A 142,352-nucleotide genomic window follows, 5' to 3' on the forward strand; every position below is an offset into this window, starting at 1 on the left:
TCCGGCCGGGACCGAGAGCGGCAGGCGGTGGCTGTGAAATGGCAGCGTCCTGCTCCGACTCCTGCGGCCCTCGTTGCGCTCTTCCTTCCGCCCCCGGCCGGGCAGACCGCGCCCATGGCTAAGCTCTGGCCACGGGAGCTACGCAATGGACACACTTAGTTCGACTTGCGCCCTGCTGCGCTGACGCGCCCGGGGCGATTAAGCAGGCGGCTGAAGCGTTCCGGTACCGTCATCCCGGGGAGGGGGTCACGACACCCCCAGACCCGATTTCCCTTGGGTAAGGGCACCGGCCCCTTCGACAGTGGGCCAGTCTCCCCCCATGACATCCAGCCACCCCCCGTCCGTGACAGCCCTGTGGACACGGGATCCCAGTGGCACGAATCGGCCAGTAACGAGCTTACGCTGGGAAAGGAGCGAACGACAGGCTGGAGTCAGGCTCAGCCCCCGATCGATACGCTGCACACGGCGAGGCGCCGGGCCGCGGCACCCCACGGCGAGCCAGCACCACAGGACAAAGGGGTGGGCGGTTAACACCACGGCCTCCCGATCAGCCGCATTGATCAGCTCCGTCACCTCTGACCTCGCAGGGCGCCCTGATGCCATAATCAGCTGGCACAGAGCCCAGGGACAAAGGCTCCCCGTCCAAATCCCTTCTCCGAGCCCCTGCCCTGCGTGCTCAGCCTGGTACTGCTGCTTGGTTCAGAGCGAGGTAGGTTGCTCTTGTGGTTAAGCCCCAATTCCCAGCTCTGACACAGACTCACCGCGTGACCTCGGGTAAGTCTCTTCATCTCTGCCCCCTGCAAAATGGGAAGAACAAGCCTTCCGTGATCTCAAGTCTCTGTGGGGCAGGGCCAATGTTCCCTCTAATATTTTTCCTTCCGTGCACAGAATAAATTTTGTCACGTGCACCGAGGCATGTGCAGATGTGCACCACCAATAGACACACACGCTGCCAGCTGTGGGCACTCTGCTAATCCACTGGGCAGTATTTGAATCGCTCTTGGGCAGCCGCCCAAGTGCCCAGCTTACAGGGAGCCCCAGGCAGGGCCCAGCTCTCCTCGGCATCGGTAAAGCACCTTTCGAAGAGGCTGCCCTCTGGGCTGCGGCCACATGCGATCAGTTATTATGCAGGTGACTTGAAAAAGGGGAGTAAAGAACCACCGGGCCTAGGACTTTATTCTTCAGAAGGCACCACCCACCGACCCCTGAGGATTTCTGCTGCTGCTTGTTGAACTCCAGAACAGCAGGGACGGCAGGTCTGACCTCCCTGGCTCTGCGGAAGGGCTCACTGAAGGCCCCAGAAATATGCAGCGGGGGAGCTTTCTCAGATCCTCACTGAAGCGAGGGGGGGGCTGGCTGTTTAACAGGGACCGCTGCTCCCAACAGCTGCACAGGCAGCCAGCGAAGGGCTGACAGCAGTGAGAGAAATCCCTCCCTCTCTTCCCCACCCCCCTCAATTGGGTTTTGCTTTAACAACCCAGCTGCAGCTGATCCAATGCACAGGGCAGACCAGCCTTGTGACCTGGAGGTTTTTCTAAGGGCTCTGTTCTAGGCGTTATTGAGAGGCCCAGGCTGTGCAGATCATCAAACTAAGTGACTCCACGGGGTCCCTTCTGGGCTGAGCATCTTGGGATGGATCATCCTAGCCGCAAACGGAGCCATTCCTGGAACTCCCGAGGCCTGGACGGAAGGTCCTGATCCCCGCAGGTGACAAGACAGGGAGCTGCAGCATGGAAAGCCCCAGCCTCTGTCTTTGAGCTAACAGCAGTAGAAGGCTGTTTTCTCTCTACCACAAGAGGGTGACCCCTTCCCCGTAGGCCCAATGTCTCATATAAAGCAGCAAAAAAGGGCAGAGACGGGTTTTGTGGGTCCCCTGTCACCCTGACCGACCCGCTGTCACCCCAGGGACACCACTTTAGTTTCACACCTCGGTGGGCAAGCCCCCTTCCATAGGGGCAGCAGCAAACCACTGGGCTTCTGCTGAGGAGAGCCGGAGAGGTCCGTGCCAGCCCTCACATCTCCGGCAGCCCACCCAGGCTGCCGTGAAGAGGCACAGGGGAGGGCTGGGTCTGACGGTGACCTGTGCCTTTTACATCTCCCTAAGTAACCGGTGATATTCCCAGAGCCATACCAAGCAGTTAAATCAAACCCATTGCCGGTGAGGTCATCTAATGGCGGATTATTTTTAATTTGAACTTTTTGCCTGAACCTTTTTCCTGTGCTGACTCAGCCTCCCCCCTCGTGTTCCTCCCCCACTTGGGAAATTGATGGGGCAGGGGTAAGGGAGCATGAGCAAGCGTCTAGAACAGCACAGGGGGCTCAAGGCACCGAGGGGCAGGGCTGCGGTCTAGGGGTTAAGCGTGGACGGCCGGACGCCTGGGTTCTGGCCCCTGTATTGCCCATGGCTTAAAGAGGCAGAATTCCTGGCTGTCTGGGGGGAGACACGGGGCTGTGGGACCCTGCATACGGACGCTTAAATCCCTTTGGCTTTGACACTGCAGGGCCTGGTGACGGACGGAGCATCCGAGGTGATGCAGGAGTCCGATGTGAGGGCAGCACTGAGCTCCCGCCTGCCCGTAGCCACGGAGCAGGACAGCAGCAGGGGCCCGTGAGCTGAGCGCTTGTGCGGCCGCCCAGCTGACGAGCAGTGCCCACGGCGAGGCTGGCTGTTTCTATGGGTGGTGCACATTGGCACACGCCTTGGTGCACATAAGTTATTCCCCAGATGGATGGAAGTCGTCAGAGGGAACAGCGGACACAGCAACACTCCCATTAATACAGGACCCCAGCCCTGCACCCCAGGGTGAAGCTCATACAAGGGGGGAGTCTGATGGGGAGGGCAGTGGCACCCCACTTCCCAACAAGCTCCTCTGCTGAGCTGCACTGGGCCCATCACACCCACAGATCTCAGAGCACTGGGCCCTCAGGCCACGCCCCTTAACCAGTGAAACCGCCGACCCTGCCTCCCACCACTGAGCCAGGGCCCTTCCCAAACATCCCTCAGGCCTAGGACTGCAAGGGACCGCGGGGCGCCAGCCAGCCCATCCCCGACAGGCAATTGTCAAACCGGCTCTTCACGATCTCCCAGTGCGGGAGAATCCACAGCAGCCCTAGGCCAGGAGGGTAAGTTTTCTCCCTCCTCCTCCTCACACCCTTTTAGGTCCTTGAACACGGTGTATCAGGCCCCCCTTGGGCTCCTCTTTCCAGTCTAAACAAACCCGTTGTTTTCAATCTCCCCTCCCTGGCCACGTTCTCTAGACCTTCCCGCACAGTGGTTGCTCCTTTCTGGCTTGTCCTCCAATGTGACCACGTCTTGCCCGAAACCACCCCCTCCCTCATGCACATGGAGCCAGGCTAGGACAGGACCGGGCGTGGAAGGAACCCAGGATGGGGGGGGGGGGGGGGGGGGAAGAGGAGATCAAAAAGCCCAGCTTCCCTGCACGTGTAAAAGCCACGGCTCGTTGTAGGACAGTGGCAGGGCAGCAGCCAAACGACATTCCTGCTGAAACAGGCGCCAGTCACCGGCGCCCTGGCCCATCTCTGTAGTTTGCCTAATGCTTTGGGGTGGTCAGTCAACACTAACTTCACTTTCTCCCTTCAGCAAGAATGTAATCCAAGTCCCAGCAGTGTGCGGGGCGAGGGCCTCTCTGCTCAGTACATTTAGCCAATGGCCTGGGTGAGACTTTACCCCCGTGTCGCTCTTAGGCAGAGCAATACCTGCTGGGGTCCTACCCGCCCGGGGCTGGAAGGGCATCACCTGCCATGACAGAAGCTATCCAAATACCGCAGTGCCACCCACGTGACCCCGAGCAACCCGGGAATTCGCCAGAGGAAAAGTTCAACAAGTGGGGGCGTGGGAGGGGGCGCTGTTGGGCACCTCCCACCCAGGGCCCCGCGGTGCCAGGGGGAGCAGAGCAGCAGGCGACTGGCAGAGCAAGAGTTGAGTCTTGGCAGCCCGCCAGCCCGGCGCAGAGCCAGGAGCCCGTCTCTTCAACACCTTTTTATTACAAACGTTACAAAAGTAGCAGGTGACAGTGCTGAGACAGTCCCCAAATCCAGGCGCTTGCTGCCGGGGCCGGTAGTGTCCAGCACGCGTCAGAGCCCGTGCTGCTGATGGGGCGCGGCTCCGGGCCAGCTGGTTCACCTGCAGCGGCAGCTACTCCCCGCTTCCCACACTGGCGGCGCGCGGCCATGGGATTAGTAACAAGACAGTGCAGAGGCCTGATTTTAATCAGCACAATGACAACTGGCGCCCCACGGCTGCTACCTGAACGGGACTGAGGGGGGAGGAAGGAAAGAGCCTGCAAAATATATAAAGCAACATGGAATATTGCAACCCCCTTGCAGGCACGGGGGTAAGACCGTGGGCTGCTCCCACCACTGAGCTCCAGCGTGGGGGGTTGAAAGCCGAAGGGAGAATGGAAGATCCATTGTTTCCACGGTTGGAAACCTCTTGCCTCTGGCGCGGAGAATCCATCTCTAGCCCAGCCGCAGAGGCCCTGCCCGCCCCAGGGTTACATAGGGCCCTATGGACGCTGCGCTGTAGGCCCAGCTGGAGATAGCTGGGGAGTCCCCCTTGTGCCACTCACCCCACAGGGGGTGGGGAGAGCTACGGCCAAGGCCACTTCTGGTCTGGAACAAGGCCCCTTTGGCCTTTGCGAGGGCAGCCGGGCCAGGTCCCCGCTCAGGCGAGAACAAAACACGGCGGTTTCCAGCCTGAAGGAGAAGCTGCCTGGAAAGACGTGCTGAAGGCAAGACCCTGCCTCGAACCCGCGCTGCTCGGGGTGCTACCGCTGAACAATGCATTGCCCGGCCGTAACGGGGGCTGCGATGCTCGCCCCTTCTTCCTATGGCGCTGGGGCAGCAGACGGCTTCTCATAGCGGCTCGGAGCAGTGAAGAGGGAGTAACTGCTAAGCTTTCACTGCTAAGGCTGCTTTGGGGGAGGGGGGGCCGAGAAATCCAGCCCTGCCCTTGAACTTCCTACACGTCCCCACCCGCGAGCCAGGCAGCACAGCGCCAGAGACGTGCCTCGGGCATCGGTAACAGCAAGAGGCCGGGAGGGGGCCAAGGGCAGAGCTGTGAACCCACCACCGTGTCTGCCTCACAAAACACAGCAGGAGCTCTGCGCTGGGGGAGCTAGGACGCAGCCACTGGGGAGATGGGCAGAGCCAGCTGAGGCCAGAGCTCCAAAGTGACTCCAGCCCTGTTAACACACTTCCGCCCACACGTGGGAAGTGACGGAGCCTTCGCACCCCTCTGGCTGAGGGTGTAGGTCGTTGCTACAGGTTTCTCAGGGCACTGCTGCAAAGGAACCATCGTCCCCACAAGCAGCCCCCAAAGCCCAGCGAGCACGTGGGAAGAGCTGGTAAATCAGCAGCGCTGCTGGGAGCCAGGGAAGTAGCAGGGTTGTACAGGCTGTAGGGAGGTTAAGACCCAGCACTGTTAACTGAAGGTAAAATAGAGAGAGCGAGACAGACTTTTCCAGGGCACACGTGGGGGGTGAGGGGAGAACCCCTCTCACCCAGGAACACAACGTACTGGTGGCAAATTACTCATTCCTACCAAGTCCATCCCCCAGCTGTTTCAGACAGGGAACAATGCAGCCGGCCCTCGGGTGGTGCACAGTCCCTCATGGCAGCCTGGGCTCCCGTCCCTGCCCCCACGGTGCCGTGGGAGCGGCGGTAGCAGGCACGTCCTGCCCCTCTAAACGCCAATCATACCTGGGCTCAGCTCGAGTGAGTCTCTCCACTGCGTGAGCTTTGAAAGCAAAGGGACGAGAAAGGGGGACCCTGAGCACGCTGCGTGTAAAGTGAAGCCGGCAAAGCCCTTGCTATTCCTGTACGCTCCTGGCTTAGTTACTGGTCATAAATAAATATTTATATTCTAGGGGGAGACTTTCGAAAGATGGGGCGGGGCTCTGTAAAAGAGGAGAGAGGAAGAGCATGAAATTGAGGGATTTTGTTTTTTTTAAAAAACACCCAATTTCTATGAAAGCCAGTTTAAAAAGTACTATTTTCGGCAGGAGCGAAGCAATAGGTAAGTCAGCCCCCCCACGAGAGGAATCAGTCTGCAGGGACCCTGAGCACATCCTGGGCTAGCCCCACCCTGCCCCACTGGCGATCCTGAGCTTTGCTTCTGATGAGCATGAGGGAGGTGACTCGAGGGAGCCGGCCCCCGGAGGATGCAACGAGGGGCCAGCCAGCAGAACTCAGCCCCCCCAGCGAGTGAACAAGTCGATGTTCTGCCCGTGCTAGACAATGGTAAGTTGCTCTTTGGCTTCAGAGCCTTCCTTACTGTCCTGGCCACCCTCCTGCCCCTGACATGGCAACAGCAGGCCGGGTGGCTTCCCTGCCGACCACGGAGCACAAGACACTTCTGGCTTCACCTGTCCTCAGCCAGGATCTACACGGAGCCCTGCACATGCTCCGTAAGATCGGGGCCAGCAACTGAGAGAATCCGCTGACGGGCATCACCACGGCTTCTCTTCCCCTCCCGCCCACAGCAGCTGTGTCTATTTCAAGGGCAGCGTCCCCTCCGACGCGCCAGACTCCCCTGCAGTGGGCTCTTGCTACCCTCCGTGCCTGGAGGCCCAGGTCTTTACCCCCCGGCCTTTCTGCAAGTCACATGCCAGCTAGTGCACGTTTCCTGCCCTCCCTCCCCAACATTTCCATCTGGTTCCTGCTCCCCGGCCCCCGGGGCAGCTGTGTGCTTCGGAAGCCAGGGCGGATGCTGTGCAACCCTCCGACTAACCAGGAACGAAGAGTTCTCTACCTTTCGCTTGGGAGAAAAGATCATTGCAGATGTAGCCGCTGCGCCTCCGGAGGCTTCTCCTACACGCTAAAGAGCCTCTCTCTGGCTGTAGTATTCAAAGCAGCCCTGGTCAGGCCTACAAGGCACCTACTGGCGAGGATCTCGACACGTGCCCCTGGCCAGCTGAGAGCCAGTGCCTCAAGCTGTGCCTACGAGCGCCCAGGGGTCTGGGCTGGGCACGCTGCTGGGTGCAGGAGGAGTGTGACGCTGAGTGTTTATTGCGCGGCAGAGGCGAGAGAGTGCAAGTCATCGCTTCACTTTCGCGTCTTCTTTGATCTTCCAGATCATCAGCTCCATGCAGGCGCTGGCGTCCTCGCTGGAGTCGTGACCTTCCACTGGGAACGAGAGACGGGACACTGAGCCACAGCCTGAGCCACGGCCTCGGCCCTGCTTTGGAGCAGAGCCTAGAGCACAGGGGAGGCCCCATTGCTATTGGAAGGTTGGGGGGGACTGACCCAGACACTTAATATGGAGCCAGCGGCCTCGAGCCAACTCCCCAGGTTAAACCGGAATACCCTTGTCAAGCGACAGCTGCTCCTCGGAGCAGAGGGGATCCATGCGGCTCACTCTGCCGGCACCTAACTGCAGACGGAGGCTGGGGAGTCCAGGGCAAAACACAGCAGAGGCAGCTGCACTCGGGAAACTCCGACCTGACCGGTGCCAGTGGCAGCTCAGGAGACATGGGATCAAGTCCCACCCCGCTACAGGCTGCAGCCGGCCAAGGGCAGGTCGCTTGCTCTCTCTGGGCCTCCTTCCCCACCCCCCATAAGATGGGGACAAAACGCTTCCTTTCTCCCACCCTTGGTATTGTCTGGCAGGAGCGAGAGCGGTTTGGGGCAAGGCCTGTCTGACCCGCGCCCAGCACAGCGAAGCCCCGATCCCAGCGTGGCAGGGCAGAAAGGCAGGCCGGAGCGGAGCCCCTCGCACTGCGGCGTCCCCGTTCCCCCCGATCCGACCTCTCACCGTTGTCCTGGATGATGCGCTTGAGGTAGTCTGCCATCAGCGTCCGGAGTGCGCGTTTGTAAGGCAAACCCAGCCGGTGGGGAAAGACGACGGCTGTATCCACCACGGTGCAGTGGATGAGCTGGGGGGAAAAGCACAGCTGGCTGTTTTCTCTCCGAGCTGTCACTGGGCTTCATCCTGCACCCCCGGGAAGCCTTTCGTCACCCTGCGGTATCGCCCCCACCACCAGCCACTGTGCTAAGTCCTCGCCGCAGCCAGAGCTGCTGAAATCCAGTCTGGACTCAGCCCCTCAACTCCCAGCAACCGGCAGCGAGTGCCAAACACCCCCCATGCTTCTGCAGGACTCCCCCCCGACACCGGCAGAGCAGCTGCTTGAGCCAGGAGGGCACTTCCCAGCACATGTGGATTTAACCCATTACCCGCCACACCTCTGCACCAGCAGAGACTTGCCGCTCTCAGAGACAGGGCCGGGGCTGGGACTCACTTGAGGGAGTTTCCAACGGGCTTGAATGGCCCTGTTCCTGCTCTAGCTGCAGATGGATTTTAAGAGGCTGGATCATTTGATCGCATGTGTGGTTTGTGGTTAATATCGGGAGAAACAGGGCGACATGCTGAGGCCAGGAAGGGATCTTCTGCCAGAGTCCACTTTCTCTAGCGTCCAGGGCTGAAGCCAGGCTCACGCTTAGAGCGCGAGGGAGGGGTTCGACCCAGCATGGCAGGGCCCACGTGCTTTGAAACAGTCCGTGCTCAGGTTTGCTACACCCTGGAGAGCGCTCACGTTAACTCTCTGCTGGCCAGAGGGATGCTCAGGAAGAAGCCAGGGTGAGAGGCAGGTTAAGCATCCTAAGGACTGGAGTCGAGAAGGGGGTGCTTACAGACCGATCGGCACGCCCCGCCGGAGCACGCAATTCCTGGAGGGCTCCATTCTTTAGGTTTGTGATTCATGACACAGGATGACGAACAGGACTTGACGCTTCAGCCTCCCATCTGCCCCTGACTTTGCCTCGGCACTTGCTAATGCTGCGTGACAACTTGCAACTAACTCCTTAATAGTTTCATAGCGGAGCTGGGGAAATGCTTCAGAACAGCTGCAGTTTAATGGAAACAACCTGCTGCGCTCTTTGAAGTGTAAAACTGCCAAACATTACGGATAATCTCCCCTCTCCCGCAGCCAAGGCTGGCAGCAGCCCAAGCAGAATAATTACTTATGTAGATCAGGGAGGCTGAGGACGGGATAATACAGCTTTAAATAGGGAACTGAAATGCTCTTGCTATTTGAAGCTTGCTGCGGCCATTACTGGGATGTCTTCTTTACTGCCGTAGCCGTTCGAGATTACGACCTGGCCCTGCAGCGCTTTGCTATATTGCTGGGGGGTCCTTCGCTGGTGGTTTCTGTGAGGCTAAGAGAAAACGAAGCCCATAAGGGCAGGTCTACACGCGGGAATTATTTTGAAATAACAAAATCAACTTGCGTGTCCACGCTGCGGGTGAGCCTCGAAATGAGTCCGAGGCAGGCTCTGTTATTGGGGACGTGCTCCCTCGACTTACAGCCCCAGGAAGCAGGGGGAGCAATTACTTCGAATGACTCTGGGGAGCAGTGATTTCGAAATAGCAGCAGGAGGACAGATTTCTAAATAAGCAGCCTGTTATTTCAAAATGAAGAGCTTAGCAGTGCGGATGCTCCGCTGCTTATTTCGAAAGAAAGGGGGTTATTTCAAAATAACTCCCTAGTGTAGACCAGGGCTAGGTATCTCGTGCTGAGGAAACGGTAAACGTGATTCTTTTCATTGTGATCCTCTGAGATCCAGGGGGTGCATCTACCAGGAACCCAGCTGTGCCATTGGGGATGGTGTTTCTTCTAACGACTCCTGTCAGCTTAGAGCTCATTCGGGGTCCTAATGGAACACAGGCCCTGCGAAGGTCCTGTCTCCTCCAGCCTTCAACCAACCACTCAACGAGCTGCCTCAGGCCAGGTCTCTCACACTCGGCCAAACCCAGCTAGGAGAGAACTCTTGGTAAGATCACTAGTGACCTGAAATGCTCCTTGCTCAATAGGCCGAGCAGGGGCACAATCTGGCAGCCTCCAACGGCTCAACAAGGATCTACTGCAGGGGTGAGGAATCACAGGCCTGGGGCCCGGATGTGGCCCCCCAGCTTGCCTGGATCCAGCGTCCAAGGCTCAGGGATCCCCCCCGTATTGGGGAGCCCGTGCTGGCGCTCCAGCCCCCCAACTACCCATCCGCAGGGCTGGAGCACACAATCTACTAGACTGGGCCCTCCTAGGCTCAGTGTGGGAGGGGAACGTGGGGAGTCTCTCTCCTTCTCAGTCGGGGGCTTCTCACTTGTGTGTGGCCCCTGATGGATGTTTCTGTGGGTCAGTGGCTCCCGACCCCAGAAAGGTTCCCCACTTCTGTCCTACTGGGATCTTTCTGCTCTTGAAGGCAGACTCTGCATTCCAAAAGAAACAGAGCAGGCACGGAAGGACGAGGCGGGTGAAAGGAAAGTAAGGGAGGGGACAGGGTTTGTTACCTTTAGTGCAAATAAATCGCTTTCCAAGCTGTGTCCTATCAAAATGGTGTCTGCACTGAACATGTTTAACAGAACAGCTTGGACGTCCCGCAGGGTGATGCTTGCGTTCTCCAAGTCCTCCTCCGTCACACCTGAGAACCTGCAGTACGACAGCAAGAGGGGCCTTCGCCTTAGTGGGGCTGAGCCTGCCATGGTCTAGCAACACCCACACAGCTGAGGCAATGAACACTTCCAATTCCTCAAGAATAAGCTTCCAGCCAAGTGATCCAAACCAGTGACCCTTGGAGCACGACGTGGTGAGAGATGCCCGGTAGCACCCACACCCATTACTGAAACAGCTCGTTTTGGGTAGGGTGGCAAACATGTAACCGTCTAAACGGTTACCCGATAAGCGTCCACTGATTGGTTTCTACTGCGGTCGCATGCCACTTGTATACTGCGGGCTCTGCGGTACAAAGTTCCATTCCAGAGCCCGCCGTGCGTGCCACCGCGTCCCCACTAGGACGACCCGGTTACCTTTTCAAATGATTCTTAGCATCCCTACTTCCAGGCCGCAGTTTTGATGCGGAGGTCCTGGGCTACATGGTCACTGTGAATAAAGCCCATCACAGCTCCTTTGCCCCGGGGGCACTGCGACCCGGCCCACTGCTCACCGGGTCAGCCAGGCATGGTGCACCCGCCCCCCACAGCAGAAGATGAGCAGACAGATGCACCGACCCGGGGTGGTGATGTGGCCCCATGGGCCCAGTGCAGTCCCGCAGGGCGAGCGCCTGCCCCTGCCCCTCCTGCTTTCCATACCTCTGCCATGAAACGCAGGAAAACCTTTTGTGGAAAAAAGCGTAGCCTGGCTCCCGTTTTCTGGGCCGTTTCAGCACAGCGGCTCGTCTGTTACGTGAGCTGCTGAAATCGGCCCTTCACCTGAGCGCAGCCACACGGCTTGGCCCTGCGTGAGTGGCTGGGCTTGAGGGGAAGTCCTCCTACCCGCCACGTGAGAGGAAAAGCAGCCACCAATGAGCTTGGCCATTTCGAATGCTAATCAAAGCCGCAGGCAGCTGCTGGGTAGGAACGGCTGGAGAGGACTTGAGAAATGCCCTGTCATCGCTTCTCGAGCCAGCTGAAGGGTGGTGCTGACAGGCTCCGGGCGGGAAGCCATGCTGAGATTTCTGTGTTAGCCTGATGAAGCCATTGGTTATTAAACTCTCTCCTCAGAAAGCAGAGTCAAAAGGCTTTTTCATGGCCCTGGCCATACTCCAGCCAGCGGAGGGGCTGCTCTTACCTGGTATTGTAGTCCACCACTTTGTTGTCAGGTTTGACAAAGGTGTCATAGACCACTTTCAGGTCAGAATTGATCACGGTTACTCTGGTCAGCTCCAGGCCTTGCTTGGTGTAACACTGTCGAGCCCGAAGGAGGAAAGAGCTGATCTTAGCATGATGGTTTCAACCCACATCTTGCTATTTATGTAGACTCCTACCACGGCCCCATTCACCTTAGCGCTAGCATCTCCTGAATGACAAGTTAGGCTGCTGCATAGCCAACTAATATGCATTGGCTAACACCCGCCACTTGCCTACTAGTTTTCAAAAGAAATGTATCATCTTAAGTATTAACAGCAACTGATCAATTAAACATACATCTCCCACTATCCCCCCCCCCCCCGTGTGCTGTGACATCACACAGCCAGACGATCACCTGGGCTGCCAAAAGAAAAAAAGAAGAGTCTTCTTTGATGCTAACTATGGCAGGTGCAGATGTATCACACCATACCTAGCAGTCCTACATGACCGCTCCCCTCCCCTGCACGGCCTATAGATAGGCAACTCTACAGAGTACAGCAGTGGAGAGAGTTAGTTATTCAGACAGCAAGGCCACCTTCTGGTATCAACATTAACAACAGTTCCACAAAGAGGATCTCGACAAATGTGTAATCCACTTTGTACAACCCCTGGATACACAGCAATCCTGAACAGGCTTGTTTGTCACCAGCAGTACCAGAAGGATGCTCACACACCCAGGGTTAGAGCGTCCCGAGCCCAGGCTCCTCATGCAAGCAGATTAGAAGGCGCTGTTCCCATTGTGGACGGGTCAGACTCCCACTCAGAGAACTGCGGGACACCAGACAGCAGCCCAAGAGCGGCTTTTCTTCCGAACAGGCTTCCCGAGGGAGACAGAGCTCGCTGCAGACAGCTTCCTGCTTCCACCCCAAGCTTTACCGCTGCCCTGTTGCACATGCACGTTCCCCTTTTACATAGGGTTGCCGTTCCCAGGTACCCACCATTTCACAGTCCAAAGCGTAGATCCCTGGATAGCCGTCCGTGGTAGGCAGCTTCTCAAAAGTTTTCACAAAGCCCTCCAGGTTCTCCTTCCGGCCGTCTTGGACGTGTTGCTTGAAAAAGAAAAGCCACACGTGAAATCCCATCACCACCAGAGACCAGAGGCTGCCACTCATCTTCCAAAAGATCAAATCTCAGATTCCAGACAGACAATTCGTTTACATTACCAACACGACAAATGAAGGAGAGGACTGGCCGGCCAAAGGGTCCAATGGGAGCTGCGAACTCCAATTAGTGCAGTTACACTACAATACACTGGTACACGACAATAGGCAGAATCTCCATCCATAGAGGTGTTTAAGTCCCAGCTTGACAAAGCCATGGCTGGGTTGATTTAGTTGGGGAAGGTCCTGCTTTGGGCAGGGGGCTGGACTCGATCTCCTGAGGTCTCTTCCAGCCCTGGGATTCTATTATTCTAATAGATACCCCCCCCCCCCCCATGCCTTCAGCCTTGTGCACGAACAGACTGGAAAAATACCGATATTCTGCAGCACCACATGGTGATCCACTGCTTCCAATAACTTTAACATGGACAGCAAACCTGGCCACGCACAACCAGACTCTTACATCCACGTGAATCCAGGGGATCTGGCATCACATCTACAGCTCATCTTTGAGCGACCAGTTAAATAGTCTCGAACAGGGATACACAAGGAGGAATCACTAACAAACAACATTCACTCTTTCTAAGTCAAGAAAAGTTAGGCAGAAATTTGCTCAAATTATTGTTCCGTTACGAAGCAATGACCTTATCCCGAACTAAAGCTCTGAGGTCAAGGGGTTGTAACCCAGAACACAGTTAGCAGGAAACACCTTCCAATTACAGAATCATAGATTATATTAACAATGCTCTCCCTATTCTCCTCTATCTTAGGCAATTCATTAGGCTCTGCCTGGACTACCACCCTCAACTCTCCAGCTACATACCCCTAACCAACATGGCTACTTTACATAGCTCCATCATCTCCCCCATAGACCAACACACCTCACTGGTCTGCTGCTCCTCTTTGTCCCAGAATTCAATTACATCTGGTGCTAGGTTTAGCGACAGGGTGCAAAGAGATCAGACGTCAAGGTGGCTGCAGAGATGAAGAGGTTCGAAGGAGGTAGGCTAAGCAAAGCAGATGCTTACAAGGTCTCCAATACAAGCAGAGAGAGCTGCATGTTTGCACAAGTGAGTCCTGCAAATCCGAGGGCAGGAAGCTGAACAAATGGGAATGAGCTAAGCAGCTGTGTCTCAGGGACGTACAGCAGCCCTTCATTGCAACTGGCAGAGAAAATCTCCAAGCCAGCCCTATTTCTGCGCACAATAGCTCAACCATTTCCATGCAGTCACTGGCCAGACCTGCCAGCGCTGCAGCCGTGCACGCACAGCAGGTTCATTTTGCTAAGAAATGGGAGGATGCAGATAATTAAAAGACTGGACACTCGGTCTCAAGTGGAGTTTTTCTCCCCCTTTTAAGGCTGCAATATAGCTGGGGTCAGTAAAGCCACCTACCAGGCTGGCCGGGAGCAATGAGAGCCAATGGCTGTCTGGCTGTGTCTTGCTTCACACCCTTGAGAGTTTACTTTCCCCGGCTCTATTACCGCCAGCTTTTAGAGGAGCAGAACCAGCCCTCAACCATGACTGTGGAAGCACAGCAGTTTCAGATGCTCGTCTGCAGGAAAGCCAGCCATCTGGGCAGCCACAGTCTGCCATCTGCTGTTGAATTTGCTAGTTGCAATGCAGCTTTAAGTACATTGGCAGGAGAAGACGTAAACATTTCGTCAAGGAGGAGAACAGCCAAACATCCCATTCACTTAAATAGTGCCGCGGCCACAGCTACTTGTTGCTTACAATGCCCAACGTGAGAGCAGATGAGCAGAGCTCTCGTCCCTTTCCTCCCAAACACATCCGTTCGACTCTCCCTCCCAGCGCACAGGCTGGGGGTTACTGACACTGGTTCTGCCGTCAAGGAATGCTGTGAAAACTCCCCCACTTTGATTAGAAGACAGAAAAAAGGATGAAGGCTGCGCAGCAACAGTACAATAGCAACCAGGAGACAGCATATGCAAGAGGATCCCTCAACCCTAGAGAACCCTGCAGCAGGCTCCACTGAGTAAGAGACTAGTACGGTGACTGATTATTTCTTGAAAGACTCAAGTTTTATGGCTAAAGATGGCCTCAAACAACAATACAGAGGCCTTCAGAGAAGTCACGTTTCTATAATTTCTTGTCAGTTTCTTCTGCCTCCCCCCCTTTGTATTTTTCCATAGAACTCTGCCAGATAGAGCTGTTGATTTAAAAACATTGTCTCTGGTCTACTATTCGAGTAATAAAAAATGAGAACGTCAAAAGCCTAGGAAATCTCATCTCTGTGCTGAGGGCCAGGGCAGGATAATTCCACACCCCCTAGGGCCACTTGGGCTTTGCAAACCCTGGGGGTTTAGAGCTGCCCTTGAACTTCACAGCATCAAACATGGCTGCCTTTTGTTTGTTTCTCCATTGCAAGCACTGGAACCAGGTTAAGAGGATGTACAGACCTCTCCAGCCATGCTGCAGGACCAGTCAAGGGCCTCAAAAACAGGGAGGGAATGAGCTCTGGTGCTACAGATTTTAAGAAACGTGGGGCACATTGGACATTTTGAAGTTCATTAAATTTGGGGGCCAATACAACTCGATAAGCCCCTTCTGTGTTCCCTCGCGCTCTGTCCTATGCCATGTTCCTTTGCCCAGAAAGAAAATGTCTGGCAAGGACAGAGAAGCCAGTGAAACGGGAGAAGGGAGGAGCTGATGGGGCGGGTGCTGGCTGTAGCCAGTGGCCGTATGTCAGGGCTAGGCTTCTAGTTAGACCTTGCACTTGGCAAGAGAAGCACCTTTTACAAAACAAGCATTTGGGGGCAACACTGTGCTCCCTGGAGCCGGAGACCTGAGCTCAGTTCCTGTTCCGGTTGCTCACTCACTTGGATCTCAGGAGTCACTCCCAGGTGCTGGGCCCCAAGACTTGAAGCAGCACTTGTGGGGTCTGGACTCCCCCCTTATCCAGGAAGGGGAGGAGCACTTAACCCTGGGGTGGAGGAGGACAGAACAAACCAGGGCAACGAGCAGGGTTCCCTCTCCCTGAGATTTTCCATCTGTGTGCGAGTGAGTTGTGTCTTGTGCGCCAATACTGAGGTCTTGGGTGCTTGTTCGGATGGGTGCCACTGACACCCACCATTGGCGCTGCTCCTCAGAGACTCCCCCAGCACCCCGCGTTTGCTGGGAGTGGGGGGCTTGGGCAGCAATGTAGGAAGCCGGGGGGGGGGGGCTGAAGGGGGAACTGAGAGCCAGAGGGGAGCAATGAGCGGGGGAAAGAGCAGTGGGGAGGGCAGGGATGCAGGGGACCCCAACCCCAGGAGCAGCCACACTGCACCCCTGGCTTCAGCTCTGCCACAGTAGCCCCGGCTCCTGCTCCAGCCTAGGGGGAACTTAGTACGTAACCAAGTCAGGGAGAGAAAACATCTGCAAGGATTAGTTCCTGATAATGAGCTATTGGTGGTGGGGGGCGGAGGCCCTTAAGTAAACACAAAGAATATCTGCCCTACAGCCACAGGCATCCCCTTCTTGTGGGCCAGTCTAGTTTTGCGGGGAGCGTGGGACCCCAAACGGACGCTCGCTCTCCTGCCGGGGCCCAGCTGAGCGGCGCTCACGCTGTGCTGCTCAGCTGGGCCCTGGCGGGAAGAGAAGGGGGGCAGGGCGCTGACGCAGACGGCCAAGGGCGTGGCTGTGAACGTCAGGGCCTCCCTTCCCTTCCTGCCGTGGTGCTGAGCGCTCTGCCCGTCAGCTGGGCCCTGGCAGGGGAGGGAAAGGGAGGGCGGTGACATACACAGCCCCGCCCCCTGTCCATGTACATCACCGCCCCGCCCCCTTCCCCTCCCTCCATAGCAGCTGGACTGAGTGTTGCGCGCTCAGCCGGGCCGCCGCGGGGGAGGAGGGGCGGGATGGTGACGCACACGGCCAGGGGGCAGGGCTGTGTATGCCACCATTGGCACTGCACTCAGCCCAGCTGCCACGGCGGGAGAAGGGGGCGGGGTGGTGACGTACACTGCCGGGGGCGGGGCCGTGTACGTAACCACCACCCCTCCCCCTCCCGCTGTGGCGCTCAGCTGAGTGCTGCGCCCCTCAGCTGGGCCAGCGGGGGAGCCGGCAGCGCAAGGGGCCGTTTGGGCTCCCCCACGGCGGGAGGGGAAGGGGTGTGGGGCACTGACATACACGGCTCTGCCCCCGGCCATGTACATCACCGCCCCACCCCTCCTCCCTCGCGGCAGCCCGGCTGAGCAGGCAGCACTCAGCCGAGCGCCACGGCGGGAGGGAAGGGGAAGGGAGGCAGGGAGAGACAGAGGGGAGAGAGAGAGGCAGGAGGTGGAGGAGAGCTGGGGGGGGGGGCAGTAGGAGGAGAGAGAAAGAGAAAGAGAGACAGAGCGAGAGCGCTCAGGAGGGAAGACCTGAAAATCCCGTCTTATGACGGGCTAATTGGCTAGTTTGCTAAGAGATGGTTTCCTGCTTCCCCCTCCTCCAGCACTTTTAATCTCCCGCTGAACTCAGTATATTCATAGAACACACTCACCGATAAGAGGCCTACCTACACTATTACAGAGCGGCTCATTTTGTTACTCCTTCTTTGGATACATCACGGGCATAGTGCTAGATTTCTGCTCCCCTATGTAGCAATTTCCTCGAAATATGCTAGAGATCAGATAGATCCGTACAATAAAAAGCACATGCCATTACAGACAACTTGCCCAGGGTGCACTGCTGGCGAGAGTGCCAGCCAAGGGGCCGGCCAAGGGCCCAGCAGGGAAGGGGACACAGGAGGCTGCAGCTCCTTGGGGGTGCTCAGGCTGAGGGATGCGGCAGCGGGGGCGGCATGAGGTAGCCGTCAGGCAGTGCAAGCAGAACGAGTGCTGGACATGCTGCTTTCACATGCAGCAGGTGACCAAGAAGCTGAGCTGGGCTGCCTCCCTGCCGTGCTCCACAGGGTCCTGCCGGCTCTCGGCCCCACTCAGCACCACAGCCCCTGCCCAATCTGCTGGCCAGCCCCCTGCCACCACTAATGCCTCGATTGGCCTTGCACTGCCAGCGTCTCCATCGCCAGCTCCACACCCAACACCCCCAGCAGCACAGCCCCGACCCCGGGGCAGCGCCCTGGGCCGCAGCTCCAGTTCTGACAGCCACCACGTGGCCTGCCCCGGGAGCAGCCGGGCAGACACCACATGGCCCTGGTCCCAGCTTCAGCCGGCTGCCCCAGGGTAGGATGCATGCGGGTGGCTGCCGGGGCTGCAGTGCGGTTCTTCCTGGCCCTGGCCCCAGGAGCAGTCTCAGCCCCCCCCCCCCCCCCTCACGTGGCTCCAGCTGGCCCCAAGCATGCCCTGGGGAGGGGCTGAAGCTAGGTCCAGGCTGCATGGCGGCTGCCCTGCTGCTCCTGGGGCGGGCCTCAAATTCTTGGTGTGCACACGCGCAGCCGCGCACCTGTGAGGGAACCCTGTAACGAGGGAGGCACCCCCCCCGCCGCCCCCCCAAACAAGAGTGGCTTTTGTGGACATGTGAGGAAAGGCGCGCCGGGGAAAAGCCCGTGCATGTGACAAACCAGCTCCATGTAGCTCGCTCCAAGCATCATTAACAGCAGAGATTGTACTTGTGGGTGGAGCACACCAACCTACTGAAGCTCTAAACACAGAGCAGATGTGAACGCACTGAGGGCACCGCGCAGGAATCAGTCAAAGTCCAGGTAGAAACCCCTCTCATGCCACGTGGCTTTTTTAAAGAACATTTCCAGCCTTTTGATAACCGAGTACCTTGAATATTCAAACCCATTTCCCAAAGAAACAAGCGAGTGTCTCTTGAAAGCGCCCATAAGTCAGTAAGCGACAGACCATCAGGGTCATGGATGGGGGAAAAAGCATAACTTACTCTGGCCACCTGGCATCCTGGTGAACCCACTGCTCCAGAACAGCAGCTGTAGTGAGTTTCCCATCCCCCTGGCACTGAAATGGCAAGAGACAAGAGTTAGACAAGACCCTTGTCAGCGAAAGGGTAAGTGTACACTGCTGCTGAGAGGTGCAACTCCCACCTTGTGTAGAACCATACTAGATCTGCTCGAGGTAGCACCTAAAAAGAAAGGAGTGGCCACACTGGCACGGGCGGCAGCTCGCGGGACCACTGGAGTGCAATCCCGACCAAGCCACTGGGCACATGACCTGCCACCCGAGTCATCATGGCCACGCTGCTATTTTTAGACACTAGCTGAACAGAACTGGAGTAGTGTCCACCTGAGCTGGCCACTAGACCTCCCAGCGGCTGTGCAGACAGAACGCAACACGCTCAGAGTCCCTGGCTAACACTTCTAGAGCAGTGAAATGAAAAGACTGAGGGGCAAAGTCCAAAAGCCTGGAGGGTTCAAGTCTTCCCCTCCCAGCCAAGGAGCCAGTGCCAGAGAGCCAGATACGGATCTGGTGAGCCACTGGCTTGAGACACAGAGGCATGAATGATGGGGGCTCTGTGTGCACAGGGGTATCTTCAAAGCTATCGCAAAGACTCAAATTTAGAATCAAATTTTCTTGCTGGGAAAAAATTCAACTGAAAATGCTCTGATCTTTGGGGCAGCAGCCACTGCTTTGTATTGTTCACACAGCCATACAAACAAGCTAATGACTGATTCAGTGGATGCACTTAATCCACCAGGGACCAGCATTATTTGTTAATAGATCGCATTTTCACCCAGCAGTTCTCCTTTCAGCAGTTCCTCACACCGCTGGGCCTGCTAGCTAGTGAGTGCAGCCTTCTGCTCCCCACCCGCCTTCTAGAACGGAAACTAGCTTGAAGGCAGAACACCACGCATAATAATTATCCGCCTGGCGACAGAGCAAGTCAGCTCTGCCCCTACCAGTACTGTACGTGCTTTTGCACCGACTCCAAATAGCTTACAATTATTTTTAGAGGTGGCCGGACCCTTTTTCAAAGCCCAAAAGCCATTATCCTAAAAGGACAATGGGTTTAATAGAGGAAGACAGAAGGGCTGGGGGAGGGGGAAGAATTGCCATAGGGTAGTGTAAAATCATAGAAATGTAGGACTGGAGAGACCTCAGTAGGTCATCGAGTCCAGTCTCCAGCCCTGAGGCAGGACTAAGTATTACCTACAGCTGTCTGACTGGTTCTTAAAACCCTCCAATGATACCAGGGAGTGTGTAGAAACCTGTTCCAATGTTTAATTATCCTGACAGGAAGTTTTCCCTGACCGTCTAACCTAAATCTCCCTTGCCCCAATTTAACCCCACTGATGGTCGTGGTGAAGAAAAACAATACATCCCCCTCCTCTTTGTAACGACCTTTTTAACACTTGCAGACTTATCAGGTTCCCCCTTAGTTTTCTCTTCTCCAGATTAAACAAACCCAGGGTTTTTGGGCTTTTCTGTAGATCCAGACTCTCCTCTAGACTTTCTCCAATTTATCCATACCTTTCCCAAAGTGTGGTGCCCAGAACTGGGCCCAGTATTCCAGCTGAGGCCCTATCAGTGCCTAGGACTAGGGATATATGCAAGTAGTCGACTACCCGATAAGCCTTGGCTTATTGGGCTGTTGAGTCGACTACTCGCATTTCCCCTTCCCCCCACTACCTTTATCGCAGGCGGGCGGGCGGGGGGGGGGGGGCAGGAGCCGACGCTAGGAGGAGCCAGCTTAAAAGCTGGTTCCCCACCAGCACTATCTCCATGGTGCCGCTTGCCCCACCATCACTGCTGCCTCCGGTTACTGGCTTCTGAACACCCCTCCCTAGGACAGTGGAAACAGTATTTCTTTAATTAAAATCTTTGCTCCAGCTACAGCGTTACATTTCAAGGATCACACCATCACCTACCAAGTCCATTCTGACTCCTGGTTTGTAATGTGTTGGGCCACCAAGTGGCAAATCACAAACTGCCCGTTCACGGCTACACTGCACAATCATGGTGAAAACAAAAAAGCAACAAAGCACAAAACAATTGGCATCTGGAGTGATTCAAGTTTAGTAACAGATCAGGTGTTCAAGAGCAAGGCACAGCTACTGTTCTGCTGACACCTTCCCTAAAGAGACCCACCTCTCTGCTTGCGTAGTCTTCCCCAGTGATGGAGACATTCCTCTTTGCGAATGCAGTTGCCAGATGCCGAGACCATGTATTCAGTACCACAGCGGCAGCAAACCCTGCACGAAGCTTTACAACAAGGGGAGTTAGTTGACTTCTGACAGTTTAAACAGGGCAATCAGTATGTTAAACTACTTATCTCCACTGTCAGGAAGGAACAGGAGACAGCTTTGCCTAGTGTTCAGAGCAGGGAAGACTGGGAATGAGGAGGCCAGGATTCCTAAGCCCCCCCAAAGACTAAGGAGGTGACCCTGGGAAATTCAGCATCTAGAGCTCAGTTTGCCCACTGGGTACAGTGCCGCTTACATGCCAACTAAGAGGTGTTAATGAAGCTTAATATTTGTTAATTGCTTTGCACTCGGTTTTGGCCTCGTACATATCCTGCGTATTTTAAGTGATTATATGGCCACAATAACTTAGGATATAGCCAGGAAACACGGGATTAGAAAACACAATGTGCACGCACACACACCATGGCTCAGCCAACTTTGCAGCTGAAACGTTAACTGATTCCCCTGAATCTTCCATGCTGGAATTCTCAACCTTAATGCTGTCTTAATGTTTAGATTTTGCATTTCATTTCCCTGATTTCACAAGAAATAAAGACTTAAACACAGAAAACGAGGTCACTTTTACCATGGCTTGTGCTCAGATGGAAATAAGCAGTTAGACACCTCAAAACAAAAGGATGTGCCAAATAAGTCTTTTTAGAAACTGTGTAGCACAAGATGGAAAAAGGTATTAACAGCACATGTGAACATGACACTCGGGCCCAAAACCGTATAAATATTGAACCAATTTTTGTCAAACTTAGCTTGTATGCTTCCATTATTGCAAACTGTAAACCAAGCTTGGTTTAAATCTTCTAAATTATAAAGGATTTGAAAGCACGAAGTCTCCAATTAGACTAGACGGAGAAAAAGGTGTATTTCTCCCACTCTGGTCTCATTTTTAAATGGGCTCCCACTGCGGACTGGCACCCGCTGCCACCCCGCACTGCTGCCTCTGTACCAGCGTGGGGTGGCTAGGGGCTCCCCAGGAGTGGGGCTGGGAGCACACAGGCTGCCGTCCCCATCCCTGGGGACTATCGAATAGTTGTGTAACTGCTAACATTTGATGCGGTTACACGATTATTCAATTATGCAGGATCTAACATCCCTAGCCATAAGACTGCATCTTACTAAAAATGCTGTAATGCTTTAGCTGGTATAGGGAAATGCAGCTCCTGGTGAAACATGACACTAACAGCGCACCACAAACCAACACCAAAATAGAACTTCACAAGGTATTTAAGCAAAGCACAACACAGACTCATAGAATCCCAGAGCTGGCAGAGACTTCAGGAGGTCATCGAGTCCAGCCCCCTGCCCAAGGCAGCTCAACCATCCCAGCCAGGGCTTTGTCAAGCTGGGACTTCAAAACCTCTAGGGAAGGAGATTCAACCCCCACCCTAGGGAGCCCACCCCAGTGCTTCACCAATATGAACTTCATTAGGAACGTGGCCCAGATCGCTGGAATATTACCCCTGCTCTTTCCAAAACGTACCATAGGATTGTTAATGACCACAAGTGATTAAAAACTCGGTTTGTGCATCACCTGAAAGGAAACAGGCACAAAACAGAGTGCTAGGTGATTTCCTGTTGTGTTTTCTGCTTTGTTCACTATTAAAAGGGAGATTCCAAAGGCAGAAAGCTAACAGCAGTACCTGCAACCCGAGTACAATAATTCCTTGCATTCTAGTAGAGCATCCTTTTAGCTAACAAGCGTTCATGAAGACTGTATAGGGTTATCTACTTTATATTTCCACTCAAGATATTGTGATGACATAATAATGTATGCTTCCAATGGCTGAAGTCACTGATAGCACCAAAACCAAAGCTCCCAATCCACCCACAGAAAGCTTTAAATACTATGAACTCAGAACTGCATGAAGGTAAGAGATTGGTCAGCTCAGAAAATAAAGCATTTAATACCGCACGTGATAACATGAAAGCCAGTCAACCTCAATGCGGGATGCATCAGTAAACAGTACAAACGTGGACACAAAGTGTTAAATGGACGAGCACTTAACATGCCTCAGCCAGCGAACTCTCCATAACCAAATGGCCAACTCCGCTGAACAAGGTACCTCAACTCCCTTATTTGCGCATATAAATTCTGATGATAAATTTGTATCTTTCAATTTGGCCAGACATTTTATTCAGTCTATAGGACTCTGGTCTCCTCTAAGCTTAAAAAGAAGTTTAACTTCTCCTACCAGATATTTTTCAGAAAATCAGATTCACTGCTTATTAAAAGGGCCTTTAAAATTACATGTAGTAGCACCCCCACGTGGCAGAATTGAAAATGACACTAATCTAAATCCTGCTGCAGCATTAATGGGGACCCAGTCAGCCAAGGCCTGCTGTTTCTTAAACCATCACAGCACTTCATGGGAGCGACAGCTATTTGCGCCCTAGAATAAGTATCCCTCAATTCCTGCATGGAAACCCCTTAAACAGCTCCCCGAGAGGCGCTCTGTGAAACAATTTGCCATGTGCCCTCCCCAGACACTGGATGGCCTACAAGCCCTGGGATGTTCTGAATTCCAACCAGAGACACTCACTATGCCTAGAGAGAGAGAAGTCCATGGGATCTGCTGGATGGGAGGAAGGCGAGTAGGAACTCAATTAAAAAGTGCTCCACTCCAATACTGAAGTCTAGACACTTGTTCCCAAAAGCACAGAACCTTCGCTGCCCTCAGGACCGACCCAACACCAGCCAAAGTTGGACATCAACAATACGTCTACACACACTAACTTCTGAGGAGCTAATAAACTTTTACCTCCGTTGAGGTCTATAGTCAGTCGTGCTCCATGGCAGGGTGGAGGACAAGTGACTGCAATCCAAGCCATTTCCTCTGAGGATATGCTAGTCAGTGGCCGAGGAAGTAATACCAAGAAATTCTTGCTGCTGACAGCTGCTAGAACCAACACCCATGACCTATGGCGCTGTGCTGAGGCTTATACTGAAAATAGTGTTCCAGGACACAAATTCTTACGAACCTCCAGTTCATCTGAAAGATGAGGAGTTGTTTGCAGCCACCCTCATCTTCAGTATGAAAGGGCAGCCTGCAGAAACACAAGGTCCTGCCATATGAAGTTCTACCTTCAGGCTGGGATCTATAGTGTCCTCAGCCTGCACCTTCAATTCGAGGGACATGGGTGGCTACAGGAAGCATGGGGAACACAGGCTGTACTTTGGCTAACAAACCTTACTGGCCACAACAGCCAGCAGAGCTTACAGTCTGTCGTTTTCTTCTCTTCCACAGTGAAAACTACAGCACGGCCAGGTTTTTCTGGATGCGGCATTGGATAGCCATTTTCCTTCAACTGCTCCTCCGTCAGGAGATACTCCTTCAGTCTTCTGTACAAAGCAGCCCCTAGGGATCAAAGGAAAGGCTGATGTTGCACTACTGAAGCAGCAAGAATAGCAACCATTTCCTAAGTGGCAGCTGCACCACTCATTGCGTCTCTCACTGAGCCCCATTGTCTCAAGCTTGCTCCTACATCTTCTGCTCAGTGTTTAAAGAAGGGTGTTGGATTCCAAGGCCAACATTTTTCAAACGTGGGGGCGGACATGTGTGACCTGAGTATAGAGTTGTTCAGACCAGCACCTAGGTCTGACTTTTGGCCTTGGACTGGAAAAGCAGCCCAAAGCGGAATTCCTCTGAAGGGTCAGACTTTAGAACATTTCACTAGTGAGAGTGCACACTTGGGAGCTTGATACATTATTTCAATCTTTAAAATGTTTTAACCGATATATGGTTAATTGTGCCTGCCTTCCACCAGACCCCAGCCATTTGTCTCACGGTCAGGGGTTTTTTCCCTATTTTCTGCTTGGGCTTTCCTTTTTGTTAATTTCATTCCATTGTGCCTCGTACCACTCTCAGTAACTCTCTTCCATGCTTGGCTTTTATACCCTTCAAATACTCGAAGACTGGTGTGTTTCCTTCCAATATTGCTTAGCTGAGCTAGGGATCCATTCAAACGTTCCTCGTATGTCAGTCCCTCCAGCCGCTTAGTAACGTGTGTGGCTTTTCACTGATCTCCCCAACAGCCTATCTATGTTGTTTGGCAACTGATTTGGTCCAACAGCGATAATGCCATGACAGGAGCTCTTTGCCTACAATGGGGCCTTTTAGTACACTGTTGCTAAACCATTAGGAAGTGAATCCTACAGAATATATGGAAATACATTAACGATGAATACAGACACTCTCGCCTTACGCAGAGGAACTCAGAAGAACCACACCCTTCTGGGGCAGGCAGGTAAAAGCAACCCCCAGTCCAGACAAGGCAAGTGAGTGAGATGGAGCATCCAAAAGGCATCTGCAAATCCGAGCTCATCAAAAACGTTTTCTGACCACCTGTTACTTCGAAGCCATGTGAGCAGGATCACTGAATTCACCTCAAAGGGATGGCCCGGAAGAGGGAGGGCAGCTACAGTGCACAGCAGCAAGAGGTGGACTCAGTTTTCCCCAAGGGCAGGGGACAAAAGCCAAACATGCCACTGCAGTGAAGGAGCCTGCAGCTCTTAAACAGACTTAGGCACCCAGTATAGGCGGTGCACTGTTTGATAAGTGATCACGTGCAAAGCTGGGACCTGACGACAAAGCCCCATTGTCTCATGGAGCAGCGCTGTGCCGCCTTTCCCTACTCCCGCTCTGTTATACTTGCACCTCTGACCTGCAAGCTAGGGAGCTAGAGCAAAAGGGACTTACCTGTCAGGTCCTCTGCCCGCAAGCTCCCCGACTGGTTTAGTGTAAAGCTCGTCTTAGCAGCAAGTTTCCCGCCTAGCACAGCTTCGTGGGACACCACCTTCCTGTTACTGGTCTCTGTAGCGAGGGGGGAGAAGGGAAACAGGAATAATAAAGGGTCAAATACTCAGTGGCCACCCATCCCAAGTAGAGTCTTTACTGCTGCGGCTTGGGGCATGACACACAGCGGGAAGCTCGGGTACAGACAGGCTGGGTAGCTGGAAAAAGGATGGCTCCATTTACTCCCTTGGAATGTGTGTCTACTTCAGGAACTGGAATTTGTTTGGTGCTCTGAGACTGGCCTGGCACAGGCTCACTGCTCCTGTCAGCCTACTGTGGTTTTCCCAGGGGCAGCCAGAAAGTCTGTACAGTTCTACAGTGAACACCCATCAGCCGCACGCTCACTGCTCTGGACCACACAAGCCTGTGGGCTAGGATAGCACAATCTGGCTTGTTGACGAACAGTGAACAATGCAGCCACACCGCCAGCCTGATTTCAGCCATGGGGACCGTTACCTCTTCTGCTGCACAGCATCCCTACTTGGCAGAAACGTGTCCTGAGAGCAAGCAGGCAATGCACCCACTGTCCCAGCTCTGTAGCTAGGAAAGCGAGGCTGTTTCCTCCCTGCTTGAGAGCTTTCAAGGGGAGGCAGAATTCAGCTCTGCAGCATTTCTGCCAAAGACATCACCCACCGCTTTTTCTATCCAACAGTCTCACCAAGGCCTACAAGAGGGCCAGGGCCCTGCTAACTAGACTTCTACCCTGAATCTTTCACCCTGCTTCAGAAAAGAACCTCAGCACTTGGGAAGACATTCGATAATGGTTCACAGGTGCTTTGTACTCATCATTAACTGGCAGCTCTCCAAAAGGCCTGCCTCCCAAAGTTCAGACACCCTGACTAATGGCTGTGAAAGTAAAGGGGGAGGTGGCGAGGGAGGCTGAGATCAGAATTTTTTTTCACAAGAACAGCACAAATTGATTGTTTAATGTACCCTCTTGAGAGCCAATAATGAAATGTCTTAACCCTCCTCTCTTCTCTCTCGGAGCTTAATGCGAGTAAGAGATTTCTGGGGTGATGGACGAGTCTCTCACTTTGAAGGCACCATGCGAAAGTTATTCCATTAGCAGGATTTTTCATTTTAAAGAACTTGGGCTAAAAAAACCCCATTCTTGCAGCATGAGGTATAGACAGCCTACAAAGCAGCGGAGGACTTGTCTCTCAAGGAGGACTATTATAGCTAACTCCAGCTGGGTGCCTTTCTAACCCAGTGCATCTGAGAAACGGGTCTGACTTTTCAATCTGTGTCACTGCTGCCTCTAATCCCATCCTGGGTTTGGATTTGAAAATCCTCATTGCAGTACGTACTGTTTACACAAGGCGGGGAATTGGGCACTAGACTTCGTAGCTTCTTTAATGTGTTCACTGCCACATTCAGGTAGATGTTCCTGCTGGTGCTGCGTTCATAAGCCACCTTCTCCTCTGATAGAGCCTGCAAACAATGTAGGTTGTTACCACCTGCTCATTTAGCATGACCAAGTTCAGCTGCGTGAGAGAGAAGCGATTCTTCCTGAACACAGCCCCCTCCTGCACTAGCAAAGTGATTGTCCGTGCAACTGGCACCAATGAAGCACTGTGCCGAGATACATGGCAAGACACACTAGTTCAGAAACTGCCTGGTGTCCTCTTACGTGTGTGGGAAAATAGGATTAACAGCAGGTCATGGAGGGGAGCATTTAAACACTAGCCATCAGAAACCACCTCCTTCCATGGAGACGTTTAACAGCTAGATTCATAGCGCAACTCTGGACTCTGTCTATGGAACAGGTGCTCACAGTGAGGCTGACAGCCACTGTGGGCCCCGGGGCAAGGAGTGGGCTATGGGCAACCAGCCCTCAGCACGGCTAGCCCTCAGTGCTGCCAGCCCACGCCCCCACCCCGGCCCTTAGAGCCGCATCAGGACATATTAATGTTGTATTAACAGGATACTGTGAGGCTCCTGAAAAATCAAGGCACCAAGACGCAATAGTGAGGTAACGAGCTTTATAGACCATGTCTGCACCCTACTCCTCTCGGTAGAGACTGACTAAATCTCCGGCATGCTTGGGAAGGACTTTCTAGACTAACGCTCTGGTTGCTTCAACTTCTCAGCCAGGAACCCAGAAGATGATTTCCCTAGGACCATGCATACATCTCCCAGCAGGGAGCAAGAAGAAAGTCTATCGGAGTTGTAATCTTCACCGTTTTTCTAAGGATCGTATTTCCCCTCCCGAAGCAGCAGCATTGGCTTCAGCACAGCTAGAAAACATAACCCCAAGTGATCACGGCAAACAGGAAAAAAGCCTTTCTTAAAGTCGTTCTGAAAAGTTGGTGCCAACACAGACCTTGTCAAATGCTTCCTGGGAGGAAGAGCAGAACTTCAGGCACTCGTCAATGAAGAGATTGAGATACCTTTGGCGAATATTCGTTGGGACTTTGGCACCAAACTCAGTGGGAATAACTGGCCTCGTTAAGCTAGCACTCTGAAGAGAAAAGGAAAGGAATTAAAAGGCTGTGCAGGGCCTGAGCAACAAATTGCTTTGGGTATCTGATGTTTCCCAGGTGTTATTAATAGTTCTGTGACTTCCTTTCTGAAAATCTGCTCAAACCCCAGTACAGTGTGTCTTATTTGCAGTCACAAAAACACCACTTGCAACTGCGCTGCTCCCCCACAGTATTTTTATTTTAAAGAGGTAGTGACATTTTTAGGATGCTTTGTTACAGCTGAGCGGAACTGGGCCATAAGAGTCCACATGGCAGACAAGTAGTCTCAGTGGCGTTAGATGCAAAGCTAGTATGTCTACATAGAAAAGTCTCCCACACCAGGAAAATTGTAGCACTTACATTAAAAGAGTCAAGGTTAGTGTGGTGACAAAGCATCACACTTCGTATCGGAGACATGACTGAATGAAATCAAACATAAAACCAATAGCCTGTGGTGCACATTTCCGATACTCCACCTGCAAAGAAGGGAAAATGGGAGGCTGGCAACACGCTAAGGGGCTGAGTTAAGATAGTTTGGCAACCTACCTGGATTTCCATACTCGCAGTTTGGGGTTCTCGTACGTTTAATTATGCCACTGAATTCCCTGTTTTTGTATGGTTTTCTGTGCGCCATCTACAATGTGCTTGTAAGAGCCTTTACAGTAAGCATAACTCGTACGCACTTTCTATGCTCTACAGATTTGTGTCTTGGAATACTAAATACAAATAGTCGACGTCTATATTGGCAAGATTTTGCGCAAATACTCTTTAACGCAAGAGTTTTTGCGTTGGAGTATTTGAGTAAGAGAGCATCTACACTGGCATGTGCTTTTGCGCAAGAGCATCCGTGCCAGTGTAGATGCTCTCTTGCGCAAGAAAGCTCTGATGGCCATTTTAACCATCAGGCTTTCTTGCGCAAGAAATTGATGTTGCCTGTCTACACTGGCCTCTTGCACAAGAACAGTTGCGCAAGAGGACTTATCCCTGAGCGGGAGCGTCAGAGTATTTGCTCAAGAAGCACCGATTTTATACATTAGAACATCAGTGTTCTTGCGCAAGTACTCGCGGCCAGTGTAGACAGGTGGCAAGATTTTGCGCAAAAGCAATTGCTTTTGCGCAAAATCTTGCCAATGTAAACGTAGCCATATTCTTTGTATTTGAGTATGGTACAACCAACCAGTGCAATCAGAGCTGGGACTGCAGCACACGCAGACAACTAGATCAGAGCTGGTTTGGGTATTTTGAACAAAATCAGCGGAGAAGTCACAGCAGGCTCGGCAGAGACCCAGCCCAGTTACCTGGTACAACCTTGCCCAGGACCCTGCGAGCAGCTAATCTGAGCTGCCATGGCTTCCCTGCTATTGTTGTTCAAGTTAGCTAGGTCAAAGCCAGCTAGGGCATGCCTCCATGTGCTGTAACTGCACCTAATGATTGCTGTGCAGACATACTCTAGATGTCAGCTTATATTACAAGCAATACATTTCAGTCTCTTCCTATAAACTGTATGGTCACATCTCAAAGCCACCCAACATTTTGGTACTGTTTTTGCCAATCTTTGCTCAAGAGAAGCCCAGGAACAGAACAGCCCACATGCTGCAAGCTAAGACTGAGGTGAACCAGGAGAGACTGTGGGGCAAAAGGAACCCGCAGCAACAACTGCTCCAGTAAAGATGAAATTTTGTTTTGCCATGCTACTGGCCCGGACTTGACAGGCAAAAAGGGTGCTTCTGTCAGTCACGGTTATTTAATCAAGTTAACTTAACACAACCAAAAATCACTCGTAGTGCTCATTAAGCTACAGCCTTTTTCAACATAAACTAAGGTGTGACTTTAAAGAGATGTAATTACACCAGGAGAGCTTCCTGCGTAGACAACTCGCCTTTTTCCAACTTAGTTGATGTCACTTGGGAAGGAGTCTGAGCTAAACTGAAAAAAGCCACTCATTCTGGAATAAGGGGGTGTTCACAAAGAGGGCTATACTGGTATAACTAGACCCATTTAAATTCACACCTCACATACAACTACAAAACCCTGAAGCTTTTCTGTGTAGACAAGACATCACTCAGGTGAGTAACGATATTGAAGTGCACCCTTTTTGTTCAAACACTGAGAGCTGTAGCCTACGTGGCACTTTTCAAACACACAAGGTGACAAGGTCTGTGCCCCAAACAGCCACAAATCTACAGAGGATACAAACAGGGTACAGGCACAAGACAGGCGATCAGAGCTGGAATAAGATCACAATATATTAAACACTAGAATTCAGTTGCAGATATGTCCAGGTGGTTTTCAAAAGGTTACTTTTAGGACAGAAACCACATTTGCCATGAGGTCACTCTGAACGGAATGGTCAGAGGAGCATTTCCTCAAATACTTGTGTGTTTACACACTGCAGGTATGCACAGTAAGAGTGGGAAATCCACTTCGAACATGGCAGCAGTTATCTGAAACTCATTGCCTGGGAGTCTGCAGGTGCACACTGTTCCACTCAATCAAACCAGTGTGGAATAAAGGGAAAAGCCATACTACAGAGATGGGTTTGATACACCAAGAGAATGTTTTACCTGCAGACTGGGAGCATGTGCTATTCTTTTCTGTACAACAGTAGTAGTGGTCTTAGACGTCATGCCGGCTAGCGTACGGGCCTTCAGGGTAAGAGCCGGTGCCTCCGACTCACTGGGGACTGTCACGCTGCTGACTGGAATGGTTTTCTTAACGCCCACAGTGGCTACGGAATACAGAAACCGCACAGTTAGACAGCAATCCCAGCCACAATACTCATTTTCACTTGTCAGATAGAACACCCAACGCTCAAAGACTGGACTGCAAAATGGGATGCAGGAATGGTGGCAAGTTTAATTCCTTGTGCTTATCTGCCATGTCAATGGAGAAAGCACCGAGCAGGTCTGTTAAATGAGAGGGGATGTGTCTAACCCATGTAGTGATGATGGTGGAAGTTTCTGCTGAAATGTGCCATACAGCTAGTCTTTGATTTGGGAATCAGTATTAGAATTGAGACATCTGTTCAATTTTGTCACTCTCCTACTCGCGATCAGTGTAAATGCTCCTGGGTTTTTCTTCCACAGTTCTGGATGTAATCTAATGATCATTTTTATTTAATACAAAATGCACGAATGTCATGTACTCAAATGGCGTGGGAAGGGCAGGTGAGAAAATCATTCTTAAGCCCTCAGAGCATCAGAAAGTGGACTCATTCATCGCCTGATCAGAAGAGTTCTTGGTTGTTATTGGAAGTCCTTGTCCCCCTCCTGAGACAACACTTCTGTGATACAGCAAGAGGGAAGGGGCTCAGAGAGACTAAGCTCTAGACTCTCACACTCCCAATGACACTTAAGGCTTGTCCTCACTTCTGCACTACATTGATGCAGCCACACTGATGCAGCACGTATGGTGAAGATGTGCTATGTTAATGACAGAGCATTCTCCCACCAACATAATTACTTCATCCCAATGTGAGAGGAAGAAGCTGTGTCATAGGACACGTCTTTCACTATGGGCCAGATCGACGGGGCACTGACCTGTAAGAGGAGCAGCTAACCATTAATAGGCAATGTTTCCCTCTATGCTGTTAGAGGACATTCCGGGTGCATCTACACTGCACCCTTAGCTTGCAGTAAGCTACAAAAGTTACATAGCTTATTTCGTAATTTGGCGCCGAATTTAAAAATAAACCACTATTCCTAAACATCCCTTAATCCTCGTGGAACGAGGTTTACAGAGACGTCGAAATAGCGAGCCCATTATATTTTGAAATAACGGGCTTGTTTCAAAGATGCGGGATAGCTATTTCGGGATACTGGAAGTATTCTGAAATAGCGTCGCAGTGTAGATGTATCCTCCTTTCACACTACACATGAAGAAGTGGTTGGCTTTCTTTTCATACCCGGCATGATAGTTTTTGTATGAAGAAGGAAATACAGATGCCAGAGTTTGTGTTTCCAATTAACTAATTTGTTGCAAGCTGCCCTCAACTTAAGGGGTGAAATGAGAAACACTAGGCAGCCGCTTTTCCGGAATAACTTGCCAGCTGTCTACACTGGCTGCTTGCTTTTCCAGAAAAGCAATGACGATCTACTGTAAAATTGTCAGTGTTTTTCCGGAAAAACTATGCTGCTCCCGTTCGGGCAAAAGTCCTTTTCCAGAAAAACTGTTCCGGAAAAGGGCCAGTGTAGACAGCACAGCAGTCTTTTCCGCAAAAAAGCCTCGATCGTGAAAATGACGATCAGGGCTTTTTTCCAGAGAAGCGCGTCTACATTGACCACGGATGCTTTTCCGGAAAAAGTGCTTTTCCAGAAAAGCATCCTACCAATGTACACACGCTTTTTCCGGAAATACTTATAATGGAAAACTGTTCTGTTTTAAGCATTTCCGGAAAAGGGTGCCAGTGTAGACGTAGCCTAGAAGTATAGTGAAGGAAAGCAAACTATGTTAAGTTTCCTTTAACATAAATGCTTTCCCTAACTTGGTTTTAATGGTTTAGCATTGCTGACTTGATCCATTTATAAAGTTAATTGTCTAGGACGATAGTTTGTTTAGAGCTAAGAGGTATAATTTCAAGTCCTGTACTCTCTTAAAGTTAGATTTTAAAAGGTAAGGGCCTTAATTCCTACTAAACCATAGTTACATGAATAGGGAGTCCACTCTCAAACCAAAAAGAGAAAAAAAAAAGGTTAGTTTCTTCATTCTAATTTTTCTTTCCCCTCCTAATACCAGTTGATAGCCCACAGGTAATCCTTTAAAACAGGATACTACATCATCAAGATTGTTCTATAACTTACCTTGCAAAGGTGGCAGAGGACAAAGAAAACAGGGCTCCCTGGATGCTGTACATGCTAAAGGTATCATAGGCCAAAAGAACCAGGACGCTTATCCCCCATTACCTACACAACATTCCTATGTCATAAAGTCAAGAAACAGCCCAATAATTTTTAAAACATCTTTTCTCATCCAAAAAGTTCTAAATGGAGGGTTCTAGAGTCTGATCTCCAGATCTCCTTTGTGGGAGTACTGACAATACCCAGCGTGGTCCTACAGTGGGGAAGTAAAGCTTAGAGTGCTGTGAAAGCTTTTATCCTGACAAAAAGTCAACACTGATTTTTCTACTTTTTGAACTTGTGTCTCTCTGAGGTAGGAATATGAACATGAAACGTGCAAAGTCATTTGTGCCCAAAGAAAGAAAAAGAGTATCTAGCGGCAGGATTCAATGGTCACTGAATGCTGAAGAGAAAGTGGCAGGTGGAGTTCTGCCCTGGCATGCAATTACAATTCGCATGTTGACATTTCCAACAAGCCTGAAAACCTAACACACCCAACAGATATTTTATGCAAACAAGGGACTCAAAAGAAAGGCGTTACATTTTAAAAAATACAAGTTTTGGACAAACTTGGGAGATTACAACCTGATGATACCACTGCCACAGGCTAAGTGAAATTTTGGTATGAACAAATTTAAAAAAGAATTAGAACTACACAGAAATAGAATCAAAAAGCCATTCACAGAAATTATAGAACTTTTCCATTATTTTGCCAACATTTCTGATCCGAAATACAAAGGTTATAGGTTGAACCCTGAACAGAAGAGGCCAAATCATGACTGGTGGAAAATAAATTCATACCATCTCATCCAGCATTTAAAACCAAAAATCCAGCTTTCTACACCTTAACTATGGTTGTGAAGGCAGTGATGAAAAACTGAGGAAGGAAAGTCAAAGCACACCTGCCTTCAGAATTTGCCATTTTCTAGAAGACCTCAACTCCTGTCCAGCTGTCTTAAGTTCAGTCCAAAAGGTTCAAATTAGTCTGAATTTTGTAATATGCTACGTACTGAAAAAACAAATAAGTTGGTACAAACATATCCAGATTAGTGATGTAATAGTGTAGCCGATTAACCAATAAGCAAAATCTTACAGATTAATGCTATAGATTGCATATGTATTTCCGCTTCACCCCACCAGTAAATTTTTTTAGCAGGCTGGCCAGCAGCCCAGCTCAGTTCTAGTTCACGCCGGGTCTGAGACGCACTCTAAATGCAGAGCTGCAGTGGAAGTAGATTAGAATCAAGGCAGGCAGGCAACCTGGCTCAGTTCTGGCTCATAACAGGTCCAGGAGCTCAGCCCACCCCTGGACAGGGGCTGCTGACACCCCATGCTGCTGCCTCTCTATCAGAGGCAGCCGCGCAGAGCAACAGGCAGCCGGTCCATGAGGGGCTGGTTTTTAAACTGGCTCCCCTCACAGACCAGCTCCCCCATCTGGCACCTGTATTAGAGGCAGCAGCAGAGAGCAGAAGAGAGCTCTTCGGGAGAGAGCACTCGCTGCTGACCCCACCACCAGAGACTATAGAATAGTCGAGTAACCGATAAGAATTCATGAGGTGAACAGACTATTCAATTAACTGATAATTAACATCCCTAATCCAGATCTATAAAAGTGCTTTAGGCCTAACTAGCGAAGAGAATGGAAACTTGATAATGGCATCCTTGTCTTACTAACAAAATGGCAACGCTGTTCGTTCTGGACAACCTGGTGTGACGGCACGTTGGGGGTTCCCCGTCTCCTGCACCCCGAGATGTCACAAACAGACTGTACCAGCCAGTGGAATAGAGGAAGTTTATTGCCTCTCCAGGATACAGCACAGCACAGATGTAGTCTGGTCACAGAACTGGGCTAGGATGCCTCAGGCCCCCTTGAGTTGGGGGGAGACTGGGCCCCTAAACTCCAGCTCCTCTCCCTAGGCTGTCTCCTCCATGCTCTCCCACAGTAACAACTAAACTCCCTTGCAGCCCTGCCCCCCAGTCCAGGGCAGCATTCACCTTCCTTTGTTCCTCTCCATGGGGGGTGTCTGGCCACTGGTTCGACAAGTTTGGCCTTATCTCTGCCTAGCGAGATTTTCCCTGCTGGGTCTTGCTCCAGACAGCAGGGGTCACCACATCCCAGCAAGTACCCCCACTACGTCACACCTGGCTGAGGAGGAACAAACAGGCTCACGACGTGGATCACACGTGCATTTTGTGTTGCATTGCAAAAAACTCGTGTGTGTTTTCTAGAGTTTCTTGAAAACAAGCCATAGGATTTTTCATTGGGGGGAGAGGGAATAGGAAGATCACAACATCCCAGATTTCTGTCCCATCACACACAGATTTGAATATCACTAATGCTACCTCAACCCGAGGAACATTTCTGGTTTCCCGCAGTCTCGCTGTAAAACACCTGGCACTTTTACGATCTTTAAAAAATTCTTAAGGAGACAATGCCATTTTAGTGGGAGAAAGCGAAGGGGCCGTGGACAACGGACGCTAGCAGTGACTTACCCTGCTTTGCGGCTGTGGAAAGTGCTGCATTTGGCACGTGAGCAATCCTCCTCTTCCCTCCTGGCAAGGCAAGGGAGGCCCTTTGGACTGCCACAGCCAGCTGTGCTGCCTGCTGTTGTGCCAGCTGAATCCTCCGGTAACAGACCTCTTGGGCAGTTGGCGGGCGGTACGGTCGGATCACAGGCTTGCTCGGGACATCTGCCTGTAGAGACACAAAGTTTTCTAAAACGAACCTGTTTGTTGCTGAAGTCGATACCCTACCGCTTTTTTACAACTCTAGGTCCCTAGATTTAGGCTATCGCTATTAGGTTGCCAACCCTCCAGGACTGTCCTAGAGTCTCCCAGAATAAGAGTGTGTCATGTGATGAAACCTCCAGGAATATGTCCAAAACTGGCAACCCTGTCCATGGCTATTCTATGGAGCTCTGCTAGTGCAGACACATTAAGTCAATGGGACAGAGCTCTTCAGGCGGCTTAGCTACTGCTGTTTGTGGGGGCTGGAATAATTATGTCAGCAGGACAACTTCTCCCATAGACATAGTGTTGTCCACACCAGATCTTACATCATTGTAATCTGTGTTGCTTGAGGATGTGGGGGGGAGAAGAGTGGCATTTATTCACCCTCCTGAATAGCTTAACTTATGCTGTAGCATGTACCCAGCCTTATTTTGTTTATAAAGAGTTGTGCATCTCAACTGATGGAAATGAAGTCATGCTAGTCTTCCAGAATTGTTACTTCAGGCAGCTCTCTTCAGTTTTAGTTTGTTTAAAAACCCAGTTCACTTGTGTTTACAGGACCAGAACAGAACGACTAGAATTCAGGGGTCTGTTCATTCATTAGAACAGCCCCCTTCTGAAAAGCACATGGCTCTTTTCAAACAGTAATTATATACACCAAAATTACACCTGCATTTTCTTTCATGTGAGAATTCAATATGCCAGAAAGGTGCCAGAATGCGCAGCAATGAAGACTGAAATGTTCTAGCAAGAGAACACAAACCAAAGAGGCAGTGGCAGTCCAAACTCTCTCACCCTTCCCACTCCCCGTATCTCAAACCTGACTGCTTGGATACACATCTAGTGTCTTTCAGAAGGGAGTGGAGTTTCTACAACCCATTAAATACCTGACCTCTTTGCTGAGACTACAAACTAGAAAGCTAATCAGCAGCTACTGTTTTATTGCTGTCTGATGTGGATATCTGGGCTCCGCAGTAAGAATAAATAACCAACAGACAATAGCTTCAGATTACTGCAGAATTGTGAGGTTTCCTACCTTCCCAACCTTAAATCTGCTCTCAAAAACTCAACTAAAGGACACCTCCTTTTCTTTCTGGTTTTACTTTAGCTCTTGAGATGTCAGTGGCAAGGTACACAATTGCAATAATCCCATCGGGGTGCACACAGCAATATTGTGAATCTAACTCTGCATGCATACACATGGTAAAGGTTTTCTACCCCTATCTTTCCAGATCAGGGTTTCCCAACCTATGGGTCGGGACCCAAATATGGGGCGCCATTACATTTCAAAAGGGTCGCCAAGTGTCTCCCCAGGTGGCTCTGTCCCTCTCCTCCCCCTGCTTTTGAACTGTCTTGGGTCATCAAATCTTCCTGCATTGTCAAAATGGGTCACATCTGGAAAAGGCTGGGAACCGCTGTTCTGGATCATGATTTAATGTCCAAGCCTAGGTGCACACTGTTGCTGAGCACAGCAAGACTGCTGTTAGCCTAGACAGTGACTGCACTATGACTACCTCACGTCTTTGAAAAGTGTTTTGGGGTTGGTAGCTGCATTAAGAAAATGTATCTAAAGATACATAAATGCCTAACGTACATATTTACAATGCATATTTGAGTTACATTTCCAACCCATTTACTTCAATCTCTTATCTCTTTTAGTTTATAAAAAGAGTCTTATCAAACAAGTGAACTGGCTGAAGATATGTAATTAGCTAAAATGCACTGCACTGAGCTCAGGGCTCAAACACCCTTTCCCAGGCTGACTGGAAAGAAGAACAATCCATTTTGGAAATCCTGGTCAAAGCAGTGCTTAAACCTCCACTCATCTCTTGCTGCAACATAATACTGAATAAATAACCTGTCTTCAACAACTGAAGAGAAAAACTATGGAAAACAAATGAAAAATTGGAATGAAAGAAAAGTATGTCCGTTTTCTTGTTTTGTGAATACGCTTTTAATTCAGATGTGTAAAAAAAAGGTGTAAAATCAGTTACTCAGCTGGTTAAAATGGAGCAAATACAAAAAAGGGAAACATCCCCTCGGATTTATAGTGCTTCAGACTCAGGCAAATACACTATGTTAACCTTTTTGCTTTTGAAAGACAAAACTTAATAAGCTGTTTTAAATGCACAGAGTAACCGGTACAGTAACTGTGATCTAATGAAGATATTTATACCAGCAGAACATGAAAATGTGACACTGTGCCAGTGCATTACAATGCAATTCTACTTACAGGGCTGGTAACTGGTTTTGCAGAAGGTCAATGGGAGTTTTGCCATTAACTTTACTGGAAGTAGAACTGTATTTCAGAGTGAAATTATTCAGTGGGGAAAAGAAAACTGCCATGTAACAGGGTTCCACTGCCAACACTTCAGTCATCTGCCCTAGGATTTGGTGGTTTCATGGACAGTCTGTGTGGTTTCCTAATACATTTTGATCATATGATAGGAGAGAAATCTCATTAACCCTGTCTCCAAACGGTACGCTTGCTAATGCGGTTTACACTTACATTTCCTTGCTTGGCAAGATGCGAGATCCTCCTTTTCTGGCCAGGAAACAGAGTGGTTAAAGCATCATCCACCTTTTCTTCACTTGCCTCCTCTTTCAGTGGCTACAAAACAAAAGTGCAAACTTCCAGAATTGAATGGACTCAAGTTGCTACTCCCTGGGGAGGCTTGGAAAGCCTCTCTCTGTGATAATGGAACCCTAAAGAGTATTGCTTCCAGGCAGCAGGGGAGCACAAACTGCTACCAGCTGCTAAACTACTGAAGGGAGCTAGCTTTCCAAAGAAGAGGCGCCAGTGAAGCATTTGAACAACAGCATTATTGTTCCCACCCATGCAGCCTTTCCATAGACCTTACAATAGGATGCCTTGGTATAATCCAATGCAGACACTATTCTCATGGCTGCCCTTAAAGATTGAATGCTTCAACCATGCTGTTTACCTGCCAACCACTTACATACCTCAATATGTTAGCAACATTTTTAAAACCAAGGAATGTAAATAAACTCTAGATCAGTGGTCACCAACCAGTAGATTGGGATCTACTAGATGATCTTGGAGCCTCTGACAGGTGATCCTGACTGGTTTGGCCAAGAGGTTATCAAGCCCAGCACTTTAGCTGCCCCCCGCAGACTGCTGAGCATTTCCTGCCCTTTGCCTTGGAGCTGTCCCCCCAGGAGCTACGGAGCAGAGAGGGGGCACGGCAGGACTTGTGATGGAGTTTGCTGTCTGCTTTGGGAGTGGTGCAGGACCAGGACAGGGGTGAGCCTGCCTTAGCCCCACTGCACCACTACCCAGGAACCACCTGAGATAAGCAGTGCCCAGCTGGTGCCCACATCCAGAAACCTTACCCCAATCATGAACCCCCTCCTGCATCCCAAGACCCTGCCCTAGCCCTGAGCACCCCGCATCCAAACCTCCTCTAGTCCCCCTACTGCCTGCCCCAGGTTCAGCTCAGAGCCCCTCTAGACTCCTTAATCTAAGACCAGAGCCTGCATCCCAACCCTCTGCCCCAGACTGGTGAAAATGAGGGAGGGAGGGGGATGGAAGGAGGATAGAGTGAGCAGGGGTGGGGCCTCAGAGAAGGGGCACAAAGGAGGCAGGGCAAGGATATTTGGGTTTCAGGTAGATCTTGGATTGCATTTAAATTCAAAAAATGATCTCATGCTTAAAAAGGTTGGAGACCCCTGCTCTAGACTGATTAATTCTGGGGACCACAATGACCTCTCACAGAGCAGACCCTGAAAACCTGCAGGGTGCAGAAACTCAATGCCACGGTGCTGCATTTAAGAGCTAATGCGCCATCTACAAGACAAATCCATTGAGACACAGCGATGCCAGAGAGATGCTTTGTTCACAAGGCAGAAACCAAGAGCTGAACAACAGGTTTGTTGTAGAGGAGATGCTGATTAAAGCGCCTGCTTCCAGACACTTGAATTGCCAGAATAAAAGCCGTTTTTGGGTTGACACCTCAGGCTTGTTACCAGCAAACAGACAAACCAACCAACCTATTCTGATAAAACTCTAGTTAGCTGTTTGAGCTATGCAGGCATGCGCAGTAAGTGTTTCACATATTAACTTGTTTAGAGCTGTATCTGTGCTCTGGTCATTCTTGTTTTGAATGCTCCAAAAGAGCCACCAGCTGAGTTCTCAAGGGAGCCAACTTCAACATTCAGACACAAAGCTATAGACCTGATCTTAAGAAAAGCTCAGTTCTCACTTAAGCATATAAACAAGGGCCAGATTTTCAAAAGAGCAGCACACCTTGGAGTTCTTGCTGAGGCATTTATGACCAAGCTCTCAAAACTGCTCAGCTCTCAGGGGCCTCAAGAGAAGATTAATTCTTTTTTACATCTGACCACTTAGCATTCTACAGTCTTTAAGGCCAGAAGGTACCTTCAGACTAGGGATGTGACTCTGTACTCATGTACATGGTTAACCAATGAGCCTGGCTCATTGGTTAACCTTCACGGTTACACTCAGCCTCTCCCCCCCCTCCCCCCAGCACAATGTCCCTGATTTTTCAGTGGTTACATGGTTATCTAAATAAATGCATTTTAACATCCTTGCTTCAAACCATCTACTCTGACCACCTACAGATACATGTCATTACATTTCACTCAGATACCCTACATTAAACCCAAACACTTTAGTTAGATCAAAACATTCCTGTTCTCAAGAGACTAAACTTGAGCAATGATAGGCAACCAAGACTAGCGAGTGGGCGGCATAAGTGGCACTCCTTTGGCTCAATGGGATTCCACCTGCAGCCTGCGCACGCCTCTTTGTTCACTTCCCCATGGCTCTCTCAAACAGGGGCACTGGAGTCCCCGCTTCCTCCCTCTCCCCCTCCGTACTTTCGAAGCACCAAGGATCTGCTGATTTGCACTCTATCCCTGCTCCTCCCCCTTCCTCCCAAAGCTTGAACACTGTAAATCAAGACCTGTGGGGAAGAGGAGCAGACAGGGGGTCTGGGAGCCATAGGTGGAACCCCAGTGGGCCGCATGCAGCCCGCACGTTGCCGGCCACTAGACTACACTGTATGCTACAGGCAGAGAATAGGAAAGACCTATGCCCAAGGCCCCCCCAATGGCAGGAAACAGATTAGATGAGATATATCCAGATAACAGGATCATCCTGCTGGGGTTAAGTACCAGAATAGAAGCTGTTGTGCACTAAGCTCTTTTAAAAATCTGGTCTTATAAATATATTCAAAATTAACAACTCATTGAGATCTGGGGCTTCGGGTTGCATTTAGAAGCGAGAGGCTCCTGTCCCCCTCCCCCCGCCAATAAAATAACAGGTGTTATTTCAGTGTGCAATGCTACATACATTCATATACAGTATTTTTTTAAACCAGAGCATCATATATACAGTAGCCCAATGTCTGAGAGTCTAACGCTGAAATGCTGGCTGTTCCCTCTAGGCGGCGCTGTTCCCTGAGATACTGGCTGTTCCCTCTGGGTGACACTGTTGTTGAAATGCTGGCTGTTCCCTCTGGGTGGCCCATGCTGCATGGGGAGTGCAGGGCCCAAATGGTCGCTTGCGCCGCTTGCTCCCCTGCAGTGGCCCGGCTGAGCGGCACAGAAGTCAGCTGAGCACCACTGCAGGAGGCGAAGGGGGGCGGGACAGCGACGTGCAGCATGACAGCGGCTCCAGGCCCCGCCCCCGGCCGTGAATGTCACCGCCTTGCCCCCCTTCGCCTCCTGCTGTGGCACTCGGCTGATTTCTGCGCCGCTCAGCCAGGCCACCGCGTGGGAGCAAGAGGTGCAAATGACCGTTTGGGCTCCATGCTCCCCATGCAGCACGGGGAGTGCGGAGCCCAAACAGCCGTTTGGGCTCCACGGTCCCCCCACGTGAGAGGCAGGAGGGGGAGGAGAAGAGAAAGAGACACAGAGAGAGAGGCAGGAGGGGGAGAAGAGCTGAGGGGGGGGGGAGGAGACAGTAGGAGGAGGAGAGAGAGACAGAGCGAGAGACTAGAGGTTCAGGAGAGAAGACCGACGTGGAGGAGAGATCTGAAAAATCCCGTCTTATGACTGGCTAATTGGCTAGTACCTAAATAAACACCTATTCAGAGGCATCTTTCCCTCTGAGAAGACAAACTTCTCCATAACAACTGTCCTCTTAATCTTCAATAGAAATGGGATACAAAGGAAGGAATCTTTCTCCAGAAAGGGAAAAGTAAAGCTTTCATAAAGGAACATAAAATGTTAGGGGTGCAAGGAGCAGATCATCGCTCTGAGAAGGAACCACACATATTACCCTATGAAGATTTCCAGTCTATACCATAACACTGCATTTACAGTTTCACTGAAGTGAATTAGAGCTCTCATTCCAGTACATTTTATGGGGAATAAGCGTTTTAAGAACTCCACCATTTTTGCACTATGCAACATTTGGAAAGCTCTAAGATGAGGATAAACATTTCTTGCTATAATAAACTGGCATGTTGTTAAACTCTTCATGTAAAATTGTTGGTGTACAGTTTTATTATTATTGTTGGGACTTTCTTATTAAAGCATGAGGCTTTTGAGAATGGGAGCACAGACAATTAACTGATCTCTACCCATCCTTTCCTAAACACCATCAAATGAATACTGTGATTAAGCAGTAATTAATTTCTTCTGAACTATTAAACCAGCGGAATCAAGTAAACTGAAAACTCCTTTATAATTTCTTCTACAGGTTGGACCTCCCTGGTGCAGCACCCTTGGGACCCGAGTTGTCCTGAACAAGGGAGCTGCTGGACCAGGGGAGGTCAGTGCTCCCCTGTTGGCTGCCCGCTCCCAGGCTCCTCTCCCTGGGGCTCCCTGCCCTGCTCTGCCCCCCTCTAATGCTGGCCAGGCAGGGGCTCCCCATGCTGTTGCCCTCAGGCTGCCTCAGCGTCCCCCGGGTCTCCCAGCCAGGACTGCCTTGACACTGCAGCCCCACTGCCACAGGGTGTTCCACAGGGTTCTCCAGCTGGAGCCACTCTACCCCACTAGAGATTCCCAAGTGTTCCCCAGCTGGGGCCACTGCCTCTACCAGTTCCGCTTCAGTTGGGGGGATCCCTGGCCGCGGGTCCCCAGCAGTCACCTGGTCCAGCTGACGCCAGGAGCTCCCGGGCCCAGCCGCCACTTGACCCCACTGATGCCGGGAGTTCCCTGACCAGGGCGGGCGCTCCACAGCTGCTGCGAGGCCCAGCTGCTGCTCCTCAGCCCTCACATTCTCTCAGCTAGCTCCTGCTCATGGCTCCAGGGCTCTTGGGTCCAGCAACATCCGTGGCCCGAGCCAGAGTCCTGGATTTGGGAGATTCAACCTGTACCAAAGATCTAACAGTGTCACAAATGTCATTACTTGTCAGCAAGAGACAGCATTAGGCTCTGATTGGGGCCATTACAGAAAGTAACATCTAGAATCAGAAGCTTTATTAGTCAATCATTCTTTCAGGGAGCAAAATTCTCTTCCCCGAACAGCAGTTGTCACTTCAGTTGAGACCCACCAGCAACTTCTCAGGTGCTTAGGAGCATGTGTCTTTTGGTGTCATGCCATTGTTCAATACCTGCCAAATGCATCTAATTATCTCCACTTCATCTCTAAAACCTTCCTCCTACTAGAGCGAAGCCATGCAACACACCTGTCTCAGCTAAATGCAACTCTTAATGATTCTCCTTTGCAGTCATAAGTGCCTCCCTAAAAGATAAGAGTGGCCATAAAGATTTTGAGGGGGTTCTTTGAATACAGGAAGTCAGGATTTTTCTAAAGTCTACTCCCTGTTTCATTTCCAGAAAAACTTGCTATGGGGACCACTTCACTGGCACCAACAGAAAACTTGACAGCATTATATCTGACATGAAATCAAGAGCTTCTGTTCATTTACACCCAGCTCTCATTGTCGAGTTAACTCATGTCAAAAAGATGGAGGATGAGATTAGTTTGTTTCTAGCCCATCATCCCTGAGGCCATTAAAGGATTATTGCTGACTGTGTTTTCTAGTACTTTACCCTATTTAGTTTTAAATGTCTCTATGGATGGGGCTTTCTACACTTAATTCAGAGATTATGCCATAACCATAGGGACCCCGCTGCCAGGCAGCATTTAAGATAAATGTTCTTTTGCTTTATTTCATTCCTCCAAATACCTTTAGCAAGTTTCCCCTCCCACTTCAGGGTTGACACTACTCATAGATGGATGACAGGAATCCTTATGCAGGACTCAACTATGAGAGTTTACAATGGCAAACATGGAGGCTTTGAGAGGTTCCCTTTCAAAGTATCAACTAGATCAGCGGTTCTCACGCTGTGGGTCAGCACCTCCAAGTGGGTCACGGCTCCATTTTAATGAGGGCTTCAGCCCTGGATCCCGGGGCTCAAGTTACAGGCCTCCACCAAGACTGAAGCCCTTGGGCTTTGACTTTGGCCCACCTGCATGCATCTGTGGGGCTGGGGCTTGGGCTTTGTCCTTCTCACATACCCCAAGGCCGCGGTGCTTGGGAGAGCTCAGGCTTCGGTCCCCCTCCTGGGTCATGTAGTAATTTGTGTTGTCAGAAGGGGTCACAGGACAATGAAATCTGAGAACCCTTGAGCTAGATAATACCCTGATTTCCCACTAAATAGGAGTTATTGGCCAGGAAGACAGGAAACAAAAGGGTAGGAATAAATGGTAAATTTTCAGATTGGAGAGGGGTATACCCCAAGGGTCAGTCCTGGGACCAATCCTTTTCAACTTATTCATAAATGATCTGGAGAAAGGGGTAAGCAGTGAGGTAGTAAAGTTTGCAGATGATACCAAACTGTTTAGGATAGTCAAGACAGAAGCAGACTGTGAGGGACTCCAAGAAGATCTCACCAAACTGAGTGATTGGGCAATACAATGGCAAATGAAATTTAATGTGGATAAGTGTAAAGTAATGCACATCGGGAAAAATAACCCCAACTATACGTACAGTATGATGGGGGCTAATCTGGCTACGACAAATCAGGAAAGAGATCTTGGAGTTATCATGGACAGTTCTCTGAAAACTTCCATGCAGTGTGCAGCGGTGATCAAAAAGGCAAATAGGATGCTAGGAATTGTTAGGAAAGGGATAGAAAATAAGACCCAGAATATCTTACTGCCCCTGTATAAAACTATGGTACGCCCACATCTTGAATACTGTGTACAGATGTGATCTCCTCACCTCAAAAAAGATATTTTGGCCTTGGAAAGGGTTCAGAAAAGGGCAACTAAAATGATTAGGGGTTTGGAACTGGTCCCATATGAGAAGAGGTTAAAGCGACTGGGACTTTTCAGTTTAGAAAAGAGGAGACTGAGGGGGGATATGATAGAGGTCTATAAAATCATGAGTGGTGTGAAGAGGGGCAATAAAGAAAAGTTATTTATTAGTTCCCTAAATAGAAGAACTAGGGGACACCAAATGAAATTAATGGGGAGCAGGTTTAAAACTAATAAAAGAAAGTTCTTCACACAGTGTGTAGTCAACCTGTGGAACTCCTTGCCAGAGGAGGCTGTGAAGGCTAGGACTATAATAGAGTTTAAAGAGAAGCTAGATAATTTCATAGAGGTTAAGTCCATAAAAGGCTATTAGCCAGGGGATAAAATGGTGTCCTTGGCCTCTGTCTATCAGAGGCTGGAGAGGAATGGCAGGAGACAAATCGCTTGATCATTGTCTTCGGTCCACCCTCTCTGGGGCACCTGGTGCTGGCCACTGTCGGTAGACAGGATACTGGGCTAGATGGACCTTTGGTCTGACCCAGTACGGCCATTGTTACGTTCTTATATTCTTAGGAAATACTATAGGAAGAAGTAGTCTACCTAGGTGAATTGTCTAGGTCTTGGGTTTCCTGCACACCCAAACCCTACACCTAGCCACCTGATTCCTCCTTGGTCCTCCACTCAATTCAGTTAGAGTCAGCCACACTAGCCTATTTTCACCATCAATTTATTGCCTTAGAAGTTCCCTGTTGTTTCAGGTGCTATTTGCCATACTGCACTCAGCAGAATAAGTTGCAAGAAGGAGTGGATGTCTCCAGGCTATCAGCAATGATGCTGGAATGGATTCTCTCTGAAAGACCCTAACATTTTCTCCAAAGCACTTCATGTATCCAGCTAGAGACACAAGGTTGCTAGTACACCTGCTGCAAACACATACAATTGCCAATTCTGTTAGAGCAAAGCACTTCAAAACTGAAGGATGTCAAAACTCTGATTCCAGTGCTGTCTCCAACTTATGGCAGGGAGGAACCATTCCCAAACCAGAAGTTTGGGAAAGCAAAACACAGAGAAATAGTAACTAGATAATACTTCCGATACCAACTTTACTACTGATAGGATGGGAATGGGAACAGATAGTATGTTCAAGCCAACAATACTTTCAAGCACTGGTCAAAATGATAAATGGAATAGCAATTTAAACTGTTTGGGGAGAACTCCCTACTCTTCCCCCAACTCCTTGGGAAAAGAAAAAAAACACACAACACCTGCAAACCACCACCAACTAATGGCACTAAAGCTAGTTGGTTTAACATCTAGGTTTGGAAGCAGGGAAATGGCAGATTAATGCTGAATCAGAATGAGCTTTACCTGCTTCCCGAGCCTTCCCTTGTCTTCTGTTTTCACATCCGTGGACTCGTTAAAAATTCGGAGGCACTCTTCCATGGGGTCAGAGTCATAATCCAAATCTTTCTCCAGGACGGAATAGTCAATATCATCAGAAGTTGAGGAGGACGACGACTTGGACAACTTGGAGTGTTTAATGCTCTTTGTCCCTTCATTGTCACTCTGAAAACCACAGGAGCCATCATCTTCATCGGAGTCCGAACTAATGGCTGGAAATGCAGCCAGCAGAGATTGGTCGGCCTTCTCCTCCTCCCCACTCTCGTCTCCAAATAGGTCAACATGGCTCAATGTCCGCTGTTTCAGTTTACCCTTGTCTTTTGAGTTCCCCACTTCTGCAGACCTTGCCTTCTTTTTTCGACAACCAGCGGCAGAGGTCTTGCCCCCTTTGTTTTTGTGTTTCTCACTAGAGGCTTGTTTGCCATTTTTGAGACCAGCTGCCTTTGGCATGGAGTCCTTCTTGCTAACCTCCAACTTCTCTGTGCTAGCTCCCTTGCAGAGGCCCTCATTCTTGCTTTTCCCTGAGCTGCTGGACTTAGACTTCTCTGTCTTAGACACTTTTTCCAGTTTCTCCTTCTCTGGTTTCTTCAAATTCCGATCCAGTTTTGCTTTGATATTTTTCTCTTCACAGTTTCTCTCGCCATTTTTCATTTTCAATTTTTCTTCTTTCTTGATTCTCTCTTTCTTTGTGTTTTTATTTTTCTCCTTCTTGTCCATCTCTTTGTGGCAAGGTGGCTTATTGCCATCTGTTTTTTTCTTTTTCATTTTGTCTTTTGAAATCTCTTTGCTGTCTTTGTCTTCAACAGACTGGTCATTCTTGCCAGAAGATGCCTTTGCCACTTTTGTGTTCTTTTCCAATGAGTCTTTAAGATTTTTCCGTGGACTTTCAATATCTTCCATGTCATATTGCACTGCCATTTCTTTCATCCCCCGGGAATTTAGGTTTTCCGATTTGGTGCTCTTTTCTTTGATAGATAACCCATCACTTGATTCATTTCCAGAACTGACTTTAGATTGTAAACGGCTAACAGAAGTTGGCCGGTAATCCAAGTCGACATCCTCTTCAGAGTCAGAGAATTTGGCATATGTTCCATAGTCATCAGATACATTACAGTGTTTTTTGCATGAAGGAGAATAAGATTCTCCGTGACTAGAGGCCCTTCTCCTTTTGGTCCCCTTCTGTTCCTTTGTGTTGGCTTTGCTCAAAAGCCTTGCTGAGTAATTTGAAAGAGGGTCATATTCCAAGTCCGTAGAAGGCTTTGAGTTATCAATCACATACTTATTGTTACTGACAACTCTACTGTATTTTTTAGGTGGAGCCACAACCTTGGGAACATATTCCAGTGCACCACCTTTGGATTTTGCATTATCAAAAGTATCTAAGGTGTATTTACGTGAACAACTAGCCACAGCCAAAGGTGTAGGGTTGTAGTCTGTGTTGTTGTTCAATTTATAGCTACCTGGGTTATATTCTAAAGAGTCTGTTTTTGTCACAGCAGCTGACACAGATGTTTTGGAAATAAGCGAAGCTGCCTCAGATGTGCTATATTCCTTTGTGGTCTCCAATAGCTCCTCATACTTTTTCTGTTCTCTCTCCACTTCATTTCTGACCTCTTCAATGGCCTTGTTAACCAACTCCAGCTGCAGAATGCTAGGGGTTGACACTGTAATGTCGTCCAAAGCACCATTCGGTATTTGGGTCAAAGGCTTGGGAAGCTCAGGATTATATGGATCATAACCAAGCTCTGTAAGGGGAGGGAAAAAAAGTATCTTAGATCCAGCAATTTTTCTAAACTAAGATTATCTTTGACCATATATGAAAGATCTATTTAAATCTCAAATAAAAGCTCCACTATAATGAGAACCCAGCATTTGAAAAACATCAAACAAAAAAAAAAACAAACAAAAACATGCTCTTGCATGTGCAATGAGACACATTATTTATTCAACATTCTCTGACTTGTGTTAAACTGGAAGTCACACTAGGTGATCACAATGGTGCCTTCTGGTCTTAAAAGCCAATGGAAGCCATTGTGAATCCAATGCCTTTACTACTTACATATGTGAAAAGTTCCACAGAGAAAAGTTTAATCTAAGAAATTTAAAGTTCAGTTTTCAAAATTATAACTAAAACGCCATCTTGTTACTGTACTTATCTGCTCTTCATATTTCTCCTTGTCCTGTCTATTTAATGTATGAAGATTTTTAATTATTTTTATCACTCTGCAGTGCTTACTAACATGAACAAGCTGTATTTTATTGTGACAAAAACTGCCAGCTAAATTCTAATTCCTTTTTATTGTTGATATCAGTGTATGACAGAAGCACCAAATAGCTCCAATTTCACTTGCAGTCCACTGAAGTTTGTGAAGGGAAGGGAGAAAAATATGCTTTATCAGTCAGAATAAGGTTAACACAGAAGCCACTGAAAGGGAACAAAGTACCATTGATAATGGGTTCTTTACTACACTTCCATTTCACAGAGCAAGGCAATTAAGACAAGAATATTAAGTACTCTTACAAAATTTAAAGTATAACCTGCAACGTTTCACATCTGTCTTTCCAAAAACACTTTTCAGATGTTGCAACTTCCTCAGAAAACTATAACACAAAAACTGTATGAGAATTTTGGACCACACTGAACAATCCATTTGAGCATTTAGACTACTGGTAATTGTAATGATATCTTCCCTTGCCATTTGATCTTTTACATAGAAACAGAGAAAAAAGAATTGCTGGAGAATTTTTTTTTGGGGGGGGAGGGGAGTGTGAATGCATTTTTATTCTTGCTGTATATGTCGTTTGCACATCACATGAAAATTTTACATCTATTTATCCAAATAGAAGATAGCAACTTTCAACTGAGACATTAAAATCAAAGAAAATCAGTAAAGCACAGTCTGATGTCTAATCTGCTCACAAGGCTTATCAAGAATGGAATATTGAAGCACCTGTGTTCTAACCAGTGCACATAATTTTGTGGCAATTATGTAGTCAGCAAGCAACTTGCTCCCTCACTAACTACTGAGCACAAAGACAATTCTCTCCTTTGTAATTAACAGAAATTAATGATAACAATCATGATTCAGGATAACTAAGTGCTATTAAACTGGCCTGTTCAGCCCCATAAGTTTCTTAAAAACAAACAAGGTCCTCAATCAAAATGATTCTGCTGAACCCACGACATTAACTAACGAAAAACTTGCTCCTTTATACTGAAAGCAGAATGTATTTTAAAAGTAAATCACTAAAAATAATGAGCTTGTTCGCATGTTAAGAAACCACTGGCTAAGCTTTTGTGATGAACAAGTCTCCATGGAGATAAAAACAAGAAGGTTTTAAAAGATGCTTCTGGAACAAGAGTTGCTCAAGACAATACATTAAAACAATCTGCAAACATTTAGAATAAGTGTGAAGATTCAACTTAGGTTTTACTCCTGTCACCTGACTCAAACTACAGGTTGAACCTCTCTGGTCCGGCAACGTCTGCGGTCTAGCAGGATCCCAGATGTTGCTGAACCAGAGAACCCCAGCTACAGAGATTGCCAGCAGCTAGGAGCTCAGATGGTCTGGCAGAAGGGAGCGCCACTGTCCAGGAGCAGGGCCAGCAGCCTGGATTGGAGCCCCACTGGGGGCAGCGAACTGGCCTGGCTGGCGGACAAGAAGGGAGCCCCGGGAGAGCCTGAGGCCTGACCTCCTCTGGTCCAGCAAACTCTCCTGTTTGGGACCACTCGGATCCTGAGAATGCTCGACCAGGGAGATCCAATCTGTAGAAGAGACTGAATTTTCTTTCATGGGATTTATTTCAGGGGGGTAGTCGTGTTAGACTGCATCTGCAAAAACAAGGAGGAGTCCAGTGGCACCTTAAAGACAAAAGGGCATAAGGTTAAGTGGGTAAAAACCATCTGTCAACATGCAAGGGGCACTGAATTTAGCCACATGAAACTTGCAGATATGTATTATCTCCCTACATCTGTGATTTCCACTCCACGCATCTGACAAAATGGCTTTTACCCATGAAAGTTTATGCCCAAATAAATCCCTTTCATCTTTAAGGTGCCACAGGACTCCTCATTTTTATGGGATTTATTGTTTGTGGCCAATTAAAACAATATAAGAGCTGCCATACTTGCTCTGACCATGGACCATCTTGCCCAGTATCCTGTCTTCGATATCATAGCATACCAGAGTTTCAGGGGGAGTGTATTTTTAATCCCTATCATAGAATGGAGGCAAATCCTAGCCAATAAACTCTTTGAAAGATCAAAGTTGTCGGCCTACTTTTGTGCTATAAATCTGTTTTCTAAGTCCTGATATACATGCTTGCTTCTGGCTATTGCCAAGTTAGTCATATTGCTCACAGCGTGGAAAAGGGATGGTGTATCTACTGGACACCTTAGAAATTGAATGGATTTTGGCAATGTTGTACGGCTACTTCTGACCGTCCTGCACAGCAGCACCTTTGGAAAAGTGCCGTCTCGCCCTGAGTGACTGTTTGCAACACAATTCATTTCCAAAATGCCAGGTCACTCAGCCAAAGGATAGGGATGCTCCAGCAGAGGAAAAGGGAGCAACCCAGAGGACATGGGACATACAGATAGTTCTGGTTGTCAGAAACCTACGCCTCTCATGCCAGATCTTCAATGCCAAGAACACCTGTTGCTCTTCAGCTCCCCCCCCCCCCCCATAGGCCTATCCCATCCCCCTGTGGGAAAAGGAGGTTTTATATCTTTCACATACACAGCACTGGCAAATCCATAGGTGTTTCTCCCCATTCAAAACTAGCGTATACAAACTGGCACACTTCTCAGTGGCAGGTTCAAAATACTACACTCTGGCACTGTTTCACAATTTAGCTATGATGAACTCGCTACTATAAATAAAATACAGTCAATTTTACAGACTATTTGAAGCTGCAGAAAGTTATGCAAATTGGGTGCAGCCTTCTAGCTCCTGACAAATTGCCCTTCCAGTTCTCTCGTAAAATCTGAGAGCTCTTATTCTGAAGGCAGCCCTGTCCTGTTCTCCCTCACCAGAAGCAGTCACAAAGCTGGCTCTCATGGGGGAGGGTACATAAAGCAGGTGAAAATTAGGGCCCTTGTCGTGATGCAAAATATTCAGGTTTATTAAAAAAAGGACTCAAATAAGTTGAAATAGGCAAAGTTTCCTCAAACGCTTATAAGCCTAAGCATACAAGATTGTCTGCTTCCTCCAAAAGGTGTGAAGCACCATTATTTCCCACTCAAAGTAAGGGTATGTCTACACTACAGTGTTATTTCGAAATATCTATTTCAAAATAACGCATCTACACACAAAATGCATTTCGAAATAGCGCGTCCACACTGAGTGGACTCTGAATCGCATTTAAGGCTGGCCAGAACCAGTTCCAGCAGGGCACCAGGTCAAGACTTACTGTATGGGGCTGCTGCCTGAGGCTATCTGAGGTCTGTGCTTAAAGGGACCCCCCCGGACAGCCAGTTCTCAGGTTTCCTTGCTTGCTTGTCTACTTTGATGAGGGACAGCAAAGCATTTTGTCTCTGTGTGCTCTGATTGCCCTCACTCGGAACACCACAGCACTCGGCAACATGGAGCCAGAGCTGCCCCTGGGCACTCTGGTGTTTCTCCTGGACGCGTTGCTGCAAGCACGGCTGCACTTTCTGCAGGCTGCCATCAGGGAGGTCCATTGGGGGGCTGTCAGTATCCAGGAGACCCTGCAGGAGAGCTTCCACCCTAAGGAGCACTAAGAGCCTCCCTGGTCTGCCCCACTGGGGGCTTGTGCCTCATTTCTCCCTCACGTCCTTCCACTTACTCCTCCCTAATACCCTTTCCTGATGTCAAATAAAATACAAGTATTTTCAGGAACACAAACTCTCTTTATTTAACAAAACTGGGGGGTAGGGAATGAAACTCTGGAGAGACTGGGGAAAGGAGGCAGGAGAGGGGAGAAGAGAGGATGGGAGAGGGGAGGGGGAAACCTGGAAGGAGGGAGCTAGAAGGGAGAAGCAAGGGAAAGAAGGGGGAGGGGAAGCTCAAAGCTCAGGGTTGGGGGTCTCGCTGGACCAACTTGATTGTCATGCAAACCTGCTCCTGGGTTCGCATGTGGCCTTTGGCGGCTGGCAGCTATTCCTCCATCCAGTGCAGAGATCATGGACATTGGGGGCATCCCCCCCAAACCTGAATAAGGTCCGTGATCGCTGCCCTGGACCAGGAAGGCACCCACCTTCTCCGGGCCCTGGCAGGCTCCTGGGAGCTGGCAGACCGCTCCTGGGGAGCGGTGGAGGGCTGGCTGCCAGTGGCTTGCCGGCTCATGTTTTGGGGCCACTGGGTCAGGGGCAGTGACTGCGACTGCTGGCTCTGGGCTGGCAAGCTTGGAGCTGGCACAAGCACTGTGGCCAGAGTCTACCCCTTTACAGGCTCCGGGAAGTGGGGGAGGGAGAGAAGTAAGTGTTCTTGGTTGAGGCCGGAGTGACCACCAGGGCCCCCTGGGAAGACTGGAGGCCCCCTATTTCGAAATAAGTGTCTACACAGCACTTATTTTGAAATAGCTATTTCGAATTTGGCATTACTCCTCGTAGAATGAGGTTTACCAAATTCAAAATAAGAGCTCTGCTATTTTGAATTTATTTCGAAATAGCGGTTTGGCTGCATAGACACTAGGGAAGTTATTTCGAAATAAGGGCTGTTATTTCAAAATAACTTTGCTGTGTAGGCATACCCTAAGAAATGAGGGTGCTTAGCAGCTTGAACCTGCAAGTGGGTGGCACAGAGACTGGTTTTATGAAATGTCTTTCATACTCCAACTCTCTCAAAGTTTTTTTACAAAATAATTAATTTGAAAGTGCAGGGATTGTGTGGGCAAAGACAGTATGCTGCTATGTTCCAAGCAACAGCTCAAACAGTCTTCAAAGTGAGGAGCGCAGGGCATTACTTTGAAAGAATTAATATTATTTTACATTTAAATAGCATACTCCCCTCAACAGAGTCCAAAGAGGTTTGCAAACCAAATACAGATAGCACGTTGGATAAAGGTGGCGATCTACCCCTAAATCTTTCATGGACACATGAAGAACTTCTGTCTTTAATGCCTAACCAGAGAGACTGCCACACCATGTGAACTGAGCTCAATTTATCTTCCTGAGGAGGACGAAAGGCTGGGGTTATGGAGAGTCTCAGGCTACACTTAACATGACACAGCAGCACCACTGTAGCGCCTGCTATAGCAACAGGAGGGATTCTCTTTCATTATATGTCATCGGTTATGTGTCCTTCTCTAGCTAGCTCAGTAAAACAGCTCTTCCATCAGCCAAAGGCTGTTACGCCCCTGAGACCTACAATCATGCTGATGTAACTTTCTGTGTAGATCGAGCTTCAGTGTCCCCTTCTTCAAAGCAGAAGACACCTCAGTGGGAGGCAGTACACACAACCAAAAAGTAGACCATCCTCAGGCTATGTCTACATTCCAGAGCCTATGCCAGCATATCTACGTTGGCACAGCTGTGCTGGCATAGCCCCTTAGTACAGACGCAGCACACACCAACAGAAGGAGTGTCTATGCTGGCAGAAAACAACACTTCCCCAACTGCTGTCAGCTGCTTCCACAATGAGGGTTTCATCAGCACCACTGAGCAACATAGCTATGCCAGTATAAGTTAAGTGTAAACGAGGCCTCGGTCTAAAGAGAAGAAACTGGGAAGAGACTTGGATTGAAGGGGGAAAACTGAAGTAAAAGCAGAAGCAAACAGCTTAAACATCAGGGTGAGAATTGTATTTGGGCTACTGAACTAAGTACCCTCATTAATGTAACTGGGTAACCAAAAAAAAAGCACAGAACCCGCTACGCACACATTTTTTGTTTCAGTTCTCATCTCATCTCCATTCCCCACGAGTGCTCTCTGTAAGCTGAGTGCTTGGGCAGCCATCCAGGAGAGATTCAAATCCCAACCAGCTGATTATCAGAGTACCCATAGACAGCGGCATGTTTCTCCACTGGTAGTGCACATCCACACATGCCTTGGTGCACATAATTTATTCTGCACACATCTACAATTTCATCCTCCAGGTTAGGCCCTCTGTGTACTATCCCTTTGTCCACGGGGCGTGTGGCAGTAGAGGTGGGGTCTCCGCCAAGCACTGCATCCAGCTCCTGATAGAAACAGTAGGTCTTTGGTGAAACACTGGTTCACCTTATGATCAGCTTGTCTCAGTTCTTTAATCTTTGCTCTGCACTGCAGCATGTCCTGCTCATACCCCTTTTCACACAAGGATTGAGAAATGTGCCCACAGTGTCCCAGTTCCCACGGGTCACTCGCAGCTGGGGCTGAGCAGACTCCTCTCCCCACGCAATGATCAGATCCAACAGCTCTGCAGCAGTCCAAACAAGGGAGCATTTGGTGGGATAGCCATGTATGGGAACCTAGAAGGCACCATAAGACCACTACACTCTGAGCCAGCACGTGGGGGGGGGGGGGGGGAGGGGTTTCCAGATGCTCAGGCAGCAGGAAAAGGGATTTAAATGTTGTGGGACTTGCAAGGGAGAGAAGTGGGTAGCTGGTTACCTGGCTGCAGGGCAGCGGAGTTCAAACTGCTGACCAAAGGGGCTAATTTGGATTTGTGGGCCACTTCCTGGAAGCCAGAATCAGCGACAAAATGCCCTGAGATGTCTACATTGCTTGTTTGTCAACAACACAGGGAGGAGAAAAGAAACATCCCTCATGGAGATGTAAGTTTATCAACCAAAACAAATTTTTTTTTTTTTACAAGTTTCAGCACAGTGTGACCACTCACATATTTTGTCGACAAAAGGCACTTTTCCTCAACAAAACTCGCCCGTGTAGACAGAAAGTTAGGTTCCCCCACTTAAGGCAGTTAGGATGGTGGTGTTGGTTTTGATTTTTGAGGTAAGGGAGTCAGATCAAGTCTGCAATGGGAATGGTATTCAAACAGCTTCATTTAGGCTAGAAGCAAAAGGCTGCAGCATCTCCTCTAGTATAATGGTCGTAGTTTTTGAAGTACAGATGAAGATAGTAAACAAAGACTGACTTTATAAACATGATGCAGCAAGTACAAAGTCGCCTATTTGGTTGAAAAGTTTATTTTACAATGAATCATTCTGCATCAATAGCTGCTTTGTTTAAAGGTAACCTAGGAGTGTATATATAACATGCTTTTTCTGCAGAATACAGAGCCCTGCTGTCCAATCAATTCCTACTGCTTAACCTTATAATCCTGGAAGAAAACGGACTGTATTTAGCATCTGTGCTGCACAAGGGGAGCACCTTTCTTGCTCTCAAAGGCAGCACTAGCCAGAGGAGCTAAAAGGGGATCAGAAATGTGAATGTTTTAGATAGCTGAAGTCTCACAATGCAAGACTTGCAAGCAAGACACTAGTCTTCCATGCCGATGATTATCAGACTCAGGCATCTGTTGGAAGTAGCTGTTTAGAAACGTTTTAGGAAAAACAGCCATTTTTGCTAGAGCAGACAGAGCAACTATGCTAGATGAACAGGATGCTTATATTTACAATGTTAGTACTGAACATACCAACAACCACCACCAATTACCAGAAAAAATTATTCCTACTAGAAGAATATTTTTGAACTTTGCCTTTAATGTTTCTAAAAAGAAAAAAGCAGTTATCACAAGATATTATTTCACAAGAAGCTTTGCTTTTCTATGAAAATGACAAGATTTCATCCTAGTAACAAAGACTATTGTTCAGAAGGTTGGTCTTTGTCATAAGACAGCACAAACCTGTGCTGGCAGATTCTGGCAAAATACCTAAAGCAGAATTTGACAGCTTTGCACAATGAACTTAAATCCCACAGAGAGCAGAAATACACTTGAACTTCTTTAATCCAGCAACCTTGAGAAATAGGTTATGCCAGATCATTGAATTTGCCGGATCATGGGGGTTCACCATAATAAAGGGTAAACAAAGTCTATTACTAAAGACGTTGCATGTACAAACCATTATAGAGTATTCTACATGTGTATTGAGCCATAAGATAAATCCTTAATGCACTGTATTTGAACCGTTGTGGGGTGGAGACATGGGGTCTGGGAGGAAGGGTGAAGGAGCACACTGGAAACGGGGGTACAAAGTCTGGGAGGGGGTTGGATGGATGGATGCATGAGGGGGATGGGAGGGCAGGGTCTGAGGATGGGGTGCTTATCTGGCACCCTGCTCCTTGGGGCACACATGGCTCTGCGCACCCCGCCACTCCCAGACACTACTAGGGATGTTAAATATCGAGTAATTGACTAATCATAGAATCACAGAATCATAGAATACTAGGACTGGAAGGGACCTCGAGAGGTCATCGAGTCCAGTCCCCTGCCCTCATGGCAGGACCCAATACTGTCTAGACCATCCCTGATACACATTTATCTAACCTAATCTTAAATATCTCCACAGATGGGGATTCCACAACCTCCCTGGTCAATTTATTCCAGTGTTTGACTACCCTGACAGGCAGGAACTTTTTCCTAATGTCCAACCTAAACCTCCCTTGCTGCAGTTTAAGCCCATTGCTTCTTGTTCTATCCTCAGAGGCCAAGATGAACAAGTTTTCTCCCTCCTCCTTATGACACCCTTTTAGATACCTGAAAACTGCTATCATGTCCCCCCTCAATCTTCTCTTTTCTAAACTAAACAAACCCAATTCCTTCAGTCTTCCCTCATAGGTCATGTTCTCTAGATCTTTAATCATTCTCCTTGCTCTTCTTTGGACCTTCTCCAATTTTTCCACATCTTTCTTGAAATGCGGTGCCCAGAACTGGACACAATACTCCAACTGAGACCTAACCAGCGCAGAGTAGAGCGGAAGAATGACTTCTTGTGTCTTGCTCACAACACACCTGTTGATGCATCCCAGAATCATGTTTCCTTTCTTTGCAACAGCATCACACTGCTGACTCATTCAACTTGTGGTCCACTATAACCCCTAGATCCCTTTCTGCCGTACTCCTTCCCAGACAGTCGCTTCCCATTCTGTATGTAGGAAGGAACAATCAATTTCATAAGTGGAGCACTTTGCATTTGTCTTTATTAAACTTCATCCTGTTTACCTCAGACCATTTCTCCAATTTGTCCAGGTCTTTTTGAATTATGACCCTATCCTCCAGATTAGTCACAACCCCTCCCAGCTTGGTGGTATCTGCAAACTTAATAAGAGTACTTTCTATGCCAATATCTAAATCGTTGATAAAGATGTTGAACATAGCCGGTCCCAAAGCAGACCCCTGCGGAACCCCACTTGTTATACCTTTCCAGCAGGATTGTGAACCATTAATAACTACTCTCTGAGTACGGTTATCCAGCCAGTTATGCACCCACCTTATAGAAGCCCCATCTAAGTTGTATTTACCTAGTTTATTGATAAGAATATCATGTGAGACCGTATCAAACGCCTTACTAAAGTCCAGGTATACCACATCCACCGCTTCTCCCTTATCCACAAGACTCGCTAACCTATTAAAGAAAGCTATCAAGACTGGTTTGACATGATTTGTTCTTTACAAATCCATGCTGGCTGTTCCCTATCACCTTGCCACTTTCCAAGTGTTTACAGATGATTTCCTTAATTACTTGCTCCATTATCTTCCCTGGCACAGATGCTAAACTAACTGGTCTGTAGTTTCCTGGGTTGTTCTTATTTCCCTTTTTATAAATGGGCACTAGATTTGCCCTTTTCCAGTCTTCTGGAATCTCTCCTGTCTCCCATGATTTTCCAAAGATGATAGCTAGAGGCTCAGATACCTCCTCTATCGACTCCTTGAGTATTCTAGGATACATTTCATCAGGCCCTGGTGACTTGCAGGCATCTAACTTTTCTAGGTGATTTTTGACTTGTTCTTTTTTTATTTTATCTTCTAAAACTACCCCCTTCCCACTAGCATTCACTGTTAGGCATTCCTACAGACTTCTCAGTGAAGACCGAAACAAAGAAGTCATTGAGCATCTCTGCCATTTCCAAGTTTCCTGTTACTGTTTCTTCTTCCTCACTGACCAGTGGGCCTACCCTCTCCTTGATCATCTTCCTGCTTCTCATGTATTTATAAAAAGTCTTCTTGTTTCCCTTTATTCCTGTAGCTAGTTTGAGCTCATTCTGTGCCTTTGCCTTTCTAATCTTGGCCCTGCATTCCTGTGCATTTTTGCATTGACTATTCGATTAGTCAATAGGGCGCCTCCACCTTTGAAGTGTAGCAACAACCCTAGGGCTGTTGCTTCACTTCAAAGGTGCAGAGCCCGTTGACCTGGGGCTCCACGTGGCGCTGCTGCTTTGAAATGCCACAGCAAGCCCAGGGTCAGGATCCTCGCAGCATTTCAAAGTGGCAGCGCCGCATGGAGCCCGGGATCTGCTGTGGACTCCCCCCGCTGACCCCAAGCTCCATGTGGCGCTGCTGCTTTGAAATGTCATGGGGAGCTAGAGCCCATGGTCAGTGAGGGAGTCCCCAGCTAATCCCGGGCTCCATGCAGTGCTGCCGCTTTGAAATGCCATGTGCAAGCTGGGGACACCCCAACTGGCTGCACGTGGTGTTTCAAAGCGGCAGTGCCACGTGGAGTCTGGGGCCAGACCCCACTGCCACTTTGAAGTACCCCCTTTTCTCCCCCCCCCCCCCGGCTGCCTCTTTCTGCTAGAGGCAGCAAGGGGGTGGGGGGGAGAGAAGCGACTAGTCAACTAGTCGTTCATATCCCTAGGCATCACCCATCTCTGCTCCCATTGGCTGCAATTCATAGCCAATTGGAGAGTTGGGGAGGAACCTCCAAACAAGCATTTTGCTGTGCTGCTTCTCCCCCAGACAGTGGGAAAGGGAAGCAGCAACACTCAGAGCCACTCCCAGCCCTCAGGCCACATCTAGCCTGCAGCGTGCCTGGATCCAGCCCATGAGGCTAGGGGTTCCCCGCTCCTTGTGCTCCACTCATGCGGGGGTCCAAACCACAGATGCTCCCAGATCACAGACACCTAGATTGATGAGGTTCAAGTGTAGTAGATCGTTTCAAATAAATGTCTCTGATTAAGTAGGTTTGGGAGAGAGGTGCACAAGAGCAACTGAAGACCCACTTTTTAAAAAATTTAAAATACAACTGCAGTCAGAAAAGTCACACTGTATCCCATCTTACTCAATGTACCTGCTCCTTGAGCATGAATGTTACCTGTATGTTTATTTAATTAATGTGGCACTCCTAACGCCATAGCATCCAAGCACATAACAAATAAACACAAGTATTAATTTATAAATCAAAAAATCAAAGAAAAGGCACTGCCTGAGCAAGAGAGTTGACAAGATTGTCTCATGCACATATATTGTCTGATTTTTAACGTACTATTGTTACAACCAACACCCAGGTGTCTAAGCGAACGATTAGAGAAATACCGCTGCATTTTTTCCAAATTTGCTTACCTAGCATCTGACAGCACTTCTTGTATAGTCAGTGCCACGCTTACCCTGTTCAGACAAGCCTGTTTAGGTGCAGCTTTTGCACAGTAACAGGGAACAGAGAAACAATTTTTTTTAAAGTGAAATGCAATTGTAAAATCATTGGCAGGAGAGTCAGGGCAGACACAGGATCCAATTTATTTCACTTATGTTCTAAACTGAGTAGACTCCAAAGTGGCAGGGCCTCCTTTAAACCCAGGCTCTAAGGCCTGCTCTACAGCAGTGTTTCTTAAACTATTTTCTGCGGAACACTGGTGTGCTATGAACAACTCACTGGTGTGCTGTGACCTCTTCTTTGTTTTTGTCTGACAACAATTTTTTTTTTTTGAAGAAAATGTTTATAGGTGTTCTGCATAAAAAAAAAATATTATTGTTTGGTGTTCAGTGGTCTCAAAAAGTTTAAGAAACACTGCTCTACACTAGACCAGGCAGGTCAGTTTAAGGTACGCCATCTAGCTATGCACAATGCATAACTGGATTCGGCTTACCTTAAGCCGAACTGCCAGGGTGTCTACACTGTGGGAGGCCACCGGGAGCACACGCTCCCATCAGCTTCCTTAACTCCTTAGAAATCAAGGAGTACGGACACCAGCAGGGGCTGCCCTCCACGTTTGATTTGGGGTCTACACTAGACCTGTTAAATCAAACACTAGAAGATCAACCTCCAGGGAGTTGATCTTCTCTGTAGTGCAGCGATGCCCTGAGAGGGCATCCACACTAGGAAAAAGGTTAATTTGCATCTCCTCTTCCTTCCCCTCTATGTCAGCTAACTCACTGTGAACAAGGCAGAGTTTTAACATACCAGCAGGTCAAAACAAACACTCGATTTTATCACCTTTGTTAACACATTGGAAAAAGCCCTCTTTTACCATAGCGAAGAAAGGGCCTACATAAGAACATAAGAACGGCCGTACTGGGTCAGACCAAAGGTCCTTCTAGCCCAATATCCTGTCTGCCAACAGTGGCCAGCACCAGGTGCCCCAGGGAGGGTGGACTGAAGACAACGATCAAGCGATTTGTCTCCTGCCATCCCTCTCCAGCCTCTGACAAACAGAGGCCTAGGACACCATTTTATCCCCTGGCTAATAGCCTTTTATGGACTTAACCTCCATGAAATTATCTAGCTTCTCTTTAAACTCTATTATAGTCCTAGCCTTCACAGCCTCCTCTGGCAAGGAGTTCCACAGGTTGACTACACACTGTGTGAAGAAGAACTTTCTTTTATTAGTTTTAAACCTGCTACCCATTAATTTCATTTGGTGTCCTTTAGTTCTTCTATTTAGGGAACTAATAAATAACTTTTCTTTATCGGCCCTCTCCACACCACTCATGATTTTATATACTTCTATCATATCCCCCCTCAGTCTCCTCTTTTCTAAACTGAAAAGTCCCAGTCACTTTAACCTCTCCTCATATGGGACCAGTTCCAAACCCCTAATCATTTTAGTTGCCCTTTTCTGAACCCTTTCCAAGGCCAAGATATCTTTTTTGAGGTGAGGAGACCACATCTGTACACAGTATTCAAGATGTGGGCGTACCATAGTTTTATACAGGGGCAGTAAGATATTCTGGGTCTTATTTTCTATCCCTTTCCTAACAATTCCTAGCATCCTATTTGCCTTTTTGACCGCCGCTGCACACTGCGTGGAAGTTCTCAGAGAACTGTCCACGATAACTCCAAGATCTCTTTCCTGATTTGTCATAGCCAAATTAGCCCCCATCATACTGTACGTATAGTTGGGGTTATTTTTCCTGATGTGCATTACTTTACACTTATCCACATTAAATTTCATTTGCCATTGTATTGCCCAATCAATCAGTTTGGTGAGATCTTTTTGGAGTCCCTCACAGTCTGCTTCTGTCTTGACTATCCCAAACAGTTTGGTATCATCTGCAAACTTTACTACCTCACTGCTTACCCCTTTCTCCAGATCATTTATGAATAAGTTGAAAAGGATTGGTCCCAGGACTGACCCTTGGGGTACACCACTAGTTACCCCTCTCCATTCTGAAAATTTACCATTTATTCCTACCCTTTGTTTCCTGTCTTTTAACCAGTTCTCAATCCAAGAAAGGGCCTTCCCTCTTATCCCATGGCCATGTAATTTACACAAGAGCCTTTGGTGAGGGACCTTGTCAAAGGCTTTCTGAAAATCCAAGTATACTATATCTACTGGATCCCCCTTGTCCGCATGTTTGTTAACCCCTTCAAAGAACTCTAATAGATTAGTAAGACAGGATTTCCCTTTACAGAAACCATGTTGACTTTTGTCCAACAAATTATGTTCTTCTACATGCCTCACAATTTTATTCTTTACTATTGTTTCGACTAATTTGCCCGGTACTGAAGTTAGACGTATTGGTCTGTAATTGCCAGGATCACCTCTAGAGCCTTTGGTGTCACGTTGGCTACCTTCCAGTCATTAGGTATGGAAGCCGATTTAAAGGATAGGTTACAAACCACAGATAATAGCTCAGCAATTTCCCATTTGAGTTCTTTTAGAACCCTTGGATGAATGCCATCCGGTCCCGGAGATTTGTTAACATTAAGTTTTTCTATTTGTTCCAAAACCTCCTCTAATGACACTTCAATCCGGGACAGTTCCTCAGATTCATCACCCACAAAGGACGGTGCAGATTTGGGAATCTCCCCAACGTCCTCAGCCATGAAGACTGAAGCAAAGAAATCATTTAGTTTCTCCACAATGGCTTTATCGTTCTTGATTGCTCCTTTTATAGCTCGATCATCTAGGGGACCCACAGGTTTTTTAGCAGGCCTTCCTGCTTCTAATGTACTTAAAAAACATTTTGTTATTTCTTTTTGAGTTTTTGGCTAGCTGTTCCTCAAAATCTTTTTTTGCTTTTCTTATTACATGTTTACACTTGATTTGACAGTGTTTATGTTCTTTTCTATTTATCTCACTAGGATTGGACTTCCATTTCTTAAACGATACCTTTTTGTCCCTCACTGCATCTTTTACGTGGTGGTTAAGCCACGGTGATTTTTTTTAGGTCTCTTGCTATGTTTTTTAATTTGGGGTATACATTTAAGTTGGGCCTCTATTATGGTGTCTTTAAAAAGTTTCCATGCAGCTTGCAGGGATTTGGCTCTAGTCACTGTGCCTTTTAATTTCTCTTTAACAAACCTCCTCATTTTTGCATAATTCCCCTTTTTGAAATTAAATGCCAGGGTGCTGGACTGCTGAGGTGTTCTTCCCACCACAGGAATGTTGAATGTTATTATATTATGGTCACTATTCCCAAGCGGTCCTGTAACGGTTATTTCCTGAACCTGATCCTGCACTCCACTCAGGACTAAATTGAGAATTGCCTCTCCCCTTGTGGGTTCCTGCACCAGCTGCTCCAAGAAGCAGTCATTTAAGCCATTGATAAATTTTATCTCTGCTCCTCTTCCTGAGGTGACATGTATCCAGTCAATATGCGGGTAATTAAAATCCCCCATTATTACAGAGTTCTTTATTTTGGTAGCCTCTCTAATCTCCCTTAGCATTTCTATGTCAGTATCGCTGTCCTGGTCAGGTGGTCGGTAATATATCCCTACTGCTAATTTCTTATTATTGGAGCATGGAATTACTATCCATAGCGATTCTATTGAACATGTTGATTCACTTAATATTTTTATTTCGTTTGATTCTACATTATCTTTCACATACAGTGCCACTCCACCACCCAGTCGGCCTGCTCTATCCTTTCTATATATTTTATATCCTGGTATGATTGTGTCCCACAGATTTTCCTCATTCCACCAGGTTTCAGTGATGCCTATTATGTCAATCTCCTCCTTTAATACGAGGTACTCTAGTTCACCCATCTTATTAGTCAGACTCCTAGCATTTGTGTACAAGCACTTTAAAAATTTGCCACTGCTTATTTGTCTGCCCTTCCCTGATGCATTGGATTCCTTTGTATGCGATTGTTTGTCTGCTCTGGCCCACGGTTTGCCCTCTCCCCTCCTCTTTCTGACTGCAGCTTAGAGAATCTCTATCAATGGATTCTCCTCTAAGAGAAGTCTCCCTCCGATTTACGTGCATCTCCGCACCAATCGGCTTTCCCCCATCTCTTAGTTTAAAAACTGCTCTATGGCCTTTTTAATGTTTAGTGCCAGCAGTCTGGTTCCACCCTGGTTTAGGTGGAGCCCATCCTTCCTGTATAGGCTCCCCCTCTCCCAAAAGTGTCCCCAGTTCCTAATAAATCTAAACCCCTCTTCCCTACACCATCGTCTCATCCACGCATTGAGACTCTGAAGCTCTGCCTGCCTACCTGGCCCTGCGTGTGGAACTGGAAGCATTTCCGAGAACGCCACCATAGAGGTCCTGGATTTCAGTCTCTTTCCTAGCAGCCTAAATTTGGCCTCCAGGACATCTCCTTCCCTATGTCATTGGTACCTACATGTACCACGACCACCGGCTCCTCCCCAGCACTACACATAAGTCTGTCTAGATGCCTCGAGAGATCTGCAACCTTCGCACCAGGCAGGCAAGTGACCATACGGTTCTCCCGGTCATCACAAACCCAACTATCTATGTTTCTAACGATCGAATCACCCACTACTAACACCTGCCTATGAAAGCACCACAGAAGCCAGGCCAATAGCCTCTACTAAGAACATCTCCCTAACCCTTCTCTTTTTGTTTCCTGTTCACCACAGGGCATCTCTCAGGCTGGGTCATCTAGGCTGACAATTGAGTGACAAACTTTTTGACATTCACAGGTGTTTAATCCCCCCTCACCTCTCTCCCCCTTCCCCCCAAAAAAGCTTTGTAGTGGCAAGCACTAGTGCAGGGCTGGGGCACCTATGGCCCGCAGGCCAGTCTGTGGCTTCCCTTGATCCGTCCAGCAAGGCTTGGGGCTCACCCCCCTTATTGGGGCTCACCCAAAATCTGCAGGGGCTGGAGCACCAGCACCACTTGCATGTGGCCCCTGACTGATTTTTCTGTGAGTCAGTGGCCCGAGAACCAAAAAAGTTTCCCCACCCGTGTACTAGTGTAAACAGTGCTTTCTTGGCAGGAGCGCTCTCTAGCCATCAAAGCACCATTCTTAGGGAGTGAAATGCAGGTTGTGTCCACACTTAAAAGCTGAAAGTGCTGCTGCACCAGCGCTTTGAACTGAAAGTGTGGCCACTGCAGAAGAGTTGGGAGACAGCTCTTCCAGTGCTCTATGTAAACCATCTCCACAAGGGGAGTAGTTAACAGTAACCTGGTTCAGAGCTGCGAAGGGCCAGTGTTTACACTGCCCGACTATTAGCTGCCGCCTGTGTCGACACAGCCATGTTGCTAGAAGCTGAGTAGTGTAGACATACCTCAAAGACAATAATGCTGTGGAAGAGGCTATTGGGTTCAATGCTCCTTCAAGCAGCCTTCACAATGTCAGTGAAATCTTTATTGATAAAAGGTGCAAGAGGCCAAAATAACGGATCATAAAATGCACCCATTGTTTGCCGGGCCCCTACAAAAACAATCGATGCTCCTTCCACTGCAGCAATTAAGGTTTCCAAGCTGTGATGATGCGAATGGCACAAATATACAAAAGCTACCAGATTAATGTCAAATTTTATGGCAGGAAAACAATCCTTCCAAAGGGGAGACTCACAGTAAGAAGGACATTTTCAAACTTGGGATAGACCACCACAAAGAATTAAAAATATAAAACTACTAGCAGATTTACGCAGTGTTGCTTGGATCCTTAACTCAAATATGTTTTCTTTTTCTTCATCTAAATCAGTTGGTCTCCAACTCTTTTACACCCAAGATTACTTTTTAAATGTAAGGGCAAGCCAAGATCTACCCCATCACTACCCCAAGACCCCACCCCTTCCTTGAGGCCCTGCCCTCTCCTTCCCCTCCTCTCCATCACTTGCTGTCCCCGGCCCTTACTTGTTCTCCCTGGGTTGAGATAGGAGGTACGAGCTCTGGGGTGGGAATGAGGGATTTGGGTGTGGGAAGGGGTGAGCGGTGCAAGCTCTGGGAGGGAATTTGGGTGCAAGAGGAGGTGGAGAAGGGGGTACTGGCTTAAGCAGGGGGCTCCAGGCTGGAGAGTGCTGGAGTCAGGTGGAGGTACAGGTGCTGGAGCAAGCTGCAAGCTTGTGGAAGTGAGGATGCAGGAGTTTGGGATGGGATGTATGAGGCACTCAGGGCAGGGGGGTTAGGTGCATGAGGGGCACAGAGCAGAGGTTTGCGGTATGTGGATGGTGCAGGAGTGTTGTGGCACAAGACTGGATGTGGGGGTGCAGGAGTTTGGGGATGTGAGGGGCTCAGGGCAGGAGGATCAGGTATATGATGGGCTCAGGGTTGAGGGATGCAGGAATGTTATGATGCTGTGGCCAGATGGGAGTTAAGCCCCAATTGGGGCATGTTGGCCAGGCTTCATTTTTAAATAAATATTATGTTCAACACAAAACATGTCAGCATTGTCTTTATTTATGGGAGGGGAGGAGGACCTGTTTTGGGTCAGAAGTCACTGACCACAGAAAAATCAGTCAGGGAGTAAGATGCAAAAAAAATAAAATAAACGCACAACCAACCCCTCCAAAACCCTCCAAGCTTTACTGATGTGGCCCCAACTGAGACACCTCCCTCTCCTGGCACTCCAGCCCCATGGGGGGGGAAAGTGAGAGGGAGGTAGGACTGAGTTTCAAGGCCTCAGGCCAGATCAACTCTTCTAGGGTTCCAAGGTTAGTGGATTTTGTGGATTTTCTATGCTCTGAGGTGGGGCCAAAATGAGGGGTCCAGTGTGTGGGACGGGGCTGTCAAGTGAGTGGGATAAGGATGAGAGTGCAGAATCTGGATGGGAAGCAGGATACGGGAGCAAGCTGGGGCTAGGTGTCTGGCCAGGAGGAAGGGGGCAGGAGCAGGGTGCTGGTGGGAGGTCTGGCCAGGAGGAGGGGGCAGGGTGCTGGTGGGAGGTCTGGACAGGGGAGAGAGGCCAGGGTGCTGGTGGGGGGTCTGACCAGGGGAGGGAGCAGGCTGCCGGTGGGGGGGTCTGATCAGGGGAGAAGGGCCAGGCTGCTGGTGGGGGTCTGGCCAAGGGAGAGAGGGCAGGGGCAGCTCGACCAGTACCTGAAGGTCTCCAGGGACAAGGATCTCTGGGGCATGATCTGTGGGCAGTGCTGGAAGAAGCACACATGCGACTCCTTTAAAAAAAATCCAGCCCCTCCAGATCCTGCACCGCCATCTTAAAAAAAATGCCTTTCCGGAGCATGGGGAAGGAAGAGAACAAGAAAGCACGAGCGCTGTTGCAAGGAAGGAAAGGAGGAGTGCGTGTGCTTTCTTGTCTTCCCTTCCTTCCCCGTGCTGCCTTCCTTCCTTTCTGAGGTGTTGGGGGGAGGGGAGAGTCCGGAGGCTCTGCACCAAATCCAGAAAGCGCATGTTGTTGTGGGCAGTGGAGGAGCAGCATGGGCTTTCTGAGAAGCTGGATCTGGCACGGAGCCTCAGGACTTCCCTCCCCACCCCAACACTGCAGGAAGCCATTTCTGCTGAAGGCAGGAGGTTAAAGTGCCAACATAGGGGGTGGGGGGAGCAAGGGGGGCTGGGAACACCTCCTCACGATCGACTGGCCATGCCCCCATGATCAACCAGTTGATCATCATCTACTGGTTGGTTACCATGGATCTAAATCACTGATCTGAGGTAGGATTGGTGATGACGGGTTCAGAATGCAGGCCGACCCAGGGAGAGAGGACAACCCTAGCCCCCTTTCACCACTTTAGGTTGGGGCCAAGCGAGAAGCTTCTTTCTATGGCCACTGAAGCAGGCACAGTCAGGGGAGGGGTGCATTACCCCCTAATTGGGGGATAGACACACACTCTGGAATACAGACAAATTGAACCTCTCAAATCCAGGACTCATTGGTCCAACACAACTGGCATGTCTACTTAAAGCAGATATTTCAAATAACTATTAGTAGTTAAGTGTACCTTGTTTCAGTTCGGCTAAGTGTAAGGAACTTTTAAGTTCTGATATCTGTTCCTCTCATGCAGGTCTCTCCTAAAAGTTCACTTTTGCCGTAACAGCCATCAGAAGACACATTTTTTTCTCTATTTAATCTTCAAAGTCAATTCCTTCCTCTTAGTTTCTCATTATGTCCTTTCTTCTCGGTATCTGCTTTTTATTGTATATACTCTTTATGGCAATAAGCACTCTTACTCTCTTGTACCGTTCTTGTTTAAAAAGATGTACTACTTCAATGGAAAGTTAGTTACTCAGGCTTCTAGAAGAGCAACTAAAATTACCTGATATATTAAAAAGAGACATTTTCAAACTTGAGGGTGTTACGTTTAAAAAAAAAATCAAGTTACTTATGAAAAAAATTGACTAAAAACAAAACAAACTGTATTTTTAAAATACACACATTTCACTGACTCAAAGCCAATAATAGAACAAAGTAACTATTTTACAGTTTTCAAACACCTGCAGCTCAAATTTTCCAGATACCATGATTAGTAAGTACAACATTCTTCAACTAGTTTTAATCACGAATCTACAAGTTAGTTTCTTAGAAAAGGGTCGGATCTTAACAATTTTTTGAAATACTATAAAACCTCCAAAATAGGACTGAGGTTTTGGGTAGTCTGTTTATTTAGATGGGATTCTAAATAACGATAGAAGTCTGATGTTAATATATAAAAATAATTCAAGAGAGAAAAGTTTGCTTCCTTGTAGAAAGCATTTCTCTACAACTGCTCCATGTCTGGAAATCCACATCAAAACACAAGCCAACTCCAAATCTACAACAGTAAAAATTTCAAAGAATTACCTGATCTCTCCAGGGTTAATAAAAAACGAAGATATTTGTTCATGTTGTGCTTGAGGATTTTAGTATCTACTTGGTCTAGTCAAGGCACTCAAACAAATGCTTATGTCACAATGTGCTGCTGACCAGCACACTGACAGCAACTTCTGGGTGGCAAAGATAATTATGGCAGGAGGGCAGGACATAGTAACTTGCTGAAGTCCCACCCTTATTTGCTGTAAAGCAAAATTTTCATTTCTATTACAGTTTCTCCCTCCTCCTGCCCAACCCCCCAGTTTCCTTATCAGTGTCAGTATCACTTTGGGTAATTTTTTAAAAAATCAAATTTATTTTCAATATTTACTCTACTTACTTTTTATACAGCTTAGACACTTAAATTGATTAGTCAATTTCATTTCCTGGTTCTCATGCATTAATGCCATGTTGCAAAGTTTGACCTGTGAAAATTACAGGGGAGCCATTTAAATATTAAGCAAAATATTTCTAATTAGAGGGAGCTATAAAAGCTTTTTTTTGTTTTAAAAAAAACCATGCACAAAATTAATTACTGAGCCTAAATTATCTGACAGCGTCCATTTAACCTCACACAGGCAGGTCTCAACTGACAACAAAATTACGAAATATAAATGTAATTATATTGCGTTCAGTGGGGCTAAAAGTGTTTGGAAGATTAGGGCTAAATAACGGACATTTTACACAGCAGAAAATAAATGTATGATAATGGCCACTTTGATAGCACAGAATAAAGGCTTCCAAATGAACACTTGCCAAAGAAATCTTTAGAACAGAGTTGGCTTGTGCCTGATTTTACGAAAGTATGCAAGGGAAAGGGTGTGAGGGAAAAAGAAAAACGCAATGAGCCTGCTCTCTCTACAAGCCCTGAGAAGAGGCTGCACATAATCTGCTCCTTGCATGAACCTAAGCACAAGGACTTCATGAGGTTAGCTGTGACCATGGGACAAATCTCTCCCTGAGTGTGCGGGGCAGGACCAGTGGAGACTGCCCTACAGGAGCACACATTGCACATTTGCAAAAGATGGCATAATAGAAACGCGCCGAGAAACCATCATATCTATATCAGAGGAAGGAATTTTGCTCCCAAGAAGTTTCACATTGTAGCAGAGCTCAAGAAGATTTTCCTTTTTAACTTTTTGGGAAGTTATGAGCACATGTGAACAGAAATTTGAATGGAAATTGTTTTGCATCTTTACCAAACGTAGCTATTACACGCAGTCACTCTGAAAAGTGACGTTCTGTATTTTAAAGGCTCCATAAAGTGACATCTCCCATCCATAGGCAAGTGAAAGACATTACAAAAGAATAAAACATTTTACGGTGCAAGTAATATGTTGAAATCTTAGCCGTTTTGCCATGTAAGACTGATACATAATTTTCTGCACCTGGCAATTCAATGAAATGACAAGAAATCTCTGACTACTGGAAGAACAGTATAAAGAACAGTTTAGTAAACTGAAAGACACTCTTGACCTCACTATCAAGTGGTTTTTCCAGTGTTCATTTCAAAACTCACAGCTGTAATCATTAGCTATCTTAGGTTGATGCCATTTTGTAAATTACTTGCTTGAACACTAACAGAAAAAGATACAGTACTAAGCCTTCAGAGCTACCAGCCAGCATGAGTTCCTAGGTTTTAAAGACTCCTGTCAAAAGATTCCATCCATCCTTGGAATCTACTTAGATGGAAATACACAACAAAAGCTTGCATTTAATAGATTAAATTCTATTCTACAGCTACACTATGAACTGAGTGAGATTCCTCTGCTCATGTCCTCGTACTAGCATGAACGCAAGTAGCATAGCTGCAAGCAGCACGTGCAGTCAAAGCACAGCTTAGCTGTGCCAAGTCCAAACCAGCCTGAAACCAATGCCCATGTCTCTGCTGCTGCTAAACATGCTACTGCAGCTATGCTGCTATTTATAGTTATTCTACCTTGATAAAAGCTCCTGCAAGTAGGAGAATCACGCCCTTAGTTCAGAGTGAAGACATAGCCTACATTTGTTTCAAGAGAAAAGTTAGCATTTCTGTTAACTGTTTCCCTTTCCATATAATGGGGGAAAAGTTTCCAATGAGAAAAAAAGAATACTCCCAAAATAAATTACCAAATATAATACAGCGATGAAGTATTAATTTAGATACCACTGCAGTAAGTGATGTTTTAGAAACCAGAGCGATTATACAGATAAAACACAAGCCTCAGTTCTGCAAATACTTATGCATGGGACTAGTTATACAAGCGAAGCTACTCAACTACATAAGAGTTTGCAGAATCAGGAAAATATTTTGTACTTGGCAACATACTTTTGAGGATTTCCTCACTACTCCTGTGTTTCCTCCACACTGAATACAAGTTTTGTGGAGTGTTCTTAAATGTGTGTTTATTTCATTTCTTTGCCAAAGCTTATATCAGGTTTAAGAAAATTATTTAATTTAAATTTACAGGAAAGAAATTCAAAGGGATCATCAAGCTTTTCCATGCAAGAAACAGCTATTTCTCTGCTCCACATTCTACCTAAAGATGTAAGTAAAGTGTTTTTATACATTTCTTGGTTACATTACGAACACATCAGTTATTAAGAGACAGGATTTAAGTTTATTTCTCCCTTCCCCAATTTTGCATTTCATTCAACTAGGTCACCAAAACCAGGTAAATTTAACTTCTTGGTTTTTACTTAAGCAAAATGCTACAAAGTTTCCAATTCACACACCACAGGAAACTGTAGGTATTTTCAGTAGCATTCTTAAAAATTAGTAAACCATTTCTATTAATAGTTTTATCTTTCAATGTTTTGCATGTTTAGGTAAAATGCTGCTTCTATCACTATAGCAACTGAGCACCTTCTATGTAAAACTGATTGGCAATAGCAGCGTTCCTATGGGACTTCGTGTATCTCTGGGTCATCTCCCTTTTTGGTTTATTAAAATTTTTGCTTGTAGCACAGTTAAGGTTTTGGTTGGTTTATTAATTCTGGGTGTCTTTGCTACGGATGTAAGCAACTAGTGACTAGTCGAATATCTGGTAAGACTTAGGCTTATCAGGTAGTCGAGTCACTACTCAACCACTCACTTCCCCTGTCCCTTGTTACCTCTAAATAGAGGGGTAGAGGAGCAGCAGAGCAGGACCGGGACCTGGACCGCTGCACCTCTGCTCTTACTAGATTTAAAACGTAGTGTTGCACCTGGCTCCTACTACATTTAAATTGCAGAGCTGCAGCGTGGCCCCTTATCAACTAATCATGTAGCCGATACAATTTGAATCGGCTACATGATTAGTCAAATTACCTGCTTCTTAACATCCTTAGTCTTTGCTTGTTTTGGGGAAAGGGATTCAGGGAGATGGGACAGGTAAAAAGGGATTATTTTTGTGTCACTCTTGTAATGACGGAAAGGCATTGTCAAAAAGGAAGATTCTGCAGTATCTCCTAAAAAGAGACTGCTAAGTTGTTTAAATATAAATTATCTCCTGTATTTTATTAAGTATTACCCTGCAGGTCTAAAATCTAAACCTCTAACATTTTACAATCAACCCTCAACCTCGCTGCAAGGTATTTATTTTACAGATAAGTTAACTGAGGAACAAAGACATGAGGTGACAAAGTCAAGAAAATAACTAAACAGCTTTAATTGCTAGATTAATAATAATAATGCTTCCTTTAAAGGAATTCTCGAGGATGCATATTTTATCTAAAAAATGTGCAAAATCCTTGAAAGCATTCTAAACATATAACCCACACAGAACACACACAAAAAGTACCATCACAGGTTTTTTATCTTTGTTTAGCAAAAACACTTTTTCATGGCTTAGACTAGTCCATTACCATACAGATGTTCTACACTTTGTTGCTATCAGTATATATTGTTCTAAAGCAGTGGGGTCATCGAATCCAAAGTTTGAGAACCTTTCACAGAGCAAGCCTCTGAGTGTGACCTCCCCCTTACAAATTAAAAGTACTTTTCAATATATATTAGCACCATTATTAATGCTGAAGGCAAAGAAGGGTTTGAAGTGGAGGCTGACAGCTCGCAACCCCCCATACAGTAACCTTGCAATCACTGAGGGATCTGCCCGACTGCCATTTTGCAGAACCTTGTTCTAATATAACTGCTTGCAGAGACTATGTCCTAAAACTTCAGCCTTTTAATCCTATTCTCAAAGCAGAATCACATAGGTAATGAGAATCTCAAAAATCCATAGCTGGATGTAGCTTGCATGCTCTTTGCCTGATGCTATCAAAAATGTCAAATAGAAATAAGATTTGGGGTTGTTGGGTTTTTTTAATGCTCACAAACAAAGCCTTTATTACGCTTTAAGTATTTTCAGCTCATACAAGGTCAGATTTTCAAAAACCAGAAAAACTTGAACAGATACCCAGCGATTCATTATTTTTCCAAATCACAGCTATAGAAAGCAATGCTTTTGGGATAAAAGACCATTCTTTGCTTCCTACATTTTCAAAGCACTTCACAAACACTCATTAATCCTCACATCCCGGGATATTACCCTCATTTCACAGATGGAAAAGTTAGGGCAAGTCACTTCACTTAAGGTTACACAGCTAGTCAGTGGCAAAGTCAGCATTCCCAATCCTCCCTTCACACAATGGCTTCTCCCAAAAACCAAGAATGAAATCATATATGACATGAAATCATATTACACATCATCCCAATGCGCTACTCACCACCTTCCAGGCAAGTTTTTAAAGATTCTTCTCTCAAACCAGGCACCATTTCTATTACTGTACAAATGGACCCTAATGGTTAATAAACAGAAATGAATATTTCTACAACAACTATTCATATACTTCAATATCTAGCTCAAACTCACCCTCACTGGACCAAATCATAGGTGAGCTTTCCCCTACAAGTAAGGGGACAGGAAACTCCCCACATTTCCATTTCCTGTCATGCTTTTAAGTCAGGGAGGGAACAATGGGCATTTGCAACCTCTGTGCAACAGGGCAGATATGGATTCAACCCTTACAACCCTTAGGTATTAGGAGCTACCCTGCAGGAGACCAGGACTCAGTTCATTTGTCACCCCTCTGAGGACAGGAGTTCAGCCCACTAGGCATACATTATGTTAATTACAGACATTTCATGCAGCCTTAACAACTGGAGGCGAAGGGGAACAACACTCAGCAGTTGAAAGGGGAAGGCGAATGATGCCATGAAGCAGGTATTCCCTCTTATGCCCTCCCTTTACCGAGATCTGCCTGGGGTTCATATTTTCTACTCAGAGATGGACGAGTAAATGATTTGGGCCCTTGTTTTAAAAGCTCAGTGAACTTCTGTCAGTAGGACTCACTCGTCTCCTCCTGCCCAACCTTCCCATTCAGTGAGCTGCACCGGATAAACTACTGAGTATTTCTGGATGGAGCATAATAGTAGTAGCAGGCCCAATGTATTCCTTGGGCATCATGACTGACCTCAACTTCAGAGGCTAATGCTCTGCATTGGGAAGATTTATTAGAGCATTATTATTCTTTACCCTTGATAGCACCCTTGGGAAAAAAGCCTTATTTGTTTGCAAGCTGCTTTTCACTGCTCTTCTTGCCCAGGGCTTACTTTTATGGAAGACAGGCAAAATATATGGCTTTTAATTTTATTTATTAAACAGAATGGCCTGGACATGAAAGGAGATAGCATGTCTGGCCTAATATGCTTCCATTGTCTTTTGTAAGGCTTCTTCAGAATACAAGCGATTTCACTGACAGACAACAACTCACTCTGAATAAGAGAAACTGGCTGATCTTAAAATGATGGTTGCTTGTTCAAGGAAGTCAGAATACAAAGGACAAAACACCACCCCCTAGCGTAAATCTTAAATATTACCTCGCCAATCAGGGAAACAACAATACTGCATGTGACAGGCAATAATACTAAATCAAAGCAGTCTCCTTAGTCTAAATCCACTTCAGATCAAATGAGCTAAAACAAAAAGGTTCTTCCCTCCCCCAGTTTTTAAAAGTATAGAAAACTTAGTGTGTGAGATGATGTCTATACAAACAGACAGCAGCCTCCTATTAAAGGTAGTACCATGAAATCAATTTATAATTATTCTCCACTTCTCAACCCATGGAGTTCTACTGGAAAGAAACCCTCAAGAAAAATGATAAAAAACAACGTTATTTTTCAGACATAATAGTATATGAATGTATACATCCTAGAGATGCAAAATCCAGTTTAAAAAAATTTAACCAGTTAAATGTCAAGTGTAACTGGTTAATCAGGATCCTGTGGTGCACCCAGCTAGTCTGGAACAGCCCCCTCGCCCCCAGTGTGCTCAGCCTGGAGCCATGGGTGGGGGCTGCTCAGGCCAGGCCCACCATACCATAGGCAGGGAGCTGCAACAGCCCGGCTGGGTTGGCAGTGAACTAGTTACTGGGGATGTTAAATGGCATTTAATCAGCTAATCAACTAGTCAATGGAACTTCCATCGACTAGTCAATTAGTTGATAAGGGGGGAAACTGCAGGGCTGGGAACTAACCCCACTGTGGCTCTGCCTTTTAAATGTATTAAGAGCCACCAGGCTCTTAATACAAACACAAGGCTGAAGTGCAGCGGAGGGACCAGGCACAAGCTGGGAATCAGCTGATTCCCCCCCGCAGAGATGGTGCTGGGGGGGGAGAGAACAGCTTTTAAGCTGGCTCCCCCCGGCACTGCCTCTTGCTGCCTCTCTCTCATATAGAGGCAGCAAGAGGGGGCAACTAGTTGAGTCACTAGTCGACTGTCCAATAATCATATGCTTTTCAGATAGTCGACTAGTCACTTACATCCCTACTAGTTACCTCGTTTACATCTCTAATAAATCCGCTATTGGACAAGAAGAACTCTAAGTCCTGTATGTACTACAGAAATTGCTTCACATACCACTACACAAAATACCTGACCACGGTTGAATTTGGAATTTTGGGGGGTAGAGGGATAGGGGTTTGAGAGGAAGAGCTGAGTTGGACCCAGGCACCTAACTCAGTTAAGCTTGTTAGAAAATGTCAAACTAAGCCTTTTGGTTCAAGCTTTTCACACCATAACCTTCACTTTTCAAAACTCAAAAGTTCTCCAAATGCCACTAGCAGTAAATAAACCTCTTTCACACTCCCAACAAATGCTGCAACTGGTGATCCAAAAGAATCAAACCCATGTCTGTTCAGACTGGGACAAGAATTACAGTTTATGTCTTCTACAGTATCAATCGTGTTCAGTGCTTATCTTAATGATTCCTTTTTTATCCAATAATGACTGCACAGATTTTCCACGTTTTGTTTTATTGAGATTTTCATATACACCAACATGTATCAAGAAAATTCATCAAAGACTGACTCTTACTTCTCCTTGCCTTAAACAATAATTGGAAACCATTTTGAAAATGACAGTGGCCATCAACTCTGAGTTAGGGATGTTAAAATTAGATTAATCAACTAATCGAATAGTCGATGGAATTTCCATCAACTATTCGATTAGTTGATAAAAACTGTTCCGCTTTGAAAGTAGCAAGAGCCCACCCAGCATTTCAAAGATATAAGTGCCGCAGGGCTTTCTGCCTTTGAAATAGGGACTCTTGTGCATTTCAAAGATTGAAACTCCATGTGGAGCCAGGGCCAGGCTCCATGCCCTACTTCCACTTTGAAATGTACAAGAACCCACACCAGGACTCTCCTCTCCCCCCTCCCCCCCCCCCCCCCCCCCCCTTGCTGCCTCTTCCTGATAGAGGCAGCAAGCAGGGAGGAGGGAGGAACGGGGAGCAACTAGTGTGTTGACTATCCAATCAGCTTTTGCTTATCAGATAGTTGACTAGTTGATTAGTCACTTACATCCCTACTCTGGGTTAATCCAGTTCCAAACAGACACTCTCAGACATTTCAAACTACACAGGGGCAAGCAATACAAAGATTATTATAATATACATATTGTTTTTATAGTTACTAGAATCCTTGAGACTAACAGTTACTAGAATCTTTTTCAAACTTAAATGAGTATGCAAAGTGAGAACTGAAAGGAGCAATCAACATTATTTATAAAACATTTGCCTGTCACTCAACCCACTGGGCAAATTTAGTCCCCCCACCCACACGTACACTTTTAAACAATTCAGTGGAATCATGGTAATTTGGCATATCACTTGAAGACTCACTGTGAATTACTTAATTTTGCAACTTTTGAATAAGTGAACAGTTAAGCAAGCAAGTAAACAAAACACAAGATGTACTTTATTTTGACAACTGCAATACCTCTGCATACTATCACGGGATACTAATGTTCCCTCTAATCTTTTCCATCCATGTGCAGAATACATTTTATGATGTGCACTGAGGAATACATATGTATGTATCACCAGGAGAAAAATAAACCTAGCTGTGAGTGCTGTGCTAATCAGCTGGGCTGCACTGAAATCTCTTCTGAGAGGCTTCACAAGCTGAGTACTATATTTCACAAAAATAATGTGCTGTTAGCAATTGGGAAGAAAATCACATTTTGCTGAGAAACAAAAGGAAGCTTTTTCTTTGTGAATAATAATGGATACAAATCAGGAAAGTTTACTGGATATATAAGATTGGAATTATTACATTTTTAATTTGTAATATTGATTGTACATGTATCCCATGAGATGTACCTCACCCAGTATAATAAATGCCCTACCAACCATATAGGTGAAACAAGACAATCGTGTTCTTGAATTAACTCATACAAAAATGATAAAAGATTTTAAAAAAACGTATCACCCATGGGGGGAAAACTTCACAAAACAATCACGCTTTCTAACCTCTGGCTCCTCATCCTCAAAAGAAATCTGCACACTTTCAAAAGACAAGTCTGGGAGCTTAATTACTGTAGACACTAAAATTGTGAATTTAACAGAAACATTAGATTTATGGTTTATTACAACAATTGGTAAGCCACTAACCCTACTTTAAGAATGAGTTAAATTTTGCGAGAGACTGTTTAAGGTGAAGTGAATGGAACAACAATTTGTTTCACCTTGCATTTGGCTGTTAAATGAAGTACATTTCCCACACCTGAAGAAGAGCTCTGTATAAGCTCAAAAGCTTGTATCTTTGGCCAACAGAAGTTGGTTTAATAAAACCTCATCCACCTAGTCTCTCTGGCTACGTCTACACTGGCGTGATCTTGCGCAAAAACTCTTTAGCGCAAGAGTTCTTGCATTAAAGTAGTTGCGCAAGAAAGTGTCTACACTGGCATGTGCTTTTGCGCAAGAGATACGCTTTTGCGCAAGAGCATCCTTGCCAGTGTAGACACTCTCTTGCGCAAGAAAGCTCTGATGGCCATTTTAACCATAGGGCTTTCTTGCACAAGAAATTCATGTTGCCTATCTACACTGGCCTCTTGCGCAAGAACAGTTGCGCAAAAGGTCTTATTCCTGAGCGGGAGCGTCAGAGTTCTGGTGCAAGAAGCCCTGATTTCATACATTAGAACGTCAGTTTACTTGAATAAGAACACGCAGCCAGTGTAGACAAGCAGCAAGTTTTTGCACAAGAGCGGTCACTTTTGCGCAAGATCGCACCAGCGTAGACACAGCCTCTGATTCCACCAAACATGCACGAACTAAGGAAAGACAGGAAAAACTTAAAAAACAACAAATAGTCTGGTAGCACTTTAAAGACTAACAAAAGATGATACTATCTATACATTTTGTTAGTCTTTAAAGTGCTGCCAGGCTATTTGTTGTTTTTGCTGTTACAGACTAACTTGGCTACCCCTCTGAAGCAGAAGACAGACAGTATCTTGAGCTTTCATGGGCAAAACACATTTCTTCAGATGAGCTTGAGATGAACTTTTTTCTCCACTCAAGCTCATCTGAAGAAGTGGGTTTTGCTATGAAAGCTCAAGATACTATATATATTTTTGTTAGTCTCTAGGGTGCCACAGGACTCTCGTTTTTAAACCGAGGAAAGAATATTTCCAACAATAACTGACACATACAGACAGGCAAAATAAGAAAAATACAGCTTGAAAACTTTAGAGTTTGATTTAAGAATATTTATATCGGCTATTTTGTTGCTCATGGTGACGTTGGATATTAATTTTTATGTTATAAAACTTTAACCTTTTGAATTTCAACATTTGCTGTTAAATAATTAATATCCAACCACCTTCTTTAATTTCCCACAACTGAGTAAATTTAAATGGATAAAAAAAATCAAATAGATGCTTAAAAATATCCACGATTGAAATAATCAATTAACAACTGAAATCTGCTATACACAAGAACAGCAGGACGAACTGACTACATGACTTAACAAGTCTGCAATCTCAATCACCTATATGGTAAAAGACCCTTGAAGCATAACAGGCTGAGGCCTACTCTCAGTAGGGTGTCAGTTAAAAAGTGAAAGGAAATTATCCCCGCAACCGATCCCTAATTAGGGAAAAGGTAAATGTGGACAAGGGAAGTGGGGCTCCATGGAGCTGTCATTGGGGAGTGAGAGCTGGGAAGGGGTCTATTTGAAAACATGGGATGGTGGGCGGGCGAAGCCCACCCACCTTCTAAAAGCCCCTCCCCAGCCTTATGGGAGGGACACTGGACCCATGTCCAACTAATTGCTTGGGACAAAGAATGAATAAAGGATCAAGGAGTGCGGGTTAGAGGTTCAAAATAAGGGAGCTGGGAAGGGGGGAAAGGAAGAAGCCTGGTCAACAGAGCTGTCACTCAGCAGAGACCTGCAGCCCCTCTGAATAAGGCCAGAGAGGGAGAAGCAGAAACCTGTCATACTTTGAGGGGTGGGGAGAGAGAGAGAAAAAGAACTGGTCACTGGTCTCTAACTATAGAGAGGATGCTACCAGTAGGAACTGCCACTAAATTCTTAGGGGAGGAGGCGGGCCCAGAAAAGAACTTGTCACTGTATATTTCAAAGAGAGCCGGAGGAGAAATGGTACCTGTCACCACATTTTGTGGGGAAGGAGAAAGCACCTGCCATTGTATTTGGAGGCAAGAAAAGAGAAGACACCTGTCATTACATTTCGGGGAGGAGGGGGAAGGCCCCCGTCACTCTAGTGCTTGGGTGGGGAGGAGGGAGAAGAGGGAGGGGAAGCAGTCCTTCTATTCCCCAAGGGGGGGGCGCCTGTCGCTCTAATCCGGGCGGGTGGGAGCTGGTCCCGCCGGGGGGAGGGCGCCTGTCGCGCTGGTCCCGCCTGTCGCGCTGGTCCCGCCGGGGGGGGGGGGGCGCCTGTCGCGCTGGTCCCGCCGGGGGGGGGGGCGCCTGTCGCGCTGGTCCCGCCGGGGGGGGGGGCGCCTGTCGCGCTGGTCCCGCCGGGGGGGGGGGGGCGCCTGTCGCGCTGGTCCCGCCGGGGGGGGGGCGCCTGTCGCGCTGGTCCCGCCGGGGGGGGGGGCGCCTGTCGCGCTGGTCCCGCCGGGGGGGGGGGCGCCTGTCGCGCTGGTCCCGCCGGGGGGGGGGGGCCGTGGCGCTGGTCCCGCCGGGGGGGGGGGGCCGTGGCGCTGGTCCCGCCGGGGGGGAGGGCGCCTGTCGCGCTGGTCCCGCCGGGGGGGGCTCGCTCTCTCCCCCCCGGGGCTCTGGCCCGGCCCGGGCGGTACCTGCGGCGGGCTCGGGGGCGGCGCCGCGCGCGGCCGGCGGGTGGCGGAAGTGGCAGTGCGGCCTCCTGCAGGGCGGGCCGGCCGCGCCCCGGCCGAGGAAGGGGCAGTCGATGCCGCGGAAGTAGCCGCTGGAGCGCAGCATCCCGCCGGCTGCGGGGCCCCGGGCCGCCTCACTCGCTCAGCGCCGCCATCTTGGGGGAGCCGGGCCCGGCCGCGCGAGGACCCCGCGGAGGCCGCTGCCAGGAGCGGGCTGCCCGCGCCGCGCCTGACTGGAAATGCGCCTGCGGGCCGGGGGGGGCGGGGCGAGGGAGGGTGACAAGCCCCGCCCCCCTCCGCGGGGAACTTGCTGCCGCCTTAGTCCCTTTCCAGCCACCCCCGTGAATGACAGCGCCCCAGTCACTGGGGGGGCACGGACAGGGTGCAAGGGGGAGGGAGATGGGGGAATGGGGGAGGGGAGAGGAAGGGAGGTGGGGTGCAAGGGGGAGGGAGATGGGGGGGGAGAGGAAGGGGGGTGGGGGCAGGGGGAGGGAGGAAGGGGGATGGGGGAGGGAAGGAGGGGGGGGGAGGGAGGGGGTGGGGGAGGGGAGAGGAAGGGAGGTGGGGTGCAAGGGGGAGGGAGATGGGGTAATGGGGGGGGGAGGGGAGGGAGAGGAGGGGAGATGGGGTGCAAGGGGAGGTGAAGAAGGGCTGACCTGAAGTGTAAGGGAGGGGATGGAGATGGGGCAGTAGGGTTGAGGGAGAGAGGGAAGAGGGGGCAGATAAAAGGGGAGGGGAGTAGGAAGAAGGGGTTAGGGGTGGGAGTGGTGAAAGGGCTGGTTCCCAGCCATAGCATCAGAAGCTACCAAAACAGGGCCTGCTACACTAGCGGAGAACGTGAGGACAATAAGCCCCAGCACTCCCCTGGATCAAAGACTGCAGAGGTTACCCCCAACTTTGGGGCAGTAGGATCCAGGCAGCGTCTTTTGCATCTCCCTCCCCAGCCACATGGGCTCTCCAAAGTCTCCAGCCGGTTGCACGGTAGTGTCCAAATTTCCATCCGAACTTAAGAGCATCCCCAAAGGACAGACACCCCATCAATGCTCCCACTGCAGGAACTGAGCTAGCCTTACCTATGCCCCAAATGCACAGCTGCGTAGGGCACCCAAAAATGTGGGGCACCACTGGGTCTTAATGTCCAACCCCACCCCTTCCTTTCCCTGTTCTATGGCTCGGCTTCCTGTAGAGAGGATCTAGTTATAAAAAATGAACGAGCCTGCCAGACCCTAGCAGAACAGTGACCCTGGGAAAGAGCCAGTCCAGTGGGAATGAAGCCCTTTCGCAGGCCTTTGTTCGCCCCAGGTCTAGACGGTCAGTTTCTGAATGTACTGTGTTAGCCCAGGGGACCTTAGTTTAAAATTTGCTTCAAAAATATTTTATTTGGTGTGTTGCAGTCGGGGGAAGCATCCATGCCAGCTCGGCCCCCAGTGGCCATCGGACAGCCCACTTGGGGAAGATACCCCCCAAAATAAAAGATTCAGCCGCAGCTCCAGCCTCATTATAGATCAGAGGCTCCACTTCATTATAGAAGCAGACCCTGTACATGTGCTGACTGGGAGAAAAGCTTCAAGCTACTTGGCGTGTCCACGTGGGAGAGAGCAGGGAATCTACAAATGCACCTGAGCCAGGGCAAGTTATACCCATACTCCCAGCTAGCCCATCACGCTCAGGCTGTCTTAGGGGAGAGCGCTTGCTCTGAGTGCAAGGCAGCTGCACCAATGGCATAATCCTGCTCAAACACCACAATGGAAAGAGACTCTGCCTATAGCCTGATGGCAGCAGGATGTTTGGCAGGCGAGTGCAAGGAAGAGCTACACCCCAGCTTGCTGCTCACTAAGGCTATGTCCACACTACAGCGTGAAATAGATATTCCACGGTTTTCGAAATATAACTCGCTATTCCGACGTAGACCTCATTCCACGAGGAGTAAGGGACGTTTCAGAACAGCGATCTATTTCCAAATAAGTGCTGTGTAGACAGAGCGAAATTTTGAAATAAGCTATTTTGAAATTGACTCAGAATCAGCTACACAATTTGCATAGCTCAAACTGCATAGCTTATTTCGAGCTAGGCGTGCAGTGTAGATGCACCCCGACTGTTTGTCTGGACAAGCCCTAAAAACCAGCACCAGCTTTAGCTCAGGTATAGTAATTCAGTGTGATCCCATTCACAGTACAGATACAGAGTGTGTAGTACGGAGTTGAGTTGGGGCTGGGGAAAGCACGTTGAGTCAAGTGTCCTGCAGTGCGTACAGTGATGCTCGCAAGAAGAACTTCTGAGAGTGACTTGATGCCAGTGCCGTCATCTTGAGTCTACAGAGACTGGCTTCCAAGAGATGTAACCTATTCCCCTTCATATCATTATGGTGTTGACACTGAACCCTAATGACTACATTTTAGCTCTCATTGTTAACTGTGGCTCTTTTCGCCCTTTTACTGCAGGTGCTTTAAGGTTTGTCAGTGGATTTTAAGTAAAAACCATCCAATAGTCCACCCAATTAGCACTCTCAATATAGTGATGGTTTGCTACCATTTAGGGTTGTGTTGTGGAAGAACCCACCCCCCCACCCTCATTGGGTATGTCTACACTACAGCGCTAATTTGAACTTAGTTCGAATTAGTTAATTCGAACTAAGCTAATTCTAACGTGCATCTAGTCTAAAAAATTAGTTCAAATTAGCATTTTGCTAATTCAAACTAGCATGTCCACACTGAGTGGACCCTGAACCGAGGTTAAGGATGGCCGGAAGCAGTGCCGGCAGGGCATCAGATTAGGACTTAGAGTGTGGAGCTGCTGCCTCAGGCTATCCGAGGGCTGTGCTTAAAGGGACCCGACCCCCACCCCGGACAGACAGTTCTCAGGGGTTCCCCGCTTGCAAAGCAGTCCTGGCTTGGAGTGCCCTGAGTGCCCACACTCGGCACATCACAGCACTCGGCCATCAGCCCGGATGCACTTGCCGCAGGCTGCCATCCAGAGGGGGGGTCAATCAAGGGGCTTCAGGAGAGTTTCCACCCCGAGGAGCCCGCAGAGCCAGCCCAGTCCTCCCCATCGGGGGCTCGTACCCCATTCCTCCCTCACCTCCTTCCACTTACCCCTCCCTAGCCCCCCTTCCTGATGTAAAAAATAAAGGACACGTATGTTCAAAAATAGAAACTCTCTTTATTTAACAAAACTGGGCGGGGGGATTAACCTCTGGGGAGACTGGGAAAAGGAGGTGGGAGAGGGGAAGAGAGAGGGTGGGAGAGAGAAGGGCAACTAAAATGATCAGGGGTTTGGAACAGGTCCCATATGAAGAGAGGCTAAGGAGACTGGGACTTCTCAGCTTAGAAAAGAGGAGACTGAGGGGGGATAGGATAGAGGTCTATAAAAGCACGAGTGGGGTGGAGAGGGTGCATCAAGAAAAGTTCTTCATTAGTTCCCATAATAGAAGGACTAGAGGACACCAAATGACATGAATGGGTAGCAGGCTTCAAACTAACAAGAGAAAGTTCTTCTTCACAAAGCAAATAATTAACCTGTGGAACTTCTTGCTGCAGGAGGCTGTGAAGGCTAGAACTGGAACAGAGTTTAAATAGAAGTTAGATAAAGTGATGGAGGTTGGGTCCATGCAGTGCTATTAGCCAGGGGGTAGGAACGGTGTCCCTGGACTCTGTGGAAGGCTGGAGATGGATGGCATGAGACAAATGGCTTGGTCATTGTCTTTGGTCCATCCCCTCCAGGGTATCTAGTGTTGGCCGCTGTTGGCAGACAGGCTACTGGGCTAGATGGACCTTTGGTCTGACCCAGTACGGCCATTCTAAGCTCAGGGTCGGGGGTCTCACTGGACCACCTTGATTTTCATGCCAACCTGCTCCTGGGTGGCCAGGCTGGCAGCTATCCTGCCCTAGATGGCCACTTTCCTGTGCCTAGTGCGGAGGTCGTGGATGAGGTCCACGATGTCCGCACTAGATCAGGCGGACGCCTGCCTCTTGCGGACCTGGGCAGGCTCCCGGGAGCCGCCAGCCTGGTCCCAGGAAGAGGCGGAGGGCTGGGTGGCAGCGGGTGGCCGGCTCGAGCTGTGCCAGGTGCAGGGTCTGCTGGCTGGGTGCTGGCAGGCTTGCACCTGGCACGGGCACCGTAGCCAGCCCGTGCCCCTTTAAGGGCTCCGGGGCCGGGAGGGGGGCAGAAGAGTTTCCCTGGTGGTGCCCAGAGTGGCCACCAGGGAAAGCTGGGGAGGGCTAGCCTCCCACTAGTTCGAATTAAGGGTCTACACAGCCCTTAATTCGAACTAGTTAATTCGAACTAGGCTTAGTCCTCGTAGAATGAGGTTTACCTAGTTCGAATTAAGCGCTCCGCTAGTTTGAATTAAGTTCGAACTAGCGGATTGCATGTGTAGCACCTAACGTCTGTTAGTTCGAATTAACTTTGTAGTGTAGACATACCCATTTTGACTTCATGACCTTCAAGACAGGACTGTGAGATGAGCCTGCTTTAGTCTTGAACAGACAAAAACCATCAATTATTTTTTCACCAACTCTTTTCCAAAAATTGTTCTGGTGAAAAACATCATCAGATCATCTACACAGCACAGAGCCGGAGTTGCTAGTTCAGGTTGCATCCAACTCAGGAGTGGCCAGATTGGTTGTTCATTGAGCGGCTTGTATGTTATTAGTTGGCAGCTTCGGTTCAATACCCCAAGAGGGCACAGCACAAAAACATCCCCCAATGGGGACTAATTTTCAGTCTCGACTCCTTGGAGACAGAACTTTGCTCCTCCGTTACTGCAGAATCTGAGCATCTTACAGCCTGTGATGGATTTATCTTCACAACTCTGCTGTGCGGCAGGTCACAGCTGTAATCCCCATTGTACGGATGGGAAACTACAGGCACAGAGTCATACAGGCAGCCTGCAGCACAGCAGAGAATTGAACCTGGGCTCAGAATAGTGCTCTAACCACTGATCCATCCTTTCTCCCTTTGAGGGGCTCTTGCCTCCAGCCCAGTTGGATGCCCATAGATGAGCAAATCCTGACACTCCCCAAGCTACTTGCCTCTGCAAATTACCAGAGGATAGTAGTCCTCTGGGAAGCTTGGGGGAATGACCCGGCAGGGCTCTGTATTTGGATTTACCTGTTGTATTTTTATCCAAACAACGTATCACACGCTGTCACCATCAGTGTCAGGCTGGGTTCAGTTTCCATAGAACTGATCTTTGGGGCATCTACAGGCTGAGTACAGGGTTAAAAGATGCCACTCAGTATCATAGAATCATAGAACCATAGAGCTGGAAGAGACCTTAGAAGGCCATCAAGTCCAGCCCCCTGCTCTAGGCAGGACCAATCCCAACTAAATCAACCCAGCCAGGGCTTTGTCAAGCCGAGACTTAGCCCAATGTGACCCCTGTTCTTAACGCCTCCTTCAGCAGGGGCATTTTTACCAGGCCTCTTAGTCTTCTCTGATTGGGTGAAGTCCAGAAAGCCCATCTGTTATTAATTCTCCTGTCCCCCCACCTCACCCCTATCTGTAAAAGAAAATTAATGCCCCTACCCTGGGCACAGACCGGGGATTTTTATCCTTCAGGAAGCTGCCTGGGTGACTGCAGGACATCTTGCTCCCAAGCAATGGAAACCGAAGCTTGCCCCTTGGTTTTCTTTGGAGGCAGCATCCGGCAGTCCTGGGCGAGCGGGAAGATGTCAAGAAATAGCAGGAGATTTCAGAGCTGCTCTCTGAAGTGGTGCTGAATACGCAGTGTGTGTGTAGGTGGACCTGACAGCTCCATTGTCGTCTGGAGCTGCCAGATAAAAATAGATACCCCCTGCTTGTATAACCAACCTTTCCTGCATAGGAGGGTAACAGTCATTGTTCTTTTGGCTGTGGAAACTGGAACACACGAAAAGGCAATCTGGTAATGAACTAGTGCACCTCTAAGGCGTTCTCACTAGAAGGTGGCTTTCCCTCTGCATTTCCATTCCCTCGGCTCCAGGGTCAAGGTTGGGATTGTCACTGCTTCTGCAAAGCATATGGCTGCAATGGTACATAAGTCTTAAAGCTATGGCCCGTACATAAATCTCCAGCCACCTATTAATTTCCTGGTTGTCACTATGTTCATATACCGCGACTCTCTGAGCAACTCAGCAGTCGTAGCAACCAAACCCACTTCCCCCTGGCTTGAAAACCTCCAGAGCGGAAAAAGAATCATCATTAGCTTTCAGCAGGGCAGAACCTGACACACAATTGCGTGGTTCAGATTCTAGCCAGTAGAGGGCAGAGCTGTCCGCCACCTGTTGCCTTAGGTAGGCACAGAATGAGCTGGGATCAGAGGAGTTTTTTACATGGCCATCAAGGTGTCTCCATGAGGCCCCCTCTGGCTATTCATTGGAACAGCTTAAATTGTGTTTATAGGGCACCTCGGCAGCTGGGCAAAATTCATGCGGTTTAAACTGAGTCAACTAATTGGATCCCAAATGAGAGAAACAGAATTCCAGGCACCCCTGCTGCAGCTGGCATTGAATGGTAGAATCACAGGTCTGGACGTGATTCTCTCAGTCCCCTGCGTATTTTCTGAACCAGGAGTTCTCAAACTCGGGGGCCCAATGTCCACTTGTGGGGGGGTCGTAAGGTTTGGGGGGGGGGGCTGTGAGCGATCAGCTCCCAATCGGATTCCAGCTGCCAGCCCCCAAGCAAGTTCTTCAGAGCAGGCTGGCTGGAGCAGAGGGGCTGCTGGCCAGACACCCAGCCCTGACGGCAGCACTGCCCCCAGCAGCAAGGCAGAAGTAAGGTATGTGGGGTCATCACTTTTGGGGGGGTCATTTCACAGTCTGAAATATATTCAAAGGGGGAGCCAGCAAAATAAAGTTTGAGAACTCCTGTTCTAGAGTGTCCGTGGCAGGTGTTTGTCTAACCTGGTCATATCTCCAGTGATGGAGATTCCAGAACCCCCTAGACAATTTAATCAAGTGTTTAACCCCCCTGACAGTTTGGAAGTTTTTCCTCATGTCCAACCTTTGCTGCAATTTAAGGCCATTGCTTCTTGGCCTGCCCTCAGAGATTAACAAGAACAACTTACCTCCCTCCTCCTTGTAACAACCTTTAACATATTTGAATACAGTTCTGTCCCCCCTCAGTCTTCTCTTCTCCAGCCTAAACCAACCTAATTGGTTTTCAATCTTCCCTCCTAGGTCATGTTTTCTAGACCTTCCATCATTTTTGTTGCTCTTCTCAGGACTTTCTCCAGTTTGCCCACATCTGTCCTGCAATGTGGCACCCAGAACTGGACACAGTACTCCAGCTGAGGCCTCATCAGCGCAGAGAATCTGACTAGCAAACTGGGAACCTAGAAGTGAAAGGTTCAATTAACACGTCAGATCCTCCTGGTGGGATGAAGTTTCGGAGGGAGGCTGTGTTAGTCTGTAATAGAAAAAACTTAAAACACAACAAATAATCCTGGAGCACCTTAGAGACTAACTTCCAGTGGGATGAGAGAGCTTTATCGTGGGAGCACCCTGGGAAGCGCTGTTGGACCAAGGAAGCCAGTGGGGAGTGGGATTAAACAGTATTCTTCACTCAACCAGGAAACACAAAATCACAGCTCCACCTGGTCTGCTCCTGTACCTGTGCACCAGGGCCCTCTACCATTCTCAGTCCTGTACTGCATTTTTACTCCTCCCTGGGCTATTCTAATGGAAACACAGGCGTTGTCAGACTGGATCCAGTCCTGTATGCTGTCCCCAACGCAGGCCAGTACCAGATACACCAGAGGGAGGTGCAAAAAACCCCGTAATAGCAGTTATGGGACAACCGGATCCCAGGGGAAGAATCTTCCAGCCCTACCTCCCCCTTATCTGGAAGCCAGTTGATGCTTTGAAGAAGGAGAATTTATTGCCTTCCAAGCTATTGGTTATCATATATATAGTAGCCCAGTGTCTGTGAGTCTGTAACGCTGACGTGAAACGAGGAGTAACGGTAGTTCGGACTAGGAAGCCTAGTCCGAACTACCTAGTCTGTGCTGCGTGTAGCCGCGCGGCACGGAGTCCGTACTAGCGGACATTTAAAAATGGCGGCGCCCGGCTTTATACAAATGAAGCCCGGGAAATTCAAATCCCGGGCTTCATTTGCAACTCCGGTTGCCTACATTACCACCCTAGTTCGAACTAGGGTGGTAGTGTAGACATACCCTATGTAAATTGTGTAGTTTATTCTGAGTTAATTTTGAAATAGAGCACTATTCTGAAATGTCCCTTAATCCTCATGAAACAAGGTTTACAGGGACATCAGAATAGCACGCCCATTATTTCGAAAGCTATTTTGAAATAACAGGCACTCTATCAAGATGCAGAAAACACTATTTCAGGGTACCAGAAGTATCCCGAAATAATGCCACTGTCTAGATGCACCCTAATGGAGCATAGGCCCTAAAGTATGAGGTTCAATATCACTTCTAAATTGTCTGTTGTCATGAATTATATCTTATGATGTTCTCGACTTCAAATTCCTGCACCATGGAGTTCCACAGTTTAATGAGGTTGAATGAAAAAGGGTGCACGCTCACACTGCTTTCCCCATTTGTAAATTAGGGGTAATATCACATACATTAATTAAGTTCATTTGGGATCCAATGAGGTAAGCTTGGAAAGGAGCTAGGACATACTCCCTAACAGTAATAAAACAGAAAGTTGGTGATGAGGCCACTGGGTATCTTTGTTCATTTTTATCTGTATAGTATCATCCTTGGGCAAGGCATTATATGGACAGGTTTGGAACCCAGATTCCTGGCCTGGAAAGCTTGCGGTGCTTTTAGGGAGAATTTGTACACAAATAATTTCTGTTTTACTTTTCACATAGGATTTTGCAGAGTCAGATTCATTACGCCAGATGGGGAAACTGAGGCAGTCGGAGCCAAAAAGTGTCTATGGAAACAATGTTGAGTGGGTGACTGACGGAGAGGCCAAGTGACTTGCCCAAAGTCTCCAAGTCAGGAATAGAACCCAGACCTCCCAACTCGCCCTAGCCTGCCGACAATTCTGGGCCCCAGGAGAGAACAATGGGCCCCTTCCGCCTCTCCCTCAGCTGGAGCCACAAGCCCCCTCCACCTGGAGAAACCCTGAGCGCCCCCACTCTACCAGAGGACCCCTTGGCTGGTCACAGCTTCACCCCCACCCGCCTGAAGGACCCCTGGGCTGCCTGCCGCCCTGTCCCCCACCTGCCCGCAGGAGTCCCGTGCCAGAGGCAGCTACACCTCCCTCCCTTCTCCAAACCAAGTCCTGCAGCGTGTGCTACTCAGCCCCCCGCCCCCCCAGAACCCGCACAGGGCACAGCAGAAGCAGCTTTCCCCCAGAGCAAGCAGGTTGGGTCTGGAGAGGGGAAGGGAGGGGAGGCCCTACGGCTGTGGCTGGCCCGGGGCTCCTCTGCCGGGCGGAAGGGGGGGAATGAGGGTTCGTGGCTTTTCCGGGATGGGGGAGGCGCTGTGGCTCCTCCATCCAACAGAGGGGGGCAGGGAAGGCCTCGTGGCTCCAGCCAAGGATGTGAGTAGGAGTGGAGCCTCCTCCGTGGGGGTCTCCAACCGCCCCCCACCCCCAAGCCTGTGACCTGCCCGAGCAATTTGAAAGAGTCCAGCGAGGTTCCTGGCTGCTGTTCCCGTGGCAGTGGCCAGGGCTCCTGGGCCCCGGGCAATTGTCTCCTTTGCCCCCCTCAGCCAGGCTGGACACACCCCATCTCAGGCGAGCTATGAGGCAGACCTGGGTACTAGTCCCAGCTCAGCACGTGGCTTGCTGGGCCCCCCCAGGCAAAGCATTCCCTCGGGTTCCCCTCTGCCCCGGCTGTTTTCTTTGGCTCACAAGCCTTCGGGGCAGGGCTCGTCTCTGAGCGAGCACGTGTACAGCCGCTAGCAGGCGGGGGCGCTAGGCGCCATGGTCATGCCTAGACCAGCTCGTGTCCGCACGTGGTTGGGTTAAACATCCCTCGCTGGCAGCGAAGAGGAGCAGCAAGAATGCACCAGCTGGCCACAACCATGGCCCCGCCCCAGTTCCACGCGCGGCGCTGGATGACTTTGCCTGCAGACACCCAGAGCGGAATCTGCCCCCACAGAACTGTCCAGAGGGGAGGGCTTCGGTACCCCCCCCCCAAAGCCTCTTCCTGAGACCCCCTGCAGCAGCAGGAAATGCCACGATTCCCCACGGCCCGGTTCCTGCACAGGAGGAGCAAACGGGGTGGAGAAAAAGGCAGCAGCCCCGATGGGGGATTTCTGGAGCAGCCTGGCTCCATCAGCAATAAGGCCTGCATGAGACCAGAGCCCCCCCGCAGCTGGCAGCGTACACGCAGGCGTTCACCGTCTGCCCAGGCCTGAGCCTGAGCCCTGCCCCCCAATTCCCACCCACCCCTACCCTTCAGCCAAACCTTGGCCATTCAGCCTGGCCCGTGGTGGTTTAATTTGCACCTGCAAGTCCTGACCTAAATCCAGCGTGTGGATTGATTTCACTCTCAAGGAGAGAGGGGCGCGGTTCTGTCGCTCCAGAAAAATCCCTCCAACCCTCCCCCCATTGCAACACTTCTATAACCAGCTGTCGAGAGGCGCTTTGTCGCAGTATTATTGTCCTGAGAGCACTGCACCAGGGGCGTCTGGGCCCGCCCTGCGGGAGATGGCAACGCGTTAGCGACGCCGTCTCGTTAAAGCAGTCCCCTTGTGCAGGCAGATCAACTGACCCCAGCTGAGCCAGTCTGGCCCATTTTAAACCAGTCCCCACACACAAGCTGCCCTGGTGCAACGAATCAAGTCCCACGGAACTGGTGCACGGTGTGCGTGTCTAGACAAGCCCCAGGAAGGAAATGGGGCAGCACCCAGCCCATCCCACTGCTGCGCCAGGCTGCTTGGAGTTGCCTAGCGATAGGCGAGGGACGCCAGCCGGTTGCCTAGCAGAGCGGAGGCGTGGGTGACACTTTCATGCAGGAAGGAGAGAGACTCGGGCTGCAGCGACACGTCGGGGGGGGGGCAGCTGCAGCTTTGCCGTGGCAGCGTCGCGGGGCAGAGGGTCCAGAGCCGGTGGAAGGGGCAGTCCAGCCACCATCGTTAATCCCGCTGTCTGAGAGGCAGCAGCGGGGGCCACGGAAGGGCCCCCAATCGGTCACAGCCACAGGCCACGTTGCTAAGTGGAGCCCAGTGTTTAAGCCAAGACCTGTGCTCTCAGTTTTCAGCCCTCACCTGCCTTAGCTGTGACCTGGGCCTGACATCCCTCCCCCGAGCGAGGCTGCAGTGAACCCCGCTGCCATGCAGAACTTTTCGGGGAGCCAGGCAGACCCTGGCATTGGCCAGTCGGCAGCCAGGACACTGGGCGACATGGACCGTTGGTCTGGCCGCTCTGATGTTCTTATGCCCTGGAGACGTGGGCTAGGCTCAGGTATCTGGGTCTGGGTCCGCCCCTCTCCCAACATGCATCCCAGCCCCCTAGCAGCAGCATACAGGGGGGCCAATTCCGGACTCAGTTCATGCCAATGGAGCCCCCCCTCAGGTACCACTAAGGCCCCAGTAACCACAGAGTATTTCTCCTTCATGCCTCCGGGGAGGGGAAGTAACCATGGTAACAGAGATGCCGAAGCACAAGGAGCTGGAGGAAAGAGCCGGATGTAAAAAAGGCCTCAGGGTTGCACCTAAATCCCAGAATCAGGCCCTCCGCCAAACTCTACAGGTGCCTAACCCTCCTTTTAGAGAGGGGGGAAACTGAGGCACCCAGCAGCAAAGGGATTTCTCTAAGCTAAACAGCAAGGCTGGGGCAGAGCTAGGAACAGACCCCAGAGACCAGCCTGCTGAGGGCCCAGCTGCCTTCAGCCAGGCTCAGTGGCTTTCGGGAGGTGCCTGGACACCCCCAGATGGAGGGAGCCTGTCCCGCCCTCCGCATCCAGCAGGGAGGGTGTGACGGCGCTTTGGGGGTCCCCCATCTCCTGCACCCCGAAATGGCACAAACAGACCGCACCAGCCGGTGGAATAGAGGAAGTTTATTGCCTCTCCAGGATACAGCACAGCACAGATGTAATCTGGTCACAGAGCTGGGCTAGGATGCCTCAGGCCCCCTTGAGATGGGGGAGACTGGGCCCCTAAACTCCAGCCCCTTTCCCTAGGCTGTCTCCTCCATGCTCCCAGACAGCCACCAACCCACACTCTTCCAGCCCTGCCCCCCAGCCAGGGCAGCATTCCCCCTTCCTTTGTTCCTCTCCATGGGGGGTGTCTGGTTCAACCGGTTTGGCGACACCTTTGCATAATAAGGTTTTCCCTGCTGGGTCTTGCTCCAGACAGCAGAGGTCACCACAGCCCAGCAAGTACCCCCACTACGGCACAGAGGGCTGTTAGCCACTGTCACCGCCTGGCCTTCCAAACGGAGCCAGCGGCCGCGTGCCAGCAGGGCTCCGTGCGCCAGTGCAGCGCCGTGTCGCCGACCCATTCCCAGCCCAGGGCGGATGGGTCTCACTCCAGGCCCGGGGCAGAGTCTTGGAGAGCTGGAGAAAATCCCGCAGAGAGCAATGCTCAGAACGGGGCTGCAGGGCTCAGGGGGCTGCCCGCCAGCCATGTTCTGCCTTGGGCTGTGGTTACTGCCATGGAGAAGGGGGCACCCAGGGCTTCGCTTCCATGGGCAAAGCTCACGCACAGCCAGGGCTCCTTATGTTCCTCCATTCCCACCCTCCACCCCTCTGCCTCCAGGACTCCCTGCACTTCCCCCGATCTCTCCCCAGCCAGTGCCCCTCTTCCTGCCTCCTCCCATACCCATGAACCCCCGTGACCAGCTGTGGGCAGCTCCATCCCCCGTGGCAGGGTTCTCCCAACCCTCTCCAGTGGTTGGGGCACCCATTCCTCTCCCCCCCCAAATATCAGCATCCTCTATTTCCCCCTGCCGTGTCAAGGGCTAGTACCCCCCCAAACACACCCCATTATTATTGCTTTCTGTCCGGGAGGTGCAGCATTGAGCATGTCTCCATGTGACACTGGAAGGAGGGGCAGAGACGAGAGGTGGTGTTTTAACGATAACAGCTGCCACCCACCACTTGTTTGGGCTACAGCCAGGTACAGAGGAGACGTGAAAATGCCCCTCCCCCACCATTTTGCATTTTGGGTAATCTGACTTTGTCTCCCATCTACAACAGGACTCTGCCCCTGCCAGCTGCTCGCAGCCCCTGAAGTTTTGAAATTGCTCCGCGGCGGCATGGAGAAGCGGTTGCATTACAGACTTACACTTAAGCGCCACCACACCAAGGGGGAGGCCTCGTGAGCTTAGCCGCTTACAAGCTCGGCCCGCTATGTTGGCAGGTGCCTGAAAGAGGACAGGGCTGGGTTGATCCATATCCTTTGGGCTGGGGTTAGACGCAGGCCGGGGCACTAGCGTGGGGGGAGGAGGATGCGGGAAGATGGGACAGAAATGTCCTAAACTCTGGAACAAGAATGAAATGTGGCCAGAAGACAAAATATTTCACTTTTTTTTTTTAATAAAAAAGTTATTTTAAAATACAGCACCAAGACAGTGCAACATTTTCAACCCATCCTTCCACTCGCCACCCCGGGCCAGCGGACTGAAGGACAGACACCTGGTTAAAAAAGCGACCCACCAACCACACCTTTTGCAAAAGAAAGTTTCTAAGAGGCCTTGCTCCCTCCCGGACCTCAGCTCTGGCACGAGGACGCCAGCTCCTGTTGTCCTGGCACGCCCAGGATCCTTCCCAGCCGAGAAGCAGCAGGTCAGGGACCGAGCCATCAACGCTTTGGCTGGATCTACCCAAGTTCCACCAACCGTCTCCTCCGCCGGAGAGCAGCGCTGTCATGGTGTTGAAACGGAAGGACCCCGCTGGGTACAGTGTCTGTGCTCGGCTGCACTTTGCTCAGCGCCGGAGGGTTTCGCGTGCGGGTTTTCTCTTGGCGCGGCACATGGCAAAGGGTCTTGCTTTGAAAAAGCATTTCCTCCCCTGAGCAGAGCACCAGGGGGAGAGGGATGCGGGAGGCCACCAATGGAATCCCACCCCCTACTGGCCCTTCTGCAAACCCCCCCACGAGCGAGTTAACCACAGCACGTGGGTTTCACCCACTGGCCTCTCGCCTGCCCAGGGTACATCTGGGAGCACAACGCCCGCTATGCCAGGGGGGGGGAGACCCAGGGTCAGTCCCCTCCCCCACGCCAGCAGCAGAATAGCTAGTCAAGCTGTGCAGGTCGACCCACAAACCGGGTCTGATACCAAATTCAGAGCTTTGTGCTGGCAGCATCCCTTTGCGAGCAGAAACCCCATCTCCCGAGGAGGCAGGGACCCTCCCCGCTCACAAAGGAGCATGCAGCTGCCGGCAAGAGGAGACTGGGACACGGAGGGGGGGGACGGGTGTCAGCCAGCAAAGGGAGATGCTGAGACGTTGGGGACACCTTGCGCCAAGGGCAGGACGGTGCCCCGGGCCAGGGGAAAGGGACACCATGCTGGAGCAGGCTGGGATCCAGGCCCGGGGCATCATGGGAACCCAGCTACCGTTAGCAGAAGGGAGCAACAGGGGATCAAACCACCAATTCTTCCCATTAACGGGGGGCAAACTGGTAGGGAACCGCACCTACATCCGCCCCATTACTAGTGGGCCTGGCGGGACTCTGCCGGCTTCCTGGATGAATCTGGCAGAGCAAGGAGAGAGGAGAAACCTCAGGGAAACACAGCCAGCCTTTTCCACCCCTTTTCTTCCCCCCGCCTTGCTTGAACCCACAATCCCTCCCCAGCCCTGCCAGGACAGCGCGGCGGGGAACACAAGCCCCCTGCAGCAGAGATCAAGCCTCCCAACCGAAGCTGTGTCCAGGAAACAGGCTAAAGGCCGCATGTGGCCTTCCGTGAGGATTCCTCGGGGCTGGACGCGGATTCACAGACACTCGCATGGGAGCATTAGAGCAACTTCTGCACCTCCACCGGCCCAAGGGGCTTGGAACATGCCAGCCCAAGCTCACGCTTTCCTCGCGGACACATGGAGGTCAGAGATCGCTGCCGGGTGCTAAGCTCGCCGGCCAGGGTTTGTGGAAGCAGCTGGTGAAGCTCCTCCAGCGGGACTTCAAAACACCCAGCTGCTGGAAACTGAGGCACAAAGGAACTTTGCCCCTTTCCTCGCAGGGAAGCGATGTAGCAACAATAAACCGCCCCCCGAAAGCTGTGGGCTGAGAGCCAGCACTCGCTCCCCAAACACAGCCTGCGCTCGGTGACTCTACATCAGCAATGGGCCACCGAGGCTAGAGAGGGGGCCACATGGGGACCCTCCATCTGAGCGCACCACGTGATTGTCACAGCCAAGTTGCTTCCCCGGGATAGGGAAGTTTGGCTAATTGCGCCTGCACGGCTAGAATCTGCCGAGGGTGAACCGGAGCAGCACTGTGACTGGCTGCAGAGGGAGGGCCTGGCTCTCACAACGTTGTGTGCCATCTGCCCGCACCTCCTTTCTCGGGCCCTGGCTTTACATGTGGGTCACTTGAGTAACAGTAGTAGGGAAAAGCTACGCAGAGGGAAACCGGCAGACTCTGGCAAGCCTGCACGTGGGTAGAGGGAAACAAAGTTTCAGGGCCGCTCCTGGAACCCTGATGCTCACCGCTGCTTTCAACAAACACACCCAGAGAACTGGGTTTTACCAGCTACGTAACCAAGGCGATTCCTCTTTTGTAGAAGGGCTTCGGTAACATGAACTCTCCTTGACCGAGCTGGTCCTGCCACCCACGGCAACGCTCAAACAGGTCCACTCCCGCCCCAGGCTCACCCCCTCCCTCCCCTCCGCCACTGCACCCTCCTGCTGAGTCACACAGCACCTGCGGTAGGACAGAACTTGGTGCAAACTACGCTCAGGGGTCATGTCACCTGCCGCTGGAACGCGGTCTCCTCTGCAGAGGGAGGCAGGGCAGCCGATTAAGAAGGGAAGTGGAAACGACCTCTCCTGGACACTGCCGCTTGGGGAGTGTAAAGGAGGCTGAATGAATTACTCGCCTGGGAATCTGTCCAGGATGCAGCATGATCAGTGGGGTAAAGGAGCCCCTAGAACTTGGGATATTTTGGTTCTATTCCCAGCACTGCCCTTGGACAAGTCACTGCCCCCCCGTGCCTCAGTTTCCCCAACTATAAAATGGTCCTAATGACACTGAGCCTCCTTTATAAGTGCTTTGGGATCTAGCTAGGGGATGATCCTTATAAAAGCCCCAGTCTCTTGGCTGAGCACCAGTTGCCAGGCCTGGTTTTTTAAATCTTGGCCCACAAGAGGGCTCCTCATCAGTGTAATTCTCCTGAACGGGCCTGCAGTGCACTCTGCGGGAAGGGCGCCTCCTACTGCATTGGCACTCCCTAGACCCCTGTCTTCACATGGACCCAGGCCAGCGCCGCTCAGCTTATGGGCCAAGAGGATCATTCGACCAAGTCCCTTGTGCCAGGGCCACTTCGATGCCTTCGGCCCTCAGGCCAGTCCACATTAATCCTCAGCCCCACGCCTGGCCATCTGCATCTGAAGATCTCAAAGCACTGAGCCCGGATTCCAAGAGACAGGGACACCACGTTTGTGGCTGGGGGGAGGGGAGGGAGGGAGAAAACCCTTCCCCACCCCACGTCTTGGGGCAGGAGGGAAAGGGTCACGCCCTGAAAGCCAGTGGTGGTTCAGGCCAGTAGGTCAGCCCCAGGACAGGACACAGAGACCACCTAGGTTCAGGAGGTTGGCCAGGCTCTGCGGGGCTGTGGGACGTGGGGGTACGAGCTGTAGGGCAATTCTGCAGTTTGTTCTGCGTGCAACTGCTGCTGGAAGAGCACGGCCAGCCCTGGGATCCACAGTCCAAGGACACCGATAAACTGGAGATGGTTCACAGGAGAGCCATGAGCCCGAGTGAAGGACTGAGAAACTCTTACAGCGACGGAGCTCTCTGTTTAGCTTCACAAAGGAAAAGCTCCCTATTGTATACGAGAGCTTGTGTGTCCACCTGTCTGATCAAGAAATCCTCCTAAACAGTAAGAGCCAGGACCACCACGTTTGGGAGGCAACGTCCTCTTCCTCGTCTTATAACTTAAAGCAAGGTCAGAGTTTGGCCGTGCCAGGACTATGGTATATGCCTGGAATGGTCAATGGAAAGGGAGGGGTCTGACAGGCGGGACAGTTATACCATGGAATGACCATAGGGGGCAGCAAGGGGGCAGAGAGAGCTATAACCCCATTGGGGCAGCAGGGGGCAGAGGTGGAGAAAGCGACAGTATCTGCTACAGGTTTCAGAGAGTCTGTTTGTGTGTTTATCTGTGTGTCAGCTGGGGAACATGCACCTCTCCCCTGGCTGTGCCCACTGTGCATCTCACCTGCTCCTAAGCTGCTGCAGTGAGAGCGGGCTGGGGCTGTCCTCTCGCCCCAGGAGAGCCTGCACCCTGAACCCCTCCTCCCCAGAGAAATCATTGAAATGAAGAAAAACAAAACTTATTTAAGGAGCCAAGCAAGGCCGGGTAACCTCTCTAGTCAGTATACACATGGGCTGTGTCTAGACTGGCAAGTTTTTCCGGAAAATCATCTGCTTTTCCGGAAAAACTTGCCAGCCGTCTACACTGGCCGCTTGAATTTCTGGAAAAGCACTGACGATCTACTGTAAAATCATCAGTGCTTTTCCGGAAAAACTATGCTGCTCCCGTTCGGGCAAAAGTCTTTTTCCGAAAGACTTTTGCGCAAAAGGGCCAGTGTAGACAGCACAGTACTGTTTTCCGCAAAAAAGCCCCGATTGCGAAAATGACGATCGGGGCTTTTTTGCGGAAAACCGCGTCTAGATTGGCCACGGACGCTTTTCCGCAAAAAGTGCTTTGGCGGAAAAGCATCCTGCCAATCTAGACGCGCTTTTCCGAAAATGCTTTTAACAGAAAACTTTTCAGTTAAAAGCATTTTCGGAAATTCATGCCAGTGTAGACGTAGCCATGAGGAACTAGCACGCAATGGCAGCTCTTCCCTGCAGCAGAGAAAGACCAAATATAGCTGGAAACCGAAGCAAGACGAATTCCAAATGGAATTCAGATGCCAATGTTTAACAGCGAGTGTTTCACTCTTCAAGCAATTCCCCAAGGGGCCTGGTGGAGTCTCCGGCACTGGCTATTCTAAATCAAGAGAGGCTGTGTCTCTAAAGGATCCACTTTAGGTTTCACTTGTCTCTGGCCTGCGCTAGGCAGCTTCTCAGACCAGATGACTCTAATGATGCCTCGTCTGGCCTTCACATCAGCAGCAAGTAGAAGCATTGGAAAGGTCAGGCCCAAGAGAGGGGCCAGGAAACATATAGAAACTTCCGAGCCCCACTATGAGGTTTAGCCTCCCTGTCCTGCCAGTCTAGGGAAACTGAGGCATGGAGGGACACCACACACCTGATAGCCCACAGCAAGCCAGCATCAGAGCTTGGAATAGGTCTCTCCTCCCGGTCATGTGCTGCGTCAGACAGAGCTGAATAGGCTGGCAGATAAGGTGAACACAGGAAGCTCCAAATGAAGGGTGAATCAGGTAGGGGGCCTAAAAGGGGAGAGATCTCGCTTTCTAATCAGAGTCCTAGAGTTGTTCCTTAGGAGAGAATTTCCCATGTGGAATCCTGCATCTATGAGCCACTGACCTCTCCAAAGGCCGGTCATCAATTATGCCCAGTTTAAGCCACAGCCATTGCCGAAAGGGTCAGTGTCACATTGAAAAGTGACACCTCTTTTACACTGACTGAGCAAGGGCCTCAGAGACAAAGCAGCTCTAGCTTTCTCCCCCTCTTTCTGTCCCTGGGAGGTTGGGACAGGAGGCTTACAGTGCCTCTCCCCGGTGCACTTACAGTAAGAGGCAACACCAATTTTTTTTAAAAGACAGGAAAGAGGCAAAAGAGCCGATCAACAGCTTTACCTCCAGCCGAAATCTGCAAAGCACAAAGAACGGCTTTCCATCCACCACCCGCCCCCGCCCCACCCCCTGAAAGCACGAAACGCGCCCCCCATCATGCTCACGGACCAGCCGGCGCCTCGTCACCCCGTCAGGTCGTGGTTCCAAACCGCTCTATAAAAGTCGCACTAAAAAAGCAAGCTATTTTCTTCCCAAAAAAGCAGCAGCAGCATTTTATTTTCCTGTAAAGAGATCTATTTATATAACTCCAGCTCTGATAGAGACTCTGTAGAAATGTCACACGCACACTGAATAAAGTTATTCCCTCTTGTAAGAAAAGAGACCATCTTGCCACTAAAAATCACAAGCCAGAAAAATACCCACTTTGCATGGAATCTGGGAAGCCCAGGTATAAACTTGCATCTTTCGATTGCTCTTGGTTGAGACTGGTCTTCGTTACACTAGCTGGAGGGACTCAGTCTTACTCCCTCCTGTTTAACTGGCACCCTCCCCTTCCATTTAGCAGTACGGGAAGGAAACAGACCCTCCCCCGAGAGAAGGATCTCCTATGTGCCTTTAACTTCGAGCAAGTCCTAGATTAAACCTCCTGCCCCATGTAACCAAGACCAAAGTCCAACTGCATAGGCAGAGAAATAGGGGAGAAGGAAAGTTGGGAAGGGAAAGATCTTGGGGCCTGATCTTAATGGGAGCTTTGCCTGAGTAAAGACCACAAGGGCAGGTCCTGACTGAGGTTTGCTCCCTGGAACAGCTGCGGAGAGACTCTGCCTCCGTTACATAGGGTCTGCCCCATTCCCCCTTTTTGTCCTCCCCCAATATTGGTGCCTTGAGGAACCTTCAGGGATAAAGAGACCAGATGAAACTGACCAGCCCATGCCCGGGGTGGCAGAATTGAGCCCCACCCGCAGAGGCAGAGGGGTAGACCCACGGCAACGTGGGGCAGCGGACTGCAACGGAGCTTGCAAGGGCCTAAGCGTCGCCAGGGGCATCCGGCAGGGCTGGGTTCGCCAGGAGAGACGGCAGGATGCCCTGTTACCAGACATGCACCGGGGCAGCCCCTCCACCCCAGCATTTAAGCGGGGGGGAGGGACAAACCCGTTTGAAACGTATTTGCCTCCAAAGCAGGAGCTGTTTGGCCGGCAGGGCAGGAGAAGGACCCATCCCAGGGAGAAATCGGCCAGAAATAAGGAGGCTGCAGGCGCCATGAGGCTGGGGAAGATCCCGCTTTGGCACCAGGTTGCTTCTCTGTGCTGCACACATGGATTTAACCCCCCAGAGAATCCCCTCCCCCAAGCCACCTGGACTCCCGTCCCCAGCCTCCAGGCCACTAACCGCTTCACCCCCCAGCCCGGAGTCTCTCCCATGCCCACTCCCGGCACTCTGTCCTACCAGCCACCAGCGCCACCGTCACTTGGTTGTTTCTAGATCATCTGGTTTTCCCTCCCCCCAGAGGTCACTGGGCCATGAACTGCTCCCATTTCCCCCCCCCCCCGCCTTTTCCCTGTCACAAGGGCTCTGGGAGCCCCCCAGGGAATAGTCGCGCAGCGACACCTTTGCACGACACCGCTGGTGGACGAGGTTTGGCTACTTGGCGCCTCTCCCCGGCGCAAGCAGAGGAGACGGGCGGGCCAGGCAGGGAAGGGCAGCGTCCCCAGACACAACCCCCGCATGCGAAGAGACACGCAGGCTCCTGCGTTACCTTGCGGTGGATTCTCCCCCGGGAGGAGCAGGGATCCTGCCGCTGGCCTGGCGTCTCTTCCCCATCTTGGCCCCGGGGAGCTCTGGGCCCTGGTGCGGCGTCTCCTCTGAGATGGTCCAAGGCCTCAGGTTATTCCAGACACTCCAGCATCACCTGAGACGTGCCCTGGGGAGCTGAGACGTCAAATATGGACACAACCCCTGGTCCTGCCGAGCCTGCCCCCTCCCAGACCCGGCTGTGACACGTTCCAGGGGAGGCTGGCCCCATGGTGCCCGGAGGGAACCGGAGGGGGGCCACCGGGGGCAGGAGTTTGCTTCTTGAGCTAAAGCGAGTCTGGATTTTAATGCTTGAGAAAGGTGTGGGGCTGGATGAGGTACAGCATGGGCCTTGGCAGCGCAGGCATCCCGCCCGCGGCCCAAGCCGGTTTCCACGGCACGTCCCCGCCTTGGTCTCACACAGGAGGGGAGAGCCGCACCAGTCACACCGCCGGGTTTGTTACACTAGCTGCCTGAGCCCCAACAAACTCGCTCCCCCGAGGCCAAGCAGGCTTCCTGGGGAAAGCAGATATTCCACCCGGCCGGCCGCACATTGGCCCTGAGCGGCCAACCCGGCTGAGCCGCACGGCAGGCCCAGCAGCCACATCTGCGAAAGCCCCCCCCCCCCGCCCCGCTGCACCGTGGGGGAGCTCTCTGCCCCCCGCACACGCCCCCCCCCGCACCGTGGGGGAGCTCTCTGCCCCCCGCACCTAGCTGTGGCGGCCGGACGAACGGCGCTGGGCCCGGAGCTCAGGCAATCAACTCGCTGCTTTTAGAGCTTTTGCCACAGCTGACTCACCCCACCCTGCTGCCCCGGCCTACCTCAGGGCTGGGTCTGCCCTGGGAACTTGCCCCAGCACAGCCAGGCCTGAGGGGGGTGAAAGATCCTCTCCCCCGAGGGAAGTCAGCGCTAGGCCCGGGGAAGAATTCCTCCGTTGGCCCAGGTACCGCCTCTTGGGAAGGCAGGTTCCCTCCGTCCCTCCGTGGCTCCGGCGGGGCCACACCAAAGCAGAGGGTGAAGCGTAGACACCCCCCCCCCCCCCCCCCAGTGACCTGAGTGCGGCTACTTGCCTCCAGGCAGCAGATTCAAACGGCGCCCCCGCCCCGGCCTGCCTCAAAGGGCTCCCCCGTGTCTTTAAAGTGCTGAGCACTTGCTGGAAACAAACACGTGAAATGACAAGTGCTCAGGTCTCCGGTGGAAGAGGAACCTTCCCAGCCCTCAACTCACCAGGAACCTCACGGCAGGCCCAGGCTTCCGGCCCCAGGCGGGGGGGGTCCCGACAGCAACGTGCTGCTCAGAGATTCAACCCGCACCCCGCCCAAAGGGGCAGGCCGGCGCGCCCGTCGCCCTCCCACAGGACGGGGAGCTGCTCACAGTGACACTCCCATCTTCTCCCCCCATTCCACAGCCATAAAAACGGAGTCTGTCCATAAATAGATTCTTGCCTAAAAAGCCCAGCCCCACCGCGCAGCAGGGGCCGGACCGAGAGTCCCTTGAAAGGCACATGCCTCTCCATGATCCCACGGCAGCCCAGTGCCCGTCCGTCCGTCTGTAGCCACTGGCCAGACGCCCCCGGCTTGCAACGGCCTCGGAGGGCTGCAGCCAGGGGCGGATCAGTCCGTATAAATAAATATTGGCGCTGTGGTTCAGAATTCCCCTCTGGGGCAGACACACACGGGTGCGGGGCTCCCCCCGGAGGCAGAGGGGGGAATTCCAGGGGGCAGGGCCTTGGTTCCAGAAGGGGAGGGGAAGTGGGAGAGGCAGGGGCTCCCGCCGTCTCCTCCCTGAGCAGCCTTCGGTCCCGGGAGCCGAGCAGTCCTGGCCAATGGGGACGGGAGGCAGAACCGGCCTGGTTCAAGCTGCCTTCGTCAAGGGGTCCCCAAGGTGCAAGCTGGAACTCCCTGAGGGCGCCCCCTGCTGGGGGAGAGTCATAGGTCCCAGCCCTGCAGGGCAAACCGGAGAGGAGACCAAGACGTCGATGCTAGGGGGTAACAGCCCCACATGAGTCAAGCCAGCAGAGTCTGGCCCCCCGGTGCACAGGGGTTCCTGGAGAAGCGCCGCGTCTGCCCAGGGCAGGGTCCGGCAGCAGCCAGGGCGAGGACGTAGCCACAGGCTCCCCCGGCAGCGCAGGCTCGACACTGGATGTCACCATGACGCCAGGCAGGAGGGGGCTGCTGGTCGAAGATGCCCAGAACGGGGAGCAGACAGGCCTGGTGGGCAGGACCCCATCAGGGAGGAGCCGAGGGTCCCCTCACCCCACAGATCCAAGGACAGCCTTGGCATTGGACCCTCTGGGTGGTTTCCCAGGCTGGCCTGGGCCAGGCGGCTCCGGAGCAGCGCCAGCCCCTACAGGAACTTGGCCGGGCTGGGGGCAGGGCTGGCGACGGGACTCCCCGCCTGGCTGCCGGGCGCTGAGTCGCTGGGGGAGACGCTGGGGCAGCCCTGCCGCTTGACCATGGAGGGGTGGAAGGTGGGGTGGCGACGGGCGTGCTTGGTGAGGTGGTCGCTGCGCATGAAGCGCTTCTCACAGAGCGGGCAGGCGAACTTCTTCTCCCCGGTGTGGGTGCGGTAGTGCCGGGCCAGCTCGTCCGAGCGCGCAAACTTCTTGGAGCAGTCCGGCCAGGTGCAGGGGAACGGTCTCTCACCTGGGGGGAGAGAAGAGGATGAGACACAGCAAGGAGCCAATGGGAGATCTCTTTAGCCCCCCCACTCCTAACGCCTTTGGACTCCCCCTGACAGTTCCCATACACCCCCCCACCCTGACCCTTTTGGCTCTCCTGCGCCAACAGCACAGGCTGTAACACATCAGCTCAAGGAGACTCTCCGCTAGCTGTTCACCCTACAGGGTCTCTGACACACAGCTGAGCAATTCCAACTCCACCCAGCTGGAGGGCAGTGACACACACACACACACACACCAGACAAACCACCCACGTGCACTGTGAGGGGGTTCCCAGATCTCAGGGATTTGCACCAGTCAGGGGCAGCCGACTGGGCAGCCAGTGACGGGATTTCCTGTAGCCCCACGGGAGCGCCACAACCCTGGACTGATGGGGGAGGCTCAGAGCAAGGCAGAGCTGGGCACAGATGCACCCTGGGAGAAAGATGCAAAGAGGAAGGGAAAGTTAAGGATTCATTTCAGCTCCAAAAGGCAGCCAGCTCCAGCCCCTGGTGGGGCCAACCCCACACATCCCAGCTAAGGACCGTGGGGGATACCACGTTTCCCAGGCTTTTTGGACGGTCCTGCCACGTGACGGTCCTGGGGGCCTGGGAGGAGGGTCTCCCGTCTGGCCGACCAGGGGGCCGTGAGCGTGTGCCTGTGTGTCCCTGGTTGCCAGGCAGCAGGACGGGGGGCCACTGAGCTGTGGGTCGGGACTGAGGGGCAGCGGCACGGCTGGAAGAACAGGCGTGCTCTGGCAGACCAGGTGCCGTCAGGCCGGGGGGGCGGAGGAGTCTCCTTTCTCTCCAGGAAGGGGCAGTTCGGGTCTCGTGGACCACAGCCGCTCAAACCACCTCCCCAGCTGGCGCTGGTGCGGGGCTTGTGCAAAAGAGACACTAGGGGGCGCTGTGCTGGGAAGGGTACGATCCCCAGCGGCCCTGCCAGCAGAAATGGGGCACCGCCCCCCCCCCCCCCCCCCGGCAAGCGGAGAGGCCAGCTGGAAGACGCCAGCCACAGGAGCTAGAACTGCACAGGAGAGAGCCTGGGCTGCGGGCGCCGAGTCCACCCAGCCCTGGGGATTGTTTTCTGGTTCTAATCCGCCCCCATCTGCCTAATCCTCACACAAAGCAAACGGCCCTGAGCGAGAATTTAAAAACAGACCCAGAGAGGCTGAAGGCAAAATTAAACCTCAGATTAAGATGCTGCTGACTCCCCCAAAACTAATTAGAGGCTCGAGGCTGCCGAGACCCCAATTCAGCCTCCTGCTGCCTCCCGAGCTAGGGCGCCCCCTGCTGGTCAGACCATGCCCTGTGTCTGGACCCCTGAGCTTTTGCAGACACCCCACTGAGATCAAAGGCGCCAGAAGCATCACTACCAGAGACACAAGGGCTGGGCCAGTCCCTGGGGCAGGTCAATGGACGTAAGACACCAAGGGTACAAAGGGTCCCTCTGTCGGCAGAGGGATGTAAATTAGACGTATCGAAAGTGCAAATAAAGCCGGGATTTAAATATCCAGCGCTTCATTTGCATAATGGCGGCCGCCGCTTTTTTCCGAAACGGGGCTTTTCGGGGAAAAAACGGCAGTTTTGATGGGGCATTTTCGACAGAAATGCCCCGTTTCGAAAGATCCTGTACCTTTACAAAAAATGAGGAGTACAGGATCTTTCGAAACAGGGCATTTCTGTCGAAAATGCCCCATCTAAACTGCCATTTTTTCCCCCGAAAAGCCCCGTTTCGGAAAAAAGCGGCAGCCGCCATTATGCAAATGAAGCGCTGGATATTTAAATCCCGGCTTTATTTGCACTTTCGATATGTCTAATTTACATCCCTCTGCCGACAGAGGGGTGTAGTTTAGACGTACCCTAAGAAACCCCCAGGGTATGGTCTCTCCTGGCTCTGGTCTGGGTTCAGGAAGGTTCTGTCAATCATGAGCGTGACAGACTCATTAGCAGCTCAGTAGTAAGCGAAATTCCAACACAACCCGCCACGTGCATCTGTGTCCTTTCCTCCAGTTTAACCCCCCCAGCCCCTCGCCCCCAGGGGAATATCCCATCCCGGGCTGCTTCCAGGCTGACCCCGTCATGCCAGCTCTCAGCAGTGACCCCATTCCAAAGGGCCCCCTGCCTGTTCCCCCAGTGGGAGAAAAACCCCAGTCCGCAGCCTTGGCAAAATAAGCGAGTGGGCTTTGTTTTGGACACTTGTGCACAGAAAGAGATTGCTTACCCCACCCTCCAAGGCCTGCAGGGCTCGACTGTTACCGAAGCCCCTGCATCTACAGACGGCTAAGTTACATTTTCTTAAATGTTTCCACACACACATAACGTGCGACCCAGGCAGACTGCATGGAACTGCCAGACTGGATCAGGCAGGGGCCCATCTAGGCCAGTTTCATGTCTCACAGGGTGTGTCTCAACGACATGGCTCCATCGATGGAGCCATGTAGATTAGGCTGATCGGCAAAGGGATATGAAGCTGCGATTTAAATAATCGCAGCTTCATTTAAATTTAAATGGCTGCCACGCTGAGCCGACAAACAGCTGATCAGCTGTTTGTCGGCTCAGCACACTAGTCTGGATGCTCCCACGCCGACCTGAAAGCCCTTTATTGACCTCCCTGTTATGCCTCGTAGAATGAGGTTTACGGGGGAGGTCGATAAAGGGCTTTCATGTTGGCAGGGGAGCGTCCAGACTAGCGCGCTGATCAGCTGTTTGTCGGCTCAGCGCGGCAGCCATTTAAATTTAAATGAAGCTGCAATTATTTAAATCACGGCTTCATTTCCCTTTGCGGAACAAACAAATCTACAGTTTAGACATACCCATACAGTGGCTAGCGCCAGCTGTTTCAATGGGAGGAACAAGAAACTCAGTAGTGATGGAGTAACCCCCCGCAAAGCTGCCTCCAGATCCCAATGGTTAGAGGCCAATTCATGCCCTAAGTTGGGTTCAGCTCCCTGCCAAAACTCTTCTATCACTGCTGAACTCTGGATGGTCTCTTTATAATCCTGCAAAATTCTTGACCCCTTGTAGCAACGAGTTCCACAGGCCAGAAAGATACTTCACCCATCTGTCAACATTCGAATGATGGGTAGCACAATGTCAAGGTTTTAAAGTCAGCACGGACTTTGGGCAACTAGTCTCTCCCACACAGAACTTCACCCCGGGTAAGCAACAGGACCACGCCGCACGGACGTCTACGAAACATCGAAACCCCATCAGCCATGCCTTCCTGCTCTGTGAATCCCGCGCACGAGAGGTTTTCCCCTGTCTGCACAATCACCAGCTGGCAGGCTCTTACGCAGGCATGTTCTGACGGGAAAACACAGCCCCCGTTGCTGGGCACAAATAGCGTCTCCTGGTGCGTAAGCCCAAGGCGAAGGAGCTAAGCGAGTAAAGGAGTCGGAAGCAGCTCTGATTTCAAGAGGTTTTTTTCCCCAGCCACGACATGAGTCACAGCCCAAACTTGGCCGGGGAGCGTGGGATGTTCAGGGGACCCTTCCAAGGTAAAATCAAATCCAAGTCTTTGCGTCTTCGCAGCCCCTGATGCTGCAAAACATCCCTGGCAGACTTAGCTGGGCTCCCTTGGACTCCAGCGGAGCTACTCACATTGGGACGCTAAGCACATGTCGTAGCAGCTGCACGTTTGCCATCACTGACCTGAATTTAGCAGACGTTTATTAGTGGCGCAGTGGCAGCTGGCAGCACCAATCAGGGTGACCAGGCCTTCTGGGTTGGCTGGGATGGTTCCCCCTTTCTCAGCCCCATCCCAGGTGTCTCTGGCTTTTTTGGCAAAACTTTTCTCCTCTTTGCTCTGACCCACAGATCAGCAGCTGGCAAACGCCCAGTTTTGCCCCAAACAGTGAAGCACTCCCCGGGGGTAGGGAGCGAGCGGTAACACCAGGCGCCTCGGGCTGGTCCCATAGACAGGGGGGCATAGGGGCCGGCCCCACACCGCCTCTTGTTTTCATTTTGGGAAATACGGTAGCCTTACCCATCCCCATGCATTCTGTGGCTTGTTATTGCTGCCTGCAGTTCCGTTATCAGTCACGCCACCGCAGAGAATGAATAATGAATGCCTTGAAAGCCTTGCTGGCTTTGCCAGGTTCGCATCCCGGTCCGAGCCACTGACCACTCTCACGTCGCGCTTCTCCACCCAAACACTCGTCCTCAGATTAGGTTCTGCACAAAGGACCCAGGCAGCAGCTAGATGGGTGAGGCGGTGGCCGAATTCCCAGGCTCTGTTCCTGGCTGCACCGCCAACTCACGGTGTGACCCAGGGCAAGTCACGGCTCCTGTACCTCAGTTTCCCCATGGAGGCCAAAACAGGCATACCGCTACTTGGAAAAGCTTTGCTCCCTAGTGTTTGGGACGTGCTGTGAAAACCCCAGCAGTGCAACTCTCCTGTGCTTATCCCGCAACAGAGCGGAGACCTCACTCTGCAGCCGGGAGTGGATCTCCGGTCACCCTCTTCCCCCGAAGTCCAGGTCAGCACAGGAATCCCTTCCAGCTCCCCAGCACTACCTACGCCGGGGGCTAGGCTGGCACAGCTACGTCTCCCGGGGGCAGGGGAAGATGAGAGTTTTGTGGGGCCCAGGACGTGGGACCTATTGAAGCGCGGGGCCCGGGGCAGCCGCCCTGCTCGCCCTGCCCTGTATCTGCTGCTGCTCGGGGGGGAGGGGGCAGGGGATCTGTTGCACTCAGAGGCCCAGCTATGCCGATGTGCATTTTTGGTGCAGGCCAGTTCCAAGAGACGAGCCAGCATCCGTTCACGTTCTTTGGGACGGCTCCTGCCCCGCTGCCGGCGGTAGGTGCAACGAAGCCGCCCCGCCCAGAACAAAGAGATGTGCCCGCTGCCGGTCCATGCCCACCCTGCCTCCTGGCAGCCCCCTCGGCCGCCCTGCCTCGAACCGTAACGGGCCAGATGCTCAGGGCAACGAGGAGGCAAGAGCGGGGGATGGGAGCGTCAGGATTTGCAGCCCAGCCCCCCGCGAGAACAGCTTGTGACACGCAGGAGGCCAGAGAGCCGCGCGGTGCAGGAGCCGGCCCGTCGCTCCACATAAGCATCAAAAGCTCCCCAGGTCAGGCGGAACCCCTCCCCCCCGCGCTGTCATGCTGCCTGCACGGCGGGGCAAACCGCGAGCCGCACGGCCAGGCAAGCGGTGGGGGAAATCCGCAACCGCTGGCTTTGCCAGGGAGGCTCCGGGGGTAGAGGCCAGGGGAGGCCGATAAAGCCAGGAGGGCTGGTCTCCTTGCAGGGCTGCTTCCAACGGTGCTGGGCTTGGGCAGTTTTTACAACCAACATCCCATGCAAGGAGCTCCGTCGGGGCAGATCCATGTTCACTTCACCCACAGATGGACCCCGGCCGCTCCCAGAGCATCCCACCAGGACAGAACACCCCCCCCCCCCAGCCCCTCCTCTGCAAGGCACAGAACAGCCACCGGACTGCACCTCTTCCCCCTCCTCGCCCGGAGGTACCCTAGCCCCGTCACCTGCTCCGGGCTTCAGCGGAGCTGCCAACGGGGGACAGGCCCCTGGGGCCCTGGCTGGCTGCCCCGAGTGCCCTCCCGGCCTGCCTCTGCCGCCGGGAGCCAAGCCACACTTGGGTGTCAGGCCCTGAAGTCATTTCAATGAAGGGGCCCAGGTGCAGGGTGGAGAGGGGGCCCTAACCTCTGAACTTGGGAGGGCGTGAGACCAAGCCCACCCGGCTAATCCATGCAGCCCCTTCCCCCCAGCTCTCGGGCTGGGGAGAGGCTGAGGCTGACCGCATGGGGACTGCCCCGTGACTCATCCTGCCAGCCCAGCTCCACGTGGGTTGGGTGCAGGCGCCGGGAAGCCCTTTTGTCTGGGAGCAAAAACACACACTCGGGCCAGGAACAAAAAGCCTCACGCGAGGCCCCGAAGCCGCAGGGCCAGACGTTACAGCTCGGAACCTGGCACAGGAACGGCACCGACCTGGGGGCCTGCCCCCGGCCTTGGGGTCCCAGAGACACCCCTGGCTCCTGGCCGGGGATCTGCAGGCCAGGGTGGGGGCAGTGCCAGCAGCTGCCTTGAGACCTCGGTGGGTTAAGGCAGCGTGCAAGCAGCTCCCTCTCCCGCAGAAGCCAGGCACATGGGCTCCGGCAGCCACGTGCAGACGGCGGCAGCGGGAGGATCTCACGCACCATCTGTGCTGCCAGCGCCGAGCGAGACCAGTCGCAGCAGCGGGGTGAGCTGAGGACAGCGGCTCCGCCGGCGCGGGATCCTCTGGCTCTGCGGCACAGCCAGCCCTCCCGCGGCTCCCTCTCCCCCATGCCCTGTGCTTCCCTTCCGCGACTCAAGCCCGGCGCCAGACCCAGGGCATCGGGGAGGCCGGGACTGCCCCTGCAGGACGGCCAAAAGGCGGAGGAGAGGGCTGGGAGATTCCGCCAGGGCCCATCCCAGGGCAGCTCCAGCCCCCGCAGGTCAGTCCAGCGCAGACGTAATCTGCTGCGCTAACATTTCCCATCCCCAAGGATTTAAAGGGGACGTCGTCAAGCAGTTTAGCCTCCTGATTCCACCCCCCTCGGATGCTGCGATCCGACGCCCGGACCCTCTGGGCTCGGTACCAATCCTGCCCCTCCAGACAAGCACACGCACCCCCGGAGTGTGGCTGGGGTGCGCGGGGAGCTACCAAGTCAGGCACCCACGTCGCATCGAACGGCGAGGGGAGCGAGAGTGAAACTCCCTCCGGTGCTTTGAAAATCCCCGGCCGCACCTGCGCATCTGTGTCTGCAGCCGGCACGGCTGGGGGCGGGGAGCGCACACTGCTCCATTCGATCCCCGGCTCCTGCCCCTGAATCACAGCACGATCTTCCGTGAGTCACTGTGTGCTTCAGTAGGGGGGGGGAACTGTGGGAATCTTGCACGACAAATGAGGTGTGCGAAACAGGGCAGCGTGGCCTAGTGGACAGAGCACTGGGCTGGGACTCCAGAGACGTGGAGTCACTGCCGTGGCCAGGCACCACATGCAAGGACTCCGAAGCTAGATGCTCCTGTCCCCTTCCACGCTGGGGACGGCTGCCCTGTAGGCTCCTGTCAGCCTGTCGCCACCTCTGTGCAGGACGGGGTCGAGTAGAGTTTTTGGGTAAGCAAAGGAGGCCAGTGGCACCAGGGCGCTGCCGGAGGAGAGGCCTCAGCAAAAAGCCAGCTCTGACGTGAACCCGCGCAGTCAGACCAGGCCTCAGCCTTCCACTCCGGAGCATCCTCCCGCCAGCATGGGCCCGGGCTGCCCCATCCCTCCCAGCTCGCTCTCTGGGTCGAGCCCTCTGCAAAGGCCCAACTAACTCCCCCAGCAGCCCGTCCTTGGGGACAGGCGTCAGAAACGCTGAGGGAATCACAGGGCTCCCCGCTCGCCAGCAGCCTGGCTCCAGCCCCCAGGGGACCTGGCTTTCCCCCACCTCTCTCCCCACAGGCTCAAGTTACAAGCTGCTCCTTTGGAGCGGGCAAGGGGGAGGCAGGGCCCAGGGCAGAGGGGGAGGCAGGGCCCAAGGAGGAGGCAAGGCCCAGGGAGGAGGCTGGGCCCAGGGGGAGGCAGGGCCCAGGGGGAGGCAGGCTTCATTGCCGTCCTTAGCGCCCCAGTTCCTAGCGCCTCTATTTCAAACCACGCCGCCTCCTCAAGCTCCAACCGCCCCGAGTCCAGCCATCGCACCACAATGGGGCCTTTCATCCCCCAATTACGCGACAGCAGGCCCCGCAGCTCAGCGCCCAGCACACAATGCAATGGGCCCGGATCCAGCCACCTCTCCACTGGCACGCCAGAGCCAATCTGCCGGCGAGCAAAGGCTCCCAGATGCCAGCTCGGGATAAGCGAGACATACCCTGGCTGCCAACGGAGCCTCTCCGAGCGGCCCCCTGCCGAACCACAACAGGGAAAGCGTGGGGCTATCTGGGACGTGCTCAGCCAAGGCAGGGCCATTTTGGATCAGGTCCGGAACTGGAAACACACGACCCAAAGGGGAGCCAGCCCAGACTGGTTTCCAGAGCACCCAGAGGAGCCAAAACTCCCACCCCCAGGCAGGTGAGGCGGTACAACGCCCCTTAGCGTGGCTGGAGCTATGGGGGGCCTGTTGGACACCCAAATCTAGCTCGACAGAGCGCCATCTCTCGAGGTGTGCAAAACCCACAGCCTTGGACCTGTCCCTCGGGGCGGGGGCGTCCCTGCACTGACAGAAGGACCCTTCTGTAGGCTGCGTCTACGCTCCCAGGTGCTGCTAGCGTGGCTGCGGTGCCGCAGCTCCAGCCCCCACGGCGCAGACGTACCATAGTTACACCAGCACAAAAGCCACCTGGTCCAGGCCTCATACGCTGCAAATACCACTGGCTTCACCTCTCCACTCCAGGCTTTGCAAGGGGGTTTCCTGTTCACCATGGGCATTGGACAGGGGGATTTCATGCTACGTCTCGAGCTCTCTAACAGGCTCTAATCTGTGAGGGTACGTCTACACTACCCCGCTAGTCCGAACTAGCAGAGGTAATGTAGTCATCCGCACTTGCAAATGAAGCCCGGGATTTGAATTTCCCGGGCTTCATTTGCATAAAGCCGGCCGGCGCCATTTTTAAATGCCGGCAGTTCGAACCCCGTGCTGTGCGGCTACACGCGGCACGGAGTAGCTAGTTCGGATTAGGCTCCTAATCCGAACTAGCTGTACTCCTCATTCCACGAGCCTCATTCCACGAGGAGTACAGCTAGTTTGGATTAGAAGCCTAATCCGAACTAGCTACTCCGTGTAGCCGCGCGGCACGGGGTTCGAACAAGCCGGCATTTAAAAATGGCGCCAGCCGGCTTTATGCAAATGCGGATGACTACATTACCCCTGCTAGTTCGAACTAGCGGGGTAGTGTAGACATACCCTGAGAGTCTTTATTATCCCATTGGGCAGGCCTGTTACCCCCCAGGAGGGCCCCCTTTAACCTCCGTCCTACCATTAGTCAGCTAGTGTCCAACCCTCAGAACTCACTGCTGCAGTGGCCTTATCTGCAGCCAGGGTATGTTGAACCCTTGCAGGGCATCGGGGCATAAGCACTTCTACACGAGGGCCACTCCGGAGGTCCAGCGTGCGCCCCCTCCGCCTTCATAACAGGGAGCCAGCAGGGCACTTCCGCACTGAAATCAAACGACAACCACGCGCCCTCAGCAAAGCCAACCCATCCCCCGTCCCCAGCTCCTTGACTCTGCACACACCAGGGTTCCCTGTAAGCCGGGCGCTTGTGCAGCCGCTCAGGAGAGATTCCAATGCCCCCCGGCTGACTAGCAAAGTGCGCACAGCTAGGTATGGTTTCTGCTGGTGGTGCACATTGGCACATACCTTGGTGCACATAGAAATTATTCCACACATGGATGGACAAAAATTTACAGGTGGATGGAAAAGATGAGAGGGAACATTGCCACACAGCATTGACCGAGGCAGGGCTCATGGGTCATGTCAGCCAGTGGATATGTCCAGGCAGTGGCTCCCTACTGGGGCTATCACACGACGCCTAAGATGACTTGGAGGAAAGGAGGCAGCCATGGCCTTCAGCACAGCCTCACCGGGACACTTTATGGCTGGGCATCAAACACAGGAGCAACTGTAGGAAGAAACTGCCAACTCCATGAGCCTCTCTGCTCCTCCTGGGGTTGGACAGACACAGCCCAGTGTAACCCCACGGACGCACTGGGGAGAGCCAGGCTCCGCCTGCATCCTCTGTGGGCTGGTGACAGAACAGAGCTGAACTCTGCCAGTGATGCCTATCAAGGCCGAAGAGAAATCCTGGATCCAACTGCTTCTTAACCCCGGGCTGCCAGACCCCAGGCCCCCACAATGGGCCAGTATGGATCATCCTAACCCTTAACCTTTCCCCTCCCTGCCTGTCAGCGTGGTTAAAGTACGGGCTTAACACCGCAACCGGGGCCAGTCCGACAGCCCTGCCCGCGCAGTGCAGGAGAGAGCTCCCCAGACAGCTCGTTGGCAGCCCCTAGTTCAGGCACAGTTATAGCAGCAAAAGTTTTACCGGGACAGCTCATTTCACTTGCAGGAGCTCACAGCATTGCCAATGTGAACATTTGCTGGGGTGGTCTATAGTGCACTACAGTATATATACTATACAGCACATGGGTATGGCTATACTGGCACATCCCACTATGGGTGCACTACAGTATATATACTATACAGCACATGGGTATGGCTATACTGGCAGAGCCTGCTACAGGTGCACAGGTATGGCTATACTGACAGCGCCTGCTACAGGTGTGCTACAGTGTATATACTATACGGGCACACAGGCATGGCTATACCGGCAGAGCCTGCTACGGGCACACAGGCATGGCTATACGGGCAGAGCCCGCTACGGGTGCACAGGTATGGCTATACTGACAGAGCCCGCTACAGGTGTGCTACAGTATATATACTATAGGTGCACACAGGTATGGCTATACGGGCAGAGCCCGCTACGGGTGCACAGGCATGGCTATACGGGCAGAGCCCGCTATGGGTGCACAGGTATGGCTATACTGACAGAGCCCGCTACAGGTGTGCTACAGTATATATACTATAGGGGCACACAGGCATGGCTATACGGGCAGAGCCCGCTACGGGTGCACAGGTATGGCTATACTGACAGAGCCTGCTACAGGTGTGCTACAGTATATATACTATAGGGGCACACAGGCATGGCTATACGGGCAGAGCCCGCTACGGGTGCACAGGTATGGCTATACTGACAGAGCCTGCTACAGGTGTGCTACAGTATATATACTATAGGGGCACACAGGCATGGCTATACGGGCAGAGCCCGCTACGGGTGCACAGGCATGGCTATAAGGGCAGAGCCTGCTACAGGTGTGCTACAGTATATATACTATAGGGGCACACAGGCATGGCTATACGGGCAGAGCCCGCTACGGGTGCACAGGCATGGCTATAAGGGCAGAGCCTGCCAAGCATAAACCTGGTCTGTCTCCCCAACAATCCATGGTCCGGCTCACAGAACCGATCCTTGAGAACAGCGCCCCAAACCCTCAGCCCCGGCCCTGTCCGCCCTGTGGATAGAATCAAGGCCCCCTAATCAGATCTCTTATCTATGCCTCCCCCGTGCTGCCACCTTGCCGGATTGGGGGTGTGTGCGTGTGCGTGGGAGGGGAATTAATCACCCTCCCTTCCTCTCCGGCTCCGCTCAGTGCCAATGCTCCACCCTCGTGCCTGGCACGCACGGGGTCTGTCCCCAGGGAGCGGCCTCCACTCTGCAGCAGGGGCAGGGCAGAGAAGCAGGAAACCCGGCAGCGTCCACCCTGGGCTGGGATTCCCCCCTTTCTGCCTCCTGCCTCTCACCAGACCCGCCCACCAGCCTCGTGCACCCCTGGTGCCAGGGCTGTTAGAGATTCCTGGGTGACCCCCCCAGAGCCAGGCCCCCCCATAAGCCGCACAGGCCACTCCCCCCCCGTTACCAGGCGGGGGAGGGAGGGAGCTGCTCCTGACAGCCAGGGGCAAGGGAAAGAAGGGGGGGGCGGGGCAGCAGGCACCAGGACCTGACGCGCAGACTTGAGTCCCGATCCCCCCACGCACGGCAGGCAGAGGAGGAAGCGTGTCACATCCCCTGGCCACGCCCCCGCCAGCCCAAACCCCGCCCTTCCCAGAGGCTGGGGGGAGGGGGGAGCAGACTGGGCCGTGACCCTTTGGGGCTGCAGTTGAAGTCCTGGGGCCCATGGCCAATGAAGAGGCGTTGTGTGCCCCCCTCCCAGAGGGGGCGGGGATGGGCACACGACTTCTCGCTTCCCACGCTCCCCCCCCCGCAAAGAGAAGTGACATCACCCTGGTTCCCACCCCCCCCGCACCCCTGCCAAAGGGAGGCGGGAGAGTCTGAAGCGGGTCCCAGCCCCCAGGGCGAAGGATCGAGCCACCCTCTGAAAAAGCGACGCGCGTGCGTGTGTGCGTGTGTGGGGGGGGGGTCCTACCTAGATGGGACTGAGATCTGGGGGGGGCTGGGGAGTCGTGCAAGGAGTGGTGCCGGTGGCGGGCCCGGCAGGAAAGGGGGCCAGGCAGGGCAGGGAGGAGGATCAAGGCGGGGGCCCCCGCGGGTGGGGGCGGGGGGAGAACACGCGCGCAGAAGCGGGGAGGGAGGCAAAGCGCTGGAGGCGGGATGGGGGGGCAGGTGGGCGGGGTCCCCGCGCAAGGGGGGGCAGGCGGGGTTCCCCCCGCCGGGAGCAGGGGCCTTACCCGTGTGCGTCCTCAGATGCGCCTTCAGGTGGGACGATTTGCCATAAACTTTGCAGCAGCCTGGGAAGTGACAGCGGTGCCGCTTGCCCGGGGAGGGGAGGCCGGGGCCGTGGCCGGGCGGCGGGGCGCGCTGGGCTCCGCCGCCCCCGTCGGACAGGGTGGGGTAGGCGCTCTCCAGGTCCCCGCCCCCGGCCGACGAGGACGAGTTGCTGCTCTCCGAGTGCGCCGAGCCAGGGCGCGCCCTGCAGCCGGCCGCCGCCTGGGCAGCGCCCCGCAGGGTGTCCCGCACCTCCCGGTCCTCGCGGCTAGCGGGGTCCGCGCTGGGGAGGCTGGCGGCGGGGTGGATCACAGCCCCGCTGGAGATGGACACCAGGCACTCGGCAGCGAGGTAATCCAGGCAGGACATGGCTCCAAGGGGGGGGCCGGCGGCAGGCAATGGGGGGGCCCGGCGCGGCTCCGCCCGGCTCCAGGGCGAGATCCGCAGCCTTTGTGTCTCCAGACGGAGGAGCAGGCGGCGGCGGCGGCAGCTCAGGCTCGGGTGGCCCCTGCTCCGCCTCCGAGCGCACCGAGTGGCTGCGCCGCGCCCAGGCGCACGGAGAGATGGGGACACCCTTCCCCGCCCCGCCGGGAGCGCACGCCCCGCCCGCCCCAGGGCGTGGGCAGCAAGGGGGCGGGGCATGGGGCTCCCCCCACTCTCCGCCTCTTGGCCCAGTTGCCCACACATGCCGGAGGGAGGCGCGCAAAGGCCCCTGATGCGGAGGGGGTCTGGCGGCTACTGCTAGCCCGCCCCAGCTCAGCGCGTCTCAACACGCGGTGGGGCGGGGTTCTGCCCAGTCCCCTGCCCCCCCGCACCGCTTCCTCATCCGAGCCATGCGCCTTAGGGCCCCCAGCGCTCCTCTAGCCAGCTCGGCCTCTGCTGCGCCCATCCCACGCCAGCCCAGGCCGCTGAGCCCCAGCAACGCCCCTCCCCATCTCCGGCTGCCTCTCTGCTTGTCTGCTCACCACGTGGAGCGAGTGTGTCCCCAGCGCTCCGGCCCTGCCGCTTCTGCCGTAGGCTCGCAGGGCAGGTTCCCCCCTCTTTCTAGATAACCCACACGCAGGGGGAGAGTCCAGCGTTCCCCCATCTGCCCTTAGTCTAGCGTGGGCCAGGCCAGTCCCTTGCAGCATGCTCACTAGGCCTGCCAGCCCGGGGACCAGCCTCTGGGCCAGCTCACTGTCTGTAGGAAACCTGAATGGTTCTTGTATGGGCCGTCCGGGGGGGAGGCCAAGGAGGGCGTAGAAGGAAGTGAGGCAGGGCTAGAACTGGAGCCATGCTGCCCCCAAGCCCGCTCTCTCCCCCGGGGGGGGGGGGCTACTAAGATCAGATGGGGGGAGATGGTACAAAACCGAGGCTCATGCTCGTTCTGCTGGGATCCCACTAAGCCACGCTCTGCTGTGCCCAGGGGCAGAGGGCTGCACTGAACCAGGGACGTGCCCAGGGGGACCCTCCCAGTCAGTCGCGCATTGGGGTTGGAATCTTGTCTACACACAGGGCTGTTACTGACACAGTGAGAGCAGCACACAGGATACCGGTGCAGAAGGGACTTACCAGCAGAGCTTATTCCAGTACAGAGAGGAAGAACCCCTGTTTATACGGCACCTTTCTACCTGCATAACACACACAGGCTTGCACCTTTCTACCTGCATAACACACGCAGGCTTGCACCTTTCTACCTGCATAACACACGCGGGCTTGTACCAGCATCAGTCACACCCCTTACTGAAACAGCGATGCCACCAGCCAGTGAATTTGTAGGCCAGGGGTAACAGTTATTTAAAACGGTGTCCAGCGCTGGTGGCTGCAGAGGCAGGCAGCCTGGTCCTGGGGGAAGTGAACCAAGTGTAACTACCGGAGTGACACATGCCTGTCCGGCAGGGTCCCGCAGAGAGAGGGACCTGCCTAGCCCCGCCCGCGGTCCAGGCCAGTCCGTGAAGTGTGCAGCCGCATAGGGTTCCATGAACGCTGGGGCACCAAATTGCCCCAGATGCCCAGCTGCCCAGCTGCATGTTGAGTATGTGGCAGCACCGGCTCCAGTGACCCCAGTCCCGCTGGGCTGTCCCCTGGAGGAGTGCAGGGCCAGGTCAACTCCTTGTTCCACGCCCATCCTGCCTCTGCTCCCCCCTTCACCTCCACTCCCACTTCTTTCCCCAAGCGACGCAGCCGGGGCCTAGCGCTGGTGCCTAGCGCTGGTACCAGGGCCTAGCGCCAGTACCAGGGCTATGCCCCAAGGGCCACTCTGTTCCGCCAGCTCCCAGCCGCCACCCCTCCCCGTAAGCCCCCTCCCACGAGTGACCCAGCTGGGAGCTGGAGCCAGGCTGCTCCACTTCGTGCTGCACTTGAGTGCGGGGATCAGGTTGAACCCTGCTGGCTCCCTGGCCTGCTCCTGTCCCTGCAGCCCTGAGCACAGACCCTCCCCCCTGCAGAGGGGCTACCCTCAGGATAGGGCACCACATTTCTAGGGCCTGCCCCCCACACGCAGCAGCTTGGATGCCCCCGAGTTCCTCTGGGCATGTTGCTCTGCTGGTCAAGCTCATGGCCCCTCCTCACTTTAGCCTTGTGGCTCCCAGGTTCAGAAGGGGAGGCACAGGGGTGTCTCTCGAATGGCGCCACGCTCAGGGAAGATCTGTGGCCCTCCTGTTTGCAGCACATTCATGTGAGAAAGCGTGAACAGGGCCGTGCAAGGACCCACCGCTCGGGCTGCTGAGGAGCCCCGCGCTGGGGCCAACGGTGCTTGTCAGAGGCCTTGGGGCTGGTGGGCTGCAGGCTCTCAGACCTCACTGCATCCCTTACTCGCTTCCAGGGCCGTGCTTTTCTCTGCAACCCTCATGACTGGAGGGGCTTCCCCCCCCCCCCCCGCGTGATTGCAACCCTCCTATTCCTGGGCTGAAGCCAACCTTTGCCTCCTGAGGGCTGGGTGGTCTGATCGGTCTCACCATGCCTGTGTAACGGGAGCAGACCCCGGTCATCTGCAAGCGGGATCGAACCTGGGATCTCTAGAGCATCCTTCATGAGCCTCAGCCGCATGAGCCAAAAGCCAGCTGGCTCTCAGCTAAGGCTGTAGAGCAGACTCGGTATTCTCTCTGTCAGGGGCCTTGGTGTCACTAGCTGAGACAGGTCACCACACGCAGCAGGGGTGTGGGTTACGCCAACAGAGCACAAGATGGCAGCCTCCATAGAGGGTTCAGACTTCCTTCAGGGCAGGACTGGCCCGACTGGTGTCCAGTAGCCACTACAGTGAACTAGCCCCATTACTCTGAGATGTAAATACTTTTGTGAGCCAACTCGCCACGCTCAGCCGGCCAAAGCGCCACCTGTGGCTAGTGGCCAGTGTGTTGGACACCACGGACAGAGGCGCTCTAGGGGATCGCCTGGGACACCAAATTAGACAGAAGTGATTTTTCCCTCTTATTTAAAAACTATGAATCCGTTCTCTCTTGTAAACGAAAGTCTCAAATATTGTCCTTGTCCGGCTGTGCATCATTGCCATGCCAGAAGCTGCGTTCTATTATTTACTGGCAGACTTGCCCAGCATTGCCCTGGTCCTTCAGGGCAGGGGGCTGGCCGTGTGAGGGGTGCAGGAGTCAGGGCAGTGCCTTGGGGATGGGGGGGAGGGGCAAGGCAGGAGGCTGGGGGTTGGGGTTGAGAGAGTGAGGTTTGGGGGTTCGAGGAGGGGCTCTGGGCGCAGGGGTCCCATCCAGCAGGGCATTCTTCCCCCCCGGCTGTCAGAGGCCTTCTGTCTCCTCCCAGCCCTCTGGCCGCTAGGGGCCTCCCCCCTCCAGCGACGCAGCCAAGGGCTGGGAGGGGAGGGGTGGTTGGGGGCAGGGAAGCTACTTTGGTGACAGGCAAGATGGCGGAGACCCAGCCCTGCTGACCGCTCCCATGGTGGTGCGGCTGCCCCCAGCGGTCTCTCGGCAGGATACCTCTTCCCCTGCGCTCGCTGGCCCTGCGGCTACTCTGTGTTGTGTCCCTCCTCTCTATGCCCCTCCCTTTCCATGTCATGGAAAACAGTCCCATTCCCAGCACTTCCTATTTTCTTGGCACAACCAAACCCTGACCTGGCTTTAAATTAGGAGTAGAGAAAGCTGCCTAGCAAATTTGGTGGTCCTAGCTTTTACCATCTTGAACAGATGGAGTCGCAGACAGACACACAGACGATCTCGCAGGCAGACACACAAACAGTCTCGCAGGCACACGCACAGACGGTGTCACAGACAGACACACAGACGGTCTCGCAGGCAGACGCACAGATGGTCTCACAGACAGTCTCACAGACAGATGCCCAGATCTCTAAAATATATTTCTGGATTTCCCATTGTGGGGCACGGCCGTGTATGTAAATCCCGCTCAATGTGCCCTGGCAGAGATCCACAGGAGCACCGCCTGCGGGTGCTGCCTGGGGGCGGGGTCTGGCAGGTCAGTCTCTCTCCGTAGCCCTGCATGGGCCAGTCGGACAGTTGAGTCGGGGTTGTTCGCCACTTAGTGAAGGCCGGTCAGCCACCTGCAAAGCTGTTCTGCCATGTGGGGAGCTGTGACCCCGAAGATGCTGCGCCCACAAAGAATTTGTATGGTGCTGGATTTGAAACATTTGGCCAGGGGTTTGGCAAGATTCTAAAAGGAGAATCACAAGTATCGGTTCCACCTCCCTAAACTGGGATTCTCTGGTGCAGAAATGTGTGTGGTCCTTCCGGACATGGATGTTCCTGGACAAGAGTCCAGGGCCCGGCCTCTGCAGTAGTCCCAGCTGGGGCTGGCGGTAGGGGGCTGCCCTGGCCAGCTGCTCAGCTGGGCTGGAGGCAGGGGTGCCCGTCCTGAAGCAGAGGCAGGAGTGGGGAGGGGCAGTGGGTTGCACGGGGGGGGGGGGCGGTGGCAGGGGACCTCCGCTGGCCTGACGAATGTCTTTGTTCGGGACTGCTCAGGTCCCCAGGGTGCCGGACCAGGGAGGTCCGACCTGGACTTGCAAGATGAAAGCTCTGCTTTTGGCACCCCCAGCGGTTACTGCTAACAGATACCACTTTCAAGTGTCAGCTACAGGACGGTTTACCCCATCCAGGATCATTGTGTTAGAGTTAATGAAAAGCAGAAACAAATCAATACAAATGTTTTTATTTTTGCAGTGTCCATTTTGAAAGCCACATAAATAAAGGTACATTCCAGTCTAGACTTCTCATTTCTCTATACTGAATGGGGGGGGTGCCTTAGTCATAGTTCACCCATGGTGCCAGAAACCCAGGGTTTGACAGAGGAGCGTTGCCTCGCCCACAGAGGGGAGGGGACAGGTCCTACCACATTCAGGCCTCTCCTGTTTGTTCCCCTGAGCAACACAGGGCTCAGGGTTCATCCTGGAGAACGCTGTTCGCTGCACACTGCTGGGCTGGCCCTGTGGTGGCCGCCTGCGAGAGCCGACATCCTCACCCCGTAGCCAGGGATGGCTGGTGAGTCGGGGACACTCTGAGCAGATTTCCCCACCTGTGGATTCCTGGTTTCTTGGGTCGTAGAGACCGACAGAAAAGCCACCAGACGGAGGCAGAACTTCAGCCTTGCTCTGCAGGGGTCTGTAGAACCGGGCTCCCCAATTCTTAGAGGGACCTTTGGGTGCTACTTTAATCCAAGGTTAACGAGGCCTCCACCAAGCTGTAGCGCCCCCTCCTGGTTCATTGGCCGCAGCGGTTCAACAGGCCCATTTGCAGCAAACTGCAGCATGCAATGGCATCTGCAGGGAGTCCCAGACAGCAGGTGTTTTGCTGCCAAGGGAGCTGTCTGGCACGTGCATATTAGACAGGGGAGGGGAAGAGAACTGAGCTGTAGCTCGGTGATGTGACATCCTGGGAACACGAGGAATAAGGCTCTTTCCTCTGGTTCCTGTCATCGCTCGGGGCGGGTAGAGTTGGGGTTGTTAAGTAGCTGCAGTGAAACCCCAGAGGAAGCTGCATTCCAGAACAGGTGGGATCCCCAGTAGGGATGTAATAGTGTAGTCAATTAACCGATTCACTGATAAGCAAACGTGGATAGGTTAGTGCTATAGACCACGCACATCCCCCCCGCCCCGCCAGTACATTTTTTAGCAGACTGGCCAGCAGCCCGGCTCAGTCCCAGGTTGTGCCGGGTCCAGGACCTACCCCTGCTGCGGCTCTGCATTTAAAGTGTCTTAGGAGCCAGGTGGGCAGGCATGCCGGGTGCAGGAGCCCAGGCCCCTCCTGGACAGGGGCTACTGCCACCCCACACTGCTGCTTCCTGATCAGAGGCAACAGCGCAGGGCGAGAGGCAGCCGATCCGCAAGGGGCTGGTTTTAAACTGGCTCCCCTCGCAGACCAGCTCCCCCCGCGCTGCTGCCTCTGATACAGCTGCTTTTGCGGAAAAACTTTCCATTCGAGACGCAGCCACCTTGTACAAACTCCCCTTAGCGGAGCCGGGCAGTCACAGGCGAGCTGCCGGCTACTCCTGTCCTGCGTGGGCACTGGCGCGCCTCCGGGGCCAGCCAGATAGGAGCAAGCCAGAGCTGAGGCTGGCACAGAGCGCTAGCAGCTGCCATGGAAACAGGTGAAGGGACTCAGGAAGTGAAAGCCACGAGGTCTGCACCCCAAGCGGAAGTGGGGGGAGGCTGCTCTTACCCCTTCCTTCCCCAGCAGCCAGCCGCCTCCCCTCCCAGACCCATTCCCAGCTACAACTAGGTCACCCGCCATCCCCCCCTTTCCTGTTGCATCCACAAGATACAGCCTCCCTTGCTGCTGCGGGTCTGCAGTGCCCCTCCCCGGCCCGGGGTGCTGCTGAGGCCCAGGCTGGAAGCCTGGATGCAGGGTAAGGAAACGCAAACCCCCCGCTGCCCGTGGGGAAACCCCGGGAAAAATTCTGGGTGAGTAACTGGAGTGTCTGGCTCAGGCCACCCCCAACGATCCTCTCCCCAGACCAGTCCCCTGCTTCCCAGAGAGAACATATGGGCAGGGTACTGGTGCCTCCAGGAAAACCGCCCCCCACTGCCACACCTGAGAAACATTGACCCTTGCAAGTTTTATTCCAACTCAGCCCATGCACACCCTTGGCCTGCACAACGAGGGTCTTGATCTCAGGTGGGGCGAGCACAAGTAATAATAATGCAAGACAGGGCCCAGTTTGGGCTCCCCTGTCACCCACAAAACTCGCCCAGAGCCCCCCCCCCCATAGCACCTAAGCTCCCTCTGTGCTTAAGCGTCTGCAGTAAAACGTTCCCTCCAGAGCAGGTTGCAAACCCAAGGGGTGTGTGGCCACTAAGTCCCGGGCAGGTCCCGATCGGATAGGTGCGCTTAGAGCAGCAAGGGGCGACTGAGGCCAGCGAGTGGCTCATGTGAGTCGCCTCCTTCCTCTCTGTGGCCGCAGGATCGTTGTAACCAAGACGCTGGCCCGGGACTGGGCGGTTTGCTCCCTGCGCCGGCGTCCCTCGAGCGTGCGGGCGGTGCCGATTGCCGGCATGGACGGAAACCAGCAGACTCTGTAAACCCTGCGCGTGGGCAGCAGCGCACAAACTGTCTCGTGGGGCTCAGCTAGAACCCCAATGGGCTGCAGGTTGCCCACCGCTGGCTTGGAGGCTGCCTCCAAGGAGGGATCCTGTGCCAAGCCAGAGGGAGGGGCCTTGTGCTCACCCTCTACCTCTGAGCCCAGGGGTGGGACTGACTCTAGTCCTGCCAGTAACACTTGTCCCTGGGAGACCTGGGGCGGGAGAGGGCGCCCGTCTTTGGCTAGGGAACCTCGGGGGCTTTGGGAATCCCGGAGCAGCCCCGTGACCCCCAGCATTGCAATGCACAAGACCTTCATGGCTCCCCCAAGTGACTAGCCCAAGGTCGCAAAGAAAGTCGGTAGCAGAGCAGGAAATTGAGGGCTGTAGCCACTGGACTCCTGTCCCTTTGCCCTCCACTGTTTGAGCCCTGCCAGCGACAGCTCAGCTGGCCCCGACGCCTCACACCTGAAATAAACGTCAGTGTGTGCTCACCCCCAAAAGGAAACCAAAACACCATCTCTGTGGCTCCTAAAGCATCCGGGAAGGAGACCGGCACAAGAGCTGTGGAGCCTGATTCTCAGAAGCGCCAGCTGCCGAGCACTTGTCCTCCAAGGGGAGCTGATGGTGCAGGGGGCCACACGACCAAGCTTAAAGCTGGGTGGGAAATCTCCTCACGCCCAGAGGAGGAGACACACGATTGGAGTCCAGGGAGGAAACAACGCGACTGTGTGCAAGGGGCAGGAAGGAGGCTGCTAGGCAGGGAGGGAGGGTGGGTCAGGCATGGGCTGTCACGTGGAGGGTTGACAGGGGTGCAGACCAGCGGCAGAGGAGGGGCCCACAGTTGACAATGCGGCGATCCAGCTCCCTGGATGTGCAGTTTCCCGGGGCATCCGTCAGCCTTGCCAGAAGCAGTTCCTTGCCCTCCTGGTCCAAAGGCATCCAGCTCCCCCAGCTGCAGAATAAGAGCCCGATCCACTTCCATTTACCCTACAGTCGCTCATCTGGTCAATTTCCCCCGTTAGACAAACCCTGCGGGTGTAATCTCCAGCATGGACATAATGGTCTGCTCTCTCTTTGAGAGCGTCTGTCTGTCTGCCCAAGAACTCCTCCTGAAGGTCAGAGCCAGGACCACTACAACGGGGAGGCAGCTTCCTCTCGTCATAACACAAAGCCAGGGCGGGGTTGGCTGTGCCAGGACAAGGGGACGTGCCTGGAATGGGATTGCAGCTCAGAAGACCACCCAGAAAAGAGACAGAATCAAGGCAGGTGAAAGGAGCTGCCTGGGGGGACCTTAACCCCCCCACCCCTCTGGACTGCCCCCAGCCTCCCATGCCCCAGGTGCCTTTTCAACAGTGATCATTCAACCACTGCCCTAGGCAACTTATTCCAGTGACGGGAAGTTTTTCCTAACATCCAACTAAGATCTCCTTTGCCGGTAGCAGGCTCCCCGGGGCCGGGGCCATCGGCAATAGGTGCTGTGAGGGCCTCGTTGCCCAGCTCCTCTGGGACGGGTGTTCACCAGACAACGTGGAGCCCGACACAAGTACCAAGGTAGGATCACGTGGGCTCCCCCTTTCCTCCAGCTGCTGGCTCAACCCCTGAGCAAGTCAGAGCAGCCCCAAGGTTGCTCCTATTTTGTGGTAGCACGGACAAAGCCAAAGTGTCATACTCTGGCCATGCATCCCCAGGCCCCGGCCACATGGCTCAGAGCCACTCCGAACACCATGGTGGGGGCTTGTGGCTGCAAAGGGACCACTGGGGAATCCCACCAGCCTGTAGAGCTGCAATAGAGGAACCCGAGCCCACTGTGGACAGGGACTGGTTTGGAGGCGAGCAGCCCCCTCCTGCAGCAGCCTTAGCCCCCAGTGGTTACTGGTTGACCTGCCAAGTCCCTAGTCAGAATTGTCGTTTGGGGGAATTTGGGAAAATTTTGGCTTTTTGTTCCAATTCTCAATGAAAACAACTGTGGAAGCACTGGCATGTTCTGCATTCCCTTGTGCTGTTCCCTCTAGACATCTGGGCTACGTCTAGACTGGCATGATTTTCCGGAAATGCTTTTAACAGAAAAGTTTTCCGTTAAAAGCATTTTCGGAACAGAGCGCCTAGATTGGCACGGACGCTTTTCCACAAAAGCGCTTTTTGCGGAACAGCGTCCGTGCCAATCTAGACGCGCTTTTGCGCAAAAAAGCCCCGATCGCCATTTTCGCCATTGGGGCTTTTTTGCGGAAGACAAAGCTGAGCTGTCGACACTGGTCCTCTTGTGCAAAAGCTTTGCGCAAAGGGGACTTTTGCCCGAACGGGAGCAGCATCGTATTTCCGCAAGAAGCCCGGATTTCTTACAGTCGGAAGTCAGTGCTTTTGCGGAAATTCAAGCGGCCAGTGTAGACAGCTGGCAAGTTTTTCCGCAAAAGCAGCTGATTTTCCAGAAAAACTGGCCAGTCTAGACACAGCAGGTCTACACTAGGGCTTTTGCTGGTACAAACACGTGGTTAAAAATCCCATCCCCCAACCAGCATCGCTCTGCTACCAAAAGTTCTAGCGCTGCCCCTCAACCCCGCCTCTCTCGGTTTCCACGTTGCTGGCTGCAGACAAGCCCCCGCCTGTAGCCTGGGTGCAGCTGGGCTGACAAGCAACAGAATCCCACGCAGGGATGTCCCACCAGCTCACACGTTCCAGGCGCGTCACCCGTCACCCTCCCACCGGCAGGAAAGGCTGCGGCCGGGAGGGGAAGTCACTCGCTCGGCTTTCATCAGGGCTGGCCTCCTCCGGAAACGGAGTCCAGGCAGGTCCCAGGGTGCCTCCAAGACATCACGACCTGCCTCGGAAAATAAGGAGCCCGGGGCTCTGCATTTCTGGAGCCGTAGTTTGACAGCACCCGAGAAGTCAGTAAATGTCATAGCCCCTCCCCCCACATTGTCCAGCTGGGGAAACTGAGACACACATTGCTTTGCTCAAGACCCTACTGTGGGATCAAAGTCAGGACTGGAGCCCAGGACTCTGGCTCCCAGCCCACGGCTCTAACCACTAGACTTGCAGCCAGAGAGGAGAGAGAGGGAGGGATTGTATAACAAGGCCCGGAGACAGCCAAGCAGTCGATCTAACCCCTGCGTACCGAGGCACCTGGTCGATCCATCGTCAAGGAGGAATTCGGCTCTATGGCTGCAGGTTCCAGCAGCAGCGTTAGCTCTCCTCAGCAGCAGGGTCCGGAGGTGCCCGCCGACACCCACGCCAGGGTGGCAAACACGGCTCCTCCTTGCCCACGGCTGGGGGGATCTGGAGTCCCAGTTCAGGGCGGAGAGGCAACGGGTTGGGGCAGTTCTTTAACCCGAAGCCGGGGATGGATTTGAGTGGCTCGTTTCACCTTGTCAGCCAGTGGCCCCGGGGCAAAGCAAGTGCCCAACACCAACTGATCTGCACTCAGCTGGCCCTGAGGTCACCGGCTGCACAGGGGGCAGGACAAGGGTGGCATCACCAGCCCTCAAGAGCCTGTCACCAGGCCTGGCCCCGTGTGTCATCGAAAGGTTCTTAAAGCCCCAGCTCCTGGAGTCCTGGGAATTTTGGCTTTCGTGTGGGCAGGGCCTCAGCCGGGCAAATTGTCCCGGCCCCCCCAGAGGAGGTGCTGCCCCCCGGGGTCGCTAGCTTGCTGGGGGCAATAAGAGCGGCGCGCAGCCTAATGGCAGATACAGGGAACCCCAAATGGTTTTTACAGAGGAAAATAACTCTCGACTTCTGGAGCCGGCAAAGCTGCGCCTTCGACCCCAGACTCCTGCCCAGCTGGGACATTCAGAGCGTCACTCACCCCGGGGTGGGCCCAACCCCAAGTGAGACCCTGACCCAGCAGGAGGGGCTAAGAACCTGCACACACCCAGCTGCTGTGTTGGAACCGTGCAGGGAGCCTGATGCGTGTGCCCTCATTTACATAGCCATTTGCATTAAAATGAACCCCCAGTGCCCTGCCCTTCTCTCTTCCCTGAGGGAGGAGCAGATAGCTCAGGTCTGTGTACGCAGAGCCCACGGCCTGCCTCCCAGCCCCGGCTCTGTGCCCGAGCCACACAGGATCTCAGGCTGCTCTAGGCTCTCCCACTCGCAGCGCAATCCCTGGTGTGTCAGCCAGGGTCGGATTAAGGGGGAGCTAGCCAGGCAGCTGCCCGGGGCACCAACCTATGGGGGGCGCCTGATGGCAGCTGTAAGGGGCATGGCGCCACGTGCCCGATTTCAGCTGTAAGGTGCGCCAGGGGGCGGGGCTGCACATGAGCGGGGCGCCCAGGAGCGGAGCCGTGCATGCGTCGCACGCCCGCTGCCCGGGGCGCAGGAATGGCTCAAGCCGGCCCTGGCGTCAGCCACCCGTGTGGCGCGGGGAGAGGCTGCAGCGATCACCGCCTCGGAGGGCAGGGCTGCTCGGGAATTGCAAAGCAGGGAGGCTCAGGGCAGGAGGGATGTGCCCGTGAAATCCAGGCACTTGGAAAGAAGAGCACCAGGAGCCTTGCAGCACCTCACCTTTGTTCTCCCAGTGCAGCCACAGGAGACGGGGAACCCTGCAGGCCCCCAGCGCTATCCAGGGCAGGGAGAGTCACTGGCTGGAGGGAGTCCGAGTTCACCAAGCCAGGGCTTGAACTCAGTCCCCCAAGCCATCAGAGAATCACGGCAGGAACCTTGGGAAGTTTTCCAGTCCAGCCCCAAGCACCGTGGTCACCGACAAGTAGGTCGGGATCCACCGGTAGATCTTGGAGTCTCTGACAGGGGATCCTGACTGGTTTGGCCGGGAAGCTCTCAAGCGCAGGCTCTTCAGTTGCCCCTCCACCCACTCATGCTGCTCCTGCCTCTGCCTTGCAGCTGCCCCCCTGGGAGCCTCCTGCTTGCTGTGCAGGGTGTGGGAGGGAGAAGAGGGGACGCTGATGTTAGGGTGTCCGTCCCCCCCTACTTCTATACCCAGTCTCTACACAGAGAAAAGGGGTTGGAGGGAGCTTGGCCGTGCAACTCGGTCACTTTCACACACTGTGTGTCTGTCTTTCTCACAAACACACAGGCTGCGTCTAGACTGGCATGATTTTCCGGAAATGCTTTTAACGGAAAAGTTTTCCAATAAAAGCATTTTTGGAACAGAGCGTCTAGATTGGAACGGACGCTTTTCCACAAAAGCATTTTTTGAGGAAAAGCATCCATGCCAATCTAGACGCGCTTTTCCGCAAAAAAGCCCCGATCGCCATTTTCGCGATCGGGGCTTTTTTGCAGAAAACAAATCTGAGCTGTCTACACTGGCCCTCTTGCACAAATGATTTGCACAAGAGGGCTTTTGCCCGAACGGGAGCAGCATAGTATTTCCGCAAGAAGCCCGGATTTCTTACAGTCGGAAGTCAGTGCTTTTGCGGAAATTCAAGCAGCCAGTGTAGACAGCTGGCAAGTTTTTCCGCAAAAGCAGCTGATTTTACAGAAAAGTTTGCCAGTCTAGACACAGCCACTGTGTGTCTGTCATTCTCACAAACACACACTGTCCTTCACCCATCTCCCAACACATACGTGGGGGGTTGTTGTTACTTCTCTTACTGCTTGCCAAGTGTGTGGTTTTTGGTTTTTGACTGTCCCTGCCCTGAACCTCCTCCTACACCCACCCTCCTACCCCAACATGAGTCCCCCTGCAACCAAACTCCTTCCCAGAGCTTGTACCCTGAAACCACTCCTGGACCCCAATCCCCCACCCTGGGCTAAGCCCAGAGCCCCTCCCACCCTCGGCCCAAGACCAGAGCCTGCACCCCAACCCCTTACTCCAGCCTGGTGAAAGTGAGTGAGGAAGGAGTGAGCAGGGGGAGGCTTCGGAGAAGGGGTGGAGCAGAGTCAGGGCTCAAAGAAGGGGCAGGGGGGAAGCGGGCCAGGGTATTTGGGTTTGAGGTAGATCTTACATTGCCCTTAAATTGAAAAAGTGATCCTGTGTTTCAAAAGGTTGGAGACCCTCCCTGCCAGGCGACTGTCCAACCTGCTCTTCGCTCTCTCCCGAGATGGATATTCCACAGCCCCCCTAGGCAGGGGCAGATGACTGTTTTGCGGGGCCCCGGGCAGCGTAACTCCGCGGGGCCCCCCCTTTGCCACGGCGCATGCGCGGGGCTTTTTTAAGCGCGGGGCCCGGGGCGGCCGCCCCGTTCGCCCTGCCCTATATCTGCCCCCGCCCCTAGGCAACTTGGTCCAGTGTTTAACAGGCGGGAAGTTTTTCCTAATCGTCCACTGTAGCATGGCAGGACTCACTGCCACAGCACCCCCTGCTGGTCACTCAGAGAATCAGCTCTTCTGCCCTGGAGCACCCCCAGCTGGCTGCCATCACATTTGCTGTCTTCACTGCTGTGTGTTGGGACCCACCTCCCTCCCAGTCCATGGCAGCCTCCCCTCTGGGCACTGCCCCCCAGCAGGGCCCTCCCCCTCAGGAACCCCCAACCTGCCTCAGTGACCCACGGCCAGTCTTCATCTAGCCCCTGCCTCGGGGGCAGACTGCCATCTGAAATGGCCAGGGGGTGTGGACCTGCTGCCTTTGCCTGCCCCCTCTGGTGCCCTGCAGGCCAGGAGTTTGCCTCAGCCTTGCTCTGTCTCAGGAAGGCTCCAGCTTCCCTGACAGCCAAGTGCTTCCTACTCCCCAGCTGGAACAAGAGTGAGTCTCTATCCCTCCAGGAGCCCTTATTTATACAGCCCCAGCTGGGCCCTGATTGGCTGCCTTTGACTCACTCCCCAGCTGGCTCCACCGCCCCAGCCCTCTTCCAGGGCCAGGTTTTAACCATTAAAGAGCCAGTGCAGGGCAGATGTCCCATCACACCAACCTAAACCTCCCTGGCTGCAATTTAAGCCTGTTGCTTCTTGTCCTGTCATTGGACATTTATGAGAACAATTTTCCTCCCTTCTCCTTGTAACAATCTTTTAGATACTTGAAAGCTGCTATCATGGCCCCTCTCAGTCTGCTTTTTTCCAGACTAAACAAACCCAGTTGTTTCAGTCTTCCCTCACAGGTCACGTTTGCTAGACCTTTAATCATTTTTGTTGCTGTTTTCTGGACCTTCTCCAATTTGTCCACATCTTTCCTGAAATGTGGTGCCCAGAACTGGACACAGTACTCCAGCTGAGGCCTAACCAGCGCAGAGCGGAAGAATGACTTCTCGTGTCTTGCTCACAAGACTCCTGTTCGTGCAACCCAGAAGCATGTTTGCTTTTTTTTGTTCCACTGTTGACTCATATTTAGCGTGTGGCCTGCTATGACCCCCTGGATCCCTTTCTGCAGAACTCCTTCCTAGACAGTCACTTCCCATTCTGTATGCGTGACGGATTGTTCCTCCCTGAGTGAAGCACTTTGCATTTGTCCTTATTGAATTTCATGCTATTTACCGCCAACCATTTCTCCAGTTTGTCCAGATCATTTTGAATTATGACTCTGTCCTCCAAAGCACTTGCAACCCCTCCCAGCTTGGTATTATCTGCTCACCGTATACGTATACTCTCTATGCCATTATCGAAATTGTTGATGAAGATATTGAACAGAACCGGTCCCAAAACTGATCCCTGTGGAATCCCACTTGTTATGCCCTTCCAGCATAACTCTGAACCATTGATAATTACTCTCTGGGAACGGTTTTACAACCAGTTATGCGCCCACCTTAGAGTATCCAACCTGCTCTTAACTATCTCCACAGATGGGGATTCCACAACCTCCCTGGGCAATTTATTCCAGTGTTTAACTACCCTGACAGGTAGGAACTTTTTCCTAATGTCCAACCTACACCTCCCTTGCTGCAGTTTAAGCCCATTGCTTCTTGTTCTATCCTCAGAGGCCAAGATGAACAAGTTTTCTCCCTCCTCCTTGACACCCTTTTAGATACCTGAAAACTGCTATCATGTCCCCCCTCAATCTTCTCTGTTCTAAACTAAACAAACCCAATTCCTTCAGTCTTCCTTCACAGCTCATGTTCTCTAGACCTTTCATCATTCTTGTTGCTCTTCTCTGGACCCTCTCCAATTTCTCCACATCTTTCATGTTGAGATGGGGTGCATCCGGGGCTGAGAAGAAAGAGCAAAGTGCAGGTTACAACCTCTGCCAGGGTGGGAAACCTTTTTTGGGCCGGGATCCCACAGAAAAGTCAGTTGCGGATTGCACATAAGGACACTCCCCACATTCCCTCATGCACCAGAGCCTATGTGGGCCCAGGCGAGTAGATTTTGTGCGCTCCAGTCCCAAAGGCACATGGCAGGGAGGCTGAAGCACCAGCGTGGGCTCCCCAATGCTGGAGACAGGAGCCCCATCTAGGTTAATGAGAAGCTCATGCAAGACCATCTCAAATACCTTACTAAAGTCTAGATATACCACATCTGCCACTTCTCCCTTATCCACAAGTCTTGGTATCCTGTCAAAGAAAGCTGTCAGGATGGTTTGACATGATTTGTTCTTGCCAAAGCCATGGTGACTGTTACTTATCACCTTATTATCTTCCAGATGTTTGCAAACGGATTCCTTAATTATCTTCTCCATTATCTTCCCTGGCACAGAAGTTAAGCTGACTGGTCTGTAGTTTCCTGGGTTATCCTTATTTCCCTTTTTATAGATGGGCACTAGATGTGCCCTTTTCCCGTCGTCTGGAATCTCTCCCACCTTCCATGACTTTTCAAAAGTGACAGCTAATGGCTCGGATTGCGGAGACAACACTGTGTGAGTGTCTCATACTCCTAGCTCCATCCTAAGGTGGCTATACTACATACATAATGGTGAAACAGTGCACTGTTATATTGATAACTCTGTCTCTCAGGAGGGTGGCAAGAGTGCCCATGAAGGGCTGTAATGGCTGCCCTCTATTGGATGAAATCAGTATTCTCATGTGTATGTCATAGGCCCTGCAGTGTCAGCAGCAAATGGAGATTTTCCTTTAATTCAAGGGGCAGAGGCCTGTGCATTTGGTGCTTGACTGAAGTCAATGGGAGCTGGATCGGGCCCCTATAGCAGAAGTATCCTCTTCTTCCCTAGTGTTGCTGTGACATGCTTAGGTGGTTATGGATTATTATTATAATACGTACTTTGACCAAACAATTGTGAGTGCTGTAGCCCTCCTAACATCTTTAGAGCCATTTTCACACTGACATTTTAGCATACTTATTGCCATTACTCATCACACCGTAAAGTATTAATACCAAAATTGCTAAATTCATAAACTTGTTGGGTGAGGAAGACTTTTAAAATTACATATATTTACTGTGCCTGATATACTGGTGGCCTGATCTCTTATATGTGCAACCAGAGAACAAATAGTTACTATGACACGCCAATGTTAGTTTCACCAGTAATGCAGTTTGTTTGCTTTTTGCATTTCAATCTAAGCAGCCTAGTCAGTTTCCCTTTCTGTTTAAAATCACTTTCACTTCCTGATTCTCTAGCACTTCAGCAAAACTGTCCCCTGCAGCAGGGAAATGAGGCCAAGATCTCATCCCAAGCATTCAAAAGCATAAGACTGACTTGAAAAAAATCTTGAGGAGGAGAGGGTATTTGCTTTGGGGTGGGTGAGAGATCAAGTGTTCAAGCTTTTCTCTGCAGCGATGATGGCTAGCAATCTATTTTGTTTTTAAACAAAATCCAAATGTCTCACATCTCCCATGACTCCAGGAGCTGGCACTTCAAGGAAAAAATACCAAATATTGCGAGAGAGACTTTTTTTAATGCACAAAAGAGGTCATCGAGTCCAGTCCTCTGCCCTCACGGCAGGACCAAGCACAGTCTAGATTATCCCTGACAGGTGTCTTTGGTTTACTGGTTGTCAGCCCTGTGGATCAGTGTTTAACACCGCCCCCACCCACCCCACATTGCCCCAGCTATTGGAGGACTCACCTTTCTTCCCTCCTCACAAGGGCTCATCCCAGCATCAGCGCTCAAGCCCTGGACCCTCGAACAAGCCTAGAGATCAGGGCAGAGAGCAGGCCAGCTCTGCATGGGTCTCACTGTGGCCTGCATGGCTGGGGGCCCAGCTTTCTCCTTGGCTCTATATTACAGCTTCCTCCCCCTCCCCCCTGAATCCTCCACTGCAGAGCTGGAGTCCAGTGTGGGGAGGATGGGGGATAGGCTGGACTGGATGACACCCCTCACTTTGCAGGCAGCCGGGGCGGTGTTCCTTGCAGCTCAGCCTACGTGCAGGGCAGGGGCGCAGCGGATGTGCCTGGGCTGGAGTATCGCTGGTGCCCGGGATGCGCACAGAGCCTTGCGGGAGGCCTCACTGGCTCTTGCACAGAGTCAACCTCCTGCCCCATGTCCCCCTCCCAGAGACTTGTCCCCCAGAGCAGTCAATCATGTCATTCCTCCTGCCCCGTCAGCAGGGGGCTGCTCCCTGCACTTGGTGCCCACAGGGGCGGGTCCCACCTGTCGCAATCGGCCCCCAGGGGAGGCAGCCCCGCAGCCTGCTAGCTCGCCGCTGCCTCGCCAGCCCTTCTCCCAGACTCTCTTGCTTATGCCCTTCCAATGTCCGGCTCTGGCTTCACACTGATGGGACCCGCCGGGGACTGCAGCCTGCCTAAGAGCTTCCTACCTCGGCCAGCTTTGGCCCCTCTCCCCGGGCAGGCACTGAGGGAAGAGACCCCCCGGAAATGCCGCTTCCTAGCAGCGGCAGCCTGCCTCTCATCGAGCAGGGGCCAGTGATCCAGCCATGCCCTGGGCATGGGGCTGCTAACACAGGCCCGGATCTTGGAAGGGAGCGAGGCTTCCGGTTCCCACTGAATTCCAAAAGAGCCAGGCAAATAATTCCCCATCACAACAGTCCCCGTCCTGAGCTGGCTGGGGTGTCCCCCCGCAGCACCTGTCCCGTCCCTTCTACTGCCTCTCTGGGCACGTCTAGAGGGCAGAGGAAAACCCACGGGGCCCAGGTCAATTTGCAGTGTAGATGTGTCCTCTCTGGCTTTGGGCCCAGAGGGACCCACCGGCTCAGGTCACCAGAGTGAGTCAGCAGAACAGCTCTGCACCCCATGAACCCCCATGTCCCCTCACAGGCTGGCTCGAGTGCTCCTCCTGCCCCATCTCCCTGGGGTGTCCCGTGGGGCGAGCCAACCTTCCAGTGGCCAGGACCGAGGGGCCTCCCCTCGCGCTGGCGTGGAGTCCGCGATGCTCTTCGTCCTAGCTCCTTCCTGGTGAGGCCGCTGGCAGCCCCGTCGGCTTCCCTTCACCGTCCCAGCCTCCAGGCATCTCTCAGGCATAGGATGACAAAGGGAAGCCCACAGGGCGCATGGAAGAGGCCTTTAGCGGAGGGAACTCGGTGCCCTTCCTCCAAATCCTCCTCGCTCCATGGGCGGGGCAGGGACGGCCGAGCAGAGGCAGCGAAGGGAGGCTGAGCCCAGGGAACAGCAAAAGTGAGGGGAAGGGAGACAGGGCAGAGAAGCCCCTTTCGGCATCACAGCTGCAAAAGAGAAGAGCAAAGGACGATAAATCTTGTACTCCCTAGGAACGCCCCTGACGTACGTGTGTGTGTGTGTGTGTGTGTGTGTGTCTGTGTGTGTGTGTGTGTGTGTGTGTGTATGTGTGTGTGTGTGTGTGAGATATGGGGGCACTAAGGAAGGAGATCTGTGCCCACTGGCAGGAATCTCCCCCCGGCAAAGTGCCGGATGAAGGAGAGAGCCGCCACCTCACAGCCTGGCCCCTTGCTAGCGCTCTCCAGGGCTCTGGCCGGGGCTGCAAACCGGAGAGCTTGGGAAAGCCAAACATTTCCTTTTCAAAAGCCAAACGCCGGGGGATTTCCACCAAGTGCTGGGCATTGGGCAGGCCGAGTGCAGCCCTGCCGAGCCGGACGCCAGGATCTAGTGACCCCGACACCAAACCCTCGGCGGCTGCTCCTGTGGCCAGGGTGTATCACACTGGCCAAGCCCAGAGACACCTCACTGCCTGCCCAGCGGGCACGTCCCTGTACCAGTAGAACTGTCATTAGAACCAGGGCCAGAAGGCGCCGCGACCTTCCTCACAGCGAGGGTGACCAGAGCAAGTGTGGAAAAGCAGGGTGCTTGTCTTTTCTCCGAGGCGATGGGGGGGGGGGGGGTTGTGTATAAAACAAAGTCCCTAATAGCGGGACATTAGTCACCCTCTCTGCGATGCCTATTAGGCCTTACTGCTCCCTCAGGGGTTCGAACCAGCGGGGTTTTAAAAATGGCGGCGCCCCGCTTATGCAAATGAAGCCCGGGAAATTGAAATCCCGGGCTTCATTTGCAAGTGCGGTATGCCTACATTACCCTCCTAGTTCGAACTAGCGGGGTAGTGTAGACATACCCTCAGTGCTTAGTGAATTGCAGGGGCTTTCCGGCCAGTGCCGGGCACAGATCCAAATGGTCTGAGTTTCTCGCATGGGCCCAGCAGGGTCGGAGGGAGGGGAAGGCGGGGCGCTGTCTCTGCAAAGAGGGGGCTTGTGTGTGAGGTTGCCAAGGCTGCCCACTCTCAGAGACCGAAGGGGTGGAAATTATTCAGACTCGGAACACACACACACACACACACACACACACACACACACACACGCTCGCCATGCTCCCTCACAGATCAGGAGTTTATCTGGTTTCTATGGCAAGCGACCAGTTCACACCCACTCCAGATTGTGCCATTCCACCACTTTGTATGGTGAGCAAGGGGATAAGGCCCAGAGGCAAAGCTGCTGCACACTTCAACCCTAACTAATGCCGATCTCTAACTCTTAACTCACACGGATCATTCATAGATTGCAAAGCACAAGGCCACTCTCATGGTACCACCGGGGAAACCGAGGCACAGGCAGGCAAAGCAGCTTGCTTCAACTCACCCAGCAGAGCTGTGGCGGACTCAGAAATAGACCCTGAGTCTGCCCAGTGGTACCTAGAAGGAACTAAGGAGCAGCAAAGTTTTGTCCATTATCTTTTTTAACATAAGGAGTGAATTTACTGCTTGCACAATGTACTGGGCTGGGCTTGCTGGAGCCAGGGTCCGGTTTACAGAGGGACGCAGCAGGAGAAGGAAGAGCTCACATACACCCAGAGCTCTGAGCCAGGCAAAATGTTGTCACAGCAGAGTTATTTTAATGTTAAAAGAAAAAGTTTTTAGAAGCAGGCAACAAAAATGTCTGCAGGTTTTTTTCCTCTTTGTCAATTTTCCATTGTTTGGCTAAAACAAACCATATTGTTTAGTCTCCGTGCAAATCGGGAGCGTTCGTTTCCGTTTGGTTTTCCAAAAGTAAAACAAAAAAAAGGTTCCTTTTTCACTTTTCACTTTTTGTTTCTTGGGTGTTGCCCGCCTTTTTCGCCATCCCCCAATCAACCTATGCTTGGCTTTCAGAAAAAAAACGACATTTTCATTTTGTTTCGTATCATGCAGGTTTCTCGAAACATCGGGAAATGCAACAAAAAATTGCGACTGAAAAGAAGTGTTCACCTCTTCCAAAATTCTCCATGGAAAGTATGGCCCTGGTTTTGGCTAGCCCTCATCTCCATATTCAGCTCCCCTGCTGGCCTGAGGGGCAGAGGTACTGCACCACAGCAGTGGCTGGCAACAGCAGCGTCTCACCCGAGCTGGATTTGAACCCATGACATGCAAGCAAAAGTGCTGCAGAGCCTTTCAGTGCCGCTTCCTGCTGCTTTATTACTGATGTGGGGACTGTAACCCCCTCCCCCGTCCCTTCTCGCCTGCCCTTCCGGAGGACGGACCTCACAGCCCCCGTACGGCGGCGTTCCTTGTAAGTTGGGTGCTCGTGTGGGAGAGATTCTAATGCCACCCAGCTGATTAACAGACTATAGAGGTAGGTGTTGTGTTTCTATTGGTGCACATTCACACGTGCCTCGGTGCACATCAACATTTATTCCGCACATGGATGGAAAAAAATCTGCGCTTGAATGGAAAAGGTTAGCCAGCACATTACAGCATGGGACCATCAAAGGGCATTAACTCTGCCCCAGGTGGGGGGAAACTGAGGCACAGAGCAGGAGGCTGCTTCCCAGCAAGCCAACCAGAGGTGGGAATGGCTCTCTGCTCTCTGGCGCGGCTGACTGCCTGGGCCTGAGCAGCGGGACCACCTCGGAGCGATGGCAGGATCATGCCAGCGGCAGCAGGGGGTGTGGGTCTCTTGCGGACTGGCTGGGCCACGGGAACAGGGCGTGGCTTGGCCACACCTTGCTCACAGCACACGTCTGCCTGGAGCCAGGGGGCTGCATCCCTGAGCCACTGGGAGCCAGGCTGGGGAAGCCAGGCCTCTGCGGGGAGGCGAGGGGCTCGGAGGCTCATATCAACATACTGGGGCCTGGACCTCCCTGCCAAGCCGACGGGCATGGAGCCAGGTGGGATCGGGGGCGCCTCTGTCCCACCTTGTAAACCCTGCCTGGCCCGTTATTGGAGCTGACTCCCAAGGGCCAAGCAACGGCAGCAGCCTGGAGCGTCTGCAGAACATACAGGGCTGCCTCTTTGTAGAGAGGGTCAATTGGCTGTTCCAGTCCCCACCCCCCGGCTGCTGCCCAATTCCACCCGCTGGTCTCCCTGGGCATGTGGCTGCCAGGCTAGAAACCAGCTCCGGGCCACTAGCCATTGCTTGGCCCCTCCTCGACAGCCCTGTTCTCACCCAGCCGTTTCCCTCCTCTCCTTCAGCAGGGAGGGCAGCGCTGGGAGACCAACCCTCCCGCCCAGGCTAGGGGTGGTGGCTGGTGCCAGGGGCACATCGATGCTGCTAATGCTGGTGGAATGAAGCTGGGCAGCTCCCCCAGCTCATATCCTTTGGGTCCCGTTCACGGGCGGGGGGAGCAGCCTGGCTTTGCACTGAGCCCCGCAGTCACCGACCAACCTCGCTCAGCCCCCAGGCCGTGCCAACCCGCCACGTGCAGATCAGAGCATGCCGTGCACGCTGGGCGCCCCGCTGCAAACAGCTCCCCCCGTGCCGCCAGAACGGCTTCGCTTGAGCCAGCTGATCCGGACAGCGACTCGCGCCAGGGGCCAGGGACTCGGGGGAGGCTGCACTTGATTTATATCCCACCCCGCGCTGGGCTTCCCAAGCCGCCCTGCCCCTGCCATCCAGCTCGGGAAACCCACCCAGCACCGCCGCTGCTCGCTGCCCACCCGAGGTCCCAGGACTCCGTGCACAAACCTGGACCCCGCAGCCTTGGGGCAGCCCAGACTTCAGCCGCCAGCGTGCAGTGGAGGCCAGGTGAGTTTTCTCCTCTTCCTTTTCTCTCCCTCTTCATCGGGCGCCGTGCAGAACCCATCACCCGCTCCCCCCTTCTTCCCCTTGGCTGGGTCGCCTCTCCCCAGCCTGAGTCCCTGCTGGAATCCCTCCCCCGGCCCTTTTATACCTTCTTGGTGCATATGATGAGCACGTGAAACCTCAGCCGGGAAAGAAAGAAAGCTCCTTAAGAGGCCGTAATTCAGTTTCCTGGGTCCCATGACCAGGCTGGGCCTGTGAACTGGGTCTCATGACTGGCTGCCCCGAGCCATCAAAGGGTTCATTTATACCCTGCGCTAACCTAACGGGGGAATTAAAACCGCCCTGCTGGATGTTTCACTGGCCACGGCGAAGCCTGTTACACTCCTCCAGCAGCCCCATCCGGCCCCCGCCTCATGGGGGGCACCCGGGAAGAGGTGGGCAGGGGGTGACTGACGTCTGTCAGCTGGCCAGGACTACGCCATGCACATCCACCCCCTGGCCTGGCATAACCCAGCAGTGAGCAGAGGCAGGGGACGTGGAACCCCGGTCGGGACGGAGAAACTGAGTCAGCCCAGGGGGCTGAGGAGTCCCAGGAGAGGCAGCCGCAGGGCGGGTGAGATGTATCCAGCCTCCACCCGCCCCTGGTACCCCAGCCCACAGCCACAGGTTCCTCCCCTGGTGGGCGGAGGGTGGAAGGGCCCTGCTGGGCTGACCCCTAGTCCTGCCTCAGTGATCCAGGCACCGGGGCTGTTCCTGCTCACCGTGAGACGCCATGGGCCCGCCCCCCCCGGTCGCACACTCAGGTCCTAGATGAATCAAGTTAGAGCACACCCCGGATGGGACCACGGGCGACTGCTCAGACATGGGGAGCAGCGCCTGCACCCACGCTCATAAGAACGTAAGAGCAGCCACCCTGGGTCAGACCAAAGGTCCTTCCAGCCCAGTGTCCTGTCTGCCGACAGTGGCCAGTGCCAGGTGTCCCAGAGGGAGTGAATTGAACAGGCAATGATCAAGCGATCTCTCTCCTGCCATCCATCTCCACCCTCTGACAAACAGAGGCCAGGGACACTATTCCTGACCCATCCTGGCTAAGAGCCATTAGTGGACTTAACCTCCATGAATTTATCTAGTTCTCTTTTAAACCCTGTTATAGTCCTAGCCTTCACAACCTCCTTAGGCAAGGAGTTCCACAGGTTGACTGTGCACTGTGTGAAGAACTTCCTTTTATTTGTTTTAAACCTGCTGCCTATTAGTTTCATTTGGTGGCCCCTAGTTCTTATATTATGGGAACAAGTACATAACTTTTCCTTATTCACTTTCTCCGCACCACTCATGATTTTATAGACCTCTATCATATCCCCCCTCAGTCTCCTCTTTTCCAAGCTGAAAAGTCCCCGTCTCTAATCCCTCCTCCTATGGGACCTGTTTCAAACCCCTCAGCATTTTAGTTGCCCTTCTCTGAACCACGCTCAGACCTCCCCATCTCTTCACCAATGCATCCGGGGCCAGCTCGGGGGGCCAAGCTGCCTAAAGCATCTAGCGAGCACCCTGGTACAGTTCAGATCCTCCCAGGTTCTTAGACACCCCCCAAACAGAACAGACAAGCAGTACCCGGGAGGGCTGGTCTGTGGCTAGACCAGGGGCTCCTGCCCCCACAGCGGGGTCGGGCGGGAGTCACAGCTACCGTGACAGAAATGTCCAATGATAATAATCTAAAGGAATCTGGCCGCTAACATGGCTGCCTCTCGCCAAATCTGTTTGTTTCGTGTCTAATAAATGACATATTTACTTTTACCTCCCAATTCCAGTGCTATAAATACCCATTATCCTGCCCATCTCTCTCGCTGTCATCTAATATAACCTCTCGCCTGGCTAATCTATCGATCGGCCTTTCATCCAGCGTTCAGACTCACCCACCGCCTATCAGGCATCCAATCTACCTCGCTGCTCTATTGTGCTCTGTCCCCCAGCAGCCAGTTTAGCAAATCGAGCTAATCTACTCTGGCCCTCGTCTATCACGCTCGACGCTGTCACCTGATGGGTCATTTCAGCTGAGCCATGCGGCTACCCCCGGGGCGCACAGGTTAGCCGGCGAAATCTCAGTCGCCTCGTATAAACCATCACCCAGCAGCCAGCTTGGCTCAGGCGCCTGATTCGTCCCTCACCTCATCACCCATGTTCCAGGGCTGCTCGTGCCGGGTACTGGGATGGGACTCGGGCTGCTAACCCCAGTTTTACCATTAGTCTGGGTGGCACTTTGGGCCGGTGGCATCACCCGTTTCGCTGGGCTCCTTGGGCCTGCCTAGATCATTGACCCTTCAGGGCAGGGTGTGTCCCTCCCTGTGCCACCCGCAGGCCCCGGGGGGGCTGAATAGCATGAAGAGCCAGCTGCTGGATTACTAGACTCCTTTGCTGTTAGGGGAAACCCCCTCCCGTCTCTCCATTTTGGGCATCAGTGTTGGAGGGCTGGCCCCCCGCCAGGCGAGGCCCTGCACACGGCCCTGTTTCCCCTGGAGCCCAGCCTCCGGCCGCCGCTCGCCGCTCGCCCTAGGGCTTCAGGGGTCTTTATAAACAGGAAACAGGCAGAGGATAAAAATACATCTGGCGCCCACGGAACGCTCCTGCGTCGGGATTGGGCCTGGCGGCCCGGCTCCCCGGAGCCAGGGAGGGCGGAGGCAGGGGACAGCGCTGGAGCTGCCCTAGGATCAGGGACGCTTGAGTCCAAGGAGGACCCTGAATGACACAGCTGCTCCCTGTGCGCACCAGAGGCAGGAGCAGGGAGAGGGGGGGGGGGGGCGGAGAAAGCAGCAGAGGAGCTAACGCTGTCACATTTACTAGGAGACCCAATTCGAGGTCCCCTCCCAGGGACACCTCCCCTGCTCTAACCACTAGGCCCCCACACCCCTTCAGGAAGAGGACCCAGGAGCCAGCCCCTCTCTCCCCGCCCAGTCTAACCAGTCCACGGCACGGCAAAGACAGCCGGACACTCTGTTCCACCCGCTGCTGAAGAGGAGGCTGGGGAGAGCTGCCGGCCTGGGCGCACGTCCGGCCTGGGGGACATTGTAGGAGCCGGGAAGGCTGAGAAGGATGCAGGAGCGAGCAGACAGGCCAGGGCAGCTGGGCCGCAGGGCAGGCCGGAGAACGGCAGTACCCTTGCCTGTCCCTCCATGCAGCAGCCCCAAGCCAAATGGCCAGCGGGGGGGGGGGGGGGGGGGGTACTCTGGGGCTGTGAGGGGAGACCCTGGGGCTGGACCTGAGTTTCGGCTCCCGGCCCGAACAATGGGCTCCTTTGAGCCCTCCCGGCGCAGACGGGGGCAAAGCTGCAGCAGGCCCGTGCACATGACTGCCCCATGGCCCTAAGGAGATCAGTGCGCGTGACCTGACCCTGCGGGGGCCATAGGCCTTGGCGGGGACATGCCGGGCACCCGGGGAGGCTGGCGGGGCGTGGGGGCCAGGCTCTGGGACCAGTGAGGAGGAGGGGCACAGCCAGCAGCCAGGCCAGACCTGGGACAGAGGGACCCAGCTGGGGCTCGGGGAGGCTCAGGACCCCCAACGGGTCCAAAAACCACCCCCCCCCCGCACGTGACCCACCCTGTCCAGCGCGTCCCTGGTGACAGGGGCCGCGAGCGCCCCAGCAGGGGCTGACCTGCCCTGCGTAGGGGGAGGGGGGACGCTAAGAAAGGAGCCCCCAGCACACCCCTCAGGGGCTGACCTGCCCTGCTAGGGGTACACAGGCGCCCTTACCAGGCCCCAAAGCTTGCAGTGGGGGTGAGTGCACGTGTGTGCATGGACACGTCCTCCACGTGTGGCCCCCCTCCTGCCCCCCCAGCGCTGCCGTCACTCAGAGCAACCGGGCAGAGCCAGGCACTCGGGAACCTTTCCCTCTGAACAAGGCTTTTGCCGGTTGCTAGTGGGGCTTGTCCCCCTCCCTTCCCCTGACTCCCCCAGCCCCATTCCTCTGCCTCGGGCTTGCCCCCACCCCCGGTAGGGCTGGACACGCCCGCTCCCAGCACCGGGCCTCTGACATTTCTGCACAGACATCACTCCTCTCACGCTGACCCCCCCTTCAGGTTAAGGTTGCTGGGCACCGGAAGGGGGGGCCCGGGGCTGCGGGGCGGGAGTGAGGGGCACCGGAAGGGGGGGCCCGGGGCTGCGGGTCGGGAGTGAGGGGCACCGGCAGGGGGAGCCCGGGGCTGCGGGTCGGGCGTGAGGGGCACCGGCG

General features: G+C 52.3%; 2 protein-coding genes across 3 annotated transcripts; both read right to left on the bottom strand.

Annotated features, from left to right (window-relative positions):
- Window positions 1-3,987: 3,987 nt before the first annotated feature.
- Window positions 3,988-80,262, bottom strand: REXO1 (RNA exonuclease 1 homolog). 2 transcript variants are annotated; one of them, XM_075903238.2, is made up of 16 exons: window positions 80,030-80,262; window positions 46,220-47,997; window positions 38,165-38,266; window positions 35,419-35,620; window positions 30,655-30,818; window positions 27,952-28,089; window positions 26,936-27,059; window positions 25,533-25,646; window positions 24,054-24,191; window positions 20,726-20,839; window positions 18,564-18,637; window positions 12,577-12,687; window positions 11,580-11,695; window positions 10,304-10,442; window positions 7,775-7,895; window positions 3,988-7,146 (listed from the first exon to the last, which is right to left on the bottom strand). In XM_075903238.2, the coding sequence occupies exons 1-16, from the start codon at window positions 80,169-80,171 to the stop codon at window positions 7,058-7,060; spliced, it is 3,666 nt and encodes a 1,221-aa protein (XP_075759353.1). In that variant the 5' UTR covers window positions 80,172-80,262; the 3' UTR covers window positions 3,988-7,057. The 2 variants fall into 2 exon arrangements, with proteins under 2 accessions (XP_075759353.1, XP_006129045.2); XM_006128983.5 differs by lacking the exon at window positions 80,030-80,262 and adding an exon at window positions 68,465-76,161.
- Window positions 80,263-101,642: 21,380 nt separating this feature from the next.
- On the bottom strand, window positions 101,643-116,403 carry KLF16 (KLF transcription factor 16). Its single transcript, XM_075903237.2, has 2 exons — window positions 115,492-116,403; window positions 101,643-103,271 (listed from the first exon to the last, which is right to left on the bottom strand). The coding sequence occupies exons 1-2, from the start codon at window positions 116,213-116,215 to the stop codon at window positions 102,973-102,975; spliced, it is 1,023 nt and encodes a 340-aa protein (XP_075759352.2). The 5' UTR covers window positions 116,216-116,403; the 3' UTR covers window positions 101,643-102,972.
- Window positions 116,404-142,352: the final 25,949 nt, after the last annotated feature.

The sequence above is a fragment of the Pelodiscus sinensis genome, chromosome 32 (genome assembly GCF_052426305.1).
Source record: "Pelodiscus sinensis isolate ZL-2025 chromosome 32, ASM5242630v1, whole genome shotgun sequence".
NCBI lineage: Eukaryota > Metazoa > Chordata > Testudines > Trionychidae > Pelodiscus > Pelodiscus sinensis.

Coding starts and splice junctions, on each gene's coding strand:
- REXO1 (XM_075903238.2), bottom strand. CDS start 80,171: ATGCTGCGCTCCAGCGGCTACTTCCGCGGCATCGACTGCCCCTTCCTC. Junction 35,621..38,164: donor ATCTTGCCAAGCAAGGAAAT/GTAAGTGTAAAC, acceptor GTGTCTCTACAG/GCAGATGTCCCGAGCAAGCC. Junction 18,638..20,725: donor AAGACTACGCAAGCAGAGAG/GTGGGTCTCTTT, acceptor TTGCCATTTCAG/TGCCAGGGGGATGGGAAACT.
- KLF16 (XM_075903237.2), bottom strand. CDS start 116,215: ATGTGTGGGCAACTGGGCCAAGAGGCGGAGAGTGGGGGGAGCCCCATG. Junction 103,272..115,491: donor GCATCTGAGGACGCACACGG/GTAAGGCCCCTG, acceptor CTCTCCCCCCAG/GTGAGAGACCGTTCCCCTGC.